Source organism: Strigops habroptila, chromosome 12 (genome assembly GCF_004027225.2).
Source record: "Strigops habroptila isolate Jane chromosome 12, bStrHab1.2.pri, whole genome shotgun sequence".
NCBI lineage: Eukaryota > Metazoa > Chordata > Aves > Psittaciformes > Psittacidae > Strigops > Strigops habroptila.
In genome coordinates, this window is record NC_044288.2 from 4,264,027 (window position 1) to 4,401,824 (window position 137,798).

The window sequence follows — 137,798 nt, forward strand, 5'->3', positions numbered from 1 at the left end:
AGCAGGTTCCCGTGTGCCCAGCCACCCTTTCTTCCCAGGCCGAAGGAGCACAAGCACTGAGGGGGTGTTATAATGCTGCAGAGAGGGCAGGAAACTACCTGCCCCAGCCTGGAATGACTCACACAGCAAAGTGGTCTCATCCTGCTGCCTTGCCCCGCTGCAGCCAAGGGGAAGTCTCCACTTCCAATGGCAGCAGTTGAATGAGGACTTGCTGCTGTGCTGGCTCCTGGTCCCAGGATCTGGAAGGAAATGAGAAGCTCAGAGGATGGATGTGCCAAAGGTGCTGACCCCCCTTACCAAGCTCAGACCACCTCTGCACCCCTGGCCTGGCGGGGGAGTGCCTCTGCCCTGGAGCTGCTGCAGGTAAGGCCTGTGATGCTCCGGGTGACACAGGAGCAGGACAAGCCCCTGGCCAGGACGGAGCCTCTGCTGCTCGAGGAAGGGCCTCAGGAGCTGGTGTCAAGCTCCAGGGCGCAGCCGGGGCAGGTCTGAGCCGTGTCACAAGTGCCAAGAGGGAAGTGAGTCACCTCGAGCGAGCAGCACCCTCCTTCCGCACGAGCCTCTTCCCGGGCAGAGGCACCGACGGGCTCCGGTGGCTCCGCTTGGGGAGGGGACCTGGTGCGCTGGGGGCTGCTGGGCCGGCTGCTGTGTCCCCAAGGTAAGAGGCTCCTTCCCCTTCTGCTTGCCCTCCCTCCCCGCACTCCACAGGCTCCTTCTGCGCCTCGGTGTCTCAGGACATGAGCTGGCTGCGTGTTCCCCCCGGATCTCTGTGTCACCTCAGCTCCAGGACCATCAGAGCCACCCTTGTTGTCCCCATTGGGGTGTGCTGGGAAGACGTGCTCGCTCCCTGCGCTCAGGAAGCGGGGATGAGTCAGGCTGGCACTGCCATTGCCTTTGGGGCTGTGTGGATGGGGACTGCCCTCATCTAGGTCCCATCCCACCTTCCAGGGTGACAAGAACAACTTCGGACGCTGCAGAGTGAGGTGAGGAGCCCTGCTTTAGACCTTCCTCCTGTGAGAAAGAGGAGGCAATGCTCAGAGCCTCTCCAGGAGCCCTCATCCTGCTCATGCATGGCCCCTGCCCTTGCCCTGCCCAGGCAGGTACCTTACCCCTCTGCCAGGAGGTAACTCGCTGCAGCCTGGCACAGCGGGAGCAGTGCTCTGGCCGTGGGGGCTTGGTGATGCCTTTCTCCTCCAGCAGAGCCACCGCAGCCGGGGCTGCAGCACGCAAGTGGCCCATGGGGCTCACCTTGTGCCCTGTGCGGCCCGGCTGCACTCGGGCTCCTCCTGCCAAAGCCAGCCTGGCTCCAGCGGTGCCGCTTCCTGCCGCGCTGGGCTATCCCCTGCGTCCTGTGCCCTGCCCTCGGCTGCTGCGGCACGGCGCTGCCCAGGAGGGTTCTTGGCCATTTCAACCTGCTCCGGGGCTCATTCCTGCAGTGCTGGTAATGAGGAGGGGACGTGCTGGGCTCTGAGGTGACTGCAGGGGAAAGCTGCAGGGTTTAGTTAGTGTTTCTTTCCCACAACAAGCAAAAGGAAATCGTGCAGATGGTGTGAGGTGAGCAGTGGAAACTCATAGACAGTAATGGTTAGCATCAGATCATCAGCTCCAGCTCGAAAGGATCTTCATGTCCTTTCAGAGACCCTTTCTGGCACCCAAGAACACATCCTGGTGCCTGGGACCAGCAGGGACCACGCTCACCCATGTGCTGGTCCTGCGCGCTGCATGCACCAGAGAGCTCTAAGCCTGGTGGCAGCAGCTGATGCTTTCACAAGCTCCGTGTTGGTATTTCAGCTCATCCTTGTTCACTGCTCTTGTCACTGAACAGGGGCATGCACGCCATGGAGAGCTCTCCTCCTCTAACACAGTGTGGGTTTGCTCTTGGCAGAGCAGGGGAACAGATCCCCAGGCCGGGGCGATGTGAGAGGGAGGAGAGCTGCCAGCGGGCAGTGCCTGGAGTAATGGCACCTTGGGACCTCGCAACGCAAACTGGACACGGTGCAGTTCAGGGGAGGATGACTATTCTCACCCTTTCCCTATTGCCATGGCTCTGGAAATGCAGAATCTGGGCCCTCTTCATCTCTCCATGTTTTAAATGCAACAGCTGAAAATGGAGATGAAGACGAAGGGAACTCCCTAAGCAGTAAGAGGTGGACAAGTGCAAAGTGTGGCAAGAGGCTGGTCTACACAACCCAGGGGCTGTTCTCGGCGTTTCTGTCAATCTCAGTAGCTTGAGGCCTCACTGAGCATTTGAGGCAAAGCTGGAAAATGAGTAAATTTGGGGAGCAGTGAGGAGGCACTGGGGAGCATGGACATGGTCCCAGTTAGAGGTGTCCTGACCGCAGCGGGAGTGCTTGAACTGGAAAGCAAAGCTTGTGAAAGCACTGTGAGAGCTTCCAGCCAGGAGGTGCCCTTCACCACTGACCTTGGCTTGTCTCTGCTGTTGGCTCTCTGTGTTTTACAAAGGATCCTCTTTGCTGACTGTGGGTGACGTGCGTGTGCCCTGTCCTGGCAGAGCTGAGCAGAGGAAGGATGAGGATTTCTGATGAGAGCTCCGACCCAGCCCCAAACCTCCAGGGCTTTCATTTCCTTTAAGCACTTGGCTGCAGCAAGACAGGAGCTTTGTTTGGCCGTTGCTGCAGCCTTTGCCAGCACCCCCCTTCCCTCCGTGACCTTTGTGGCTGCTCACCACAAAGGCACAAACTGGCTGCCAGCCACCCTCACCAGCATGCTTGCATGTGGGTTTGAACTGAAGTTCTCCAAAGCAGTTGGGGCACAACTGGGGCTCTGTCTGGCCCATGAAGCATCAGGGTCCTTGGTCCATCCTTACAGCAGTTGGCAGAGAAGGAGGAAGGAAGGAGGACAGCGGGTGGCAGAGGGAAGGAGACCGCTGACAGAGCAACCTCCCCATGAGCTGGGGAGATGGGGCACTGATGGTGGGGACAAGGTGGATGGCAGCAATGCTGCTCTGCCAAGACACTGACGTTGGCTTGCGTGGCCTTGCGCACCTCGAGGTGATGGGCTGTGCAGCATCAGGGCAGCCAGCACGGTGCTGGTACCCACCCTCTGTCCATGCTGGTGGCTGGATATCCCCAGCCAGGGGCAGGCAGAGCCCCAGCACTGCGCTGGGCTTCTCTGCCTGGGTCAGCTCTTCCCTGGCTCTTCTTTGAGGGTGCAGCCAGCCTTTCCCAGGAGCATTATAGAGCAATCTGCTGCGCAAACCGGGATGTCCTGCTGCTCCAGGCCCAAAACACCCAGAGGGCATGGCCACCACAGCCCTGAGCTGCTGCAGGATCACCCTTGTCCCCCACAGCAGCAGCATGGGGTGTCCAAGGGACTCGGAAGCCACCTGAGCTGAGCAGGACCCAACCTCCCCTGGCATGAGGGAGCTGCAGTGACAGCACCGTGTGATGGGAGACCCTGCGCTGCCTGCACCAGGGGCTGGCTGTGTGGAGCCAGGGACCGGGGACAGCAAGACTCTGGCTCTGTCAGGCAATGCTGGGGGGACCTGAAGGGTGAGATGAGGTTCCTGCAGTGATGCTACAGGTCTGTGTGGTGTCTCAGTGTCTGCTGAAGGTCCCTGAGACAAAAAAAGGACTTGGGATGGCTGGGTTCCTGGGTCTGTTTAGCTCCAGCACAAGTGAGAGTCTGCTAGGGAATGTCTCTGTCCATGGGATGCATGAGTTTCCTGGCACTTCCTTTCCTCGAAGTTATTAAGTGAAAGCTCCCAGCTTCTGTCATTCATCTGTTTGGAAGAAGGATGCTCAGATGTTGTGTAATCCCAGATCTAACCAGGGACACGGTCCGGATTCCTATTCTGCCTTTAGGGGAATAACCCAACTTTGCCCTCTTCCAGGAACACAAGAAGCAGAGATCCTTTGAGGAAGCAGCTTTAAGGGCTTTCCAGATCTTTGCTGCGGTTAATTGCCTTTCCTCTACGGCCTATTTTATTTCACATTTCCTTTGAGCTGATGTCACCCGTTTCCTCTTCTCTAGTGACTCTGCAGTCATGCTGCAGTTGCTCCCATTCCAGTGTCCTGTTCTTGAGAGCTGCCTGCGTGGAGACCTTCCAGCCCCAGGTCAGAGAAAATAATGCTTGGAAGAAGACTGCGCATCCTCAGTAAAACACCCATCACTGCTCTCCTGAAGCTGAAGATGGAGATATTGTGCTGAATCCTTTCGACTCTGGTAAGCAGAAAACATACTTTATTAGTATTACTCCTCTTGGAATATACTTTTGCTGATGGTATAGCTCATGTTAGTGTGGGTTTTGCACCCCGCAGCCATGAGCTGGTAAATCCCTATTGGGAGAGCGTGGCCCAGGGTGCAGACTGGGAGCAGAACCTGGAACCTGTAGTTCTGCATAGAGCAGAGTTGATGATATAAACCACTTGGGATTAAGAGCTGGTGTACTGGTATACTGGTGTGCTAGTGTACTGGTGTACTGGTAGTGGCTTGGGCTTGGGCTTGGCTTGGGTTTGGGCTTGAGTTTCCAAGGCTGTGGGTAATGCAGCACTGGCTGCTGCAGCAGAGCACAGGACCCCAACCCACCACTGCCCCTCTCCTCCCTTCTGCTGGCATGGAGAATATTGACCTGCTTTATGCAAAGGGGAACCGCTTCAACAGGAGAGGCTGAGTGCGATCCCCCCAGACCATATTCCAGCATCTAGGGCTTAGGACAGCTCACAAGTACATGGGACATGTGAGCTTGAGTTCCTCCGACTGAAGAGGGAAGTGGGAGTTGAGTACATTTAGTGGGGAATGGTGCCACGCTCTCTTCTAGCTGTGCTTTGTACAATATCTGGCTTGATGAGCGAGAAGGGAAAAACAACTCTCCTGTGATTCCCTGGAGGACCTTGGCATTGGCACTGCGCAGCCTGCTGATGCACATCTGATGAGCTCTACCAAGTGCTGTTGTGGCCAGGAGACACCACGGCCATCTCCCACAGCCCACCTTTGCCAGAGATTTCTAGCAGACTTACCAACATAGAGCACGTCCTTGCATTCATCTCGCCCCAGAGCTCAAACCCACCTTCAGTGCAGGGCTTTGCAGGTTCCCTCTCCATCCCACAGTGCATCAAACACAGAGCTCCCCATTAGTTTCTCCTACCCTGCACAGCCTCACCCCGTCCCTGAATGTCTGCAGCTGGTAGGTGCCCTCCTGAGCTGAGAGATGCAAAACCCTTCCAACTGATATATGTCCTTACCTGAGATGGTCCCTCAACGGGTGGGAGAGTTGGGCTTGGACACCAACGTTTATTTAAGGCCATGTTGTGACAATGACCACTTTTCATACACAGATGAGGGTGTGGAAACAGATCCATGAGATGACCAGCAGGACTTGCCTTGGGTCCTGCAGGAATCAAAGACAGAGCAGGGAATGGAGATGGTCCCCTGCCTCCTCTGGGACCTCTCCTCAGTGATGTGAGACACCTCAGACCCCGAGGTGTCATGGCCCAGAGCATCCTCACCTCCTGAGTACCACCCCCAATTGGCTACTGCCCTCTAGAGAGCTCAGCAAGGTGGCAGAGATCAAGGTGGAAGAGGACAGACACATCTGTCCCCTGGCCAACTACTTGTTAATTCACATGGAACATGGCTGACAGATTAAAGACACTCAAACCCCAGTGCTGCCTGTGAAGGCCCAAGGACAAGTTGTGGGTATCCTGACTTGTTCTTAGGGGACCTGTGAGGGTTGAGGAGGGATGGGCTTGGCAAGATGACTCTTGCCTTCCTCTCCTAACAACTAGAAAGAGACAGTGAGGGGTTTGCAGAGTTTGCTGAAGAAAGGAAGAGCTTTCCTGAGCTAGAGCTGACTTCCCCATCTGCAATAGGAAGTTGCAAATGAGGAACCAACCACACATGGGCACAGAGAAAGAGACTCAGCCCAGGGAGGGTGAGATGGGGGCTCAGGCCGCTATCTGCTGCTGGGGAAGATGCAGAGAGCTTTGAGGCAGGATGGTGCCTTCTCAGGAGGCAGCAAGTCTTTGGGGGGAAATGCCATGGAGCTGGCAGACCCGAGGCAAGCACATTACAATGTGCAGCATGCCATTCCCATCGGAATTCACACAAGAAGATTGGTCTTCGTGACTGCTGTGCAGCTGACTCACTCTCAAGGAAAACCATGCTCTGTAAACGAGGTTAAACCCCAGCATGTTCATTGTCAATGAGCAATCTGGTGTCCTCACTGGTGGCTCTCAAACTGCTTTACCTGCACTAGTCAGTGCCTTCCCATGAAGGAAGAGGGAGACAAAAATAAGCTGATCTGCAGGGTTGTGCCGTGGAGAGGTGAACCCATCAGACAGGGAGTTGGCACCAGGGCCGAGAGCAGGTGTGTACATCTCCTGGATGGCAAAAGCAGCAGCTTGAACTATACAAGAGATTAGACCAAATCCATGTAAATCTGAGCCAAGAATACGTACAGGATTGGTGATGCAGGAATTTGGTATGTCCAAATTCAGGCAAGATTGGAAAAAATGCTAACTGAGGTGAGGATGTCTCTTTAGGGACAGTGTTTGTCAGCAGCCTCACCAGTGACACAGAAACTGCTGCTGCTGACACTTGCATTTGATGCAGAAACGGGGAGAAGGGAGACAAATCGGTTTGATGGCAACTTGAAATCAAAATGATGGCATGATAGATAACTGCCAGGATTTTAAGAGAGAGAAACTGCAGGAAAAATCAGCAACGTAGCACAAAACATCACTCTTTAGGATTAGTAACTCATCTTGTATATCACTCACTGAGTGAAAAAATTGAGAGGTCTGGTAGCCTGTGAAGTGAATGTGAGATCATAGAGTCATAGAATCAGACTGGTTTGGGTTGAAGGGAGCTTAAAGCTCATCCAGTTCTTCCAACCCCCTGCCACGGGCAGGGACACCTTCCACTAGAGCAGGTTGCTCCAAGCCCCTGTGTCCAACCTGGCCTTGAACACTGCCAGGGATGGGGCAGCCACAGCTTCTCTGGGCACCCTGTGCCAGCGCCTCAGCACCCTCACAGGGAAGAGCTTCTGCCCAAGAGCTCATCTCAATCTCCCCTCTGGCAGGTTAAAGCCATTCCCCTTGTCCTGTCCCTACAGGCCCTCGTCCAAAGCCCCTCTCCAGGTTTCTTCGAGGCCCCCTTCAGGTGCTTGCAACTAACAAAGTACAAGCATAAGCAGGAAAATGTCAGAAAACAATAGGGAGCGACTCTGGAAATGGCACTAACGGGACATTTGTACCAGATACTGTTTCACTTCTGGAATTTCTAGGTTAAAATAAACGTAGGCAAGTTAGAAAGCATCAGGAACCACAGGGGGGAAACAGGACCTAGAAAACCTGTTTGCTTATAGTCAAAGATTAAGAAGCTTCAGGCGGAGCAGACTAACATGATTTAAATGATTTTATCTAAGAACCCTCAAGCAGAAAAGTCTTTTGAGGTTAGAGATGAGAGACCTGTGATCCTCACTGCAGCAAACAACGCTGGATGAAGACAAAAGTTCTCCTGTGTTCTGTTGTGTGTCCTGTCACACAAGCAGAACTCCTGTGGTCACAGAGAGCTCAAAATGAAAGGTGGGTTTTGGCCCAGCAATGGCACCTATGAACTCATTTTAAGCTTTATATTTTTAGGTTAGAAGAAAAGCTACCGCAGGAAATTTTACTTCAAACGTGCCCACTCAGCACCACGATGTCTGGAAAGGATAAAGGCAGTGCTGAAGGTAGTGCTGATTCCTACATTTCCTGTCACATCGACTCAGAGTTTCGCTACAACCTCTTCACTGTTTTCTACAGCATCGTTTTCATTCTGGGCTTTGCTGCCAACTGCTATGTGCTCTGGATTTTCAGCCGGATTTACCCCACCAAGAAACTCAATGAGATCAAGATCTTCATGGTGAACCTGACAGTAGCTGACCTGCTCTTCTTGGTTACGATGCCAATGTGGATTGTTTACTATCACCACCACGGAGACTGGATCATGCCCGAGTTCCTGTGTAACGTGGCTGGCACTTTATTTTTTGTGAACACCTACTCTTCTGTTGCCTTCCTGATGGTCATCACATACAACCGTTACCAAGCTGTGACTAATCCCATTAAAGCTGCTCAGTTTACCACCCAGAGAAGGGGGATCTACTTAGCAGCAGCCATCTGGATTATAATCGTGGGCAGCTCCTTGTATTACCTTTTTGACAATAATACTAACCAGGAGGAGATCAATTCTAGGAATTTCACGCGGTGCTTTGAGCGCTATGACTCTTCTGGCAGCGTTTCAGCTGTTCTCGCCATCCATGTCATCATCTGCATCCTCTTCTATATCATTTTCATCTTTATACTAGGCTGGAACATCATCATTATCAGGACTCTGTTCTCCAAACCAACGCAGCCACGGAAGAGTGCTCATGTCAAGCAAAGGGCACTCTGGATGGTTTGCACAGTGCTGGCTGTGTTCATCATAAGCTTTGTACCTCATCACCTGGTGCATCTGCCCTGGACCCTGACTGTGCTGGAGCAGTGGAAGAGGGAAAACTGCCAGTTGCGCCAACAACTCAATGATGCTCACCAGGTGACTTTGTGCCTCTTGAGTACAAACTGTGTGTTGGACCCTATCATCTACTGCTTCCTCACCAAGAAGTTCCAAAAGCATCTTTCAGAAAACCTGAAAAGCATGAAAGGGAGTCGCAAGTGCTCCAGGCAAACCACAGACACAGTGATTGAGGGCACCATTCACCAGGAGGATGCCATTAGGATCTAGTTCAGCCCTGTTCCGATTGCAGATTGAGGTGTGTCCATCTTTTCTCAAGGAGAGGCACTGAGGGACACAGCAGAGGACCAGGATATTACACTTTCCTTTTCCCATTAGACAGAAGAATGGACGCTCATTTCTTCTATCACATGCAACTGGCAGAACTGGAGCCTGTAGCAGTCTGGCAGAAAAGCACCTTCTGTCTGGGCTGATGTTCTCATGGGCACCGAGAACAGTTCAGAGGATCTGCTTTTACGTGAAAGAAATGTGCCACCAGGTCTGTGCACTGTGCAGCTAGCAGCTGAGTGCACCGAAATTCCCCACTGTGTCAGCCCCCACAGCACTGCCTGTTGTCTGCCCTGGCTTCTTGTATAACAGTGGAACTGGCAAACCAGTGGCCTCTTGCACTCAGCTTAGTAACTTTGGGCTGACTGCATGTGCCTGTGGAAATCCAGTCTCGCTTTGGAGGCTCCAGATAACAGAGGATTATTGTCAGCATGGGCATTATGATAAGAAGAAGAACAGCTTAAAATGCTTCAGTATCTTTGTTCTTGTTTATTTCGATTAGGGCTGTAGCAAGCAACTGTGCGTTATTCCTTGCCCCAGTCTTTCTATTTCTGCTATGACGAAATGAAGCTGAGTAGTTCTTAATGTGCTACTACAAGTGAAGTACCAGGTCAGGTCATGGCTACTTTCTGAGTAAATCAGAGCAGTGCAATGATACAGCACACTTGACACACACATAACTCACGCACTCTGACAAGACTGGAGACCCCTCGCCCAGGGCTGGCTGCAGTCAGTTGGGGCAAAGTGGTTTTCTGAGGGTGCTGAGTTCAGTCACCAATCATGAGACACTTCAGGTTCCTTATCTGACCCAAATTGCTCAACCCAGCACAGGAAATTGGGCAAGGAGGGGAACTTACTTGTTTTCACAACAGTTTTTGGTTCCCTAAACTACAGCAAAGAGTTTATTTGATGACAGGAAAAGTGTATCTATCTGACCTGCAATACTGATTAATCATGTGCAAGGTGAGCAGCCTTCCCACACACACCAGAGAATGTGAGATAAGCGCCGGTCTTTCCAAAGATAGGACTAACATTTGTATCAGACCTTGCTTACATTCAGTGGAGATGTGAGTCCTTCAGATGCATCTCCTGAAGATCCTCAGGCAGCTTATGCTTACCTGTGCAAACAGACAAAAGAACTGAGATGTTTCTTTCTCTAATGCCATCTGCCAGGGCCAGCCAGGCACTCCAGACCCAGTGCCAGGCTGAGAAAAGTATCCAACCACATTGAGAACACATTTCCCTCCTGGCCCTGGACTCTGCTCCAGTAAAGGCCACCCATAAAGATCCCCCGCTGGCACCTCTTAGCAGAGAGAGAATTGCCTGACCATGTCCCTGAGCCATGTGCAAAGCTTTGCTCTGCATCTGCAGTCATCCGAGCCACAGCACACAGCAAGGGGAATGACTCCTGTAATTCAAAAGCCTAATTCCTGCTTGCTGGGGGAATCTGCCTCCGTGTTTCTGCCCTCCCCGGATAGCACGTTCTGGCTGGGGAGGGGAGCTCCTGTAGTGGCAGAGGTGGAGCTTTGGAGCGTTCCTCTCCTCCCCTTGCCACCCGGTGAGGCAGCCGAGCGTGCCTGCTTCACAGCCCCCAAAGCACTGAACAGATGGAGTCTGGCAGCTCTTAGAGGAAATAGAAAGGGATTTTACGTGGAGATCTGGTAAATACGTGATCTTCTATTGATTCCTGGAAAGCTTGCAACAGAGCTTACCGTTTAGGCTACTTATTGTGGGTAAATAACATGCTTCCCTCCCCAGAAAACACCTGTGAGGCCAGCGTGAGCTCAGAGAACAAATATAAACTTGTATCTGAGGAAAAGAGTAAGTGGAGGAAAAAGCCCTGAGGCCACTTCAGGAGATGTGCAGTAATGCGTTTCTAAAAACCAGTCTCAGCTTCTGCTTCTGTTCCTGGAATTCCTTTCGGTTTTACCGCAGTGTTGCATTACTCTGCTTTACTTCGCAATAAAATGGATCCTCAGAAGTTCTTTTAAATAAAGTGTGTTCCTCAAGTGTTTTGTCCTTTAGCTTCTCATCTTTCTGCATGTATACTCAAGGGAAAAGCCTTGGTACCACGCTGCATCCCCAGAGCGTGAGCAGCACGTAAAGGGAGGGTGCTCTGGGGAGACCCCCCCTGCAGTCCTGATCCAGCTCTGGGGCAACAGCACAAGAGGCATGTGGAGCTGCTGGAGCGAGGCCAGAGGAGGCCCCGGAGCTGCTGCGAGGGCTGGAGCAGCTCTGCTCTGGAGCCAGGCTGAGAGAGCTGGGCTGGGGCAGCCTGGAGAAGAGAAGGCTCCTGAAGGGGAGACCTTAGAGCAGCTCCAGTGCCTAAAGGGGCTCCAGGAAACCTGGAGAGGGGCTTTGGACAAGGGCCTGTAGGGACAGGACAAGGGGAATGGCTTTAACCTGCCAGAGGGGAGATTGAGATGAGCTCTGAGGCAGAAGCTCTTCCCTGTGAGGGTGCTGAGGCGCTGGCACAGGGTGCCCAGAGAAGCTGTGGCTGCCCCATCCCTGGCAGTGTTCAAGGCCAGGTTGGACACAGGGGCTTGGAGCAACCTGCTCTAGTGGAAGGTGTCTCTGCCCATGGCAGGGGCTGGAACTGGATGAGCTTTAAGGTCCCTTCCAACCCAAACGAGTCTGTGATTCCATGAAAATTACCGTGTGGACTCTTGAAACTAACAGCTCGGTAAGTTTTAACCTGCTATAAGAGGAAAAGCGAGGAAACAACATTTCTTAGAGCTCCACAAACCCACCGGATAAACCCCGAAGCTCCCTGACCGCACACACGGGTCATTTCCAGAGCCCTCCCTGCCTGCTTTAAGCGCCCCCGACAGCAATGAGGCAGCAAAGCGGAGACATGACCCTACAGACATGACAAGCAACGACCCCAGCGCGGAGCCGAGCTCAGCAGCGCCCGCCTCAGCGGCTGCCCGGGTCGTCACTTCCGCGGCCGGGCGCTGCTTCCGGGCGGCGCTGTGGGGAGGGAGGAGCTGCCATGTCCGCTGAGGGACGCGCTGCCGGGCCCGGCGCCGGAGCCGCCTCTCGGTAAGAGCCCGCCCCGAGCGCGGTTCGGTCCCCGTGGTCGACGAGCTGGGGCCCGCGGGCCGCCAGCGGCCCGCTGGCCCCAGCTCGTCGGCCACGGGGGCTGCGGGGACCACGCGTGTGCGCTCCCGCCCGCGGGCCTGAGGAGGCGGCGAGGGCGCTGCGGGTCGGAGCCGCGCTTCCCCCACACCTCCCGGCGGTGCTGGTGCCTCAGCCGCAGCCCCCTTAGCAGAAAGAGCCCCCTTAGCGTAGCTGCGGTGATGAGGAGAGGCTTGTGCCGGGTAACCGGCGATAAAGACCTTGATGGGGTGTCGGGAGCCTCAGCACAGGCAGCCCCGCTCAAACCACGCAGGAAGGCACTTAAACATCTGCAGTGGTTAGTGTGGTGTAGGTCTGGTCGCTCATGTGGAGCTTGTGCAGACAAGCCCAAGAGGATGTGTTTGGGCTGGGTAGGGTCGCGACCAGTTGGGCTTCACAAGCTGTGTTGGACTCAGCTCAGCTCTGCTGGATGTTCCTGGTTCTGGGAATGCTGTGCAGAGCTGCTGAAGGTTTATGTGGAGCCAGCTCAAGCACAGTGTGGCTTATTAGTTTGGTTTCTGCTCTGCATGGTGTGGCTAAGTTGTTTCCAGACTGGAGCTAGTTCTTGGTGTAACATAGCTGTGGTGATTCATAGAATCACAGCATGGGTGGAAAAGACCTTAAGATCATTCAGTCCCAACCCCCTGCCATGGCCAGGGACACCTCCCACTAGATCATGTCACCCAAGGCTCTGTCCAGCCTGGCTTTGGATGGAGCATTCACCCCTGGCAGTGTTCAAGGAGATGAACATTCATTCAGATGGAGCATTGTACAAAAAAGTCTTAGTGGACTTTGCTTTCAGTATGGAGCTAAGCTCTACTTCTGCTGTGAGGCACTTAGTCTGTAGTGTAGTAACTTCCAGCTGGTAATTAAAAGTCAACTATACTGATTAAGATAAGGTTTTTGCAATTATCGTTATCTGCCTGTGTTGTGTGGTTTCCTTCAGCTTTGTCTGTTGCAGATTATCTTAAGTTCATGATACTGAATAAGATTTGTTGAGAATCACTGCAATTCAAATGCCTCAAGTCACTGTTTTTGTAATAAGCTACTTTTAAAAGTGCATATAAAGATAGTGGCTTCCTGCAAAACTGCTGACCTCTGAGGCTGTACCTGACATGATTGGGGGTTTTTCTTATCCCCTCATGGTGTGATACTTCTTACTTGTGCAGTTCTGCAATCCCGTTTTTGCCAGGCAAGCAGCAATACGCAGGCACTGTCTGTGCCCAGCAGTGAGCAGAGGTGAAGCTCTCACCGTTTACAAGCCATTTGGATTGCTCTACAGAGTCTTCCTGCAGTGTTTGCCTCCCCCTTGGCTCTTCCATGCAACCCCAGCAACAGTTACGGCACCTCAGTAACTGTATTGGGTTGTGCAACAAACTGGATTGAAAACCTGTCACTTGCCCATCACAGATGTGTGCAATAGCTGTAATAATTCCTGAGTAATTGGTGACTTGGGAAGGGCTTACATCTTCTCAGGACTTTGCGCTTTAAATGTCCAGATGTTGAATGAGTTTGGGATTGGATATCTTGGCGTACACTTTATTAAATGGGTTTCCATGTTTTGTGTTAATGGGTTGGAGTTCCTCTACATCCGATAAATGTATGATTTCCTAATCATGTACTAAAGGGTAGTTCTATATGATTAAACATAAACTGGATAAAATGTACTGAAATGTTTCAATTGAATGAAAAGCCTGGCAAGTGTGTTCCCCTGTGCAAGTCATGGTATGCCTGAAGATTCAAGGCTTAAAGCAGATGATGAGTTGAGACCCACCTGCAGGAACTGTCCTCACATCCCAGGAGCTTCCTTCTGGGTCTTGAAATTCGTGTTGTTTGTGTTTGGATACTGACAGTGCTGTTTCCCTGAGAGTCCCCAGCTGGAACACAACATAATGTATATGGCAGCTCTAAACCTTGGGGGATGGTTCATATTTCTGTAACTGTCATACCACCATATGTAAATCCGTTTTGAAGATCTTACAGATCAGTCTCATACTAATGTCTTTTCTGTGACAGTTTTTTTCCTATTTTATTTGAGAGAGTTTAAGAAAATCTTCATTAAACGTGATTGATTTTTAAGATGACCAGGATAGGAAAATGCATATTCAGGACCGGGATCATTTGAAAAAGTAGGTGATTATTCTTCAGAGCTGAAGTAAGAGTAGCAGCTGTCCTCAAAACCATGCGGAGGTATTCTCAGTCACCAGTGTCCTACCACAGTTTCCCCGTGCTGCTTTCTTGGTAAAGGCACCATTGTTCTCACCTACCTATTGGGGAAAATACTGTCACAGAAAACAACCCCGATGGTTCAAGGCTTTGAAGTTTAACATAGAAGTCTGGTCCCATTTACAATCTGATGTTTTCTTCAATGCCTTTAGAATAGCTCTTGAGATTTCAGAAGCTGTTGCCTTGATTTTATTATGTACTTAGGCCCTCATTTCCTGTCCATCCAGAACTTGTGGGGTGTAGGGAGGGGAGCTGGCCTTTCTACAAGAAGAAGGGACTCGGAGACAACTTTTTTCTTCATTATCTTGAAGTATCATCTTGGTATTCTGGAGAACTACAAAGACACGCGAGGTTTGATGCTTTCCTAGTGTAGCGTTTTGTCTTTTGTCAGCTCTCCTGCCAAGCCTGCTGCTATGTTGACCTTTCTGGATATGAGGAAAAATGAATTCTTCTGGCTTAAAGGAAAAGGAGTTACAAAATACTCACTTTTGCCTGACCTGAAGAAAGCAAAAAAAGTCCCCATGAATCAATGGTACCACTGCTCTTCTGCTCTCAGCTTTTCCAAATAAGATAGCAAAAGTAGTTCAGCAGTTCTGTGAAATGTTGACCTGTGCAGTGGCTTTCCAGGACCTAAAGAATTCAACTTTATATTGAAGAAAAACCAGCACCAAGTTGTTGAAGAAGTTTCTCTAATCTCTGAGTGAAATGACCTTTTTGTGTGGATGCTGTTCTAAAAAGCACACGTAACTGGTCTTTACTGAGAGTGTTCTTGCTGAACTGCCACCAGAATCCAGTGTGTGTCATGCAGCTCCTTTTTACAGTTGATGGTAAAGCCTGAAGCAAGGAGGACATTGGATACCTCCACCTTTCCAGTGTCCTTAGCCAGTTTATCACCTGCCATAGAATCCCAGACTGGTTTGTGTTGGAAGGAACCTTAAAACCAAGTTCTTGTGGCAGGACATGAGCTGACCTGGGTGGCTGTGGAAGGTTCAGAGAGGGACTGGACAGTGGGGAACAGGTCTGCGAGCGGGCTCTGGAGGATGAGCAGAGATGTGGCTCCTGGGGGGTGTGCTGGGGGGGGTGGTGACCAGGCTCCCATGCTCCTCACTAGTGGCTCCTGCTGGGGGGACTATTTATCTGCCCCAGTGCTCCCCGTTGCCTCTGCCAGCAGGACTGGTGCGGTGTGAAGCAAATGGTATAGTCAATCCCCTTGATGAAAAGCAGTGGCTGTTACCGAGCAGCTGAGCATCAAACACCATCATTTAAACTGGGTTTTAACCCCACTAAAATATCTCAAGTATCCAGTACTTTATTCTTTAATTTTTCGAGCAGGTTACTCTAGCAACTGTTGTTGCTAAGACACAAATAGCTACAGATGTGCTCAGACCTGATGGCACTGTGATAAATACCATGGCTCCTCTAATGCAAAATAACAAAAGAAAGAAGTAAATTTGCTGGAGTCTCAACCTTTTTAATAAAATCCTGGTAGAGGTTGAGAAACTGAAGCAGTTTCTCTAATAGCACTATGAATTAATTTCCTGGTGGTAGTTACATGACTTTTTGATATGTATTTAGGGTGCTGAGGCGCTGGCACAGGGTGCCCAGAGAAGCTGTGGCTGCCCCATCCCTGGCAGTGTTCAAGGCCAGGTTGGACACAGGGGCTTGGAGCAACCTGCTCTAGTGGAAGGTGTCCCTGCCCGTGGCAGGGGGTTGGGACTGAGCTTAAGCTCCTTTCCAACCCAAACCATTCTATGATTAGTGAAACCTTTTATTGAAAATAAAGTTTAGAGCTGCACTATGCAAATAACTCATTTTTTGGTGGTTAATGTGATGCGGATTTGCTGTCTGACCAATAGAGGATTAAAAATTTCAGCCTGTTCTTCAGGAACTTTCCGAATCTGTTTGAATGTGTCTGAAGTGGCTTCTAGAAATGAAAGGCAGTGTGTTCTGCTGCTGGACAGTTTGTTTTAAAAGGCTTTTAAGACAAACAGCATGTTTTTTTGCCCTCCAGAGCTGAAGCTCCAGAGATTTGCTGCTCATTTATCAGTTACCTGAAACACAAAGATGTGTGTGAGCCATGAGATACCCAGTGTCTTATCAGCTGGACAAAGATCCGTTAAGTCTCACTGCAAGTTGAATCCTCATGAGCAGGGGAGGTGATGTAATCTCAGGTTAGGTATAAGGCAGAAGTTCTTCCCTGTGAGGGTGCTGAGGTGCTGGCACAGGGTGCCCAGAGAAGCTGTGGCTGCCCCATCCCTGGCAGTGTTCAAGGCCAGGTTGGACACAGGGGCTTGGAGCAACCTGCTCTAGTGGAAGGTGTCCCTGCCCGTGGCAGGGGGTTGGAACTGGATGAGCTTTAAGGTCAAACCAGTCTGGGATTCTATGATGAAGTTTTCTACTGCCATTTGCATAAATTCCTGTGACCTGTTTTGTAGCTAAAAGGTTAATGGCAGTTTTGGGTTCTTGTGCCATGTTAGCTCTAGCTAGAAGAAATTGCTGACTTCTTTCTGGGCTCAGTGGGAGTTGTTTTTCTCAAGTATGAAGTTGTTATTTCCAGATCTTCCTTTTGTGCAAACAGTTCTTTTCCCCATTAAAAAGTTCCCTGCTGTGATTCAAAATCCAATTGAAAAAGGATTGTGTAAGGACTGGGCAGCCAGTGTGTGGTCTGTGTGTAGGGACTGCCCAGAGCCCTAATGGTGACAGCCCTTCAAGGATTCCTGTTAATGAAACAGGCGTTGCTTAGGGTAAGATGTATTTGTGCTACCACATGTAATGTCAATAATTTTCTCACTTTATAAATACCTTGTTTTTTTCATTTCCATTTTAAGATTGTGACATTCTAATCAAACCCTGTTTTTTCAACCCATCAGGACAGTGCTTGTCATGGCCTCTTGTACCTTCAAAAACAGGGCATCCCATCTGCCTCCCCCCAAACTTTTCATGGAATCATAGAAACACAGAATGGTTTGGGGTGGAAAGGACCTTAAGATCATCCAGTTCCAACCCGCTGCACTGGGTTTGTTCTGATGGGAGATGAGCAGGCTGGTGAGCAGCACAGCTTTCATTCATTAACTCCATCCCAGTTGCTTGGTTTTAAACGGCTGCTCTCTGCTGCTGAAAAAGGAATCGAGGAGAGAGCCGTGCTACAAATGGGGTGGATGTAACAGGCAAAGCTTGAAGATGGATTTGAGAGGGAATTTTTAACAGTTGTTCTGGAGAGCAAAACTGTTGTCTGAGGCGTTGATTGTTGTGGTAGAAAGTAGGGTTTGAAGTTAGAAACCTGAGTTCCTTTTCCCTCTTACCTCATTTGTCTGTTCAAACACTGGAGTAACACACCTCTTCTGTTCCGCTTGGCTGTCAGGTACTGAATGTGCAGCCATAACAAATATGACATTTATAAATGAACGTGTGAATGCAGTGGGAAGGAGATCATGCATTGTGTTACTTGCAGGAACTTGTGAGAGCAAGTGATTTGTATTAAATATTTCATTCCTTAGTGGAGGAGAAAAGCTGGATGAGCCCCTCCTCTCCTGCTCACCTCTGTCTGTCTCTTTGCATGTCTCTGGGTTGCATGAGCGTCTTAAATGCTGCGATTCCCTTCTCTTTAAAGTATCTTTAGAGTTTTTTGAGTTTGTAATCAGCCTCACCAGATAGAACATTTTACACACCCAGGTATCTATTTACTCACTCGTGTTGTTTGCATCATTGTGATGGTACAACTTGACGAAGAATTTCCATTAACTGGTTTTTGCCTGAAGGAAGGAAAAATGCAGCTTTAGTACATAGAACTGTTCAACCCCTGACAGCTCTTTAAGGGGCTGGTTTATTACACAGCCCAACTAGGAACCAGGCTGATGCTGTCATTTCGTGTCATCTTTAATCAAGCTGTTCCAAAACAAACTGGGAGATTCATCCAAACTACAGGGAATGCCTGGTTTTGCCAAACCCTCACGAGCGATCCCACAGGAGCGGGCAGCGGGCTGGCTCTTGGTGGAGTCACAGCACTGCTTTGCCTATGTCGGATACCAAGTTCAAAGTATTTCAGCAGCTTGGCTGATGGAATATTATCACAGTTGGATATAGGAATGCTGAGATATGGGGGAGGATAAAACTGTAGAGGAACTTTGCTGTGGAGCGAGGAGGTTCTATGCATTCGCCTGCTCACATCCTGGGGGGGGGGCAGAGGTCGCTGCCACCATGGGGACATGGACATGGACATTGCCTGAAAATTAGAACTTCAGTCATAAACCTGCAGAATAAAAAGCACTTGGTGCTGTGCAGTGCACAGCAATGTCAGAATGTGTCTCTCCTCTCTTCACTCTATTTATTTCTTTGGGTGTTTTTAATTAAATTGAAAACCAAAAAGGGACGGGGGGATGCACCACATCCCACCGTGCCAAGTTCTGCTCTTCTCTGAACGAAGCGGTTTGTCACGTGCTGAGTGGCACAGAGTGAAAGCACATTGCAAGGAAAAACCCAGCTCTGGTTGGGGGATGCCTTAGGTTGCTATGGCTGTGCTCTCCAAGCCCGTGTGCATGTGGTGTAGCAGCATGGGACAGATTAGCATGAAATGCTCCACTGCAAACATTACTCTTCTGCTGGTGCTTAATTCATATATTCATTGCTGGCCCTTTCATTGCTGGTAAGGTGCTGGCCCTTGAGTAAATAAGGAGTGGAAATAACTGCAGAGATGACATTATTATGCACACAAAGCATTACAGCTACTGCTGTAAAAGACAATTAAAAATGTTTCTGTAAATACATTAGCTACAAAAGGGTGGCTAAGGACAATTTCCAACCTTTATTGGACGTGGGGGGAAACATAGTGACAAAGCATGAGGAAAAGGCTGAGGTACTTAATGCCGCCTTTCCCTCTGTCTTTAATAGTAAGACCAGTTGTTCTCGGGGTACCTGTCCTCCTGAGCTGGAAGACAGGGAGGGGGAGCAGAATGAAGCCCCCAGAGCCCGAAGGGAAATGGTCAGTGACCTCCTACGCCACTGAGAGACACACAGTGTGGGGCCGGATGGGATCCACCCAGGGGTGCTGAGGGAGCTGGAGGTGCTCACTGAGCCACGTTCCATCACTGATCAGCAGTTCTGGCTCACCAGGGAGGTCCCAGTTGAATGGAGATTACCAAATGCGATGCCCATCTACAAGAAGTGCTGGAAGGAGGATCCAGGCAACTCCAGGCCTCTGCACTGGGCACTGGTGAGGCTGCACCTTGAATCCTGTGTCAGTTGTGGGCCCCTCACTACAAGAGAGACATTGAGGTGCTGGAGCGGGGCCAGAGAAGGGCACTGGAGCTGGTGCAGGGCCTGGAGCACAAGTGTGATGAGGAACGGCTGAGGGACCTGGGGGGTTTAGTCTGGAGAAGAGAAGGCTCAGGGGGGACGTTATCGCTCTCTGCAACTGCCTGACAGGAGGATGGAGCCAGGAGGGGGCTGGTCTCTGCTCCCAAGGAACAAGGGATGGGACAAGAGGAAACGGCCTCAAGCTGCACCAGGGGAGGTTTAGATGGAGATTGGGAACAATTCCTTCCCCAAAGGGTGCTCAGGCATTGGAACAGGCTGCCCAGGGCAGGGCTGGAGTCACCGGCCCTGCAAGTGTTCACACCCCGTGTAGCTGAGGCCTCAGTGCCATGGGTTAGTGGTGGCCTTGGCAGTGCTGGGCAACGGTTGGACCTGATGAGCTTAAAGGTCTTTTCCAACCTAAATGATTTTATTTTAACTTTCTGTATAACAGATACAATTTTGTTAACTAAAGCTTCGTTCTTAGGGAAATAGTGGCTATTTGAAAGTAATGTAACCCCCTATTCAAACAGGTTTTTTCCTACTCAGTATAATTACTGCTCTTTGCCCAAACTATTCTGTGATTCTTTGATTCATTCATTTGCTTCCAGGTGCTCCAGGATGCCCTACTCATTTGGGAAGAGAGTTTTGTCACAAGTGTAATTAACATGTTCTGGGAATCTTCTTGTCTTTCTAATTGTTTAAGTCCTTTTCAAAAACAAAATTAAAGAACTGCTCAGAGCTTTTAAACAAAGCATAGAATGGGCAGTTACTGCTGTATGGATCAAAGTGTGATGTGAGATCTTTTTCATAGGATCCGACTGGTTTGTGTTGGAAGGGACCTTAAAGCTCATCCAGTTCCAACCCCTGCCACGGGCAGGGACACCTTCCACTAGAGCAGGTTGCTCCAAGCCCCTGTGTCCAACCTGGCCTTGAACACTGCCAGGGATGGGGCAGCCACAGCTTCTCTGGGCACCCTGTGCCAGCGCCTCAGCACCCTCACAGGGAAGAGCTTCTGCCTAAGAGCTCATCTCAATCCCCTCTGGCAGGTTAAAGCCATTCCCCTTGGCCTGTCCCTACAGGCCCTTGTCCAAAGCCCCTTTCTTGTTGGCCCCTTTAGGCACTGGAAGACTGTTATAGGGTCTTTCTATACTGAACAGTTTAGTTTGGGATTTTTCTAAGAAATTACACAATGAAACAGCATCAAATAACAAATATGAAGGACAAGGGACAGGACAGGACCCGTCGGTACCTATTTCATACATTTTTGCTGTTGGCCATTGTACTCTAACACTGCTCTTCATGATCTTTGGTTGCCAGGATTTCTCTTCAGCCTTGATTTTTCTCTGTTATTCCTACAACAACTAAAAAGGAAACAAGCTTTTATCTTTAAAATATAACCAATTAAAACTGATGGGGGGGAAACCTGGAATACTACCGGTAGTACTTTGTATTGTAGACTGTTTTGTGTGTGGTGTGAGTAGGGTCATATCAAAAGAGCTATTGAAGAGAGTTCTTGTGACTTCAGTCGATTTACAGTTAAGGCAGTACAGGTAAGTCTTTGGTTAGGGGAGGCAGGTGTTAGGGGAGGAGAACACTCAACCCTCAGTGAAATTTTACCCTGGCATATGTGGCATGCCAGACCCTGACCTGTCATTGAATAAGGGAGAAGAAATCCGTTGTGTTTTTCTGGTTAATAGGGAGTTATCCCAGCTGCAAAGCATCCCCGCGCTCAGCACGTGGGGCTGGCTGCAGGCTGCCTGCGTGTGCAGGGAGCTTAAGTAGGTCTGGAAGGGCCAGGATGGGAAAGAGCAAGTGCTTTCGAGGCACCAGGGAGTTCTTCACTCACTTTGCATGGGGACAGTTTCATGATGTGAAGGTGAATGCTCCAGACAGGTTGGGAAAACAGAAAGAGAGGAAGGAGGTAAAGAGCCTCTGCATTCACAGTGAGGTTTACAGCCAAGCTTCCATGGCCGTGGAGGCAGGAATAGGTTGGACCTCAGCATAAAAAGTCACTGTATGTAATTTCTTACAAACCATAAAGTGTTTTTCAGGGTGTCCCCCTCACTGCTTCTCTGTTAAGACTTCAGAAGTCCAGTCAGTAACTGGTAAGAAGGTTGTGGGAAGCAGTCTACGATCAACCCCCTGGCCTCTGCATTATGGATAGATCCTCTGCTGATCTTCTCCCCATATAGAATGATTGATTTCCAAAAGGGGGGTTGGAACTGGGTGATCTTTAAGGTCCCTTCCAACCCAAACTGTTCTATGATTCTGTGATTTCTTCTGATTTCTGTAACCCGCTGAAGTTGTCCTCTGTGTGCCACATGTGTGCATGTGGAAGAGCCAGCCCTGCTGGGCTGGGAGAGGAGGCTCCTGCTGGCCTTTGGTGCAGTGGAGATGGAGCTTGGCTGAAGAGGTTAGGGTTGGTTTTAATCAACTGGCTCAAGAATGAGAGGGTGAAAGGGAAGCAGCGGGATCCCACTCTTGGTGAGCACTGGTTGGGTGAGGGGGAAGCAGCGGAGGACATGGACCTTTCCCTTTTCCTGGTTTTAAAACATGGGAGATAGCAGCTCTTTGGTGTTAGGATGTAAGATCTCTCTGCTCAACACTACTGGGTTCCTTAGCTTCCAACACAAAAACGGTTTTATAAATATTCATTATTATTGTTCAATATTACTCTTTCTGAAAGGTGCACTTGAAAGCACCACCTTGCTCGGTGACTTTGGCAAGGAGCACTCCTGCATCTGAATACATTTAGGTGTAGAGGCTTGTCCTGGTTTTTTTTTGTTCGTTATATAAATGTTCTAAATTAAAACAGGTTAGATTGAATCACACTGTTTACTGACCTACTAGACCAGACTTGATCATTTAAAGTGTCTTTCAAATCACGGGGCACATGTCTGATTGATACTTTAGCTTCTGGAGTCAGTGTGGTACAAGTAAATGATGTAGAAATGTGCCACGTGCGTAAAAAATCTGGCTCTTGGAAGCTTAAAGCTAAATCCCTTGTTTATGAAATCTTTCCATATATGAATTTTGTCTTTTATTTGGGAGATGGCAACATGAGTTTGGAAAGCTGGTGGGTGGAATATGTAACAATTAGTGTTCTCTGATAGCCTAAATGATAAGCCCCCCAAAAAAGTACATAAAGCTATGAACACCTTTTTTTGACAGGCTTTGAAGACTGCCAAGAACACACCATTCAACTCATTTAAGCATTAAAATAGTCATACCCATGGAAGAGCCTCAAGACTTACCCGAACAACCAGTAAGTACATTTGAAAAGGCTAAAAATGAACATTGGTGATCTCCCAAATTCAGTATGGAGTTGTTATTCTGATTTATCCTATAAGTCAGAATATATTAAGGCTTATTCTGAGTATATTTATCTAGAGGTGAAAAATCATTTTGCTCTTAGTAAAATGTGTTGTACACTTAATTTACTGCAATTGTACAGGCAATAGTAAGAAAAGGAATAGTTATGTATGATTAAACTCTGTAATGTTACTATGTCCAGTAATTACTTGTTATGCTCAGAAACCCAGACTGTTTCAAGCCTGTTGTAGAGAAATGAAAATTCACTATTTCAATGACAGAAGCAGCATGTTGCAGTGTGAATAGTCTGTAATTGACTCAAAGTCTTGGGCTTGAGATCTTGAAAAGATCCCACGATCCATCATCTCCACAGGGGGAAAGCATTTTATTCAGTTCTTTATTTAACAGTGTGTTTGAATAGGGAAGTGTGTCTTAGCCTAAAAACTGCTGTCCCGACATCTTACCTCTTTGTGATCCTGCCTGTGTATCAGTAGCTGATAACGTCATCTCACAGAAGCTTTGTAGAGCCGTTATTAATGCAGTATGATAGGAAGTTGGTGTGTATGTCTAAAACATGACAGCCTAGGAATTAAACAAAAAAGTTTGTATTAATATAATAGTCCTAAATTAAACTTGATGCAAACTCAACAAGAAGTTCTCACATAACCACAAGAGTGAAGCTGATTTTCGTTTTGGAGACCTGTTCAAACGCACACAAACCAGAGTAAAACACTGAGGGCAAGTGGGCAACATCCTCACTGAAAAGATTCTGATGCTTTTTTAATGTGAGAATTTGATATTCTTCAGTTAACCAGTTAGATAATACATTGTAATGGCACTGAATGAAATGGAAATTTCCAGTTATTCAAAGTATTGTGTGACACAACACACAGGTTATGGGCCTGAGTCAGTATGCACAAAATGTGAAGCAAATCAGCAAAAGCAGATCAGTTGAACTCCAGATACTTGTAGGATTTAAAAATGCATGAAATGTGTGTATTTAAAAAGGAAGTATCATGTAATTACATCCTTACATGATGAAAACTGTCTTTATACAGGGCATGAGAGACAGGGTGCAGCTAATGTTCAGTACATGAAAGTGTCCTCTGTAAGCAGATTCTGCTGTAATTTTCAGCTGAAGATCTTCTTGGTAATTCCTTTTAACTACCTTAATGCCAGTCAGTTGTTCTGGGGCAGAATGTGAGGCTCTATTGATCACAACCAGGAAGTGAGGTGGCACATTCGTGCAGGAAGAAATCAAAAGAAGAACCTTTGGGGGTTTTTTTATAGTGAGACCATTCCTAAACCAAGTGAATTTTCCTAGTGAAAGACCAAGAGCAAACTGAAGTCAGCTTTGCAAAACCCTGCCAGGCTTGTAGCCCACTCTTGATCTTTGTACCAGTTCAGTGCAAGGCTTTTTGTGTTTAACCACTGCTGGGATCTCCTGCTGTAAGCAGTGGGGATCTGCTGCACAGCTTCTCTCAAGGACAGCTCTCCTCACTTGTGGCTGAACCTTTGTGTCTTCACAGGTGAAAAAAGCCAAGATGCAGGAATCCAGAGAACAAAGCTTGAGGTATGTAATGTTGAGTTTGATTTAGTGTGGCACTGTTATTGCTGTTCTTATATCATTTTAGAAGCTTGCATGCTGTTTTCCTTTTCAGGGCAAATAGAAGTCAATTCTGTATTTGATGTAATTTTGAGATTAAGTTCCCAATTATAAAATAATAAACTGACCCTTTGGTATCCAGCTTGATAAAAGTGGCTACAAAGAGTCTTAATTGAATCGTCAAGCAGCCTGTTTTTCACAGAATCTGATGGGACTGCCATGTTCTGCACACAACATGCATTGATTCTGGTGAGAATCAGGGTATTTTAATAATATCTGTGCTATGATTCTCAGCAGAACTCTGTGGGTTACTGATTTGAGAAGTCAAACCCTCTCAAATCGATAGCCTCTTCTATTTGAAGCCATTCTGTAGCACTATTTTTAGTCTCTTTAGGTGCTTTCTGATGTAAATCATATTAAAGCCTGGAGAAGAGAAGGCTCAAAGGAGAACTTAGAAAGTCTTCCAATACCTAAAGGAGCCTACAAGAAACCTGGAGAGAGGCTTTTGACAGGGTCCTGTAGGGACAGGACAAGGGGAATGGCTTTAACCTGCCAGAGGGGAGATTGAGCTGAGCTCTTAGGCAGAAGTCTGTCTAGCTGGTAGGAGGTGAGATGAACCATGTCCTAGGAGGATTTTTTCTCTCTGTTGGCTGCACAGGAGCTGAGGGCAGCCAGACAGGTCTGAATGTGCTGGAGTGAATGGTGTTGGTTCTGCTTCAGTGTATTCCCAGCTTCAGTGCACCCCTACAGCCCCCCACTACCAAACCTTGCAATGCAAATCCAATACAGTTTAATGTCTAATTAAAGCTGCAGATCTCTTTCTTGGGATCTCTGTGTGAAATGGTGAAGAGCACAGAGCTAGTTTCTATTAAGAGCCAGTTTGCCTCGGTTAGGAAGGCCGAATCTTGGGTTATGATGCCCAAGGATGTTCATTTAAGAGTTCATAATGCTCATGATTAACCTTTGTTTGTCTTGGCAGTCATGTGAGCAACGCAGAAGTCAGCGATGAGAAACCTGAATCTTCAAGCCTTGGTTCAAACCTTCCCATGTCCAGTGAGAGTAAGTATCTTCCAGAGTGCTTCTGGTCCCACTGTCTTTTCTTCCACTGGCCTTGTTACTTTGCTTCAGGAAACACAAGCTTTGGGCAGGACTGAAATCAAAGTTTTCTCATGGCAGTTGCAAAAGATGATGGTAGCAACTAGTAAAGAGAAAAGCACTGTTCCAAAGGGAGAAATGGTATTGACTGAATCATCCACCTGCTGTGAACTGGCAATAAAAACATTTTGTGCTGGTTTAACAGTGTGTTTTTTGAGACTTTGAAACAGATATTCAGATATTCAAGATAGTCACTAGAAAACCTTTGTAAATCCTTTTGTCTTGATTAAAATGTACTGTGCATGCTGATATTCCATTGGCTTTGTTTGTTGGGCTTTGAAACCACTATCGTAATGACACAAACTATTTCTTTTTTCAGTTATGACATGCACTGATTATATCCCAAGGTCATCAAATGATTATACCTCACAAATGTATTCTGCAAAGTAAGTCACACGATCTGTACTGAATTCTGTAACTCTTCTCTCTTTCTGAAGCATTTCTGGGGTGCTATAAATCACACTTGCATATCTGCTGGCAACAGATGCTCGTGGCTGCGGACACTGAAGCTGACACAAGTCACTCTTCGGGTTCAGTGGCTGTTGTTTTATGATCACAAGGTTAAATGAGCCCCTTCAAGTAATTAACAACACAACTTGTTGAATAATGCCCATAATATTTGGGGAAGAAACAAATTGGACATAAATTAAGGGGAATGTAGGGTTTTCTCATCAGTCACCACCTTTGGAGATCTTCATAGTTTTTCCCGTTGCAGCACAGGAGGCCTTAATCCCCCATGCTGGCTTCTGTATGGTCTCTTTGTGTGCTCAGTAGTTTTGACACATGCCACTATATTGCATTAGCTTTAGGACTTTGTGTGGTGAAGCATGATAAGTGAAGCTCATTGCTCTTGCCTGTTGCAGTGAGGTGTTTGTTCTTCCCCTTAGCCCTGGAGGAAGCACTGGTGCTCTGGCATTGTGATGGGGAGAGTTTCCCCTGGTGTCACAGCAAGAACCAGGCAGTGTATATAAACCCAAGGGCCTGTCCTGGGAAACACAAGTGGGTTATTACACCAAAGCACATGTCAGTGTGTATTGTTTCTGCTTTCTGAAGCATTTTATTTATATATCTTCTGGCTTTTAGGCTGAGAGAAGCATTATATAAATAGTTCTTTTTAACTTTTGTGCTTTCTGTTTAATAAGGCCATATGCACATATCCTTTCTGTACCTGTATCGGAAACCATGAGCCCTTACCCTGGTCAGCCTCAGTACCAAGCACTACAGCAGTCTCAGCCCTACACCATCTACCCCCAGACCACCCAAACCTACGGACTACCTCCTTTCGGTAAGAAGTAACTTCTTAAAAACTTCTCAGGGCCTGCACTTCTTGTCTCCTCTCTCATGAAGCTCAAAAAAGCTTCAAAAGCTCATCTCAAAAACTGATGTTAAGCTTAACCAGGTGTGTTGGAGAGAAGAGTCTGTAGGAGAGCATGTGTCTAACTTGAATTGTAGATCAGGACTGATCTCTAGATGGGACTTCATAGCATAAGGTATTATTTATTGCAAAGCTCTTTTCCTGGCCATTAATTCAGATGCCTCCCCATGAACCTTGTCAGATGGTTCTTAGTTTGGGATCATCATTTTCTCTAGTTTCTATCATCTGTTTTCTATAGCTGTGTTTGTTCAGTTTCCTTGTCAGGGAAATCCCACAAGAGTCCATCCTACAGCATCTCTGCTGAAGGTATTTTTCCTTTCCTTTTTGCTGACCAGGATTAAGACTTTTTTGCTATTTCATCTGTCACCATATACAGATTTCATGCTAAAAAGTCTCCAAGTTTGCTGGGCAAATAAGTTTGCTTAAATTGCTCTAATACTTGAGCCCTTTAATGGCTTCTCCAGCTTTTGCAAATGCTTGAAGGGTAAGAGTCCTGCTGTAAGTGAGCAGCTAAAGCTGGGCGAGGGGATTTGAGCTGGTCACCCTGTGCTTCCTTTATAGTGCATGGGCAGACACACAAACCTCTGGGGTGCTGGTCTGTTTTAGAAGATAATGGCCATCTTTCTCCATGGTGTATAAAGGGAGTTGAGGATGAGTAGTGCAGACAGAAAAACAACTTCTGGATGGGTTAGTTAGTGACAGGAGCTGCCTGGGCTTTCCTTGTACACTCTATATTAAAGTGTCAGGCACTGGGGATAAAGCAAACACTCAATTGATTATGCCCCCTTATGTATGAAATTCTATAACTGATTATCAAAAATCAGTTAAGTTTTAACTTCTCTTTTTGTTTTTAATGTTGTCCTGCTTGGTTTCGTTTGTCGATATTGTCTCATGCTCTCAAAAATGTGTGGTGGCAGAGACTGTTCTGCCCCTTAGCACCGAGCACTGATGGGGACAGAGGGTAACATCCCCTTCTATGCAGGTAACCTGGGAGAGCACCCGGGTGCTGTTGTGAGCAGCATGGCTGTAGGGGACCCACAAGTATCTGTCTCAGGGCTTGTGGTCACGCTGTAGAACTGAATGAACAGAGCCTCTGGCAGATTTATCTGCAGTGCTAAAATCTTAGTGCCTGGAAGTGTAAAAGGATGCTGTCAGGAGATCCTCAGTCCCTGCTGGGGAGGTTCCACCAGCTGCCATGGGCTCGGGATGTCTAGGGGGTGAGGATATAGTTGACTTTGTGTTACATGTCCTGGGGAGCCAAGGTTCTCTCTCTGAGCTCCCTTCCTTCCTCCAAGAGACCTTTGTCCTCAAGCTGAACCAGTGTGGAGAAGCCTGATGCTATATCCATACTCCAGTCTTCAGTTACTAGTGCAGGTTGTCTGCTGGCTTTCTAAACAGTGTCTTCCTCATCTTTTTGTCTTATTGGGTGTTGTCATGATGGTCTGCTACCTACTTCCCTGGCAGTGTTCAAGGCCAGGTTGGACACAGGGGCTTGGAGCAACCTGCTCTAGTGGAAGGTGTCCCTGCCCATGGCAGGGGTTGGAACTGGAGGAGCTTTAAGGTCCCTTCCAACCCAAACGAGTCTGGGATTCTACAAACTGTGCCCACCCCCATGTTATGGTTGCTGGAACATCCTGCTGTTCCCTGGGTGCCTGCACTTTGGTTTCAGTGCCTTGTTGCACTGTTTCAGCTGTATCTGAACAGTGGCTGGTGGTTTTCTTTACTTCATTTATTTGGTGTTTATTGATAGTTTGCTGTGGGCAGTGCGCTGGGGCTGCTTTGGAAGTGCTCAGGTGTGTTACTGTGTCGTGTGGTTGGGTTTTTTTAAGGCAAATATGTGTAAATATGGGGAATCAGCATTTCTGTTGACTGCATAGGAACTTTTGTCTGTTAAACATCCTCTGAAATGTGATCAGTTACTGAAAGGTCTTGGTAGGGATGTTGAGGTCTCTTACTAAATATCTGAATTTTCAGTCTGAATTGAAGTGTTAGGAAAACGTTAGAAGTCATCTTACCAGTAATGGAAATCATACTGGAGTGGTACCTGCTTGATCATACCGAGAAGCTGGACCTGGTGTGGTGAGATGGACAAGTGGAGGGTAGAGGACTGAGCATGCACAGTGCAGAGGGGATGACACAATTTGTTCCTGCTCACAATCTCCAGGAGCAGGTGGGGACTTGGCCATCCTTTACCAGCATGGAAGGGCCTGTTCCAGAGGTTTGCATGACTTTCTACTGTGTATTTGTTTCTATGCCAAAAAAGAAGGAGGCATCATGGGTTATCTAGCTGGAACAAACCAGGTGTATTCAAAGTGTGAAATTCAAGCAAGCTGATGAGTCTTGAGAACACTCAAATCACAATGCTGCTTTCAGAGAAGAGATGACCTATGTTTTTGCCAATTTGTCACCTCTCCTTGTGGTGTGATACTTTTTGGATGGTATTTAGTGCGTTGTTCTGCATGGGACATACTCGTGGTCTGGAGAGATTTTATTAAAGAAGCAGTAAAATGAGAGTAGTGACATACAAGCTGCATATGTTGGTGGTAGAAACAATGTGGATGTGATGGTTTGTGTTTACTCAAGAAACTATAAGTTGGGCTGTCCTCTGGGGCCTTTCCACGTGCACAGATGTGTCCTGCTGCTGCCATTGCACACGGAGGGGTCTCGTTCCCCCCTCGCCTTCCTCTCTGTCACCCTCAAGACTGTGCTGGCTTATTACTGTCTTGCAGGACAAGAGGGAAAGATGTGTGCCACTAGGCCAAGAGTGTGCCTTGCTGTATGGAAGTAGAACCTCAGAGATGACAGTCATGGAAAACAGGGGCTGAAAGATGCTTTAGCACACGACCTGACTCAGCTCCTGCACTCACATCCAACCACCCCTGCAGGCACCTCTGATGTGTGTGTCTGACCTGGTGTTAACTCCTCATGTGATAACCATCCTACAGCATTAGGGTTGGTTTGTGTTTCATTGTCAGGCACTTCTGTGTGTTCTGTGACCCTCTCATTACGTTGCTGTCAGCTCCTCGCCCACCTATCTTGCACTGAAAGGAACTGTTAGTTGCTGTTCCCTCTAAAAACTCCTCACCTATTTGAAGATCGTGGCACTCCCTTTCCAGACTAAACAAATACAGCTATTCCCACTCTCCTTAGAGGATTTGCTTCCCATATGTTTTATTCTGGAGTTTCTGCAATATATCTACAACCTTTCTTAAATCAGCCCTTCCCTTTTGTTTGCTAATATGGTTCTAGAGGTTTGAAACAGCAATGAAGACACAATTTTGAAGAATCAAACCCCTGGTGTGCTGTACAGATAGGTGAATGACCTAATTTGACTCATAGGTGACAGTTTGTGATCAGGTATGTAAATAAATCAAAGAGCCATTGAAGAGTTTCATTCTGACAAAGCAGCAGCATGGAGTGAGCTGCACTTGCCCAGCTCTAAAGCATCTCCCATGTCTTCTGGGTGAGAGGCAGAGCTCATAGCCTGAGGCTTATCCTGCTACACTGTGTGAAGGGCTGCAGGTGGCTTTCACAGTCTTGGTGCTGGTTTTCGGGGGGTTTGAAGCAGGAGGGTGGTCTTTCTGCTGGCCCTGAACTTTGTGTCTAGCTCCACACGTCCTTTGTCCCTCTGCTTTGCACACTCCTGCTTGTTTTTACATAGATCCTCTCAACCGATTCTTTCTTTCTAACCAGGGCCAGGGAGAAATGCCTTTGACTTTGACTCCAGGTCTGGAAACACTTAAACAAAAGCCTGAGGAGCCCTGAAGAACCAGGCCTGAGCTGAGCTGCTTCAGTGGGACACTTGGTTTCACCCTGTCAGTGCAGTAGACTAGACCCTAACACGGCACCTGAGCGGAACCCACAGCACTGATGTGTGCCTTGAACAGAGGAATTCCAGTGGGTTGCTGGCTCTGTGCTCTGCCCAGTGGTGTTACAAAGGCTTTCCAGAACAGCAGGAAATCTAGATGAAACATTTAGATGGGTTTGTTTTTCCCTTGTTTTAAGCTCTATTTTTGCTGTTGTCAGGCTCTGAAAATTACTGACTTGTGGCTTGTTTTAACATACTCAACCCAAAGCCCAGTGAAGTAGTTGAAACGTTGACCTTGACCTTGATAGATACCAACTCCAGCCTCACTATGTAAAGCTGAGGTCCCTTGCAGGGCTGTGCCCCTCAGAGGGATCAGCAGGTCCCTTACACCGACGAGCAGTTCATCCTCCTGTGACACTACCAGATTTTTAGTTGCAAGCTGTGGAAATTGGTCTTGTTGGTGCTTCTAATTGTCTCTTTTTCAGGCAGTTTTGTCAGCAGCTCTAACCCATGCACAGCCTGACAGTCAGAAATTCATCATTTCTCATGTGTAATTTGTTACTTGCTTTTGTGATGAGCAAAACTCTGCATCTGAGGTCGCAGCATGCTCTTTGGTGCCAGCATATCTGTTTGTAACTGGTCCAATTTATCTGATTCAGGTGCACTGTGGCCAGGTATGAAACCTGAAAGTGGTTTAATTCAGACTGCATCTACAAGTCAGCACAGTGTTCTTACCTGCACTACAGGGTTAACCACAAGCCAGCCCAGCCCAGCACATTATTCTTATTCCATTGAAGGTAACTTGGCATGGTTTTTATCTGCATCTCTCTCCACCTAATTGAGTCCAGATACCACAAATAGAGAGACTTGCACGTTTGTCCTTGCTTTGTGCATGCTTCTTTATGCTTTGCCTCTTCTCTTTGTGCGTGTGTATGTGGTTGGGTTTGTGTTTGCTACGTACCTCTGTATGCACCAGGCTGGCTTGTTGGTGCCATGCTGATGGACTTAACAGGGTGAAGAGCAAATGGGAAGGGGAAAGGAGACTAAATGTTGTGTTCTTGCATGCCTTTATTGGGAATGCTCTTGCAGCTCAAACTCTTTGTGGTGGGCTTTAGGTTGACGTCAGGAGATAACGCTGTGTCACACACCCTGCCCAGCTTGGTAGATCTGCTAGAAAGTGAATTTCTCCCTTTAGTAAAAACCTTCAAATATTCCAAGTGCCACATCAGAGAAGCCAGGTGCTGAATTTCACCAGCTCCCAAAGCAATTGTCAGGAGCCACTTGGCTGAGTCATGGAACATTGTTGCTTATGGCAAATATGTGCATATTGATATGGGGGTTTTAGGCAGGATTTTTGCCATTTTAGGTGATGAATTCTGAAAGTTTGTCTCTTTCTCTGTATTTTTTTAAAAAGCATTTCAAGAATTCTTTATTTCTTGTGTGATGTTTTCATAGAATAATCGGGGACTTCAGGAGGTCTTTAGTTCAGCCCAAAGAAGAGCTGACACTGAATTCAGAACCAGGTTACTCAGGGCTTTGTCCAGTTGGGTCTCAAAAACCTCTGAGGATGGAGATTTCTCCAGTTCCAGTGCCTGGCTGTCAGCATGGTGAAACCTTTCCTCCTTTGTCAACCTGGAGCATCCCCTCTTTCCCATTGCAACCGTTTCTCTCCTCTTCCTGCTGTGCCCCTGCAACAGGAGCCTGGCTCTGTCTTCTCCATCACCTCCATGCAGGTAGGAGCAGGCTGCTGTCAGGTCCCCCAAAGCCATCTCTTCTCCAGGCTGGGCAGTCCTGCTCCCCCTGCTGCCCCTCACAGGGTGCATGTTCCAGCTCCCTGACTGTTTTGGTGGCTCTTTGCCAGACCCACTGAATTTTATCAACATGTTTCTTGTGCTTGAGGCCCCAGACTGAATGCAGTATCCAGATGTGGTCTAATGAGTGCCAAGTAAAGAGGAATAACTCTTAAAATTAGCAGTAAGTGGGTTTTGGCATATCTTTTCCTGATAGGAAGGGCTGTGCAGGATGTCATGGTACTTGCTCTGCTTGTGTCATTATGACAGTAAGTGGCCCAAAGTATGTGAATCATAGAATCAGCCGGGTTGGAAAGGACCTTTAGGATCATCAAGTCCAACTGTTGCCCAGCACTGCCAAGGCCACCACTAACCCATGGCGCTGAGGCCTTGTCTACACGGTGTGTGAACACTTGCAGGGACGGTGACTCCAGCAGTGCCCTGGGCAGCCTGTTCCAATGCCTGAGCACCCTCTGGGGAAGGAATTGTTCCTCAGCTCCATCTAAACCTCCCCTGGTGCAGCTTGAGGCCGTTTCCTCTTGTCCCATCCCTTGTTCCTTGGGAGCAGAGCCCAGCCCCCTCCTGGCTCCATCCTCCTGTCAGGCAGTTGCAGAGAGCGATAAGGTCCCCCCTGAGCCTTCTCTTCTCCAGACTAAACCCCTCAGGTCCCTCAGCCGTTCCTCATCACACTTGTGCTCCAGGCCCTGCACCAGCTCCGTTCCCTTCTCTGGACATTTACTTTTCATGTTCATAACATGAGCAATACAGCACTGGCAATGCTGCCTTCCTTCAAACATGACTCTCCTCCAGGTGCTCCCACCGGCAGAACGAATTACAGTAGTTTATAGCACCAGCTTTAATTGCCAGGGTCAGAAATGGTTCTGCATGACATGACCCCTGGTAGGTTTGCCAGTGATGTCTGAATCCTCTCCTCACTCTGTAAGAGGATTTTAAGCTATTTGATCCCTACTGCTGCGAGAATGTGGGATTTGAGGAGAGTTTCTCTGCAGGCTGCTCTTTGAAGGTGTGAAAAAGTCACCAGAATTGTGTAAATGCTATTGCTTTTTTGACAAACCTGTTGTAAACTGCAGGAAACTCTTCCTTTTTTGGATTTGCTACTTTTCCTTTACACCAAATGAGCAGGCAGCCCGCTGAGGCCTGCTGCAAGGGAGGTGGTGAGAGCAGGAGCTCAAAGGATGGACACAGTTGCCTTGTTAATAACCTCTTGAAAGTCTGTCTTTTCTCTCCAAGGGTGATATCCAGCTGTAGGATGCTGCTGTCACACCAGAGGTGCATGGATGGGATTTAGTCTGCAAATGCTGGACTGAAGTGATGCGAATCTGGAGCCCTGGTAGATGGTCAGATGTGCACTTAGTGACTGAGGATTTGGCTTCTTGTGCTTGCCCAAGCTATGGCCATCGTGGTCTGTTGCAGAGGTGCTTGGAAGCACTGGGAGCGACAGGGGAGGAATGGCTGCTTCTTGCCTCGCCTCTTCCTGCCCTGGGAGAGCAGAGCAGCCAAGTGAGGCATAAAATGCACTAATTGCAATTTCCCAGCACAGGAATTGGCTTGAAACATCTTTGAAAACAACTGAAGCAAAACCAAATAGGATGAGTAAGGCAGGGGAGGTAGAGATATAAGGTCTGAGGATGAGGTCTGGAAGTTGGAGAGAAATAGAGAAGAGAGAAAGAGTCACAGCATCTTCAAGGCAGTATTTGGGTTTGCAGAGGCCATGAAGTGGTTGGTCCTTTCTGGCACATCCATGGCAAACATTTTTGCATGTTTTTTGCCCATTCACAGGTAAAAGGAACTGACCCACAGTGCAGAAAGAACTGGTCAATCTCTGTGGTGGGAGCTGTTCGTAAGGATCTGATGTGTAGCACTGGATAGAGAAAGGGTAATAAAAAAAGAAAGGTTGGAAGGAGACCAGAGTTAAGCTAAACATGAAGTTCATACACAGGGAATCTGTTTTTACCAGAATCCCAGCACTTGGAATCTTTTTTTCCATGATTTCTTAACTTGTTTTCTCTATCTCAGGGCGGCAGCAGCCTCTTCAGAGCACTACAGATGAGAATGGCTTTCTGTGTGCTCTCTGCGATCATCTTGAGAGAGGTGGTGCAATAATGTCTTCTATATAACTCATCTCCAGAGAAGAGGCTCTTCTCTGGAGAGCTGCTCTTCACAGTGCCCTGGGAAGTGCCATTCTCTTTAGCTGAACAGCTTTGATCATTCCTGTGACATGGATAGGTGGAAGGAGTTTTATTTGGGAACTAAGCCCTGTTCTCTAACAGTTGCTTATGAGGAGTATCTGTGATGGGTGCCTTACTCTCACAACTGTGCTTCTAGTAGCTGCACAGCTACTGTAGGTACTTGAGTGTCTTCATTCCTGTTATTGCTGCTCAGTGCAGCCTGTTTTCCATTTTCTAAATGTTCTCCCCCAAATTCTCTCCCATCTGGATTTGAACACTGCTGCTCCCATCTATGAGGGGATTCCCAGGGGCTACTTACTTACCTCCTTTCTGCTCCTACAGAGATGCCACCCTTCACACTTCTCACCTCTTGTAAATACTCTGTATTTCTGCACCTCTTTTAAGATACATTCCTTTTGTTTTACATCTTTTTTTGAGGCATATTTGGATCCATTCCTCTTCCCAGGAGCTGTTCACCAGGTAGTATGTGTGCATGCCCTAATGCAACGTACATTAAGAGTTCATGGTGGTGTCTGTTTCCTTAGGTAGAAAGACCAAAGCCTTCAGAAGCTCGAGTTCTTCAGGCTTGGGGTGAATTCCTCATGGAATTTTCTGCAGAAAGTGAGGGATTTTGTCAGGGTGATGGTAAAGCAGAGGCAAGACTGTGGATTTCATAAAGTCTTTCCATAAGCATCTGAAAGCGATTTTTGGTTTTATTTGTGTGCAGAGAAAGAAGGTTTAGCAAAAGAGACTATTTCTTGGTGGCACCTGCTTTAGTACAGCCTGATTTTGCTCATGCTGATTTCATTATGTGTTTTCACTAATCCTCGAGGGTCCCAAAACCCCACATGTTTAGTAATGTTTAATGGAGTGTAAACCCACAAAATCTGCTAAATGACTGGTGTTCCCATAGCAGCCTCTTCTGTGTTTTGGAAGAACTGAATGCAGTTACAGAAAGGCCATGAACCACCTTAAAATTCATACTAACAACTACGTGTCTCTGATAATTTGACCTACAAGCTGTTGACAAATCATTTCAGAAAGTCTCATCCAAACCCCAGTTGTAGTGTCACAGGGATTTGGGGAAATACGCTGCTTTTCTCAGTAGGAAACACCCCATTGGAAATATTTGTACTGTTTCCTTCAATTTTCTGATCTAATGAGACAAAGTATGTTGAGTGAAATGCAGAGAGAGTTTTTTATCAGAGCTGATTTAAAGACATTCACATTCATTTTGCTGGTTGATTCATTTTCAACTGCTGCTATTGAACTTCAGAAGGTGATTGTTGTCTTCTCAAAACTTTTACTCAAGATGTGAAACCATTTTAATGATACTCCAGTTGCTTGGCAGGGGTAGAGGGAAGGGTTCTGAAACCACTGGGTTTGAAGGTACATTGGCTCTCCTTCCCTCTAAGCCCAATTGAAATGTAACTGGTTTCAATATACACCCCAGTTCTTTTATGGCTGTTAGAAGCAGAGTGCTGCTGGGAGCACAGATGCTTGCACATAGTAAGTACTTCTTTCACAGCTTGGATTGGTCTCATCTCTTATGCTTTCCTAGAAGCCTTTAATGCAGTAATTCTTCATTTTACAGCATCAACTACCAATGCCAGTCCAGTCTCTACATCCTCAACTGTTGTCAATATTTCCACGTCAGCAGTAGCCAGCATCTCACAGGTAAAACTTCTTCCTTGTTGTGTTCATGTGCAGCATCAGTAAAATTAAAATAGGCAGAAATTAAAATCCTCAAGCACAGCTTCAGGTGCTCAGTGGTCTCCTAAATGAGGAAATAGTCTTCATAAATGGGTACCTTTTGTCGCAGCATGCAAAATAGTTGCTTGCTGAAGTCAGGGCATGAGTAAAGGCAGTTTATCCTGTGGCTCTTGTGTCTGGGATTGCACCCTCAGCCAGTACCAAGACCACTTTCTGTTGCTGTCAGTACATCTGGTATCAGAAAATAAAACCCAAGACTAAGACACAAATACCAGAGCACAGAGAGAGTGGGCTGACGCCACGGCATCCACTTGGTACTGCCCTGTTACTGTCACATCATTCTTAATGAATTCATTTGTGAAGGATCTGGAGGCAGAGGGGTGCCTGTCACTGCTGGCCTCCTCTCTGCAGAACCTGCCTGTGCCCTTGGGAAGTTGGAGCTCTCAACCCTTTTTGGGGATGTCTTAGAAAGAAACAGTATAAAGTCCAACTGCTCTTGCTGGGATTTCTCTTTGACAGGCATCTTCTAGCATAAAAGTCATCTTAATAGAGAATATTTTCTGAAAGAAGTCGCCTGTCACAACTAATCCTTTCCTCGAACAGGACTATCCCACGTACACAATCCTTGGCCAGAGTCAGTACCAGACGTGTTACCCGAGTTCTGGCTTTGGAGTGGTGACACCAGCAGAGAGCAACACGGAGAGCACTGCGTTAGCCACAGCCACGTATCCAGCCGAGAAGCCAAGCGCCATGGTGCCTACGCGGGCCGTGCAGAGACATTCTTCTGGTAATGGCTGGATCTTTAGCAGGGTGCCTGCAGAGTACCTGACATAAACAGTACAGAGTGCACACATGGGGAAAGCTTTTTATCCAAAAGGTAATTGCAGCACCTTTGCATGCTGGCCTGGACAGACGGGACGTTTGCCTTCTGTTGTCAGACTGGTCTCATTGGTGTGCAGGGTCTAAGAGCTTAGGTATGGGAAGACATATAACTGTGACAATTCAGGAGATGCCAAATACATGCTCTGAATGCCCCAGGGAGAGGGAATTCCAGGGGTGACTTGAGGACTTGTCAACAGCAACTACCTGGGGACTGTTGATTGCCATGTGTCGGGCTGGGTGTTCACTTGGCCTACAGGGCAGAGGATTATACCCACTCTCAAAGCTCCTGTTAGCTCCTTGCCTCCTGCAGCCAGGTATTCAGATACCTGACAGCCATGCCATAGCTGCTAGTCCCATGATGGGAGTCCTCCAGGTCTGCTCACGCATTGTCAAGAGCTGTGGTTCAGCCACCACCTCTCAATGAGTTGTTGCTGATGTGCTCATCAGCACATCCTTTCCTTCCTTCTGCTTTATCATGTAAAGTGGGTTTGAAATGACAGCTCACCACACTGTGATATTGTATAGCCAGAAGCACTTCAGCACTTGCCCTCTCTCAGGAAGCAGTTGCCCTCTAGTTGGGGTGAGCAACATCAGATTTACCCATGAGAATGTTTCTTAGTTGATGTTGAAAACCTATGGAATTGACCTGTTATTTCAGGTCACTGGCCAGGGCATGACCCAGCAGTTCATGTTTTCATGCCATTTTCTTAGCTCTGAAATTCTCCAAGGTTAACATTTTGCATGAATTTCCATAGGAATTGCTGTGTCTTGTCTTGAAAGACCCAGATTGAATTCAGGCTCTCTCAAGTCCCCTTTGCCCTCTGCCTTCTCACTACAGTTCTGGTCCTGTTTGTGAACTAGTCAGGCAGAGGTCCAGGATGCTAACTCTTCTGTCTGAACTCTTAGTAAAGGATTCAGAAGGTATCTCCCATCATGGCAGTAACATTCTGCACATCAAAGCATTGATTTTTATATGTTTTTATAGTGGTGCTTTACCATTTCCCTGGGAAGGATGCTCTACCCGTAGCAGAATAGGCTCCATCATGTATCTCCATCAGCCATGGCCATGGTGTTTGGCCACGTCTGTGCTTCCAGGACCAAGTTCATCCCTGTTATCCTTTACTAATTCTTGGATAGGGCAGTGGAGCTGTGGTGTGTTTCACAGTTAGCATGCTGTGCATTTGTGTGTGATTAACACACTCCAGGTAACTCTGTGCTCTGGCTGTTGTTCGACTGGTAGTCAAAGGCTTTCAGTGGCACAGGAGTGAGTAGCGTGGAGGTGGAAACAGCATGTGTTGTATAGTGCTGCTTGACCCAAAAGCTGTTTGACCAGGAAGTTTGGGAGGGAGAAGCATCATGAAATACTTTGTACATTCATTCCAGACTGAGGGTTTCTGGGTTCTCTCAAAAAGTATTAAAAGAAACCATTAAGAAAATAGTTGCAGGGTGGTGAGACACCTGAGGGGTTTCAGGCCTTGGGGTGGAGGGTGCTCTGTCCTTGGCTTTGTGCTGCAGGCAGAATGCACTAAGTAGCTTGGTCCTAGTGGGCTGAATGGAGAAAACAGAGCTGCTTTGAAATGATAGGACAAAGAAATCATGTTTTAGGTTCTACTAAGGGTTCAACTACTACTGCATCAATAAAGCAAGATAACATCTTATCTTTTGCAAAGGAGGTTTGTGGCCAAATGTTATAAGCTTTATGCTGGTGTTTGTTTTGAGAGATGGGGAGTGAGACCTGTGTGATTTCTTTCTTCTAGGAGATGCATCCACAAGTCCTTCATTATCAAGAGCAACAGCAAGTAAAGAGTTAGACGAGCAGGCAAGAAAAAACATCCCTGGGAAGAACAGGGGAAAGAGGAAAGCAGATACCTCCTCCTCACAGGACAGCGAACTGGAGGTAAGTAGCAATCTTGTTTTCTATCGGTAGCATTGCAGAATAGTGTGGTGGTAAAAGTCCTCCTCTCTTTCTTTCATTCTATCTCCATGGCAATTTTCCATCTGCCATTCCTGAAAACAATTTGTCTCCATCATCTTCTCAGTTCCCTTTCAATTAGTTGTGGTCTGCTTTTAGATCACCCTTAGTCTCCTCTTTACTGAGATGAACCATCACAGCTCCCTCAGCCTCTTCTCTAGGCTGCTGACCATCTCGACAGCCTTTTTGCCGGCTGCTCTCTGGTTTCCTCACATAAGTCTGGAACAGGGGATGCCATCTGGGTGACCTTCCCAGTGCTAAGTAGGATGAGATGGGCACCTTCCTTCTATCAGCTAGGCACACTTGGCAGTTCATCTTATCACACAGAGAGTGCTGCTGGCTCATACTGCCCTTGCACGCTCCAGCTCCTCCCAGCCTGGACCTGTACGAGGGGTTATTCTACCTCACATGCAGATCTGCAGTTATTTAACTTCTAGTTCCTGTTGGCCCAGTTCTCCAGTTTATCAAAGTCCTTCTGTATGAAACTATTCCTCATGGCAGCCGATCCTGCTGATTTATCATGTCAGAGATGTCTCTGATAAACACCAAAGTCATTTACTTGGTGCTCTCCAGATCACAGACAGTAAACTTCTCCCCTAGCAGGGCTCTAAAGTTCATCAGCACTCCAAGGTTTTGCTTTTATTACTATAAAAGCAAGAAAAGCTTTTGAAAACCAAGAGAGCCTTACTCTGAGTGTGTAGGTGCACTCTAGCAGGACATAAACTCCACTGCAATAAGCTGAAAGAGTTTAATGTGTTCAGCCTGTGACATGAATACTGTTGTTCATATCTCTTAAAAGCATGCAGCACTTAACCACAGAATTAACCCTAAAACTTGCTGCTTCACTGTAGGTCAGTGCTTGGAGTATCTCAGCTCTAACTTGCTTTTATTCTCTACGCAGCGAGTGTTTCTCTGGGACCTGGATGAGACCATCATCATCTTCCATTCTCTTCTCACAGGGTCTTATGCTCAAAAATATGGCAAGGTAATATTGTCTTGTCTGTGGAAGAAAAAGTGTATCTGTCATGCAGAATTAAATGTTGATCTTTGCAAAAGGACTAGATCATGATAATTTGGTTGAAATGTATGAGGTGATTCTTTCAACTTGTTGGGGAAAGAACGCTACATTTGGCTTTACACAGAGCTAGGATACAGACATGACAAACACTTCCCTTCTAACAAGTCTTAAAAAGTCAAAGTGATTTTATCATCCTTGGGAATCGTTGAGGTCACAGCACATAGTGAAAGGGAGTGCATTTCCTCCTTTAAAATATATTGAAGATTTTGTGAATGTTTTGTTTGTGTTGCTTCTGACAGAGCAGCAGTTCCTGCTGTGCAGTGCTGCAGTGCTTTGCTGGGCAGTGCTGCAGTGCTTTGCTGTGCACTGCACTGCTTTGCTGTGCAAGGTAACTGGTGGAAGAGTGATCCCAATTTACTCCTGCCTGTAACCACAGTGAATTTACCTTTTCTCTTTTTGTTTTGCCAGGACCCAACTATAGTGATTGGCTCAGGTCTGTCAATGGAGGAGATGATTTTTGAAGTAGCTGATACCCACTTGTTTTTCAATGACTTGGAGGTACGTGGCAAATGTTTTTGAAAGACAAAGCTCCACATTACCTGGTTAGAGCTACACTGCACCCTTTGTGAGGGCTGTTGTGCTTCCAAGCCACTTAATACTGAAACATAACAGTCTGCAAACCTGAAGTGGTTCTAGGCACAACCAAATCAGAGGTGGACTCCTTTATCTGAGACAGGCATTCTGCAGATTTCTGGTGTCATGAGCTCTCGTAGCTCTCTGGTAGGTCTATATAAATAAGAGGAGTAATTTCTGCTTTGTCTTCTATTTGCGTGCTGGACTGGTAAGCACTTTGCTTTCACATTCTGTTTTGAAAGGAAGATCAGAGATGTGGGGAAAAATGTGACCTTGAGAATGTCATATCTCAGGAGCTTTGACTAAGCCAAGGACAGAGCACAGCTTGTGCATCTCAGCCAGTGTCTCAGGAGATTACACTGGCAGCGTAACAAGTGTGAAGGACACGCTTCCACAGGCATGCTGCACGTGAGGAGGTCCCACAGCACCCTCCATCTGCCCTTCCTGCAAGCTCTCTCTGCTGCCTCCTATTCCCATCCTGCCTCAAGGACTTCTGAGCAACTCCCATCCTCTTTCATGCACAGTATTCTTTGCCAAATTAAATCCATCTCACTGTTCCACACCACTTCCACTGAAAGCTGAATATGAACAGTGAACAGTTAAATTTAGGTGCATCACTGATGCACATCGTGGAAAAATGATGGTTTTGTTGATGCAAATAGAAACTTCAATGAAGTTTAAGTGACTGTGACTGCTTGCAGCTGTGAACTTTGCAAAGGTGTTACCTTTGCAGTTACCTCCCTGCCCCAGGAAAAAACAAAACACCTGATACAGTCTTGTTTTAGATCACACTTTCTTTAACCTGCAAATTTCAGTATGTGCCTGGGCTATGACAACATGACTTTATTTGTTTCTTAAACAGGAGTGTGACCAGGTACACATAGAAGATGTGGCATCTGATGACAATGGCCAGGATTTAAGGTGGTGTATGATGAATGCCTGAAATGTATAGCTGATGCAATCTGGTTTTTGTGGGGATTTCAAACCCAAATGGGGTAAAGGATAGAGGTCAGCATTGTGCAAGGGATGAAACCTGGCAAATGGTGTTTGTTTGCTGAGGAGTGTTTCTTTGAAAAGCTACAAAACATTAAGACTTTCAGAATTATAATGTGAATTACATTGTCCACTGCTGAATGTTACCTTTGTGCTCAGTGAGGTGTGATGGATGGAGAACCAACACTCCAAACCTCATGATCTTGACCTTTGACAGTTTTCCTGTGGTTTACATCCATCTGTGAGCTGATTGTGCAGGCTGTCAGAGGGGTGAGGGTATGTTTTCTGCTGTGTTAGAGCAGGATGGGCTCATGGAAAGGTCTGAGAAGTGTCTGTCTATCAGGGAGAGAGAAATACAGGGCAAGTGGTGAAGCAGAGCTCCTCTCCAAGGTGCTTTTCTAGCTGCTGTCATCAAGCCTGCACCCCCCAGGAAAGCTGCAGTGATTCTGCTGCTGAGGCAGAACACGTCTCAGATCTGCTTTTCTGAAATAGCAACTACAATTTCTCCACGGATGGCTTCAGTGGCTCAGGAAGTAACACAAACCACAGCTCCTCAGTTGGTGTCCAGGGTGGAGTGGACTGGATGAGAAAACTGGCCTTCCGCTACCGCAGGGTACGAGAGATCTACGACAAGTACAAGACCAACGTTGGAGGTGAGTGTTCACCTGCACCAGTACCTGAGCACTAAATCTGTGGTGGTTTCTCCCATTGCCTTGAAATGGTCTCAGCTTTCAGGTGCCCTCAGTGCTGTTATTTACTGCAGAACAGGCAGTTGAACTGTGGGCTGCCCCTCTCTGTGTTGGACTTGCCCACTCAGCTGGGAAAACTTGTGGTTCTTGCCTTCCAGGCCTGCTGAGCCCACAGAAGAGGGAAGCTCTGCAGCGACTAAGGACTGATATAGAAGTGCTAACAGATTCCTGGCTGGAAACTGCATTAAAGTCCCTGCTACTCATACAGTCCAGGTATGGAAACTGGGAACGTGTATGTTGCTTTCTCAGCCTTTTTTCTCCCTCTGATTCGCAGTCAGTGCTGTGTTGCAGCAGTGTCTATGTGTAACGCTGCTGCTGTTTGTCACAAGTACTGAGAAGCAAAAGGAGTGAGCGCAGGAATTCCACTCCTTGGGATTTTTCTGCTGCATCATCTGTGTCAGGATGATCCCCATAATAGGACTGTGCTCACAAAAGTCCATTTCTGCCAGAGAATTCCTGTTTTAAACAAAAAGCAAATAAACCAAGCCCACAAATCAAGCCTCTTGAAGGCAAGACAGTTAAGCACGTGGCACTTTGGGAAGCTGAGCAAGCTGCCCAGGGTGGCCCTCGACACCACTGGCCATAGATGGGCTTTTACAAGTGTTTTTCTTCTTTTAGGAAAAACTGTGAGAACATCCTGATCACAACCACCCAGCTGGTGCCAGCTCTTGCCAAAGTTCTCCTCTATGGATTGGGCGAGGTGTTTCCCATTGAGAATATTTATAGTGCTACAAAAATAGGTAAGGGGTTGTGCTGGTGCCTGGCACTGAGGTGTCTGCTGTGGATTAGCTGGGACTTTTACACAGGAAACACAGTTTCTGCAGCTGAGCAGCCCCTGTGGCTGCTGTGGTCCCTCTGGCCATGTAACAGTGATGGCTTCTGGCCTCATGAGCTGAACTGGGTGTTATCCCCTTCCCACTGAGAATGTGTTTCTGTACTGGGAAGAAGGGACCCGTTCAGGCTTCTTTTATTCTCTGCCTGAGGCTCATGACAGTGGGATTCCTTTGGCAGGTAAAGAGAGCTGTTTTGAGAGGATCGTGTCACGATTTGGAAAGAAAGTCACCTATGTGGTGATTGGAGATGGGCGAGATGAAGAGGTGGCAGCTAAGCAGGTGGGTTTCTGACTCTGCAGAGGTGGGACGTGGGTCCATGCAAAGGGGAGTTTGCAGTTATCTTCTGCAGGGGCTCTCGTTCCAGGGCTGAATTCTTCAGGCCAGGGCAGCCAAGGGGAAACTTTGCCTTTGATGCAAGAGATCTCTCATTATGTTAAGAGGGGGAATTTTGTGGCTATTGGGGGTTTAAAGTTTCAGTTTTACTGTTGTTTAGGATTGTGTATAACATTGTCCCTGTAAGACAGTATGTTGATGTAGCATGTCTTGATCATAGCATGCAGCTATTAGTTGGGATACTGCAGTTTCTCAGAAGCACAGAGGGAGTCAGGACTCAGCTGCCAGCAGCCAGATCAATACACAGCATCTACCATTGGTCTCAATGACAAACAAGGAACAAACAGGTTGTTCATTCCTGCTAACTAAAGGCAGTGAAGTGCACAGGTTGCTGTCAGGACATCATCTCTGCAGGATCCACATGCCTGCCACATGCCAGAGATGTCACTTCCCTGGAAAGGCTTTCCTGGGTGAAGCAGCTGAGGTTTCCATCAGGAGCATGCCAAGCAGCTGATAGTGCTGGTGCCTGTCATCAACAGATGTGCAGACAAGGTTAAGCTTCAGATACACACCATGCAGCCGAGGTCCTCCCTGAACATGGTGTGTCACAACCTCGTATTGCACAACCCTGCAGCTGAACCTTGCCTGCTTCCACCTCGCTGTGAAATCACCCCAATAACCTCGACTTTATCATCTCTTACAGCACAACATGCCTTTCTGGAGGATCACAAACCACGCAGACCTCGTGTCCCTTCACCAAGCCCTCGAGCTTGACTTCCTGTAGGAAGCTGGAGGGAAGGTGTGACTGCAGCTCCTGCAAGCCCTCTCCATCGCTGGGGAGGCAGAAACCTCGTACATTTGGGGACTCACTTTTCAGCTTGATGAAGAAAACATACCCAATGAGAACTGTGCAGCAGAACACGGCCCCGAGGCACGAGCTCAGGAGCACGGGCCCTGTACAAAGGTGTCCTGTGAGGAAGCTCTGGACTCAGCAGAGCTAGAGCTTGTCTGAAGAAGAGACTCAGAGAAGCCAGCTGACTTCCTCTCGCAGGTAGCCTCCAGAGGGAGAGGGTGATCCAGCAGAAGTGCTTGTAGGGGCCTTCTCCTTTCTGTTCAGCTTAGTTGTAGAATCCAAGTAAACACAAAACCTTATTTTTATAGAGAAATCCTGATGGCAGAGCTGAACCTCCCTTGTTCCGTGAAGCCAATGAGAGCTGTGGGCTTTTCATAGGAAATACTAATGAAAATGTCAAAAATACCTCTACTGCTGTGAAATGTGTCCTCTCTCCTTCCCTGGGTGTTCAAAGCAGTTAATTTATTACAATGTCCTTATGTTATTTCCTCAGTGTGGGATTACTGGAAAATAGATAAGGGAATGTTCCTGGGATACGTGGTTCCTTGTAGAGGAAAGTCTTGGTGTTGAGTTGATCCTGATGGCTTCTAGTCAATGTGTGCTCGAGGCTGTTAACCAGCAGGAGATCACTGGATTCCATCCATGATCCAGACCATAGATCCCACAGATTTTCCCTGAACAGGAAAACAACTGCCTGTGAATGTTAGATACAGCACAACACTATTGCAGACTGGTCTGGTGGGCACAGAGTCCTCATCTGGACTAGGAATAATTTGAGAGGACTAAATCCTCATGGATGTTACGAAGAAGGGAATGGTTATTAACCTTCACCTCCGCTTTCCTGACTCCATTTGTGAGAGTAAGTTCCTTTTAGTAGAAACTGATCCAATTTTCTTGTATTCTTCTTTGCATAACTACATAGTTAGAAGCAAAACCCTTGTTAAAAGGGACTTCATTTTGGAAGACACTGTGACTCAGCAGCCCGGAGCACGTTGGCTTTGGGAGTGATGGCTCATTGAAAGGAAGCTGGAGTCCATGCCCTGCAGTGCCAGGAATCAGGAATTGTGCCAGCTCAGGCTGGGTTCAGTGGTTTCTGCCTCCTCCCTGTATCCTGATGGTACCAAACTAGGCATTGCTGGGGGTTCCTGCACAGAGATGTCTGCTGTGTCCCACCACACACCTCTGCTGCACCCAAACCCCTCCAGCCCAGCGCCACTCGCCTGGGACACGCAGGGCCAGGTCTGGCCCCACAGCGCTGCAGGGAGGACGCTGACCCACGGGGGCTGTGCCACAGCCACAGGTGATGTGTTTGCTGCAGACCTCGGCATTAGTGACTGAGGAGTGAGTTCCATCAGTGCTGGGGACCATGGGGCACCATCATGGAGATGTGCCTGGAGCAAGGGGCTTGGATCCCCAGAGCTCAGGGGCTGCACACAGAGGTCTGTTGCTCTGGTTCACATGTCCCTAGCCCCAGTTTTGCTTCTTGGTTTTTAATCAGAGGAGATTCTCTTTCTCCAAGGTGGTCACAGGAGTCAGAAGTCTGCTTTCCATCCAGCTCCTTGCTAGGTGTTGGCCTTGTGCTCTGATCTCAGGCACTCTGGCTCTGAGTATTTCCCCAGGAACTCTGCTTTAGGACCATGCCCCTTGTGTAGACGCTGCTGCCTGTGCGCAACCTGCCCTCTGGTCCCATTAGAAGCATCTTGAGGAGCCAATTCCTGCTGTGGGTGTTACTGAGCAGCTCAGAGGAGGGGATGGAGCAGGCAGGGGCCGTGCTGGGCAGCAGGGGTTGAGGAGAAGCAGGAGCCCATGGGAGATGTTCTTCCATCTGCCACACACAGCACTGGGAGAGCTCAGGCATGTCACCATGTGCAGCCCATGGAGGTGTGTGCTGGGGTTCCACAGCAGCGTGGGCCCCTTGCAGAGCAAGGAGGGATGCTGCAGGGCTGCAGCTCCATTGCTGCCGGGTCCATGAAGAGACCTGTGGTCCCTGTGAAGTGTTGTTCCTGCATCAGCCAGAGTGGATCCTGTAGGAAAAGTGCTGTGCCAAGGAGCAGCCCCATTGCTCCCAGGGTCCGAAACGTTACCAGAGGGTCAGGACTCAACTCACAGTCAGAGTCTGTGCTGGATCCTGCACATCCCTGCGGGTCCCCAGCCCATCCAAAGCTCTCCTGGGAGCTGTCCCGGGGGTGCCACAGCTTGTTGGGAGCACACTGGCTCCAGGGGGCTGAACTTTAGGATTAAACCCTGTGCCTTAACCTCCCACCATCCAGTTCCCCAGGGCCCGCAGCAGGCTGCAGAGGGGGTGCAGACCCCAGGGACCCCCAGCTCGGCTTCAGCTGCCTTTACTTCAAATGGTTTTAAGGAAATTCTAAGATTTCAGCAGACTTTTTCCTCAAGTGTGGAACCGCTGCAGCCAGGGATGCTCCACACGGATATTTATACACGTTTCCTTGAATGTATGTAAAGTCCTTTTCTAACCAGAGGTTGTTGGTACGTTCCTGTGTTCATGTTTAATAAAGGTTGCCCTGGCTGGTTTGTTTTTCCCCCTCCTGGCTGGATTAAGGCTTTTCCCATCTCCTGTGGGGCCGGAGCAGCAGCTCTGTCCCTCTGTTGATTTTCTTGTCTCTGCTCTCCTGTTCCTGACCTGGTGCCAAACCCAGCACAGGGATGGCAGCGGGGCTGCTGCCTCCCCTCCAGCTTCACCACAGCCACTGGGGCTTAAACCCCCCCTGCTCCGCTCTGTTCGCTGCCTCCAGGGGCGAGCTGGGAGCAGCAGCACCCCCAGTGCAGCCCCTGCTGTGCTCCCGGCCCCTCTGCAGCGGGATCAGGATGAGCCCTGGGCACCGCTGGCTGCGGAGCCATTGCCTGTTCATGGTCTGCAATGGGAACTGTCCTATGAACTGGAAAAACAAATAAAGTCTTTATTTTCTATAGTCACTGCTTCAGCCTGGTCTCTGACACACCCCCCCAAAGCCCCTGTCCCCTGCACGCGCCTGGGCTGGGCTTGGGGGCACCAGCAGCGTTAGGGGGGTTCCTGTGGGAGCCAATGGTGGAAGCAACCAGAGGTACCAGCTCCTGGGCTCTGCTCTGGTGCCCGGGGGGGGGCACATGGTGCTTGGATAGTCCTGCACAAACCTTCCCTTCCCTTTTCACAGCAGCAGCAGCAGCAGCAGCCAGCCCTCCTCCCATCCGCCGGCCTTGGCCTCGGCCTTATCTTGCCATAGGAGCAGTGGTGAAGGGAGCTGCCTCCCCCCAGCCCTGCCCTGCTGTGGGGGGGTCCCCTCCCGGGACAGGGTCCCGCCGGGAGGGTGGGTGATGATGGGGGGAGCAGCTGGGATGTGCTGCCCGGGAACAGCACAAGGAGCCAGCGGCTGCCCTAGGCTCTGCTCAGGTTGTGGCACGGAGCTGGGGGCAGCTCCAGAGGGAAGCAGCTGGTGCCGGTGCCCCACAGCACCATGAAGGGGTGGAAGGGACCTCTGGAGATCACCCAGTCCACAGCCCCTGCCAAGGTCCTGCGGGACCTCAGTGACCACATCACACACCTACAGCTGAGAACTGGCCATGGCCAGCTCCAGCCTGGTCACAGCATCAGCAGGAACGCAGCAAAGGGACCCCGAGGTGTCTGTACTGACCTGCCCTGCAGCCGTCCTCCCAGCACAGCGCTGTCCCTCCCTGAATACATGGATAACAGGCAGTCTGTGACCTCAACAGCAAAGCATGAGGAAGGTCCTGCTTGAGAACAGACAGCTCAGACCAAGCAGGGACCCTGCTCCTGCAGCAGCACACAGAGAACACACCACTGCTTTGCTTTTTGGGTTTTTTTGGAAAAAGCTAATAAATAGAGGGAGAAGCCACAGGGCAACGCAGCCACATGTGTGCTGGACCCCCCAGCACCGTGGCTGTCCCCATGGGCACAGCCATGGGAGATGTGGGACACACCACCCCATTTTCTGCCAGGTCCCTCCAGCTGCCCAAAACAACAGCCCCGGGGGAACAGAACCAGGAGCAGGATGAACAAATCAGCTCCTGGGCAAGTCACTCTGGAGGAACCAGCCTCAGACAGCAGACTCGACAGCAGCAGCCCCATTCAGGGAGTGCTGCCCCACTGGCCAGGAGATGGAGAACTGGGTCTGGGCCAGCCACCGCATCCGCTTGTTCACGAGGTCTGGCTCCAAGGGCGAGGGAAGCTCCATCCCACTGCTCCGCCTGTTGGCATCCACCTCGTCAAAGCCGCCTTCCCGCCGTGCCCGCAGGTTGGGGTGCAGCCACTTGTAGTAGGTGACCCTCAGCGCCAGCCCCAGCAGGTAGCAGGGCAGGGCGGCAGAGACCACCGGGATGAGGTAGGAGTGCTCGTCAGAGGGGGACCGGCACCAGAGCCAGGACAGGGCCAGCAGCGTGCTGTCCACCAGGATGAAGCCGTGGTAGATGATGCTGCGATACAGCGTCCTCCCCTGGGACACGTTGAACCAGCTGAAGTAGAGGACCACGGCCACGATGGCCCGGTAGAGCTGCTCAGGGCCGGGCGACTCCATGAAGTCCGTGCCCTGCAGGCTGACCCAGAGGAACATGGCCAGCCACACGAGTGGGAAGTGCACAGCCACGGCGTAGGGCCAGAGCAGGGCAAAGAGGGTGACCGTCAGGATGCGGGGACAGATGAGCAAGAGGTTCCACAAGAAGTAGACGACGGAGGAGCTCACGCTCAGCTCGTACTTGTCCTGCAAGAAGGAGCGCAGGGACTGGTGATAGTCCAGTAGAGACCAGGTCACACACAGGAACGTGGTGCAGAGCCCCAGTCCTGCAAGCACAGAGGTGCAGATGCTGAGGGCAGACTGAGGGGGGTCCAGCCCAGCTCAAACCATGTCCCATGCCCAGCATTGCTAAAATGAGCTTCCCACCAGCTCCAAAGCAGCTCCTGCAGCGGGTCAGAGCCTCAGCGCCTGTGGCTCCCCATGGTGGAGGCTGGAGCCCGGCCTTGCCCAGGGGATGGGGAAGAAGCGATGGGGCCGAGTGGCTCTACAGAGCCCGATCCCAGCCAGGGCAGCCCCCAGCACACACGGGCAGGCAACAAGTGCCGGGTCCCCCTTTCACTGCAGTGACACTTGCTCCCCACCTCAGCACCCTCAAAGCACCTCCTCGGTGCCCTGCACTCCCCCCTCTGTCCACATCCACATCCACACAGCATCCCCCTGCTCCCCAGCAGGCTCCCCATTTCTCCCCTGACCCTCAGCCTCTCCCAGGGCACGTAGCGGAAGGACGAGAGACCTCCCTCAGTTTCAGCCCTCCCATCCGAAGCCCAGTCCATCCAAGTCTGCCCCATCTACCCGCTCTGACACTAGGCCTGCAGCCCCACAGCCCCCTGCCCAGCCCCTCACCCTGGGAGGGCTCTGCCTTGTTGGTCTGCAGGATAACGTAGAGGAGCAGGGTGAGTTGCGGGGTGTTCTCCAGGAAGGTCTCGAAGAGGCGCAGCATGCTGATGTCGTGGGACAGGAAGGCCATACGGCTCTGCTCCTCGTCTTCCTCCTCCGCCGCCCAACACACATTCCAGCCCACCTTCAGCGCATGGAGGCACCTGCGTAGGGACCGGGGCAGTGGTGAGGGGCTGCGGGGTGCAGCGCTGCAGGACTCACCAGGACAACTCCAAACACTCCCGTTCCTGCCCAAACCCCTCCCGCCCTTCCCCAGGCAGCGGCCACTCGCCGCAGCCGTCCGTTAACTGAGCATCGCCGTCGGCGGGTGGTTTCCTGCGCCGGGAAGCGAGGCTCGGCGCGGCCCCTCCGGCACAGCAGGAGAGCCCGGGACGGGACAAGGCTTCGGGGCGTTCCCCGCTCCCAGGCTCCGGCCCTGCCCGGTTTGGCCGGAGGCCTCCGGCAGCGGCACCGGGAGCTGGAGCAGAGCCGGTGTTTTGGGACGGGAAACTGCATCTGGATGCAGATGGAGCCAGCCGGGGCTGGGCCACACCGGAGACCTACACCCCCATCCCCGGGTGTTCCAGGGACCCCCCGACAGAGCGGGGCGGGCGGGGGGGGCGGCCCGGGGCGCAGAGGAGGGCCCGGGGGATGAGGCGGGAGGCGGGAGGACGCGGTACCTGAAGAGGAAGCCGAGCTGAAGGAGGTGGAGGGCGTTGAGCAGCGCCGGGGACGCGGCGGGGCGCAGGGCGGGCGGGTCGGAGCGCAGCCACAGCCAGCTGCAGGCCTGGGTGGCGACCGAGCCGGCGGCGCGCAGCGCCAGCACCAGCGCGGCCAGGCCGGGCCGCCCGCCCCGCGCGTACCCCGCCGCCACCCACCCGTCCGCGCACACGTCCAGCGCCGCCGACGCCGTCCCCGCGGCCGCCAGCGCCAGCTGCAGCGGCCCGAACCGCGGCGCCATCGGCGGCGCCGGCACCGGCAGCGCCCCGGGGCACGGCTCCGCCCAGCGCAGGCCCCGCCTCGCCCGGCGGAGCGGCACCTCCCGCACCACACCCCCCGCGGCCCGCCCGCCCCGGGCAGCAGCGCCCCGCTCAGGCGCTGGGTGGGACCGGGGCAAACACCGGCCACGGCCGCGGTACCCGGCACCGACGGCAGCGGCTGCTCCTGTGCCCTCAGAGCTCTTGGACAGATGCACCCAGTGCACTGCGCCCGCCCTGGCATACCCACCCTATTGACATGCTTGCCCTGCCCTGCTTCGTCCTCATCCCGCAGCCCTGCCCACCCGTGGCCCTGCCCGCACGGCTCTGGAAGAGCAGTACAGCGGCAGTGCAGGCGACCTGCCTCTCACAGACAACGCCGATGTTCCTTCTGTGTCCCATTCTCCCGCCCCAGCCCTGTACTGGAGCTCTTGAGGTTCTGGGAGAAGCTGGCACAGCCCAGGGCTGGTAAACCACCCCATGGTTCAGTGTGTGAGCAGGGAAAGGGGCAAGATCAGCCTGCAATGCCCAGTGGAAGGAAGAAACGAAGTGCACACGAGGTAGGAGAGCACAGAAGGGAAGAGCTCTTTATGCTCTGCAATTGGGGAAAAAATAAGATTTTTATTTAAAAATAATAACAAGCTTCTTAACCCTGAGCCTCACCTTGGGCACTGACACGTGAAAGTCACAGCCCAACCTTGCTGAAGTTCAGATTCTGTCACAGGAAGAGCTAATCCCACCCCAGCCAAAGGTGAGGCGGCTGCTGTACGTGGCCACCAAAACACAACCATCCCGGTTACCACTCGAGGTCTTCCCTGAAGAGAAGCAGGTGCCAATGTGAAGAACCCACCAGGAACACTCGGCAGGTTTCAGCTCTCACTCTGAGAAGGTGAAGTCCATGGGTGATGCTGGTCCTGTTCTGATTTGTGAGATCACCTCAGAAGTCCCAGCAGCGGGAGACCGGCTCCTGCTGCAAGTCAGTCTGGCACAAGACTTTGTGGTGGTCACTGCCCCTTACTCGTACCTGAAGCTTTTCTGGACAATTTCAAATCAACATCACAGAGCTTTTAGTAAAAGCCACCGATTCTGTCTTGGTTTCCAAGATTCTCAATGCCAAAACATTCACAATTACCGATTCATGTGCACCATCAACTTGTGCTCTCTCCATTTCCCCTTCCTCTCAGTCACTGCAGCGCTTGCTGGGGACTGACAAGCCCCAAGAGCAAGCAGGAAAAGAAGAGCCAAACATTGACGAGGGCAGAGGCAGAGCTGCTGGTTCTAACACACTCCTCGTATCGTGTAAAATCAACCTCCCTGATGGCACAGACGTGATCGACACGGCAGGACACCTCGCACGGGGCCAGGTCGTAGCTGACAGAGTTGAACTCATAGTACTGCTGCAGGGAGCGTGGATCCTGGGATATCCTCTCCAGCACTGTCTGCATGGAGCGTGCAGAGCCATCCGGGACCTGGAAGGCCTCTGTCAGCCGGTACTCTTCCTCCCATACTGGGAGCTCTTCCTCCATCATGTTGGCATGAGTTAGGTTCAAGTAGTAAGTCACCATGTCCTGCAGGGAGAGAAAAACAGGACGAGGACAAATCACGGCCCTGGAGTAAAACATGGGCTGGGCTCAGCCCCTCTCCCAGGGGCTGCGGGGCAGCACCACACACGTGTGCTCCCCACAGGCAGAGCAAACCCCTGCCCAGCGAGGGCTGAGCTCCCTCCCAGCGGGGGCTTCCCACTGTCACTGAGGACAGACACCTCAGTGAGGGCCTCGGAGCTCACCACAAAGGCATCCTGTTTGTACAGGGATGGCTCTTCTCTGCTCCGCTTTTCCCTGCAAACATCAGGAAATTGAGCCTGGCCTGTTATTCACTACCAGGCAGGGTTAGAGGAGTGTTACTGACTGAGGGAGGTCACCTTGTCAACTGTGAACAAACCGAAGAATAAAGTTTCACAGCTTCTGTTCTCAGTCTCTGCCCTTTCTCTCTGCCTCACTACCTCCCTAGCCTTCCACAGCTTATTTTAGCGTTCATGTCTTATGCTATAAACAGCATCTACAGAGCTGCTTTACCCATTGCAAAGAAAGGCATGAACACCCCATCCTCTACAAATAAGAGACAAAGGGAGCAGAAGCTGCCCCTACAATCCACCTCAATTCAGATCCATTTCAAATGAATCCATTCAGCAAGTAGGGAGGCCCAAATAATTTTCTAGATGGTTAAAAGTTTTTTTGAGGGGGTTTTGACAAGTGTGTGAGTCTTCCAAGAGCAGTTCTGCAATCCGTGTTACCTGGGTAGTAAAGCAAGTGCCAAAAGAAACTAGCTAAAGACGTGAAGAACACGACCAAACCTGCCCTGCACTGCCCTGGGGAACTAGTCCCAGGCTGGCTGTGGTCACCCTGCCTTTACCCACTGATGCTCCTACTAAATCCTTGTGTTACACAAGAGGCTGAAGCATCTTAGTTGAGCTCCTCTCCCACATAGCTGCTTGGCTCCTGTAGTCCTGCCTGTTAAAACCACATGGAGGAACTGAAGTACTGCCCTAGAACTGCAGCGTGCAGCATGTGGGGATCCCCTACCAACACCTGAAGGGTGTCTGGGTCGTAGTCGATCACCCGAATCCCAGGGTTGTTGGCTCCATTGTCCACTCCAGGCAACGTTGTTTTCCAGGGGGTCACTCCAGGGGCCAGGAACATGACATTGATTGGAGAACCTGAGCAGAAGGGCAAAACAACCCATGAATGGGAGACTTTGGATAGTGCCACACACCCTGTCCACACTGCAGTGAGCACCCTGCTGCAAACAGCAGCTCTGCCACCAGCCCGAGTCACAACAGTACACATACAAAGATCAGCACATGGAATAGCACCAGGGACCGAACGTGGGACTGCTGCAGCTGAGAGCTTTCTGCTGCCAAAGACTTGTGCAGCGAGGGCTGAGGTGGAAGAGAACCATGCTCAGCAAAGGAGACCAGAGCAGCACCTGTAACCTCAACACAGACTCATAACTCAGCTCTGATGTCTCAGCTGGTGTTCAAACCCCATCAATAGGGAGCAGGCAAGAAGTTGCAAGGCATTGAGAGGAAACGACAAAATCTGATGGCAAACGGGGAGGTGGAGATCAAACCCACTGTTGTCTCTTGTTGAGCAAAGCATTTCACAAGCCTTTACTGGCTTCTCAGCTGCATTCAGCCTAACAGCCACTGAAAACTCTCATTGATGGTGATTTTCCAACCAGAACCAGTACCTGTATCATTGTAAAACATCCGGAAGGTGTCCGTGTGGTGGTGCCCAAAGAACTGGGCAGCGATGACCCCGTGGTGCTTCTGCACCATTTGCAAGTATCGCTCATTAAAGCCGCTCCGGAACCAGGCCTTGCCTCGCTTCTTCTCGAAGAAGCCAGGAGGGACGTGCCCCACGATGTACACCTACAAAGGCAGGAGCTGCACTGAATGCAAAGCTCACACATCCCACTGGCTTGCTGTGACTGCACAGAGGAGAGAGCCGGAGCAGGATGAGCGTCCAGGCTGGGAGAAGCCTTCTACAAAGTTTATTCATTTCTTTCAATACCATTTCATCTGCTCTAGAGGCGTTGGTCAGTGTTTCTTCCAGCCACTGGAACTGCCCCGCAGGATCCTCCTCACCAGCTGTCTCATTGTTCTGGTCATAGTACAGATTGGTATTGAGGACAACCACTCGCCCCCTTGTCTTTGAGCCAGGCAGCTTCTCGCTGTAGAAAGCTCCTGAAAAATGCAACCAAGAGGGCAAGAGCTGGAGCTCTGGTCACGCTGCTTGCTGTGACCCCAGATCCCTTTGTTTCCACCCCTCTCAGCTCCCCTTGGCAATAGCCACAGCAGAGTCATCATCTGGACACACAGCTCTCAGGCAGGAGAACTCTGTGCCAGAAATCAGCATTAAATTGGACCCTTCCTCTGAAATACTCTATAAATACTATTGTTCTGAGCACAGAAGCAGGGAAAACCATTCATGGTGTTCCCCTAACCACCCCTACCCCTCAGAGTGCTGCCAACATGAGCTAGTGGTACCAAACCTGCTCTGAAGAGAGGAATGGAAGCATTGTTCAGCCAGGGATGCCACAGTTCAGCTGTTTGGTTGTAGATCCTGTGCTCCTTCCCTGGAAACTGATTCTTGGGATGGAAGTCATGATTGCCCATTGCCGCGTAGACTTTAGTATCTAGAGACAGAGAAAAGGAGGTGCAGAGGAATCCATGCTTGCTTCAGAGTTCCTCAGCACCCGAGGCACTCACAGGTTTGGAAAGAACAACCTGACTTGGGAGCTTTGCAAACAGCCACATGGTTGCATTGTCTGCAAAGAACATCCCTCCTTAGGACAAGCCACCCCAGAGCTACAGCTTTGCAGGTGAATCCATGAGCTCTCACCACCAATAACCCTCCTTCCCCCACTGCCGACATGGGTTAAGCTCAAAGAAATCTTGCAGCCTTTTCTGTCCCAATGACTAACTACAGAAATGTTTGTTTTCCTCCCTTCTGAGTTAACCTGAAACACTGAGTGCACATCAGACGCCTCAGTTCAGACACGCCTCATGTCATACAGCAACCAGGAAGAGCAAAAACAAGTCCCAACAACTACAGCCCTTCCATGCCCTTCCAATTCTGCCACTTCTCCACCCTGTAAGCTCTTCCCAGGAGACTGTACCCCTCTGCCCTTCTCATTCCCTCAAATCCCACCTGGAAATGCCTCTCTTATCAGAGAAGTCAGATTTTCTATCATGTGCAGAACCTTTTCTTCTCCGAGCTTCTCATTGGGGACGTGAGGAGTATCATCTCTAGAAAAACAAAAGCAGCACAGTCACTGTCTGTGACTAACAGGGCATAAGCTTAATGTGATGAGCCAGAGAGAGAAACTCGCTTACTTCTCTTTGTGCCTCCTAGAAAATAAAGGTTAATAGTTGAAGCTTTGGGGGCAGGAACCAGCACCGTGGGGACTGGCCAAGGCACTGGAGCCCGTTTTCAAGGAATTACTCAAAGTGAAAACATGCTCCATGTTATTCTACCTTGAAAATCCTATACACAAGCATAGGAAGCAGAAGCTTGCTCTGTCTTGGTGTGCTTAATAGACACTAAAGCTGGCTGGAAATACTGCAAGGAACAGCATTTTGTAATCTCAGGTCAGCATCTGATTGGCAATAGTGAAGCAAAGCTGCTTACACAGCTGTTTGAACAGCACAATAACAACTCTCATTCAACTGAAACAAGGGAATGCCTCCATTAGGAGACCTTGATCACTCCTAAGGCAGTGATTAAGGTCTGCCTCAGGAGTGTGGCAGGCACCTGCTTCTACCTTCTCACTGACAGGCTTATGGCATCTGGAGAAGACACTGGGCTGCCAATGAGCCCATCGAATGATGTCAAACAACTGGGCGAAATAGTTTGAAGGAAAAAGAAGAATCAACATAAAGTCATAAGGACCGATAACTATTTCTAAGGAGGAAAAAGCACCCGCAGAGACAGAAAACACAGGGTCAGGCAACAGCTCTGCAAACTGGGACTGGAGGTTACGGCAGATGACAGGTTGATGTTGCACTGTTAGAAGAAAAGCAAACATTACAAGAGGGCGTATAGACTCACAATAATCATGCAAAATACAGCTTTTACTGGCTGCAGGTGCTACTACTGTAGGCTAAGGCCTCCTGTGGAAGAGGGTACCCACTTCTGGAGACCATAGCAGGAGAAAACATGCTCCATCAGGGGAGGTTCTTCATACTTCTAAAGCAAAACAGCCCCTTGCTCAGACAAGTCTCCAGGTACCTCTCTGCTTTGAAAGAATCCCTCCCGGCCCCGGCCCATCCTCACCCGGTCCAGAGCACGAAGTCCGGGCGCTGCAGGAGGCTCCTCATGGCGCGGACCGCGGAGGCGAGCAGGCTCCAGGGCGCATCGCACAGGTAACTGCCCCAGCGCCCGGCGGCGGGCACGGCCCGGGAGCCGCCCGAGGGGCACACCTGCCCGGCGCCCGCCGCCGGGTCGTAGTCGGGGTCCCAGTGGAGATCGGTGATGTGCCAGAACCGCCCTGCCGCCGCCGGGACACGCCGAGGCTCAGCGGGGCAAGGGTGGGAGGGCTGCCGCCAGGCATCGCTCCGGGACCCCGGCCCGGACTTGCCTTACCTGAGAGAGCCGCGGCCAGCGGGCAGAGCAGGAGGAGCGCGGCGGGACGCATGGCAGGGTGCGGTGCGGTGCGGTGCGGAGCCGAGCCATCCTCGCCCTGCTCCGCCCCGCTCCGCCCAGCCTGCCCGCAGCGCGGCCGGGCAGCGCCCGCACTCAACATGGCACCGGCCGCTTCCCAGCGGCCTCCCCCTATTGGAGGGAGCCGGATAGACGGAGGGTGGCGACTGGCTGCGGGCAGCGGAACGGAGCCGCACGTTGGGCGGGAGCCGGCGGCGTGCGCGGGAGGGGTGTGCGGCCGCCGCCATGTGGAGCGGGCACGGTGCGGGCGGGGACGGCCCGAGGGGGGTCCCGGGCTGGGGCTGGGCTCGGCCGGGCAGCGCGGGGAGCCCGGGGCCGCCGGAGACGGGGGAGGTTCGAGGCCGCCGCGCCCCGTGATGGCGGCGGGGACGCGGTGTGTTACCGCCACCCCTTCACGCACTCCCTTTATCCCCCCCTCTCAGGTACCTTCGACACCGGGTACGGCAGCGTGGGCGCCGCGGGGCCCGCCGGCGGCTTCGGCTCCCCCGCCGGCACCCAGGCGGAGAAGAAGCAGGTAGGCCGGGGCAGGGCCGCGGGCGCGGGGCCGGGGGCGCGGGGCGGGCTCTCCCCGCGGCGCTGACGGCCCCGCCGGCCCGTTGCAGAGGATCCGCTCGCAGAACATCGTGCCCTGCACCGTGTCGCAGCTGCTGGCGGCAGAGCAGGTCGACGAGACCTTCCGGATCTGCGACGTGGAGATCTCGCAGGTGAGCCCCCCGCGGCGGGCGGGTGCGGGCGAGCTTGCGGGGCTCCCTGGGTGAACAAACGTCCCTGCTCCGCCGCAGGTCACCATCGTGGGGATCATCCGGCACGCGGAGAAGGCACCCACAAACATTCTGTACAAAGTGGACGACATGACGGCAGCCCCGATGGATGTCAGGCAGTGGGTGGACACTGATGTAAGTCTCAGATGCGCTTCTTTAAAAGCTTTTGGGAGCAGTGAAGGGAGGGAAGCTATAGGGTCAGGATGTCTCGACTGGGAAGGGACCTGTAAGGATCATCAATTCCGTGCTCCTCCCAGGACATTTGATCAAAAAGATGTGGTTTTTCTGAAGACGTTTTAGGGGTAATGTGTCTCTAAAATCCATGGGAGATGCTGCTGTAGCAGAGAGCACTGGTGCTGTACATGACTCTTGTCCTGTTTTGTAATTCACATGTGATCCTATGTTGAATCACATGATTTATATACATATATATGTGTATATATATACATGTGTATATATATATTCAAACATAAAAAGCTTGTATAACTTCTTAGAGTGTAGTCACTGAAGCTGAACTGTTACTTCATAGCTGAACTGAGAGATGTGTGCTCAGGGCTTCTGTGGAAATACAAAGAGAGCGAACAGAGATTTTCATAGAACCATGAAATGGTTTGGGTTGGAAGGGGCTTTAAAGCTCATCCAGTTCCAACCCTCTGCCATGGGCAGGGACACCTTCAAAGCCAACTGCCTTTTACTGCTGTAACGTGTATAGTGTGCTCCAATGAACAAATATTTTGTTCTCTTTTATTTATGGTTATGTTTATCTAACTGTTGTTACTGGACATGCCATTTGTGTTTGCTTGAGATAAGCCTCCTTTCCTAAGCCATCCATTCGGAAGTGGAACTATGAATCAGATAACCCTTCCTTTCCCCTTTCCCTCTCTATCAGGAGGCAGGTAGCGAGAACGTGGTGGTACCTCCAGGAACTTATGTGAAAGTCGCTGGTCATCTTCGGTCTTTCCAGGTAAGATCATGTCACCCATGTCTGGGTACCCAGGTCATGAGGCTGGAGACTGAGGACTGATGATCTGGCTCAGTGTTAGTGGGCTTCCTTTAGAATATCCACTTAATCGTGGTCTTTCCTCATCCTTTCCTGTGGACAAATCCTTGGATGTTTTTTTGCCAGGGCTGTGTTTAATAATACTTTAATTGTCCCTGAATGCAAAGGACAGAGGGATCACTTAAAATGCTGTTTTTCGTGAGCATGCTGTTTTCAGCAGAACAGAGCACTGGCTGACAGGTTCTTGGGTATTTGTGCTGTAGAGCTTAGGCTGGGTTTTGGTTAATGGGGATGCTTCTTGTAGCATATTATGTGAGGTGGTTGCCTCATAACTAGTAAGTGTATAGAATCGTAGGATAGTTTGATTTGGAAGGGAACTTAAAGCTCATCCAGTCCCAACCCCTGCCACAGGCAGGGACACCTTCCACTAGAGCAGGTTGCTCCAAGCCCTGTGTCCAACCTGGCCTTGAACACTGCCAGGGATGGGGCAGCCACAGCTTCTCTGGGCACCCTGTGCCAGCGCCTCAGCACCCTCACAGGGAAGAGCTTCTGCCTCAGAGCTCATCTCAGTCTCCCCTCTGGCAGGTTAAAGCCATTCCCCTTGTCCTGTCCCTACAGGCCCTTGTCCAAAGCCCCTCTCCAGGTTTCCTGGAGCCCCTTTAGGCCCTGGAGCTGCTCTAAGGTCTCCCCTTCAGGAGCCTTCTCTTCTCCAGGCTGCCCCAGCCCAGCTCTCTCAGCCTGGCTCCAGAGCAGAGCTGCTCCAGCCCTCGCAGCAGCTCCGGGGCCTCCTCTGGCCTCGCTCCAACAGCTCCACATGCCTCTTGTGCTGTTGTCCCAGAGCTGGACCAGGACTGCAGGGGGGGTCTCCCCAGAGCGCAGCAGAGGGGCAGGATCCCCTCCCTGACCTGCTGCTCACGCTCTGGGGGTGCAGCCCAGCATCAAACTAAGTCAGAATATTTTGGACTAGTTATATGCAGACAAGTTCTCTACCACCACCATCCCTGTTGTGGAGGGAATGGTTGGAACTGGCGCTTTCCTGCTTCTGTGATATTAATTTTTGTTCTTTGCTTTGTTCTTTTTCCTCCCTGAAAGAATAAGAAAAGTTTGGTGGCATTTAAGATCATGCCTCTGGAAAACATGAACGAGTTCACCACACACATCCTAGAGATTGTCAATGCACATATGATCCTCAGAAAAAACCTTATGGTACGTACTTGAAGATCCTGATTTGATCTTGGCTCTGACTGGGTCACTGCTTATCTCTCAGAGAGGGGGACCTCTTGGTTTGTTGGGGAAATTGTAGGCCACTTGTGGGACTGGAAAGCTTAAAGCTGGTGGAGCAGTGAAGGTGTAACGGGAATCCTGGCTTCCTTGGAGAGAGAGATTGTGTTGCAGTCTGTTTCCAGTGGTTTCTTTGGGGAATCTATTTGTAATTACTGAAACAACAGCGACTCTTTTCGCTGGTGTCACCACAGCAGTTTTACTCTTCTATTTCAGTCAGCATCAAGAGCACCTCAGTCGTTCGGCACTGGGATGGGTGAAGTGGGGGGCTATGGAGGAGGTGGCAGCCTGCCAGTGAACGGGCTCACAGCGCACCAGGCTCAGGTAGGTGCCAACAGCTCCGCAGTGGAGGCTGCTGCAGTGATGTAGGACAAAGCTCATTGACTCTTTGAAGATGGATAGTGCTTTCCCAGCCTTGCTGTCCATCCCTGATAGAGCAGCTCAGCTGTGTGCTCACAGTGGTTCTTGCTTTTCCAGGTGCTGAACTTGATTAAAAACTGCCCTATCCCAGAAGGTATGAGTCTTCAGGAGCTGAAAGTTCAGCTCCACAACATGAGCATGTCAACCATCAAGTAAGTCTATAGAAACGAAGGATGTTCTGGAAATCCAGGCAGTCCTTCCTGGAGTCTGGTAAAAGGAGGCAGGGAGGGAAAGCATGGGCAAGCCCTGATCCTTACTTGTGGAACAACGCTGGTAATTTCAGATGTTCCCAGTAGGACGCAGTAGTGAGCTTAGAATGAGCCAGTGGCACTTGAAGGAGTGATAAAATGCTTTGCTCCCTGTTTTCAATGACAGCTCAGTAGCAAACTAACAGCACCGGGAGTGCTTCAGTGTCTCAGCAGTAGCTTCTCTTGTTCAAGGCCTACCTTACTGTCTGCACGCTGATCAAAGCTTGGGAATAGGCTGTTTCTGTTCTGTTCTCCTTTGCTGTCTCTTACAACTTCTCCTCCCTAAGGCTTAGAAAACCAGTAGTTAATGGCCATTATCTTTCTGTGTTCTGGGCTCTTTGAAGCAGAGTGGTAGGTACTGCTTTTACTTGGGATGTAGGAGAGTGGTGGCCTTCCCCTGTGTGACAGGCAGAGTCCAAGAGCTGTTTGGGGAGCATGTTGCCATAGCTTTGGAGAAGTGCTCTGGACCTGCTGAGTGGCAGAGCAGCGCTTGGACTGCTCACAACACAGGGACACTGAGAACAACTTGGCAGATGACAGAAGGGAACAGTGGGGATGGGAAATCCTTGAGAGAAGGAGGTTGATAAGAGCTAGTCACCAATCGTTGGGTTGTTTTTCTCCTTCAAGGCAAGCCGTTGAATTCCTTAGCAGCGAGGGACACATCTACTCCACTGTGGATGATGATCACTACAAGTCAACGGATGCTGAGTGAAGCTACTTCCAGCTGGATTTAGTTCTAAGCAAATGCTTGGCCATATTTCAAGTTATCCTGCTGACCTTTGCGACATGGAAGGTGGTCTTTGCCCTTTCTACCCTCTGAAAGTCCCAGTTACTCTGAGCGCCTCCTCCTTCAAATTCAAGGACAAGCAGAACATGTAGGATTCTATTAAGTGGAGTCAATTAAATGCTGTGACCATGTGACTGAAAGCATGGACAGATGTGGGAAGACTGAACTCCTCAAAGCTCCAGCGCCTTCAGTTTGTATTTGACTCCTTAGAGGATGCCTGTGTTAGAAAGAACCTCTTTCAAATCTTGCCCTGTCTTTTGTTGCTAGAGCTGTTTCTCCTGACTCAGCTTTCATTCCATTGCCTTCACAAAGTGGGTAGCCAAGAGTAAGGCTCCACTGATGTACAGTAATCATGATTAGATTTTTCACTGGTTTAGTTTATTGCATTTAAAATCTATATTTGTACTATGAGGTGATCTTGTTACTAGAGCTTTTGGATGTTTCCAATAAACTTTTAACTTGGGTAGCCTTGCCTGCGTGTGGCTCCAGAGGCTTTTCTTCTTCCCTAAAGAACACTGTCTGCCTTGACATAACCTCCCCACGTGGGTAAAACCCAGCTCCTGCTTTTCTTTACCTGTAGTTCTTTTTCCCTTAGCTTTTGAAGTAAATGGCTTTAAAGGGTCACACTGAAGTAAATGTCTGGACAAATAATTACTTAGTACTAGTGAAGAAAGCGACACGTGTCAGTGTTGCAAATAGAGCCAGGATCGTTTCTGCCCAAAAGTACTTTAGCTGAAGATCAAATTCATTACATCACATGGAACAGGTTTTTCTTCTTTATCTTTGAAGCATAACATTACATTAGGAACTAGCAGGGTTGTTGCTGATGATGTATTAGGGTGGAGATAACAGGGTGCCCAGAGAAGCTGTGGCTGCCCCATCCTGGCAGTGTTCAAGGCCAGGTTAGAATGACTGAGATCCTCTCTGCAGCATTGGGACTCTGCCCTAGGTGCTGAGTCAGGAATAACATGAACTGAAAAACCGAACCCAAAGCTCTCCACTGGGAGAGGGGAAAAACCCAACAATTTGATCTTAAATGAGACTTACAATTTATTTTCCAGCTCTGATTAGAAAGGAGCACAGGAAGTGGTGCAGGAGTGACATCCTTGCCTGCTTTCAGTGGAAAGCTCTCCCATCATCAGCTGCTCTTCTCCTTTAATGCATATCAGGACCATCAGGTCTTTGTCTCTGCCACTTCCCTGGAGCTTTGCCAAATTTCCAGGGAAAGAAGAATTGAACTTTGGTCCTTATTTGGTTTTCAGGTGATTTTTTTGCACCCAGTGCCATGAGTGCAGCTCATTGGCACCATTGTAGGTGCCAAGAGTCTGAAAGAGTGCCACAAGCATGCCTGCAAGCAGAAGGGGACTGGGGGGGGAGCTCTATAGGACAGACGTTGCTTCCAGCTGCAAGTGCAGTTAAACATGGATGAGAAAACCAGCAAAACCTAAAACCACAACATTTTTACAGTGTTTATACAACCTTGGTGTAGAAATCAGGCCAGAGGGAGAAGCAACTGTGGCTGTACTTGAGGAAAATGCAGCTTCTGCCTTAAGAGAAGTGGGTTCCTGACAGGCAACCGTGAAAACATGTCACTGGGTGCATTGAGCCCCAGCTGGGGCACAGCTTGTACCGCATGAAGGAACTTGTCATGGTTCTATGTCTCCCCACACGCCAAACAGACATGCTGGCCCTAGAGCATCTCCATCTGGAAGCACCCTCTAATCCCAGCCCAGGCACCCTGTCAGCACAGTGGAGCAGAGCAAGGTCCATGTCCCAGCGCCTGTGCTGGCATCTCAGTGGCATCTTGGTGGCCACCCAGCAATATGCTGGTCTGGTGCTGTTGGAGAGTCCCCCGTGTGATAGCTGAGGACACAGCTCACAGCACGACAGCGGGATTCAGTCTGTGCCCAGGGCTGCCCCGTGCAGCCTGCTTGCCTTTGAAGAACGTGGGCACCGTTCTGCAGGACCAAGACAAGTGGAGGTTCTGCTGTGCATCCCCAGGGCTGTATTTAGCCTCTGCAAGGAACCAATGTCACGTAAGGTCTCAGAGTGCTTGGAGGCTGGGTGGCTTTCACAAGCTGGAGGACTAGAAGGGGAAAATCGCCTTCATTTTGTGCACAGTCTTTTGGATGGTGTCATCAATAGTTTCATAATCATGTTCAGCGCTGTCGCTCCCTGTGCCTGGAAGGGAAGAGAGAGCAGAACCTGTGGACAAGCACCGCTACAGCAAAAACCCCATGGGGGACACCTCAACCTGTTCTGCCAACCTCCCCGAGCTGAGCTGCACATGGATATGATGAGGACCAAGAATCATATGCGGAGGGAAAAGGGCCTCTCATGATTCTCTGCCACCACAGCCTCTGGGGCCACAGGTCCCCGTGATGTGGGGGTGGGAAGGGACCCCACTCAAGAGCAGATGGAGGTCCAGGGCTTGCAGCAGTGTTTACTGTCCCATCGCCCTTCAGGTCGAGCCTTGCTTCCCTTCACCATGGTCTCCGTGTGGGACAATGGGTCTGGGTGGCCTCCCCATGTGTCCCTGTGTTTGTGGGACAAGAGGATGGGGCAGACCCTGAGGGTAACCCACACCTGTGGGTTGTGCAACTACTTGTGGGTTCTCTCCTGCATCTAGGACAAGGGGATGGGGAGGTGCAGCCCCCACGGGGGCCCAGCTGGCTGTGGGGGTGCAGACATCTCCATCTGAGCATCCCTGCCCAGGTCCCCATGAGGACAGCCCCAGGGAGATGGTGGCCAGCAGCACCCCAAGTTAAGCACGACCCACTGATGCTGGGGAGCCCTGTCCGCCCGCCTGGGCAGTGCATCTCTGTGCTGAGCCCTACGGGGGGCCCAGGAGGTGCTGGGGGTCTCACCTGCATCCCTGGGGAGTCCCCGCTGTCCACACAGGCTGGAGGTGCTCCTCTGGGGCAGCACTGGAGGAGCCAGGCAGGCACCCATTGGAGCAGGGCCAGAGGGTCTGGGGGCCAAGGGGGGCTTCCCCCTAGAGCCCATCCCTGCCTGCGCTGGCTTGGGGGGCCGGGGGGGTGGTGAGGCCGCACTGCCGGGCAGCTGGGCCAGCAGCCGGTAGTAGAAGGTCTCGGTGAGCTCCTCCACAGGGGCGCAGGGGGCCGCGGGGCGCACGGGCCCCTCACGCAGGAGGACGGAGAAGTCCATCCACCGCGGTGGGACCTCGAAGCCCTCCTCCGGCTCCTCGCAGAAGCTGCCCACCAGGAAGGGCTGGTCCAGGCGTGCCTCGAGCCGCAGGGCGGGCAGGGTGCCCAGCGCATCCTGCGCCAGCGCTGGGTCCGGGGACACCACCCGCACCTCGCAGGGCAGCGCCTGCTGCTCCAGCAGCTCCGCCAGCCCATACTTCTTGCTGCTGCACGTCTCCTCCACGAAGCTGCCCCCCATGTCCAGCGGCAGCAGCAGCTCTTCGCCCTCCTCTTCCTCGGCGCTGTGGCGGCGGCAGCGCAGGCGGGTGCCATGCCCCTGCAGCCCCAGAGCCTCCAGCCGGTCGCCGACACTGAGCGGAGGCACGTGGAGCCCTCGTCCCTCGCAGTCCTGCGTCACCACCACGCGCAGGGCTCGGCCAGGGTGCAGGGCAGCCGCCAGCTCCTGCACCCCCGTGAACTGCTGCGGCCGCATCCGGAGCCGGCCCTGGTAGGTGCTGGAGAGCAGGAAATGGCGGCTCCTGCCCGGGGCCGAGGCCAGCACCCGCCATGCGCCGGAGCAGCCGTGGAGCAGCAGCCGCTGCCCCTGGCGCAGCCGCAGCACCCAGGAGCTCTGGAACACGGCAGGGCCAGACGGGCCCTCCAGGATCTCAGCCTGGGCTGGCAGCACGTCCTCCATGCCCAGCACCTCGCTCAGCAGCAGTGGCCGGGCGAAGTCGATGTGCTGCGCCTCCTCTGTGACGTCCTCCACGTCCACCTCCAGCGTGGAGGGGATCTTCACCACGTCCCGACGCACTGTGGGAGCAGAGCTCGCACCGGCCCCATGCGGGAGAGGAGCCCACCGCAGCCACCCGCTCTATGTGCATCTGGGTCCCAGCACCAAACTGGTGTAGGCTCCTGACCCTGCAGCACCTCTATCCCAACCCCACAGCACCCCATCCCAACCCCACAGCATCCCATCCCAACCCCACAGCATCCCAACCCATCCCCACAGTGCTCCCTACCCTGACAGAGGAGCACCCCACACCTCAATCCCCCCATGCCCATTCCACCCACATCCCGGCTCACTCACGGTGCATGGCAGCGTGCACCTCGTAGACAGGGCGCAGGAGCAGCGCACGGGGGCCCAGGGCTCGGCACAGCAGCGGCTGAGGCCGCCCGTCACACCGGCCCAGCGCCTGCTGCAGCGTCAGCCCCCGTCGCCTGTTGCCCTCCAGGAGGGGTCCCCGCGGTGCTGGAGCGGGCTGGAACGTACCTGGAGGATGATGAGGCTGAGCCCATGGGCGCTGCAGAGGGGAGGGGGTACCCCTAGGGTGCGGGATGGGGCAGGGCAGCCCCGCTCACCCTTAAACGTCGGTGGCAGCTCCATTGTCTGCCCCGTCTCCGTGTCCTCACAGATGACCTTCTGCAGCGCCACGGCTGTGACTTTCAGCAGGTCGCCCGTTGACAAGCAGCATTCGTTGCCTGAGATCTCGTACACGGACCCTGCAGCAGGAGAAAGGAATTTCCTCAAAGAAAATACCTCTTCCAGCGTTTCACAGAATGCCAGACTGGTTTGGGTTGGAAGGGACCTTAAAGCTCATCCAGTTCCGACACAGAGTTGGTGAGTGGAGGATGGAAGAGGAGCCCAAGAAGGGGCCAAGAGCAGCAGTGGTTTTGTTTAACATCTTGGGAACCCAGCCAAAGTTTTGCTACCAAAAAGCCACAAGTAGTGAGACCTCCAGTAATAGCAGGAAACCCAGAAATATCATCAGTGGTCAAGAAATATCGTCAGTGTAGGACAGAACATCTGCAGGGTGTCACAAGGGTTGATTCCCGGGGCACCCTGATCTGTTTGCAAGGTCCAGCACCAATTACCAGCAGCCAAAGGAACACACAACCAGGCTGGCTGAGGGGTCTCTGTTCGGCTGATCTATATTTCTAGGGAATCAGGAATACCTGGAAGCTTGTACCACCCATGTCCTGGGAAGCTTCCAGTGTTGGGAACTGTGCAGGGATTGTAACAGGGAAAAGAGCAGTGCAGGAGAGCACAGTGGAAGTTGCTGGAGGCTGAACCGATGTAACTCAGATGGGAAATGCAGCAGGACAGCTTCAGTGCTTGATCACACTGCAAAGGGATGGGGCAGATTCCTGCCTCTCCTAGAGCAGGAACTCCTTAGGCTACACTACCACATCACGACACCCTCCAACACAAGCAAGGCCCCTTCTGCCTTTAAATCTCTGCATTCATTGAGCTGCTACCAAACCTTCTGTGCAGCCCCAAACCTCTCCCTGGGATGAACTCGTGACAAAGCCCTCCCTATGCAAAGCAGAAAGCACTGCCAACCTCACCAGGACTGCAGCAAGTGCTGAACAGAGGGACTGCTGCTGTTGCAACAGTGGCATTTTTACTCATTTAGCAACATTAAGATGTCATTGAGGCCAGCAGAAGACTGTGGGGAAAACTAAACATCCACCTCAACCGAGCAAAGCGAGACCACCCCAACCACTTCTGCTCTTCAAGAGTCAGTGTGAGATAAACAGATGCTACAAATCCTACAAGTCTTGATGGTATTTGCTACACCGGTGTTGCCAGGATCCTGCTGTGCAGTCCCAGTGTTTCCAGGAGCCCCAGAAATCCACCAAAAGCATTTTGCTGATATCTGGTTCCATTTCATTGCCACCAGCTGAGGAAGCCATGGCAGCCAAGGCTTCTCCTCCACCTAAGAAGAGTCCAGGGACATGGCACAGGAGGAAGCAGGATGCTCAGACTAGGCTCTGTGCTTTTGCTGGCCTCCTCCTCACAGTTACAGGGACATGCCACCTTCCTCCAACCACTGAGCACATGGCTCCAACCCTGCCAGACCCACTGCCAGCAGGTAATTCACTGCCTGGGATGAGGGCTGTGCAGGAAAGGGAGAACCAGCTGGGATGGGTTTTGGTGCCCCAAAAGCATGACTGAAAGCAGCTGTGCCTTAGGCACAATGTCTGGTGGTGGCACGAGAACCTGCGCCTCTCTGGTGGCAGGAGGACAGCCCACGCTGCAGTGGCAGGACACAGGGAGGTGGCACAGCCTTGAGGCACCCTTTGCAGGCAGTGGGCACCCAGCACTCACCTTGGAAGTAGACACCGGAGCAAATCCTGAGGATGCGGGGCAGGGTGGCGGGGTCCAGGGAGCAGATGTATTCCTGGAAGGAGAGGGGCTCCATGGCCGTGCTGCTTGGTGCTCCAGGGCACTCTGCAGGGATGGGAACTGTGTGGGAAGCTGCTCTGGGCTTTGCTTTCACTTCTGACTGCTTTTCACTTCTGTTTCTAGCAGTGGAGACTTCCCTTTCTGGCCACAGGGCCGTGCTGCCGGCAGCTCTGCAGCCCGCACAGCCTGCCCCATGCGCTGCTGGTCAATCCTCTTCCTGACCCCACAGCTTGGGATATCCCAGTCCTGGCCCTGGTGGTGATGTGGGTGAAGGCACAGGCCCCAGCTCTGCCGGGTGCTGTCCAAGGCTGTCCCCATCACACATCTCCCATGTACCATCCTGCCCTGCTGGGGCCAGGCAGAGCAATGGTGCTGTGGAACAGAGTGCAGGTCTGGGTGGACCACTGTGGAGGAAGCGAAGGGCTGTGTTCAAATATCCCTCACCGCTTACACACACACAGGCACCTCCATCCTGCTCACCTCTGGGCTTTCAGACTCTGCTTGCCCCTAGCACAAACATCACGTCCTGGCTGTGCTCTGTTTGTGGAGAAGAGGGGAGTCAGTGGGTCTGGACTGTGGGTCACCACAGCAGCAGCAGCCATGGGAAAGGCAAAGCCAAATTCCCACATCTCCAGAGCAGGAGAAGAGACAGCCCCATCCTTCAACAAAGCATCTGACCAGTCCCTGCAGCCACGCCATGGGTTCTGAGAGCTGCTGCTCCTCATCAGCTTCATCTCTGTAAGGGTTTTCCTTCAACTTACCCTATGAGTCACACTGCCCTGAACCTGCAGGCTAGGAGTGGGAGCAGGATGGGACAATGTGGAAATTAAACTCGGAGATGCAGGAAAAGAGGTCTCTCTGCTTTGCCTCCAGCTGCAGAAGTAGCTGCACTGACTGGAATTGGTGTTTCCCATAATTTGGTGCAGGCTGAAGCAACCTGACTGACAGGGAGTGCAGGCACATCGAGACTCCCCCTGCACAAGGCACCTCCAGCACGCCACGCGGGGTGTCACAGCAGCAGGGACTTCTAGAGAACTTCAGGACAAACTGACACTTGGAGCTGGACTATCCTTGGCACTGGGGCAAGTCAGATATATCAAGGTCTTGACAACCTACAAGGATGGAGTAGAGGGTGAAAGGTCAGCTCAAAAGCCCACTGGCTTCTGCCTGAAAGAGGCTTCTCAGGAGCAGGTCTCCAGGCTGCTGAGCTCCAGCAGCTAAGAGCCAGGGATGGGCCATGGTGAGCAAGAGCCAAGGTGGAAGCAGCATCTCTGGGGAGATGGGGAAGAGTTGCAAGAAAAGAGGAGTGAGGAGAGGCAGAGACACACTGAAGACAGCTCACTGCAGGCCATAGGGCTGAGCTTTGGGGGCAACGATGCTTGTGGTCCTCTGCTGGGACCTTGCCTTGAGCCTGAGTTCATCAGGGAATGAGTCAGGGAGGCTGTTGCTTTGCAGGGCTTTGTGTAGCAGCCCTGTGAGGTTTGGGATGCCTGTGGAATAGCAGAGCAGCTGTAGGAGGAAAAGGCAGCAAACGTGTCCAAGCCTTGAGCCGAGTAAGGGCCGGGAGTTTTTCACTTCCTCCTGCTCGCCGCCAGGCAGGTGCCCTCGAGGGCAGGGCCAGCAGAGCCCTCAGAACTGTGGCTTCAGTTCAAGTGCTCAGTGAAACCAGCCCAGCCCCTTCCACGAAGAGCCCTCGGTTCCCCTCAGCAGCTGCTCCCCACACGCTGTGGGAACACCTTTCCTTTCCCACAGCAGGCATTTCCCATCAGCCTCCCAGGGCCTGACCTCAGGGCGGCTCAGGCTGACACACGAGCCCTGGACCAAGGGTCCTCTTTGTGAGCACCATCTCCAACCTCTCCGAGTTCAGATTCAGAGCAACCCTTCAGAGGGGTCCCCCTGACAGTAGGGCAGCATGTAGAGATGCTCCAGCTCAGCAGCATGTGCTATAGAATCAGAGCACCAAGTGATTAAACTGCTCATCCCAGGAAGCAGGACCCATTGCCAAGGCCAGAGGGGCTGTGCAGCAGGAAGGCCAGGAAAGAGGGAACATCAAATGCAGAGGGCTCTCATGGCACTGCAGTCACATACAGCCCTGTGATGATACAGTCCATGCTTGCCTGACAAAGCTCATGGTCCTTCCATCATTCAGCACCGAGCCCTGTGCTAAGGCTATTCCAGCACCATCTCTCACGACATGAGACACATCCTTATGCCAGTGTCTGATACAGAACCCAACCAAGATGGTATCTCCCTGCAAAGGGACCCTTTCCTACTTGAACAGACACGGACCACCATGGAGCACAGTGCAGGGCAGTGGGTGAACCAGGCCCCACGAGTGGTTTTGTTTCTTACCCTGGTGAGGCTCTAACAAGGGTGATGAGGATGGACAACAGCAGGAGCAGGGGACTTGCGCCAGGGGAAGTTGCCACTTTCTGCTCATGCAGTGAGCCAGGAAACGATGCAATTGCCTTTTCTCCTCCTGTTGTGCGTTTGCCCGAGTGGGGCAGAACACAACTAATGTTAACACTATGGACAAGAGGAGATGAAAAGTCTGTTGGAAAGGGTTTGCAGAAATTCAAATGCTGAACTAGGTACGAGTGACGGTCTTGACCAGGATTCTGTGCAGCAGCAGCCAACTGTGAAGCCTGCATCTTGGTATAACTAGTTGTGTTCTGCCCACTGAGTAACTGAGATAAAGCTGTTAAGAGATAACACGAAAAGTATAAAACCTCTCTAACAGATGGGCCCAGTGATAGCAAATGAGGAAACTGCTGGCTGGAAACTCACTAGTCAGAGGGCTACCATCAGCTCCACTTTTTGCCTTTTGCAAAAGACAGGCTGGGCAGAAATAGCCCTTTTACTAGAGACTCATGGAGTTGGGTTATTCTGCTCCCCTCTTCCGTCCCCCCAGAAAGCAAATCCCAAACCCCATCACCCAAGAGGAAGCAATGAGCACACAGCAAACAATTCATGTAAGTCTCACAAAGCTGCTCCTGGGCTGATGATTTGGCATAAACAAGGGAAGAGCAAATAAGTTCTGTGGGTGAGGGAAGCTCTTGCTGCAGTTCAACAGCTTGGCTGGAGCATTCCTGCACTGCTGCCCCCCGAGTGATTCAAAGCACTTGGTATGATCACAGGCACGCACACTTTGGCTGCACACTCACCTGCTCTGTGCTGGAAGCTTTTCCTGCCCTCCTAAAAGGTCCCAGGGAAAAGTTACCTCCTCTCCAAGAAGTCCTTGTTTCAGGCATGTCATCACAGGGTCTAACCCATGGGTACCTTATTGCACAGCACACTGGGAACAGAACAAGTTGCATCAGCGGGTTACTAGCTCTTGGGATACCTGCTGGGTGCTGCAGCCTTGTAAAACCAAGAGTGAAGGGGGGTTACGATGACAATCCAGGTAATACTGCAAGGACAAATGGGCCTGGAAAACACTACCACCGCATTAGCTCAGTCTTTTATTTAGCTGCAAACTTCACCTCTTCGTTCCCATCTCTGCATTCCAAATTGCAGAGAGTGCTTTAGATTACCATGCAAATTGACTCCTTTCCTTTATAACACAGGAAATTAATTGCTAACCACACCAACACTTAAAATATCAGACCACAAAGCTAACTACTTGACCTGTACCAACTATTTTTACCTATGGCACATCAGCAGCTTGCACATGTCTTGTGAAGATTCAGCCTCCTGCTGACACAGTAATGAAAATGAAACTGCCCAGCAGATATCGCTGGGTTGAGAAGTAGCCTGAATATCTCAACCCTACACTGCAGGCACCAGTTACCTTCAACCACATCCCAGTTTACTGTTTTTCACTGCAGCTCTCCCTAGTGAGCCTGGGACAAGCTGCAGACCCAATGTGACAAAGGACAGTGCATTTAGATCCAAACAAAGGCAACCGCTGTTTAAAATCCACTGTTAAGTGTCCCTCTTAAGTGTCCCTGCACCAGGCAGCAAAGCAGGTCACGAGCAGAGGAGCTGGAGCACCTTTAAGGGCTGCAGCCTGACCCAGTCACAAGAACAAGACCTGCAGTGACAGCAGCACTTGGCCAGGGCACAAATCCATCCATAAGCCACAGAACAAAGGTGCAGTCTCAGCTGCAGAAGTGCGGGCTGGGAACGAACACACTACACTCTCCAAACTGGCAAAATCTGCATTTAATTTACAACATAGTAAAGGTTACAGGTAAAAAGCTCAACAGAAAGTGTGAAAAGGCCTATTACATATTACACAAGTGTACAAACGTCTGTACAAAGCCCCTAGATGTTACACTGTCCCCTCCTGTACCAGCTGCGGCCCCTAAGCTCTAAAATAATGAGAGCTTGTTCAAACCCAGAGAGGAGAGGAGCTTCAAAAGCAATGAGCAGTAAAGCTTCCCTTTTCAAGAAAAACCTTGCAAAGAGCCACTTGCAAAAAACAAAACAAAAACCACCCCCCCCAAAAAAACCCCAAAACAAAACAAGAAGAAGAAAACCTGCTCAACTTTTACTTGCCCTAACTAGTTTTACCCTAAAGAGTCGCCTTCATAAAGCAGACTGGCTGGAAAAAGACAATTCTATGTACCAGGAAGAAGCAAAACTAAAGGGAGAAAGATTCTCAGAGTCCCCATGGAGTGTCTGGAAGCAGAATGTCTGAGGACTGAATCATAGTCAATAGAAACTCAACACAGAGCAGCACAACTATCCTGGAGGAGGTCCTGTGTTCATCCATCTAACAGCCTGAGCTAGATGGTGCAGGGAGGGGGACAAACCAGTCTCCAAGGCCATCACTCTTGGGAATGGGGTAGCTCCCAGCTCATTTTTAGCTCAGGAACATGATAGCAATCACTCTGCAGATGCAGAAGTCACACTGATTTTGGAGCTTGTGTCCAAACCAGGTCCCATGCACACAACATACCAGAGGCACTGTCACACTGCTCCAGCAACCACCAGCTGCGCACAACTCAACCTGGCCAGATAGCCACAGTACTGTATGGAATGAGGAGCTGGGCACACTGCTGTCATTGTGGTGCATGTCTCCTGGAGAAATCCCCAAACAATAGAAGAATGTGCCCACAAAGCTGAACTGCATTATACAATGTAAAAAAAATCCAGAGAAAACCTAAGGAAAACAGAGCTCTGGCCTTACCTTGTATAAAGAAAAGGTATCGTCTCTGAATACAGGTGAATGAGAATGTGAAATCCAAACCTGAGGATTTGAAAGGCCAAAGCAACAATCCAAATCAAGCTTATTTTATTCAATGGGACAAAGTGATGAAGTAGTCAAAAAAAATGTAATAGGATGAAACCAACTTGTGCACTGCTTTATTCAAGGTGAGGCAGATTCTCTACTGAGAATTGATACTCTAGCTCTAAGTAGCACTGGGTTCTCATCCCCTGTCACTAGTGGCCAAAATAGCAGATTGTGGTTTTAGTTGTTCAACATGCTGATGGCTGCTCATTTTTGTACATGTCTTGCTGCATCCCTCACGTGCTCTAAGCTCACAAGTTCCATTTGCAAATAGAAATGGAACTATTTAAGTTTAAAAGGCCACTGAGTTTAAAAGAAACTGGTCTCCTCTGTGTTAACTCCACCTTAAGTTATCACAGAGGTGAGATCAACCTGACTTGGTTGTTTATAGGCAGTGTCTACCCACCAGTCAAACGCTCTGAGGCTTCCCATGCCCGGTAGCACCAACATAAGCTCCCATCCATCCACGTGTGCACCCCTTTAGCCCTCCAAACACCACAATACTGGGCCACAGCTCAGCAAACCCATCTATTTTTGTCCATTAACTCCATGTCCTCATGAACTAATGGGATGCTGTAGTGCTTGAGGTGGAAAAAAATCCAAAGCTGTAGCCAAACTAAGAATAAAGTAACACAAAAAAAACCCCCAACAATGTCCCACACATTGGTGGGTTTGGAAAATGTACAAAACAAAAGCTGACCTATATTTTGCAAGTTTTAGAACTCCTATTAATGGGATTTCTGAAAGGCTTGGCCCCACAACCATTCACTTCTGATAGAGCTGACCTGCAACATGCAAGTCCAGCAGCAACAACGTGACTTGTAGTGAGCACAGCGCCTCCAAACATGGATTTGCAGGGTCATGCCATAAATGAGAATTAAGTTGTGTGATGCTGCTCCTTCAACCTCTGGATCAAAATTGAGAGTAAAGACCTCTGGGGATAGTAATGGCTGAGAAAAGGCTGCCAGATATTTTAGTTCAAAAGGAGATGGGAGCTGTATTTCTTTTTTTCCTTTAACAGACATATAAAAATGTTTGAAGACAGATCTTTAAAGGATGTTTCACTTCTCCATTCTTGGTATTACATCTGGTTAGGACATTGAAACCTTAAAAAGACGATACTGCACATCAACAGTCTCTGGAGTTTGTGACTCCCACCCTCCCTCCACAAACTCCAGCTCAGATCAGCAGGGAAGGGGTTGGCTTCTTGCCTGGCCATGCCTCCTTTGCATATTTCTTCTTCTTGGGTTCATTCACAGCTTCAGGATTAAAGACAGCAGGGTTTGGAGCTGGGTTCATGTTGACTGTTGAGGGCACAACAGGAGTCAAGTCCACATCTGGGGCGAGATTGGGGTAGGGCATTGGCAGGCCACCTATGAGTGCTGTCCCATGGCCACCATGCGACTGGGACCCTGCCTCATTGTGGGTTGGAGGTAGACCCCCGTACAATCCTCCACTGTAGGGGAAGTTTTGCATCCGTCGTGATGCAGAATCATCCGTGGTCAGGGAGCCTGGATTCTCCAACCGCTTTTTCTGGAGATGGAAGTATTTAAAGCATTAGTCAGAACACACGAAATAAGCAAGCTGTAGAAACTGGCCCCCCAAAAGGCACCTTGACCAGCCACACAAAGTGGTTACAGACCATGTCCCCGTAGATTTCTTCTGGGTTTCTTTGAAAACCACTTAATAATAAACTCTTAAAGGTGCACAATGCAGGAAGGAGTGACAGAAGCTGAACTTGGAACAGGTCTGAGCACCTCTTTACCTCCTGTACGCATCTGTCAGTCTTGTGCTTGTCCTAAACACAAGTCTGAGGAGGTCTTTAGTAACACAAACCCTCCTCCCCCAGTAAGAAACTGCAACTTCTAGGTCACTTGGGTGATTTTGTCTAGCTCCTGATCATCCGAATCTTCTCCTGCAGCCTGGGGTTTATGTAGAATTATCCTTTTCCACACACAGTATTTAGTGCATACCAGCAACAAGTGAAGTTGCTATCACACTGTTGCTTAGCTACCCTGAAGCTTTACAAATATTCAAGTTAAATATAGGACAGGCAACACTTTCATCTTGCAGCAAAGTCTAAACCCTGCTAGCTCTAGCAGACAACCTTAGAAAATCTTTAGCACTTACAGGATTTTAAACAAACAACCTCTCATTTTTACTTTCTATTTTCCACACTTCCCATAATTTTAATCAATGCCCAGAACCACTGTCCTGGAATTCTGGGAAGTGCTTCTTTTTGTGAGGGAAAAAATATTGCCATTGATCCCATGTGTTATTAAAGAGCAAAAGCTGGATTTGAAGGGAATGATCAAATCTACTAAAAAAAAGACAATTGTGAAACATGAACATGACTTCTTTTAACAATAAAACACCTTTCACCATAGAACATTATGTTCTTAAGGTGTAAGTCATAAAATGAGTTTATGTAATCCATCATGAGTTCATCAATGTAATGCATTCGTTAGAAAGTTGAGTTACTCTGTACCTTAACAGGGACTACTGCTGTCTGTACCATGTTCCTGAAACGCCCAACAGAAGGGTCCACATCCTCTGCAAAGGCAAGAACAGTGATGCCTTCAGTAAGAATAGAGGAAGAAGTAGAGAATCTGTCAGGTAAAGGAGCCTATATGAGTAACTGGTACATGGACCTTCTCCAAGCCAGTGCTCTAGTGGTGCTCAGGAAGCACAAGCATGCCTAGATGAAGAGAAGAGCCAGGAGGACACCTAGTGGCTTTGGCTCCAGGTGGGCTCATCAGATACGCTGGTAAGAAAAGCATCTAAGTCCAATGGAGAACAGGGAGGGGAACATATGGCCGGGTGGCTTTCACTGCAGTTCTGGGCTGAAAACTGCAGCTGACAAGCCTCTGCATGTGCTCAGAGGCGCAGCAGCCATCCCCAGAAGTCCTTGGGGGAACCTTGAAGGAGGAGTTGGAAGAATTCAAGGTAGAGTCTCCAAAACTCTGAAAACATTATCCTTTTTCTAATGCAGAAGACTGCTGTTTACATCAGGATGTTCTGAGCACTGAACTGCATAACCTAAATCAAAATGGTTATTTTGGGTGGTGTTAAATTAAACCAGGTCCAGACCATATTTTAAAATGCATACTCATTAAATACCTACTCTCATTAATAGGAATATTATCCATATAAAATATCATTAATAGGAATGCCATTGATATAAAACAGCTAAGGGAGGAAAATGCCTCATTAGGAATTGGATACATCTTCAGAAGCATCATTCTGAAAGAGGGTAACTTGTTGCAGATAAGCAAACAAACAACAAAAACCCTCTGAGCTTGAGACAGAAATCCATGAGGCAACAGGTAAGGAAAGCATTAAGGGACAGACGAAAAGCAAACAAGTTCAGTTCTCACTTAGTTTCTAAAGAAGGCATAAAAATTAAAGCACTTCCCTCCTTTTGGGCCCATGAGATTTTCCAACATCTGATCGAATTCTGAACAAGGAAGGTGAGTGTGATATCCCTGTCCTGCACAGATCATGCAGTTATTTATCAGGTAGAAGAGAAGAAATAGAGAGAGGTCAAAGACTTAAGTGAGACACATGGCAGCTTCTCCAAAATAGCAGATCCCAAATATCCACTGCCAAATTTCCCTTCTTATCCATATGCAGCCAGGAGGAATCCCTATGGGAACACTGGGAAGGGGACTTTAAGGGCACCGACTAAAGACTAAAGCAAACTTCTTACCCGGATTGATGATTTCATCGTCATCACTGAATGTCACTCTGGAGTTCTTCCGTTTTCTCTTTGGTCTCTGAATATCCAAGTTCCCTTCCTCAATGGTTAGCGTGGAAATTCTTTTGTTGTGGGCTGTATTAAACTCTGTCAGGTTCTAACGACAAATATGGAGAGGAAATAGTTTAAGCAATTAGTATATGAAGTCTGATTAAACCACGTAATTGTGCGTATCAGAAAACCACAGCACACTGTTTAGCTTCAATTTTAGAGCCATAGGAAGAAAGAGTGCTCCAGTGCTGCAACAGGCTGCTCAGAAAGGTTGTGGTCTCTGCCTGCAGGTACTCAGAACCTGATTGAGCATGATCCTGGGCACCCTGCTGTAGGTGACCCTGTTTGAGCTGGAGGACTGGACTAGATGATCCCGAGAGTTTCTTTCCAACCTCAACAATCCTGTGAACGCCAAATACGCTGCTTTCTCCCTCTTCACTAGTTAACTGTAGGAAACAGGGCAGCATTCACTGTTACCTGGCAATGGGGAACTGTGGGAGATCAGCCCTGACCGGAGGTAGTGTAAGTTGGAGAGTGTGTAACTCCCTGGCGAGCCACTGTGAGCAGACCATTGCAACAGCAGGATTATTAGGTCAGTGATTCTGGAAAGCTGCATGATCACGGCAGAATGAGACGCTCTGTGTGTATCTGCCAGCAGAAGACACCTTAGACTACCTTCAAGGCCAAGAAATTCAGAACCTGAACCTAAGCAAACAAGAAGGGAACGCTATCTGTTTAGCTAGAAACACCATCTAGGTACAGTGTGATATTGCACTCACGTCAAGTTCTGTCTCCTCCTCTGGCAGGCCCAGCAAGCCCTTGAGCTCTTCATCTTCGCTGCCCATTTTCTCGTCTCCCTTAACTGCTGATGGAAGCGTCTGAGGCTTCTCCCGCAGCGTATATGCCCGTGTAGAAGCACCAAATGAAACCGTGGAGTCAATGGGTATCTGTTGGGGTTTGTGAGGTTCCAAACGGATGTGACCCAAGAATGTGCCGTGCGCTGAGAACATCAAAACGCAAAATAGTCTGTTAGTCATCAGCTGGGGCTCCTAGTATTCGAGTTCAAGTCTTGAAAAGTTCAGAAACTACATGGTTGCTCCGAGAGACAAGTCCCTGAGGTACTGCTGAAAACATGAGCTATGTACATATTACTCACCATCTCATGAACTAAGATAACGCACATGAGACGTCCTCAAAAAGTCATGGAAATAAAGTACAAACACCATTTACTTTTTGGATTCTTGTAGGTCCCACTGTACCATGCCTGGAATCAGTCCCTCAGTGGAAAAAAAACAGGTTTTAGATCTTGGGAAACCACCCTCAGTAAGGAAAGCTTCATGAGATTTTGAAGGGAAGGCCAAGTCACTTTCCTCCTCTCCCTTAGCCTCCTAAGAGTCTAGAAATGTTCTGTTAAACACCAAGTGAAACAGATGTAAGCTCACTGGAGCAACCACTCCTTTGCTCCAAACCCATCCAATCTTTCACTAGGATGCTATTTCAGAGTACAATCATCTATCCACACAGTGAAAAAACAACAACAACAACAAAGGAAAAAGTGTCTCAGATTCAGAAATGTTTAAGCACTGAAATACTGTGCTTCTATCTGGTTAAATGTCACACTACTTACTGCTGTTTAGATCTATGAGGAAAACTCTCTTGAGATGTTTGTGATAGACCAAGGCAGCATGGACCCGAGAGCAAGACTGGTGGTCAATGGTAAAATCGCACAGATCAGGGTTTCTCCCAAAGAGATAGTATTTCTTCTCATCAATGATGAGTTTCTGAGGCAGAATATCAAACAGAGAAGGGTATTAGACTCCTATCACCTTATGGATCTTCCTGAAAAAATTCAAGAACATGAATAAACAGAGCAAATTCAAAACAAAGCATCAACAGCTCATCAATATTTCAGTTTTGTCTGACACTTAAATATAGAAACTCCAATCTCCTCTTTGTAAAATCAGAGCAGCTGAATATGGAAAAGTCCCAGATACTCCCTTAACAGCCAACACAAGAAAGCCTGGGAAGGACAACAACTCTTCAAAGATGAGACTGCCTCATACAAGAGACTCTCCCAGTGATTTTTTCACATTCCTCAATGCAGATGACCTTGGAATCTATGCTAAATGATACAAAACAAAGTTCTATTCCTGTACAGAAGTGGACATACAGGAGATTTCACACCATTATGATAAAGATGTACGAGTATACTGAATATGCAGTGTGATATAAAACCACATGAGTCTAAGCAAGTAAACCATAATTTCAGGTATTTCTTCTTAACTCATCCTAGTTCTAAGCTCTTCTTCAAACAAGACCTTACACACTGCAATATCCATTACATAAACCATCTCTAGAAAGCAAAGGAACATGACATAGTCCTGCACCATACACAGCAGATTTCTATTTTCAGACAACGTTGTTGGTAGGAACTCCTTGCACCAAGTGCTGAAGCACCCAAGCAGAGCACCTTACTTCCCACTGTATTCCAAGATCTTCATCTTGGAACCTGTGTTTCCTCACTTCCAGCTGCACGAGCCATTACAGATTTGTTAACAGATGGCTTCTCCTGCTTTTTGAAACATTTACCAAAGCCCACACAATGTTTCACTAGCACGAACAAGAGAATGCTGAGGATACGTCATTTTCCACCAGGAAAAAAGCAGATCTTAGTTCAGGGAAGCATTGCTCTCATGAGATGCTCTGAGCTGAACTAATGTTTCGCCTGCTAGAGGATCTCTCCCCTCTCCCCTTCGGTTCCCAGCCATACAACCCTCTCCTCAATCCCACTACCTCGCATCTGAGCAAAGTTTTCAGCTTTCAAAGCACTCTTTTGCTGTGTTAGTCTTCTCCTGCTGTACTGGACGGACTCAATTTGCCTTCAGGCAGATGCACATCCCAGCAAAGAGATGATATAGGCACTAGGACTGTGGGATGAGGAAGGATCTCCCACTCTGGCAGTAGCATTCATGTCACTCAGTTGTTTGCTCCTAGTCTTGCCAGCTGTATAAACCTCAGCTAGAAAGAGCCACTGTGTGAGACTAGTTACAGGTAGTTGGTTTGGGGTTTTTAAAGCTATCAGAAAGACTGACACTATGAGCACCTAAACAGTCCCTTATTCTGTGGCACTACAAAGTCATGCAGAAAATGAGACAGCTGGAAATAAGGCACAGTATTTCTATTCCTCTGCCTTATTTCCAAGCAAAAAAACTTACATGAACCTCATTTTCTACTACATTTTCTTAAAGCTCATCCAGTCCCAACCCCCTGCCATGGGCAGGGACACCTTCCACTAGAGCAGGTTGCTCCAAGCCCCTGTGTCCAACCTGGCCTTGAACACTGCCAGGGATGGGGCAGCCACAGCTTCTCTGGGCACCCTGTGCCAGCGCCTCAGCACCCTCACAGGGAAGAGCTTCTGCCTCAGAGCTCATCTCAATCTCCCCTCTGGCAGGTTAAAGCCATTCCCCCTTGGCCTTGACAGCATTCAAGAGATTTTGCAAATACAGAAGTGAATTGATAAATCGGAAATATTGCAACAAAGCAATGAGGGAAAATAATTTTATTGCCTTTACTCCAAGAGAAGTTTCCAAAATTTTCTGTGCCTCTGAGTTATAACCCAGCGTTTTTCTTTATACACTGAGCTTAAACACTTCATGGCTTGTTTTAATGTAGCACTTTTCAGACCCAGCAATCACACGGTGTACCACAGACCTCTGCACAAGGCCTGGGATACAGATGGCTCGGTTAGTATCAAGTGCTCAGTAATCCAAGAAGATTTAAGAATGTTCTTACCATCAAAAGACAAAACTGAAAAACTATTTGCCACATGTCCCAAACAGGGAAAGAGATGGACCACATTAAATGCTGTTAATGTGTGGCACAGCTCCCATACATGAGCATAGCTCATTGTTTAATGTAACCATAGTCTAGAGGACTCAAGTTGTCACCAATACACAGTGTGTAAGGCCAGCAGGCAGCCACACAAGCAGCCATGGATGCTGCATGGAACAGTGCACTAGGACATCCCTGCCAAGCCAGCCTGGGCCTCAGAAAAGCTTTGGCCAGCAGAGCCTCAGAGCCTGACACCACCAGGACAATACTCCTCCTGACTGTTCATTTATCAACACCAACTTTGCTCATCCATCACCAAAAGCAATGGTGCACCCTCAGCTTCCACATGGTGTTTTGCTGCTTTGGTTTCCAGTCCTGACCAGGACTCCTGTGACAGACATTTGCTGAGCACCAGAGGATTAATTCAGCAGAGAAGTCCATGGAAATTCTTTCATCTTAAAGCTCTCTCTCCACGCTCAAGAATCCAAAGGAAACATGACAAGAGAAAACTCATCTTACAGAATCAGTCTCCCAGGTTTAAGGCTGCATAATGTTTGGCCGCTTGCCACATTCCAAAACCCCCAAAGTCACAAAGTCATTTGGCTTTGCTCACTGAATTTCATTACATGGCCTGAAAGAAAGACTGGAAAACCCAGTGCCAAGTATAACCCGTACCCCAGCTGCTGCTGCTGGGATGGCAGTGAGAAGGCTGAGCTGAGCAGCAGCCCTACTGCAGCTCTCTCATCTCTGAAACTGATTCTGAACACGCAACACTACCCTGAGAAGCACAATCCATGGCCCACGGATTGAAGACAAACACTATGCAAAGGGTTTGAATGCTATAGTGCCTAGAAAGAACCAGTGAAGGACAGCCCTCATGTAGTCCCACTAGTGGGCATGAATCAACTAAGCCATGTCTTGTATGAACTACTGAGCTACTCTGAGGATGCAGTAAATGGGTGTTAGTATCTAACTCCTTTCAAATTCAGGCTGAGCGAAAATCTCTTTTAGGTCAAGACTGGCTTTGCCAATGTTCTGTGTCTTTAAATCCAGACTAAGGCAACCAGAACAGTCTAAATCCAGCAGCAACGGACTATGAAGAGAAGCCTCATTTTACTGGTTCCTGGCCTGGGAGAGCACAAGTCTATTTGTAAGATGCCTATTTGTGACCTCTCTATCTGCTTTCCTATGCAAAACATACTCTGGTAATTTAACCAAATCTCTCCTGCTAGACACCAGAAGGAACACTTAATATCATCTGATTCTCCTGTGGCAACAGACATTAAAAATCAGCCAAGATTTTGTTTCCTTAATCTCTCTTGATCTAACACCAAGTTCATGATTTTCCAAGTTCCTGTTCAGAAAAGTTGGCTCGACTTTGTAAACTTTTGCTGCCCAGAAACATTTCTCTGTTCCAGTCAATTGCAAGTTAGGAGTCTCTCCACAGCTAAATACATTCACTGGCTTGGGTCCTCCCTGTCAGCCATGCTAAGGAGCCTTTCTTATTTACTACTTTTGGTGATATAAGACAAAATATGAACTAGAGAATGAGGTGGTACATACCAGACAAATTCTGTAACAAAAATAACTCATTGTATCTGGGCTAATCCCAACATTGGTCAAAGATCCAGAACACGGGGTGAAATATCAGACTGTATTTCATACTATTGCAGAGGGCAACAACCCTGGGAAATCCAGCATGCTCAGTTAACCTTACTGTAAAACAGACTGAGGAGTTTCACTTGGTACTGCTGTTTGAAAGGAGTTTTTCCTCTTACTCTTTTGTATTTGAGATTTCTTTCCCCACGTTATTCCAGTTCTTGCTCCTGACGTTCCTAACATAAAGTGCCTTTTGGCTGCGGTCTAATACCTGCTATGGAAGTATCTTGTAGGGAACAAAATGTCAACTTTGATCCAAAATTAAGTTTGGAAGCATTTTACTTTTACTCTCCCTCTTACTAAGACAGGTTTAATGTTCAGGAAGCCAAGTGTTTGCTACTTGAGCAGGGCAGTTTTGTACCCCTGTACAGTGCATCTAACCAGAAGACAACTGATGGAAGCACTACACAATATGAGACAACCTTAGAATACAGACAAGGGGGCAAGGGAAAATTCTCTTCATTCTGAAGTTTCAGAGTAAAATAAACTGATTTGAACATCATGAATATGAGAGAGAGACTAAATACTTATGAGGAAGTGTGGAAAATGCTGGGAAATGTTCTACTGCTGACACCTATGTACATGATCTACCCAATACACACAAACCCTATTTTCATACCTCAATGAGTTTGTCTCCTTTGACCACATCCAGATGTAAGCCAGGTGGTGGCTTCCCTGCCCTGGAAAATAAAGAAAGGAAAATATAGCATCAAAACATTTCATAGAGCATTTATTAGGGTTAGAGCGAATACTCTATTAGAGCTACAGCCCAAACCTACACAAATGTAAGCAGGATTATTTGGGGGAAAATATGAAAATCTCATCATTTTCTTTTCCTCCCTGCAGATTCCCTCTGCCAACACATAACCCATCATTTCTTACAAGAGTTATGCTAACAGGACATGAGGCATTCCAAGCTTTACTTCTCCAGGTGAAAAATAGTTAATGTACAAAATATATGGAGCAGCTCCTAAGAGCCCATGACGTGAGGCCAGGAGGAGGCCTTGAGAAGGGGATGGGCTGGGGCTGTTTGCTCAAGGGCTTCATTTTCTGTCATTACCTTCAAACCAGCAGATCTCTCCCCTTAGCTGCTGAGAGGAATAGAAACTTCTACCATCCTTCCCCTCTAGGACTGGGAATGGCAAAAAACCTCAAAGGGGCTCCCCACACACCTGTGGTAGTATAAAAATGTTGGCCAATAGCCTCTGTTCCTCCACACGCACCTGATACTCCAACCTTCCTACCAACACAGGTAGCATGGAAGAAACTACAGTATAGCTGGCAGAGGGTCCCCTGCCCTACAATAGGCAACCCTCCTCCACCAAATCCTGGAACAAACAGCAGCCCCCCAGCCCCAGCTCCATCCCTGCTCACCTCCTGCAAAGCACATTGAGTCAGGCAGCGTTATTCCCACTTGGGCAAGGGGAACGCAGGGGCATGTGGGACTCAGCAGTGCACAGCAAAACAACATGTGGGAGAACCCACAAGGATGAGCAGCATCAAGAATGTATTTGGTATTGAGAGTGCTGAAAACCAGGACACCACTGTGGTACCAACATGCTGCCCTTCACTACCCAGGATCTTCGGCTGCTGACAGCAAATCATCTTTGCTCAGACCTCTCAAAATCTGCACCTCTAGTACTTCTTCACTGACAATAGCACTGCTGCTTGTCTCTGTGGCTGGACCAGCTTTCTAGGCAACAGCAGTGACCCAGTTCTCAGCTATGCTGCTGCCCTTCTGAAGAACAACCATGGACGAGATCACCTCCCCACTGCCTGCTTCGCTCACGGCACAGGGCAAGCCAAGAGAACAGCAACAATGGGGAGCAACGTTTTCAGCATGGCTGGAGAAGAAAGAAAGGTCATTTGTAATTGAAGTTGTTTGAGGGGGCTAAATATAGATGTTCATGCTTCTGGGACGTGTCTTACAACTTGCAGAAATATTTCTTCATTTTGCTACACATGAGCCACAGGGTAGCAGCGGAGTCCAGATCCACCGGGCAACTTAAATGCATCTATACCAGTGTCCACACCATAGGCAACAACCAGGAAGAGCTGGAAGCCATTGTGCAGCAGGGAAATCATCACATAAACAGCATCACAGAAATGTGGTAGAATGATTGGCATGACTGGAGTGCTGCAATAGATGGCTACAGGCTCTTCAGAAGGGATAGGCAAGGAAAAAGAGGTGGTGGGGTTGCGTTGTATGTCAGGGAGTGCATTGACTGCCTTGAACTCAAAGTTGTGAGCGAGAAGGCTGAATGTTTGTGGGTGAAGATAAGGAGAAAGCCAACCAAGCTGATATCCTGATAGGAGTCTGTTCTAGACCACCCAGCAAGGATGAAGCATTCTTCAAACAGCTGGGAGAAGTTTCATGATCGCTTGCCCTTATTCTCGTGGGGGACTTCAACCTACCAGATGTCTGCTGGAAGTTCAACACGGCAGAGAGGAAATAGTCCAAGAGGTTCTTGGAGGGTGAAGACAACTTCCTAACCCAGCTGACCAATAATTCTGATCCAACCTCCTTGTGTCTGGACAACGATGGGTTTTTGGTGTTTGAACTTAACAACCCATGCAGGTTGATGGGAGGCATTTATGATTCCCTCTGCTCTCAGAAGCATTAAAGTAATTCCCAGCAAACTTTCAGTTGTAAGAAATACACTTCAAAAAGCTCATGGTTCAAACTTGGCAATTACAGACTTATCCTGAACACAAAACAATTGCGCTGTGGTTTAGGAGTATTTTATGGAAGCTTTCTGATGAGAGACGTGGCTGCTTCAACTGAACAAAGCATTCCATTTGTATGAAAGCATTTGCCTAACTTCACCTTGGCACTACGTATGTTTTCTTGTTACAATGCAGTTCCACACAGAACTCGATTCTACTGGTTCCCTTGGTTACTTACTCAGGAACGAAATCTCCATGGAATACAGTGAAATTTGGAAATTGTGTACAAAATTTAATTCCTGAGAGCAGGGCCATAAATATTCTATTAGAGAGAACTACAGGCTTTATGGCATCAAAACATGAATTCAAACTGCACTGAATTAAATAGGAAAATGAATATTAAGTGGCAAATAACAATGCAGTGATTGTTTGGTAAGATTATTCTGACTTTTTCAGAGAACAGGTATGTTGGAAGTGTAGAAATCAGAGGAAGGAAAGACACGACTGTAACCTTTATGCCTAACAGAAGGCTGCTCCAAAGCCTTGTTGAGTTTGATTGCCATCCTACATTTCTGATCAAACCCTTTCATTTCCATCCTAAATTTTTTGCTCTTTCCCTTCAGCTGTAAGGGAGAATTCCCTAATACCATCCCTCTTTAAAAATCCTCTATCCAGTGAAAACTAGTGTTGATTTTATTTTATTAGGCAGCTAAAGCTCTGTTCTGGCCCAAACTAAGGTCACTGTTTCCCTACGGCATCTGTTTCAGTTTGACTTGAGCTTTATTAAGCACAGGTAACAGACTCTGTATCTTCAGCAGTGCTTTCTCCAACAGCACTGACACTTTCCTACCTTACAAATACATATTATTACACATCATGTAATATGTCCTTTTATTTCTGAATATTAACTTGTGACCTTTTACTTCTGACTAGTGACTTTCTCTCTTTATGAAGTTCTTGTTCTTAGTCCCTATTTTCCATCTTTCACTTTGGCATTTTATCTTGTTTTTACTTTTCTGGTCTTTAAGTTATACTGAAAGGACTGGAAAATACTCTGGCCTCTGTTGACCACATCTGTGTCACTAACCAGGATTGTGGTCACTTCTGTCAAGGTAATTAATAAAAAACCCCCACAAACTATTCAACTGCTATTGCCTCCTCTAAGTCAACTCCTTATACACCCTCAGTTCTGGTATGAACCCCTCTATTGCTTCCTAAAATGATCCTTTCCTGCATGTTCTGAAAGAAACTGTCTTGAAGAAAGCAAGTTCATCTGACAAAGTCAGCCTTTGGCACAGTAAATCTACTCCTTGCTTTGAATAATTAGTTCCTTCACAGGGTAGTCTAGCAGTGGGCCATGGTAAAGCTCAGGTTTTCCCATAGCAGCTACACGTATGGATTTGTTGGCCTTGTGGAAGACATCAACTGTTTAGAATGATCACTAACAAAATCCATAAGAGGGATGCCACTGAACAAAATCAAGTGCCAGCTTGGCTTTAAATAGATGAAAACACCTATAAGCGAAAACTCTCTCCTGTATTAAAGACAGAAAAAAATGTGTTTCTTCAGTCTTTTCACCTTGTGCTCTACAGGCCAGTCCACTGCTCTGTGCATAACATCAGGATGGTTTTGGGAGGAATCTGTGTAGGTTATTTCTGCCATTGTAGTTCTGTAGGAGAGGGTTTATCATCAGAGTAGTGGAAAAAAGCAGGGACAGAAGGTCAAGAGGAAGCAGAAAAGCCCTGGCTGAGCTTAACCCTGGAAGGAGCACAGTGGGTAACAAAAAACACTGCAGAAAAAGAGGACAAAGCCATCAGCACTCCAGGATGTGATGCTACCTACAAGCACTGAGCAACAGAACTGAGGTTGTGCAAATTACCTGACAGTACCTCAGCAAGGTTCAGAGTGAGTGTTGACATGGAGTGTCAGCAGCTATACCCAGCTGAAACTCAGCAGCCTCACTGGACACGGTCATACCCAGTTGAAAGAGAAATTCTGAGCTGTAGCTATTAAAGACATAGGCAGGACAGCTTGAATTCTGTTGTGTTAGTTTAAAATTAGGTCAGTTATTTAGGTTTCTAAATGTGGATTCAAAAGCCTAAATTTAGCCACTTCTTAAAAATCTTGGCCTGTGTGACTACTCTATGCATCTCCATACCCAACTTCAAGGACAGGGTGGAACTTCCAGAACTCTAAGGCTCATCCCCCCCAGAAATGTGTGTAAAATCCCAGCCAGGAATAGCCTGTTGTTGGCTCAAAGAAACTGAAATCATTGTTACCTTTAAAACATCCTACTTCAAATGTGTGAATGGTCCAGAACAACCTCCCAACTCATGGTGTGTCAAGAGAAAGAGTAAAGGAAGATTTACCATCCCAAATGCAGGTTAGACCAGAAAAAAAGGAGTCATTAAACATTTGATGGTCCCCCCAAAACTACACCCCAGATCATTGGTACCCCACTTTTACTCACTAAAACCACCTCAGAAGTTATGCAAAAGTCTTCGTAAATCCAGGGTATGTCATTGTTATCTAAAGACGTTTTCTAATGTCATGGTTTGGCTCAATTTTGATCCATAGTATTGGCAACACCTTTATTTCCCCTTCGAATGCATAGCCCATGTCTTTGCCAACACTTCGGGAGGAATTACAGTGGATGCATACACAAGTGCTGGCACAAGCAAGCACTATGAAGACAGCATTCATCATTTGTCATTGTCTCGAGCTAGTTTAACTGTTGGAAACACAAGAAAAGAAAGAATAAGTGTTTTATGGACTCTGAAGAAGTACCTTCTAACAGCACAAAAATTAAATCAAAGCCAGAACTTGAACCCTTGAAATTGAATTGATGAAAACCTTGAATTTCAGAGTGGAAGTCTTTTCGGGAAACTGGATACTAAACCACTAACCACGTTAGGAAAGAACAAGTACAACGAGGAAGGCAAACCTCAAAAGTATGGACAATTTAAATACAAGGGGAAAAATACTATTTCTGTTGATTACATTTAAGATCTATTTCTCATACAATTGGTATTTGTAGTCTCCAAGCCAGATCTGCTTAGAGGCAGAAAAACAGATAAGACTCTGATTTTGATTTTAATACAGGCTGATGAGATTGAAGTTAATTCACTACAGAAAAAGCTGCGACTGACCACAAAGCCTCTCTGCAAGTCCATGGTTTTGGTCACCCAAAGGTCTCTGTACAAAGATCTACTGCTATTTAAACAGAAGACTTCTGGGTGCTTGTGTAAGACATCAAGGATCCTGCAGGATACATTTATACTGAGACTTTCTGGAAGGCAGAGCTTCAACTAACAATACTACTGATCCAAGCCTGCTGCTGCAAACCATTTCACTGAGGAGAATCCTGCCTGGGAAAGGCCCATCACTCAGTATCAATACTGATTACATTCTGTACCAGTTTTTCAATTCAATATCATAACTGTGTCCTCTCTGGGTTGCTCTGAAAGAAGCACTTTAAAACTGTGAGCCAGACTCTGCAATTCAGCAGATGCACCACAAGTCACAGAAAGCTTTAACAGGAAATCTATTCTGCTTTTTTTGCAGACTAGAAAAATAAACCCACCTGGTGTAGGAGAGCTCTTCCTTCCTACCGGATAAGGCAGTGGAATACCACCAGCCACAACTCCCCAGTACTTCCCATTTTCTGCTGCCTGTTCAGCACAATACAGACACTGTACCTGGAAACTCTCCACATGGGCTTCTGCCTACAGGTTTGGGCTTTTCTGCACAATAAAGGTGCAAGGGGATATAAAGAGCTTCCTTAGAATGCATAAGGAGAGAGCTCATATATAAGCTTTGTTTTACCTGAGATGGATTTTAGAACATAAAAGGACATTCAGGCTGCAAAAAGCAAGCTACCAAAAATCTGAGAAATGTCAGAATCAAACAGGCCCTGGCACCTGAACATGACCCCTCACTCCTGGGTGTGAAACCCTGGCCTGGATCATCTCCCCAACACCCCTTTGCCCTCACATCTCCATCACTCAGCACAACAGGTTGTGCTTCAGAACCAAATCAGGTCAGCACCAGCACAGCAAAGCTGCCTGTCTGTCTGTCTGCAAGACCTGCCCTGTTTGCAGTAGAAGCCAGAAAATACGTAACTAAAGAGGCCCCCACAGACACAGTTGTTACAATCCTCCCTTCAGGTGGCATTTATTTAGGAATCCTTCTGCAATAACACGCAAGTAACTGCAACTAAGCACTGCAAAAGTTCTACTTCTCCAGCTGTTCAATCTATAGCTTGCAAAGGCAGAAGTAATTCAGATTTACCACTGAATATAATGCAAGGTGTGAACACTGTTGTATAAAATTAAAAAAATATATATATAAAGAGATATTTCAAGTTGAACATCCAGAATAATTTTTGGCTTTATCCCTTCCATCATTTTAAGGAGCACCATCTTGTCTCACAGAGATGTTTCTTACTGTGTATGCTCAGCACAAATAAGCTACTAAAATACATGAGCAATTCTTTCTCGTGAGAGGGCGAGATGGTTTTATCAGCTGAAGCAGGCACTCCTAAACCAGGTCAAATTATAAGGCAGATTCACTGAGCATCCATTCACTGAGCACCATCATCACAGCACTGAAAGGTAGGGGACCCACGGTAAGCCTCAGATGACTGTGCGATTAAAGACTGCAATTGTGCATGCACATACGGAGCCAGCTCACACCAATGCTTGACTTTTCAGTCGTAACGCTGCCTCATTTTCTATGCGATTTAAAACACACCTGGATAATCAATGTTCCAACCCCCAAAAGACAGCACAGCAGAGATCTATTTAGTAATGCATCAAACAAATCAAAGCAAACGAAGCCAGGCCCAGGTAACCTAATCCAAGGCGCTGCTTTCAGCAGGAGGCTGGAGCAGATTTCCTGAGATCCCGTCCAACTACGGCTCGAAACCTGCCATAATCACGGTCCTGACACTGCTGCTCCCACACGCCGCTTTGCCCCGGGTTCTTAATGTAATACCCCCCCCCCAAGGCTAGCCTCAAGCCGATGGATTTCTCATCCTGTGCACACAGCTCCAGCAGAACGTTTAATTCCTACTCCACCACACGCTCTGTTTAAGCTCTTGGAACAGTCGCAGCATCGCCGGGAGCAGCCTAAAGCCGCGGCAGCCGCTGGACGCGCCCCGCTCCCGGCCCCGCCGCCCGAGCAGGCGGCCTCAGCCCGGGCCCTTCCCGCCCCACGCCCGGCCCCGCCGCCACTCCCCCGGCGCGGCGCAGCGGTGCGGGCAGCCCGCGGCACACGCAGAGGCGATGGAGCCCGGCGGGAGCGCCGCAGCCCCGGCCCCGTCCCGCCGCTCACCAACTGGGGCACTCGAAGAGCGAGAGGCCGCCGCCACCGGCGGGGTTCGCGTTCGCCGCCATCTTGTGTCTGCCCCATTCAGGCGCGCCCGGGGCACGACGGGAGGCGGGAGAAGCGGCGCGATCCCAGCGCGCACCGCGAGGCGCTGAGGGGTAGGGCTGTGGCGCGGGAGGAGCCGGTTCTTGAGCGCCGGGAGCGGATCCGGGGCTCGGTGTACGCTGAACGGCCGAGAAACAGCGTTATAAGTGACCCGAGGCCCGTGCTGCGGGGCAGCGGAGTGCTCAAGGCCGGGTTGTACGGGGCTTGGAGCAACCTGCTCTAGTGGAAGGCGTCGCTGCCCGTGGCAGGGGGTTGGGACTTCAGGAGCTTTAAGGTCCCTTCCAAACCACTCTGTGATTCCATATCAGTCACGTTTCTCCAGTATCCCCATGGAGAACGCTTTCCCAGAGCCGTGCGAGCACCCACATCCCTTGGCTGGCTCCCACAGCGAGCACCAGACTTCCCAGAGTGGCTTCCCAGCAGCTCTCAGTGGTAGAAAACACACGCCGAGTGCCAGGATGCTGCAGCAGCAGCCATTGGAGTTCTGGTGGTGGTTCTTCGTGCTCAGGAACATTAGCCAAGATTGCTGTTAAAAATAGTTCCTGCAGCAGCTCCACTGCTAAGTTCAGCGATGGAAAGAAAGAGGAGAACGCAATCAAGCAATTACAGCCATGCTGAGTCCAGCAGGCTGGGCTGGTGTCCTCAATGCCGGTTTCTACAGGACCGAAAGAGGCCATAGTAAGGATGGATCCTACAAATGCTGTACCCAGGCTCCCTTTTAAGCGTGGCAGGAGATAAGCGTGTTAATTTGTATATGGAGGTGTGACATCCAGAGGACTGTCCCACTGCAGCAGGCAGTGCATAAAGCTGCAGGCTCTACTGTTTAGGAGAAGTATTTTAAATAAGGAGCAGAACCACACACTGTTCCCTTGCTTTCAAGTCTGATTTTACCTTACAGGCTCAGCAAAGACTTCAAGTTGTAGCAACAGGCAAACAGTCAAAGTTGACCCAACACTAATCTGGGCATCAGATTCATTCTTCTGCCATCAACTGTTGTACAGGGCTCTGCACAGGAGGTTTGCGTATGCCCATGTGAAAGTAATTCACTAGTTTCAGTTAGTTTCATTCTTTAGAGTCAGAGACCGCAGAACTAAAGCTGGAGGAGAGACTGCTGTAACAGATGTAAAGTCCTCTACCCTGCTTACAAGAAGGAACTGCGAACCCACCAGTGCCAATGTCTAAACTGCAACAGAAAGAAGCTCCGAGATGGACTTTTAAAAGTGTTTATTGATGGTTATTCGATGGAATGATGGCGCAATAGTGCAAACCACTGTGGAAATGGGAGAACACACTCCCTTCCCAGCTTTCAACATTTACTTTATTATACAGGAGACATGGAATAAAGATTAAATACAAAATGGGTCAGTATGCTGCATCTACCACACTCCACTGGGCTTTGGGCAGATTAGTGTTCCCTCAGTGCATGTCAGCTCAGAGCTACATTGAAGGGGAGAGTGGCTGCTACATCCTGCCCAGCTCGAGTAGCAAGACAGCTGGAACCAGCAATCTTTTCATTTGCACACACATCCTCAGCCTGAAAAACACAGCACTTCACTCAGCCAGTTTCTGCACTTTCTGTTTCATAAACAGTGGAAAATACCAGATGTTCACAAGCCACACATAATATTTACTAGTGCACTACAAGTGAGCTTCAAGAGCACTTCTTCAGAAGCAAGATTTCAGCTAATACTCATCTATCCCGTAAACTTAGGTGCCCACTTCCTCATCTTTGTGTGATTTTCTCCCTGGAAGCTTCTAAAACCACTTAGGAGTGAGCAGCTAAACTTTGTATTTCTAGTGCTTGAGAGTCAGCATTGGAAGATATTTATTTGTCCAACAATAAACCACCAGCTATTTTCTCTAAGGAAGCTGAATTGTTAGATTACAAGTCAAAGAACATCCTGTCCCCAAATGATGCATTTTGGAAAAGAACAACCCCAACCACGCTCAAAAAATTAACCACCACAGTTACGAGTCTCGAGGCTGAACTGACCAGCACCCAGTGGTTCCAGCTATCACCCATGCATACTTCTCCTTGCCTTTCCAATCTCTAACAACATCTCTTCAAGAGAATCTAGAATCACAGCCACTTGGAGACTAATAAAACCATGGGGCAGACCCTGGAGACTTTAGAAACTGCTGGATTAAGGTAATGTGAACCGGTGTTGTGCCATCTTTGAATGTCATTCTTATTCCAGTCCAGCAAAGTTACCTATACATATATTAACATTGTGCCACTTGTCAAAAACATCTCCAATTATTGATCACACTTCAGCATACAGTTGGGACAGGGAATAATACATTACAGAAAGCAAACCCACAAGATTTTAGTTACATAAAACAATATAATTTGTATATAAACTGATAAATACTGTCTCCATGGTTCACTAATTCCAAATGCTAGTTATCTGCACATTAGTTGCTAATATCTATTACTAGAAGTAGTTCCAGCTTGTGCTCTCTCAGGGTGGTCAATTCATTTCTGAGACTTGTCAGCCTGTTCGCTCTGAGGGGAAAAAAAAAAATCTCAGCAATGAGATTAGGTTCCATGGGAAGATTTCATGCTGTCGTCCACCAGATAATGAATCCTATGATTATAGAAGTCACAGCAAGACCAAGAATCAGGATGCAGATCTTCTTACGGGATTTCTTCTAAAAAAAGGAAAAAAAGAAAAGCCGCTGGCACCAGAAGCAGATGACCAAGAGGAAAAAGCAGGTCTAGCAGTTAATGTTACTAACTTTAGTGAACTAGAGCACTAGATGCCCATGATTACTCAAGAGAAGTAACCAGTATAGTCTGAACACTTTTACATGTTCCTTAAACTGCATGATCCAACAGATAAATGCATTAGTTTTAGGAGCATGTGGTCTAAGAGATGCAGTTAAGTTAGAGCGTGACAGGTTTTGCTTCTCTTAAGGAAAATGCAAACTTTACTGCAAGTTGGCTACAAAAAGAGAACTTGACATCACCTACCACAGGTTTTTCATCCTAATGGACAAGAGGAATTTTCATCCTAATGGCTTCAAAGGAAAGCCAAACATCTTTAGCAGTTCTCTCATACATTCTCCCCTTGGCCACTTGGGGTTGGTGTAGAAATAGTATTGCATTTCTACAGCTTAAATCACAGAATCACAGACTGGTTTGGGTTGTCTGGTGTGCTGCAGACCTCTGTATGTGTCTTGCTATGCCTCTATTATTGCTCAACTGGACACTGACAATAATGCAAGCCTACAGAATTTACCTGATAATAGGCAGCTCTCTGTAACTGCTCACTGGCTCTTTCCACATGGACTTCTGCACTTTCCACATTTGCCTCTATGCTATCTATGGAAAAATAAGAGAAGTCAATGTAAAGTATTTCAGAGCTTCAGTGTTTAAAAAAAAAATAATAATCAGAAGTACAATCCTTTTTATTATAAAATACTAGAAAATTTAATCTATGTAGGCAAAAACATGTAATTGAACTAAGAAGAGACTTCCCATTACCCAAACACACTTACCAATCATATCTCCTTGGTCATGAATCATCATGGCTAAATCCTTAAATATCTGATTGACATCCAAAATGTCTGCCTGAAGATAACAGTTTAACAAGTTACAACAAACGCTGGTTCCAACGTTTCTAATCCTCATTCTTAGTACCTCTTCTGACCGTTGCTCAAAGTGTCGGAACAGATTCCATCATTCTCTGACTGAGGTGATTTGAAGCTACTATCTGTGGAAGCTGGGATTAACACAGGAGCCTACAATATTCCTGCCATTGCATATTTGTTTCATCCCACTAGCAATTAGCACAGTATGGAATTGAGATGAACATTGCAACATGAGTTGCTCCTACCATTTGAAGGACCACCAGTCAACACTGAAGGAAAATATACCTAGTCTCCTTCAACAGGAGCAGGGAGATTGATCTTGGCATCAATCCTCTCTACAAGGAACTCTGTTCCTCCACCTTCAGATCTCCTCAGCCCATCCCATTAGTTAGCACTGCACGACTTCTTTGGTTTATCTCCCAATACCGTTAAACTGTGCAGGAACTACTGGTCACCTCTAATTGCCTGATTGCTGTTTCTCTTTCTTTAATGAGTTCAAGGTCCTGTTCAGTTATTCCCACATCTTCTTCCCGAGACTGCATTTGATTCCAATCTTCACCACTGGAAAGAGATGGAAAGAAATTACAACCCTTTGTGTAGGGACTTCCATGTTCCATTTGTAGCAAAGCAGCAGCGAGTTAAACTTGAAACGTTTCCTACAGAACAACCCCCAGGTTCCTGGTCCTGCAACTGTAGAGAGACAGCACTCATTTGTGACAACATTTACAGAGGGATGGGACGTGTAAGATCGGTCTCTTGTTAAAGGATTTATACAGACAGGGCCAGATTTCATTCCAGTTTCTCAAACATACATACAGCAGGAACTGGCACAGTGACCACAGAAGCTTCTGGAGCGTCCCAAGTTCTCTTTACCACACTGTAGAGTTGATACAACCTTTTACAAGCTTATCTATCTACTATGACAGACACTGTTACTGTCTGAAAGGTGACCATTTTCCTCAGGGCAGTGATCACACAATCGACATTTAAGGAGGATAAACTCCTGGTGTGTGCAGTTAATTTTGTACATTGTATATTACAAGTGCTGTAATAATTGCATTTCAAATCTTTCTGCTTTGCATTCAGTTCGCAGAGCCTGGCCCAAGTTACACTAACATATCTTACATCAAAACTTCAGTTATTTGTAGTTAAAAGTATAACATCAAGAGGACAAGAAGTTGTTACCTATCAAATGAAACAAGCTGTTCTTCTCTGAACCGCTCATCTGCCTGCAAGACAGAAAGGAGTTGTGAGTCTCTCAGACTACCAAGACCCCTTGTAAAATCAACAGGAGTATCTTGAAAACAAAGGCATAAGCTATCCAGAGAGTTGTCCTAGAATGCCACTGTCCCTTCAGCTTTCAGATTTAGGTTAGTTAAGATTAGATTTAGATTCGTCTTTACATGTAGTTTTTAGATTCAGATTATCTCTGCAAATCAGACGCAACTGCGCGATCAGAAGCAGCGAGTCCCTTTACTCAGATGTTGTTGTTTGTCACTTCCTTTCTCAACATGCAGCAAAAGATTTAGAGCATAATCCAAAGGGTAAATGTGTTCCCTTGTAGAAATTCAGAATGCACACCTAACAAAGGCCCAAGGCAAGGGGAGAGAAATGCTTTCACTGGCCTTTTTATTACGAGTTCTTAGTAGCCACAGGGGGTTGTCAAAACGTAACAGGGAGAAGATTTGAGTGTACACTGGAGAGAGTAGCAGGACAGAAGCTATAAGAAAATAAAGAAACATAGTGAGAGATTTATGATGTAATTTAAAGTGTGGAAAGCTTCCAACTGACCTCTTAAATTTTATAGCCTAGGGCTGACGTCAGGCAAAGAGCAAGCCTGCAATATTTTGCTATTAACTGTACTGTGACTGTGCATCTCATCCTCCACAACATTTGCAACTACCAGGATTCCTTCCCTCTTCTACTAATGTTGACAAGGGGTACACTGAAATGAGTGCCTACTTACAACATCTGAAATGACAAAACTGATGCACTGAGGCCTCAACTGCACTTGGCAATGTGTCCGTAGACAGCTATGAAGTTGGTACAAGATGGTGAAGTACAAAATCTCTCAGAAGACTTGTAGTTCACTCTATCAATACAGAATTCCTACAAATACTTACAGAGATGCGGGAGCCAGCTCTTGCCCTTGCTACAGTCTCTTTTTCCTTCTCTGACACTCGCCTCTGGACTGCTTGGAAGTTATTTAATGCCGCGGAGAAGTCATTCATTAAACGTTCTTTCTGAAGTCTCTGCTGGCGCTAAAGGATTGACACAAAAAGAAGTGTTCAGATATTCCCATTCATGACAATGGAACTGTCAGACTCTGACAAAAACACCATCATCAGAACAACAACAAATGCTGGCACTCAAAGTGATCTTTTGGTTCCAGGATTCTGGGGCACTGGAGAGAACAAAAAGCCCATCATATTTTAACTGGTTGTACCAAATGCTCTATGCCTTACCTATTGCAGAATAGCTCTGTGTAATAAGGTTCTCTACTTTCAACCTAGTTTGAAGTCTGAAGTAGATGTCTTCTACACCATTACTTTTATTCAGACCACAACCCAGTAATCTACCACATTTAATTACATACCTTTTGGATACCTACAATGCCTTTACCTGCCATTCCTCTACTTAGCCAACTTGGTAGTACTTAACTTTCTCTTGTCCTGGTAAGACATCCCCCTTAACTTTCTTACAAGTATAGGAAGCCCTACACTTCCAGGACTAATGACAGCACCATGACCCCAGTTTCATAAGCCATCTCTTCCAGCCATGCCACACTACAAGCCTGCTGTTATTTGATCAGAGAACATCCTTAGTCCCAATAACCATTTCAGTTTAGCTGTTCTCCAAATACATTACTTGCAATGCCCTGTTTCATCCTCATTTTACAGTATCAACTTATTCAGCCTCTGTGGGACGTCTCCTTCGAGTGTTGTGTCACAGGAAACCAGAAGTTGTGAAAAAGCTTGTCCCAAAGGACACTCAATAGTCTGGTCAGTTCTTATGTTTTCCATTAGAGAGATTCCCAACAGCTGCCTCAAATTGCAGCTTTCCAGTATTGTAATCCTTCAACGAGTTTGTATCAATTCAAGAGCAACTTCAAGGAAATAAACGTTTTCAATTACTTATTTTTCCTATTCTAAGCCACTACAGCAGCCCCAGAACACACTGCAGCTTCCAGCTGAGCTGTCTGGAAGCAACAGCCCTTCTGCCAGAGGAGATCCTCAGCATCTTGATGCCAGCTCCTGCAGATTTTGACTGGACTGCTCCAACAAGCTTCATTAGGCTTCAAAAGTCACTGCTGCATTCAGTGCTATGCATGTGATGGGAATTTATTCACCAGGGGGAGATCAACTGAAAAATAGCTGCTGAACAAACAGACAAACCATGGCCATGCTTACAACTGGCATATAAACCTTTAAATACAGACTAAGACAACATCTGCTGACCCATATCCACAGATCATCCCACGACACTATCACAAAGCATGGCAGTGATTTAAAACACAGCAGGAAAATGCCAACAGCAGAGGACTGTCCCCTTTTCCCTTTCCCATGGGCAAGGGGAACTCAAAGGACTATTTGGCAAGAGATAAAGTCATAATCAATGCCTCGCTGTATTTTGCTGTATTCAAATATGAGCTAGGTGAGTCAGCTTCTCCCCCCAAATGAATCACATGCAGGGGAAAGCTTTTTGGCATGACCACATTTCACGCTAACATGCAGTTTGCAAGGAGTTCTTATCCTAAAACAATGCCTCACATCACCAGGCACCTTGTAAACAGGTTTATTTTTCAGATATGTACTCAGAAAGACATGCTCAGCTCTTCCCAAACATTTAAGGCTTCTTATCCACATGTGAGTAAGTTTTACATCTATTTGCCACCGGGAAATATTGTTCTCCCAGTGCCATATAAGCAGCTGGGATGTAGCCAGTTTAATTGTTTCCCTACTTCAACACCGTTCTTCATTGCAAAAGGCTGCTGCCTCTTCAGCTGTGCCAGTTGAAGCTCTGTGAGGCTGTGGTCTAAGCTAGTTTCATGAAATGAGGGATTTAAACGTACATCCAGACAAATTCTGTGTGCCTACCTGTTCAGAAGCAGAGAGAGGAAGTGGTAGAGACCCCAACTCCTTTAGGTATTCATTGGTCCCTTTGGCAAGGTGGTTTGCAGAATGCTGTAGCTGTTGTCTGAAACAGAAGTTCAAAAGCAGTTACACAAGCTTCTACCTAAAAAGCAGTCTCTGAGCATTCCATTTTCCAGAATAATGACTGAGTAGGGAGGCTGAGATCAAACATCTTTATGATGGGGGTTTTTTTGGTCATCCTAATGGATGAGAGATGTACTTTTAGGTTTTACCATCAACTTGACTCTGGACTATGCTTATAAAAAGATTCAAAGTGCTGTTCTCCCTGCTAGCTAGTATAAATCAGTAGTTTTAAAAAGATCTTTTTCTCCAATGGCATAAGAGAGAGAAATTCAAGAGAGACAACTTTATTCAGCGCACATAAGCAGTCTTTCAGAGTGAATTCCTTGTGGTACAGTCAGTAACTAACTGTTCACGACAACCACCATTGGTTCACGTACATTTGATACAAGTACAGACTGGCAGATACTAAATTCTTACATTTATGTGAAAATTGGTGGTCAGAGAGAGGAATGATCAAGCTTCTGCTTTGAGAAATGCAAGGCTTTCCCTTGAGCCTTTATGTTTTCCAACAATTCCAATAGCTGCAATTCACAGCTATTGCTGCAGAGGATCTGGTGCAGCAGCACCTTCCTTCGTACCACATTACAGAGAGACACTAGTGCCACTGATGGACAAGATGATGTCTTGACATTACCTTCAAAGAGGCACTTTATTAGAAACAGTGCTTCACAGAGAACAGAACCACACATTTTATTTTGCAGCCATATGCAGAAAAGCTAATACTGCAAACCAGAAGACACAAAATACTAAACCAAGGACCAATCTTTCAGCATTCAGTGGACACAAGATGCTTAAGTGAAAGTCACCCATTACAGCCCAGTAAACACACAAATCAAAGTATGCAGGCTGCATTATTGTATAATTTGACCTGCAGTATGTGAGCCAAATAAACCACCCCTGCATTTTTGTATGAAACTTGTATGGCAGCTGACGCTCTGTGGAGTGTAACCACTCTCACCCTAAAGAGGAAGGCCTTTTTGACAACAAAATTACATGTATGGTCACTGGTGATTAGTTCTTCAATGTACTGATTCAATACAGACTGGGTCAACTGAGCAGCTCAAGCAAACAAATTCTTTTCTCTCCCAACTGGGCTGATCTCATCCTTCAAATGTAGTGTATGAACTTATCCAAAAGATGGGGAAATTGCATATTCCGAGACTGGAGGTACAGTCACATGAAGAGATAATGAAAGAACTTTCAAGTTACCCTCTTATGACTCCAGAAATTATTCTTCTCATGACTTGCTATTTATGCTTTACAAGTTTGAGAAGATGCACAGACGTACAGCCTCCCTGTTCAGTCTCTATAGGAGTCAGTCTGGACTATGCCTGTTTAAATGTCTCCTCTATTGTTCCCCACTGACATATTCTTCTTCTGAAAGCACATGCGGCACTTTGGCTGCCATATAAGATTGCTAAACTTTGTAGTGCCTAAATCCATCTGTACTACAGCTACTTTTTCATTATGGGTCTTCCTTGCTGTTTTTCTTTGTTGCTCTTATGTGAGGACCAAGTACCTAGTATGGCATTAATTTCAGCTAAACCACAAGCAAAGCTACTATGACTAGTCCTCAAGAGTACAGCTAATGCACGGCTGACGTACTACTACCCTTTTTAAATACACACCACGATTTCTAACTATTCCTATCCACCAGTTTTGAATGGCTTCTCCAGAGTCCTGCAGTAACACCTTAATTCATCTAGTAAACTACTTAATGCAACTAGTCATGTTTGCTTTGTAGGACTTTATTAAACTTATCAAATAAAGCATCTCCCCAAAGCAAGTAACCCCGTTCCTTTAAGAATACAGACAGAAATGAAAGAGAACCTATACAAATGTTAGCTTATTTAATACTTACAAGTTCTCATGAAGCTTGCTGGAATCCTGCTTTGTTCCCAACTGGCTCATCAAATTCCTTATTTGAGCAGCTGAAGATAAAGAGATCACATGATGAGTTAGTAAGACAAGTTCTAGTGCATTTTATTCCTTCTTTAATGTATTCTTCTAGCTTTCCCTATAGGACTTCTCTCAATGTTTGACTTAACTCACACTGGTAAGACAACACTTAAGTTCTTTGCTTTACATGCAAAACCACCTCCATTTAGACATGATCCAGCCTAACAGATTAACTTTCAGCTAAGATAGTGAGCCATACATCCCCTGAAGACAAGTCTGTGGAGCTAAAGCCTTGTGTACTTCTCTTCCTATCACTTAAACTATATCTGAATTTGTCTACTCATGACAGCCCAAACCTTCCACAACACTGGCACAACCCATCTTTCAAGAACAGCAGACAGCAATGGTGCACTTCATGGTCAGCTTACACCAATGTGACATCATATGGTAGCAAGAAGACATATTCCAGCCCTCTTTCTCCCTTACCTCCTATGTTTTTCCACTGTTTTCCCTGCATAGGCACTGATGATCATGCAAACACACAAATGAACCACATCAAACCATTACGTACCTGAAAAGCAAGTATCAAGTTCTCTCCCCACTCCCTTTTCCATAGATTACTTTTTTTGACATCTTAACAAACTGATCTGGTTTATTCTGTGGCTGCACGATGTTTAGCATTACTAAGGATGCTGGGCACAGCACTTGTGACAGCAGTACAAGGTTCCATGGCTCAAATTGATCATGTAACCATACGCTACCCCATCGGCACTGAGAGAGGCAAGGCTGAGGAGGAGCAGCTTATTATAGAAGAGGCAGCAGAACTGAGTTGAAATACCCCATGAGTTTAATAATTCAGTGATATCCTACTGGTGTAATTCCTGCTTTCAGCCTGGAGCAAGCCACTGCAGTTGGTTAAAGGTGTTGCCGAGGAAACATCACATTCCTACAATGGCCACTTTTAAACTGATGTTCGATGGCTTGTAACAGTGGCAGCTCAGGAAGGTTGCAATGTGGTTTAATCAGTAAATAGGCAAGAATTCCAGCTTTGCACCCAGCAAGGGGTTCTCACTGAGAATTCTAGACTTCTGTTAGCTCATACAGTGAGGAGTTGTTTAGCAACTCCTCATACACTGAGCTGAGGATGCCTTCTCGCAGCAAACCCACAGTTCTGTCACCCACAGCAGGGCCAGAATAGTTCATCTGTCCATTTAACTTGACCACGCTCTGTGTGCGGGTATCACTTTGCACATGGCATTTGCACTACAATGTCGAGGTACTCGGGGATGCATTTTTTCCTCCACTGGGGGATATGCTTGTGTGAGTCCCATTTCCATGCCAGGCACTGGGCTTTTTGCCCTGGTCTGAGCCAGGTTCAGCAGTTCACTGTGTTTAGTCTATCTCAGCCAACAGCAATGCATGAAGTCTGTGCAAAATGAGAGCAAAGTGTCTGGGAGGCCAAAGGAAAGGGCTGGAGCTCTTCACCTTTATTCTCTGGACAGTTGGTATACGTATCAACAGAGACAGCCCCCTCAGTGAACAGCTTTCAGTCTCCAAAGCCTTTCAATTTTAGGCTCTAAAGCCTTCCACATACTGACTATTCTACACTTAAGATTACTTAAAGCATTTCAAGCTCTGCTCTAGGTACTCAGGTAATGCAACTGTCTTGCAAGCAACAGTTTTACCTGCTCAGGTCACCAGTTTCCTGTATTTTGTGTGTGAAATGCTAACAGAGTTTCCCAAAAGCAGTGCCCACTGTTTGCTTCCTGTTTTCCTGACAGGGAATGAAAGAAGAAGTGAGGACAGGCTTAAGGCTTCAGTATCTCCTCCTAGGCTTGAATGGAAAGCTTTTATAAAACACTTTATAAAGTAAATTACTGTAACATTAAGTCAGATGTTCTGTGTGTTCCCACCCACCCTGGTAAAAGCTGAAAGGCCATTTGTTTTGTTTGAGGCAGGCAGAGCACTAAGATAGGACAGCTGCTGGTCACGAGACAGTGGAAACCTGTCCTATGAGAAAGAGAAGCTGAAGCACTTAGAAGGGGGTTGTAGAAGTCCCATGGAAGGGAAAAGCCCCAGACTGCCAGTGGTATTTGATGGGCTTAGAAGCAACTCAATGATCAGCCATGCCCATACCAAGAGGAAATGACCATGACTGAGCAAAAGCAAAGCAGTTTCAGCAACATTAATAGCGCTGGATAATTCAATCAGAGGAGTCAACTTTCACAAGAACCAACATCTTCAACTGACCTCACCCCTAAAACACACGGGTACTTGGACAGTTAATGCCTTTTTTAGCAAAGGCAGTATCCTTAGCAAGGGGTTATGTCGAACATTCTTTTGGAGGTGACTAATTTAGCAAGCAGTATTTCAGCGATCAGTAGTAGGATTTCACCCATTAGCTTACAATAGCCATAACTTTGTCGAATAACAACCATATGACCAAGAAACTGCAGCACCATTTACTGCACTAGTCTGTTCAGCAGAATGCTTCCTTGCAGAATTTTAACCTGACAGAGGGGAGACTGAGATGAGCTCTGAGGCAGAAGTTGTTCCCTGTGAGGGTGCTGAGGCGCTGGCACAGGGTGCCCAGAGAAGCTGTGGCTGCCCCATCCCTGGCAGTGTTCAAGGTGTTCAAGGCCAGGTTGGACACAGGGGCTTGGAGCAACCTGCTCTAGTGGAAGGTGTCCCTGCCCGTGGCAGGGGGTTGGAACTGGATGAGCTTTAAGGTCCCTTCCAACACAAACCAGTCTGTGTTCATAGAATATGAATTCTGCCAGCACAGTTCAGAGGAACTGGACACCAGTTCCATCAGCCTTCAGAGCTCTCTGCACCAGCAGCATCCCCCAGACACCCTGCATAAGGCGGGTGACAACCTCTGGCTCCCTGCTTCTACTCCAGCACCTCACTCCTCGTTGAGGGCTCCTACAGGCGAGGCAGCAGCCGCGCTCTCCCCAGGATGACGCCGGGTTCCAGTTCCACGGGGGAAGGGCGCAGCTCGGCACAACTGACACAGACATCGGGAGCGCAGGAACGCGCATCCCCCCGGACCGGCGGACACCGATTACAGCGCACGGAGGAGGCAGCTCCGCTCCTCGCTGGTTCCCCCACCCCCGGGAGGCCCCGGCGCCTCAGGTTCCCCGCGGCTCCCCCGGGCGGGCTCCCGGTCACTCACTGTACTGCGCGATGCGCTGCACGTTGCCGCTGCATGTCTGGATGATGCCGCCGAAGTCCCGCGGCGGGGCGGTCGCGCTGGGCTGGGCGGTCGCGCCGGGCCGGGCGGTGTCCAGCGGGCCGAGCGACATGGCCAGGAGCGAGCGGCGCCGGACCTGGCTCTCAGGGCCCCGCGCAGGCGCCACCGCCGCATATCCGTGAGGCGCGGCCGCCGGCGCCTGCGCGCTGCAGCGGGGCGAGCCCGCGGGCTGCCGTGGTAACGGCGCTGCGGGAGGGCACCGGGGAACCGGGACAGCGCCACGGCAGCGGGAGCCGGCCGCACTCACCCGCCAGGGAAAGCCGTGGCCGGCTCGGTCATAGCGCCCGGTTGTGTGGGTGCAGTGCGGAGCAGGGCAGCGGATGTGCTGGGCTTCGTGGGGTGAATCCTGCTGAAGCGCCGCTGGGATGCAGGAAATGCTCCCGGCTTTCAAAAAGACCCCGAATTTGTAATTAGTGCATTAAATTTCGTAATTAGTTTGCAGACAGTGCTGGTGTTGGGGCTGGAGCTGTGCAGCATCTGTGTCAGTGACATGCACAGTGGGATTGATGCAGAGGGAAGATTAGACGTTAGGAAGAAGTTCTTCCCTGTGAGCATCGTGGAGCAGACAGGAAACTGGAATGGAGGGGAGGTTAAAAGATTGACCTGTGTCACCTAAGTTCTGATTTAAACTAAGTAACAGTTATTCTCTGACAATAGATGCACGAGCGTGGTGCTGTGCCACTGTAGTGGCCGGGCCATGTCCTCTCCCTGGCATGTCCACCTTCTTGGATCCAGGACACAGAAAGCACCTGCAGGCACTTGAAGGACCTGGTGAGCAGTTTGATGTGGGAGATCCCCAGCACGCGACGTCCTGGTGCAGGAGCACGACCTGGAGCAGAGCTGGTGGAGCAGGACACGCTCTGCGCCAGTGGAAGCAGGGAGAGGGGATGAGGGGACTCATGAGGCAGAAAACGAGTTTGCAGAACGAATTAAAGCAACAGAAATAGCTTTGGGAGAGATCCCGGTGACCCCGGTGTGCTCACACTGTTCTGCTTCAGCGACGAGGAGCGTTTCCCGGGCCCTGGCTCCCCGCTCCGATCTCTGCGGGTGCAGGGTGTGAAGATGTGGCCGCCGTTACACACAGCCCGGGCACCCCCCGCCTCCGAGCACCGAGCGGGGCTGCGCACGGAGCACCAGCACCGGGCAATGTCCCCGGGGCTGTGAACGCCGCGACCCCCCCGGCGCTGGCCTGGGCTGTAGATCCCGCCCGGTGCCACCGGGGGGCAGCAGCGCCTCGTGGGAGCTCCCGGTGCCCCTGGGTGTCCGTCCCCGGGTGTCCCTGGGTGCTGGGAGGCTGGGGACCCTGCCTGCCTGCCTGCCTGGCTCCGTTGGGGTACCACGGCTGGTTAGCGGTGCCTGTGCCACCATCGATGGCCCCTGAGTGACCAGCCCCCAGTGTCCCTCCTCCCTTGGGGACAGCCATGCTGGGATGGGGAGGAAAGGCTTCTTACTCCATACCCCTACAGTGGATATTACAGCCAAGTTGAAAGCCTGCTGTGGAAGCACCGCTATCTGCAGCGCTTTCCCCCTCCCTCCACCCTACAGATGCTCCCCTGCCTGCGCCCTGCCAGCCCCAGCAGCCTCATGCCTGAGCTTGCTGCCCACACAGAGGCAGATGTAGGGTTTTGCATACTGAGAAGATAAGGAGGGCTTTTTTCGGCTCTGAAAGCTGTTTATTCTTTACAGCGCACTGACACCAGAACGGAAAGTGCCTTTTCCTGAAACTGGCTATTTATATCAGGCTGCTGTGCTGAGCCTTCCCTTGCAAGGGGGCAGGGAGGGACTCCTGCAGCTTTTCTTCCGCTGCCTTGAATTCACCCAGCGCTCCTTCAGACAGGAGCGGATAGAGCAGATCGTGCTGACCATCTGCTGGGGGCACGCTACCGCACCGGCAGCTTTTCATAACTCTTTGGAGTTACCAAACTCCACTGAGGATCCAATTCAGCTCCAAACGCTTTGGCTGTGCAGTCGGTGCTGTTCACAGCCCTGTACCCTTGCAAAGGCTTTGCAGGAGAAATCAGTCCTTTGTGGCAGTCATGGTTTTAATGCATGAAGCAGCTGTGCTTGTCCAGAGGGGACAATGCTTGTGGTGTGCAGAAATCAGCAGGTTTAGTCCTACCTTTCCAAGCTGCTCAACAGTGCGGTGTTCCCTGCATGCACACACTTGAGGTGGGATTTGGAACTAAGTCATCTTAAGGTCCCTTCCAACCCAAACCATTCTATGATATGATTCTATGATTTGTCCGCTCCAAGATGTCTAAAATGCAGTCTCCAAGCCTTAGCAAGCTTTCCTTCCCTGGCAAAGGAGCGAAATAGGCACCTTCAAATCTCATCTCCATGAGATGCCTTTCTTAGGATTTTCCCCAGTTTAATTGTGTAGGGATGCTGGCAACTCTGCCTTGTCTTGCCCCAAGCAGGCCTGTGGCTCTGTGGGCAGTGCTGAGCTCCTCTTCCTCCAGGGACAATGGGATCCTCTTTTGAATCCCACCAGAACTCCAGGGAACCTAGGACTAGGTTTAATTATTAGAAGTACAGCTCCTTCCCTTACCTAGCTGTGTCCCTTTGCAAACAAGGCTTGCTCTTGGCACTCCTCACAGTGCACCACCTCAGCCTTACCCAGGTTTTCCCAGTGATGTGGTGGCTTTTGGTTGTGGCTCTTAGTAGCCCAGCACAGAAGTCCATGTGCCTCGCAAAGCAATACACAGGAGTTTGACCCAGAATGAAAGAATGAAATAACCCCCCCCATTCCCTTCTGATGTCTTGATGCTGTTGGAGAAAGGTAGAGGTGTGCAGAGGGTTTCTTTATATCCAACCTGAACTTCCCCTGTTTAAGTTTGAACCCATCACCCCTTGTCCTATTGCTACAATCCCTGATGAAGAGTCCCTCTCCAGCATCCTTAAAGTGTCAGTAAATTGGGGATTATGCTTCTATCCAGCAGCACTGCAAGCTGGGAGAGGATGGGGCAGACTATGCAGCTCTCCATCCATGAACAGAAAGCCAGACATCAGTGTGGCTCCACACACCAAACGCAGTTGAACTAATGAGGATGGACACGTGGGTCAGAGCCAAGAATGGGAGAAGATCAGAAAACTGAGGTCTCTTCACCCCTGTGGTATTCCAGTGGTCACAAGCAGGTCATGCACTCTTGTAGCAGGCTGAACGTGCAGAATTCCCTGAAAATGTGAACTCAATGGTATTTCTGGCAGATCTGGAAAGGAAATAATTGTCCATCTGGAGGCTGCAGGATGCACCACAGCCCTCTGCACACTGAGAGCGCTTCTGAGCTTCACATACAACTGACAAGAAGACTTGGCTGGCTTGTCAAAACTTTTCTCAACTCACTACAGTGCCCTGCAATCAACTGTCATTTGTATTTACAGTTGAAACAGGAAAAACAGGACTTGGTCCATACCTTGGTGTAGCAATTATGAAGCAACCTAACGGCAGAGTGTAACCAGCATCTGAAAATCAGGAGTGTTGTAATGTGCCATAAACGGTGCCCCACAAGAGACCCTCAGCATTTAAGTGTCCAGAGAAATTCCAATCTCTGAAGATTTCCAAGTTTGAGTGGCCCAGGCCCTGAGCAGTTGCCCTCCCTTTGAGTGCTTGGAGCAGGAGATGGGACTGAGTGACTTCCAAAGGTCCCTTCCAGCCTAAATCTTTCTGTGGTTCTGTGATGAATGTTAGAAATACAGAACAACCAGATCTAATTATAGCATTGGAGAAATCCATGACACATCTATGGCTTAAACCAGTGCTGTTCCCTCCCCCATCCCATAAAACTAGAGACAGGGCAGGAACAAGTGCTCAAAACAATCTACAACACAAAGTGATCCTTGAATGGGGAGACTCAGGAGGGAACATCAAAGGAGCTATAAAATGGAGAAGGTGACCAAGAAATGATTGGGAATTGGGACACCCAACAAAGTGAGTGGGTGGCAGGTTTAAAACGAAGAGGAGCTTACAGAGCTTAAGCTTCTTATGAAGAGCTTGGTTACATCTTCACAACTGCCTTGTGGATTTCATTGGCAGAAGGTATTGCTGAAGTAAAATGTACCTATGAATTAAAAAGTGATTGCAGGTATAGAGTGGGTAGGTCCACAGCAGGGTATTTGACTGGTAAAGACATAACCTGTGGCTCAGAACTCCTTGGACCACTCCTTTCTGAAAGCTGTGAAGCAGCATCATGAGAAGGACCATGTACAATCACTCGATCCTCCCTGACTACCCAGTCCCAGAGGGCAGGTAGGACTAGATGGGCTTTTGCCTCGTCTTTCCCTGGCAGTTCTCACTTGATGTTCTCAATCCCTTTGGCTGCAAACAGGCACATGCTCATGGATCATCCCCAGGCTGGTCACGCCACAGGTTTCTGGGGTGCAGAGCACTGCTTCTACCTGTGTCTGACAGCAGTGCCTAGGGCAGAGGATGCTGGCACATTTGCCATGGTCCTTCCCAGGTTCAATCACTCTCCATCACTGATCTGTGACTCAAAGACTTCCTGGATCAAAGACTTCCTGACTCAGAAACAGAATCTTTTTACTTAGGGTGGATTTTTTCCCCAAATCTTTTGCCTATCTGCTCTGTGAGGCCACATGTCTCAGCACCTACCACATCCTGTGGCATAAGAGGTGTCCTGGGTCAGACCAAAAGACCTGACAGACAGTATCGTATCCTGCCCCCAATGTTGTCCTCAGTAGATGCCTTTAGCAAAACACAAGCACAAGGCAAACATGCATGACACTGCATGCTTGGCCAGCCTTCCAGCCCTTAACTCTGTTGTTCTTAAAGCCTCCTAAGACAGACACAATCTTTATGTGTTCACAGACTCTTCATGGGCTTCCAGGCACTTGTTTGGCCATCCCTCCAACCCTCAGCAACCTCCCATATCTACAGCATCTCGGGACTCATCTCGAGTCCCACAGCTCAACCATTCATTGGAGAAAAAAACCACCTCCTTTCATTTGCTTTGAACCTGCAACTTGCCAGTCTCCTTTGATGTCTTGGGAATCCTTTGATGCTTGCATGGGAAGAAGACTGAACAACTGCATCCCTTCTCGGATGCTTTGTGGTTAGTGGGGCCTCAGACACAGGCTGCCCAACAACTTTGGTCACCCTGGTTGCCCTTCTCTGAGGTTTTTCAATTCCCACCCCATCCTCTCTGAGCCAGGCAGATGTTGGGACAAGGTCAGCACACAGTGTGCAAGTTGCAAATGAACCACGCAGACATAAGTGGCACACAGCGATGCTCTCTGCTGTGTTCTCTGGTCTCTTAGCAGTTCGTAACAGTTAGCTGGCTTTTTTTGGTCATACAGAAGAGTTCATTTAGCCTCCCAAGTGTTTATGCATCTCCTGTGCTGTCAGAAAGAGCTTCCCTCTTTGGCCTACACATTGCATGCAGAGATACCTCTGTTCACTCAGGTTTGAACCTGGCTCTGGCCAACTGAATTCACAGAGATCAACAGACATCTCCCATTGCACTGGGGACAGTAATCCCCTCCTTCCCTTCACCTTTCACTAGGTTTATAAACCTGTTACCCAGCTTTTGTCCTGACTGAGGAGTCCCAGCCGATGTTGTGGCTTCTCTTGAGAAACATGACTCTGCCTCAGCCGTTTCCTCTTTCTCTACAGTTTCTCTAGTTTTACATTATCCTTTTTCTGATCAAGAGAGCAGAGTTTTGGAGAATCCTCTAGCGTGGGCAGTGCACAGGATGCAGCTGAATTGTGTATTCATGCTCTTGGGCATTCACTGTTTGATTCTGCTTTCTATTCCTCTCAATGATTTCTAACCTTCCTTTGGTTTGTTCCTTTGCTCCTCCTGAACAGCAAGCTGAGGTTTTTCATAGAAACATTCATTGTAATGCTAAGATCCTTTTTGAGTGGCTGTAGCTAGTTTAGAGCCCAACACTGTGTCTAAAGTCAAGAAAGGTCAACCCTATACATATCACTTTGCATTTACCAGTCATTGCTCATCATATTGCCCAGTCACTCACTATTAGCAGATCCTTCACCAGCTCTCTGCACTGGACTTTCATCTTTGCTACTCTGAATCACTGAGCACTATCAGCAAACTTCACTTTGAGAGCACACGTGGTCAAAAACAGGGACGGACAGCAACGCCTTGTCTTTCTGTTTCGTACTTTCACATTCCCATCCTCCCAGAGGCTGCCCCAAGATCTGGTTTTCACAAAAATAGCTACAAAATCCATTTGGAGTATAGCAGAGATCCAGCCTAGGCGAGGGGACAGGGTGGTTGTGCCCAGCTATCCCCAGGCAGTGGGGTTGGAGAACCTTCCTTCTATCCCAAGAAGGATATCTCAGAGGAGAGGTGCTTCCCAGCAGCTCCTGTAAAGACAAACTCTCCAGTGAGGAGGCATAAGTGGACATAAATGAGGAGTTCACTTGTGTCCTCAAAGCTCCCAAACTGATCAGCACTGCTGCTCTGCAGTGCCTGTCAAGATAGCAGTGCTTTGGAGCATCTCCCTGCTGCCCTCCTGTCTGTTGCTGGATGAAGAGGTCAGGGTGAGCTAGATGGGAAAAGCGGAGCTCAACAAGCCTGAAGCAGAAATCAGAAGTGTTTTTGGCCTAGGAAATCATAGAGGCTGACCACAATTAACAGTGTGTTTTGAGGAAATGAAGAGGTAACACACCCAAGGAGCTCATTCCTGCTCTGAAGTTTGCATTTGTACGAAAGCTGACCTTGAAATAATCTCAACTGAGCCTGCTAGGACAGACTCCCAAGACTGGGACCCCCCAGTCACTCCACATCTCTGGATCTGTACCAGCTCCCTTTCTGCAACTTCAATCAACATCCCCTTTCCCAGTGCACTGCACAGCCCTCCAAGAGGATGTACAGACACGTTCCTCTGTCCAGTTTGCATCAAATGACAAATGCTTCTTACAGAGAAACACGTTCCTGTTCCTGGGAAACCTCTGCAGAAACTGCTGAAGTTGGCAAACCTGCATCTATGGGCTGGGCATAGCTCCTGCTTGTAGCTGGAACACTGTAGGTGCGTCACACAACCTGCACCCCCACAACCGACAGCCCAAACCATGCTGCTTTGTTCCGGGGTTCAGCTACTTTAAGGAATAAATCCAGTTGCCAACTCCTTGCTCCTTACCCACAACCTCCTGACCATGCCCTCTGCTATTGTGCCGATGCACAGAGAAAGCAAAACTCTTTCAGGTCTCAACCATCGTGCCACCATAGGGCTCACAGCCCAAGCAGAGCTCTCCCACCAGCAACACAAGCCTTGCCATCGACTTTCTGACCAGCTCTCCAGATTGCACAGGCATAACCACCAAAAGGACAGGACTTTAATATTGCACTTGAGTTGGGCAAGGAACAAGGCCAGGGACATGGACAGGCAACCCAAAGTGTGGTCAAAGTGATCCAGCCACTCCAATACCAGCACCCACAACCCCATTACTGCAAGGCAGGAAAGGGACATGTGAACTCTGCAGGAGGACTGGCTGGGAACCTTTAAAAAGAAAAAGCTAAGCTCTAGAAGAGTAGATCATAGGCTGTCTTGATTTGCAGAGCATTTGTGGTATAGAAAACTGCAGCAGAGAGCTCCTGGCAGAGCTGTGCTTGGTCTGGAAGGAGCATAAGGACCACCCCTCACCTGAGCACCTCGGGGCAGGCAGCAGCAGGGCTGCAAGCAGCAGCCATGCACCAGGGCAGCATCTTCCCACCAAGAACTTGCCCTGAGTACAGAGAAGCAGCACCTCATCCTCCCAGCCACACTGTGAGGACTGGAAGCACAACCCTGACAGCTCGGGTGCCGGGTGCGGGACAGCACTACACAAACGCACAGCGGGGATGGGTCAGCTTTTATTTGCAAACCGGTCTGTACATTCTCGCTGGGTTGAGTGGCGGCTGCCAGAGGAGCTGACAGCGGCAGGGGGCAGCAGCAACTAGGAGTTAACAGGAGCTTTCCACAGAGCCTGGAAACAAGAGACCGCGGAGGAAACAAAACCCCACCGGCTTCTTTACATTTAACCTCTTGCGAGTGAGGGAATGAGAAATCGAGTCGTCTTTATCACGTTCAGAAAGGTGTTGGATTTACAGTCCTGTGCGTCCAGCACAAAGCTCTCGGGGTGAAGTGACTTACTGCAGAGCAGCTTGAAAACTATCCCGGGCTTGCTTTTTTTCTTTTGGAAGCCAGCATCTTAAAGCTGCAGTACTCTCCATGCATCCTTCCCAGCAGTCCCAAAGCCAAATAACAAAAGGAGCCCTTTGCAAATAAATAATCATAGGAAAAATAAATAAGATTAGAACTGGAATATACAGTTACATGGTCTTTATTTGGTTTCAGAGGTGGAAAAAAGTGGAGCTAGACTGCAGCTTTAAGCCTTTATGCCTGAATCAACCTCAAACACTTTGTATATTTTACAGTTGATTGGCTGTACAGGTCAGAGAGCTGAAGTTCCAGAGATGAACATTTAGGCACATACGCACACCCTTCCCCAAGGCATCCTTTATTTTGCTCAGCCAGTTAGAGAAAAGCCTGCTGCAGGGGAAGTGCCCCCTTTCCGAGCTGAACACACAGGACTGAAGACCTATTTACTGTCACAGTAAAAAGTCCCACAAATATCTAACCCCGCCCTTGTTTGCAAGGGGAAACTGGTTCAAACCATGCACCAGGGAGACAATCCTCTCTCATGGGATCCTTTAACTTCACTGGCACCACAGAATCCTTGAGCAAATCCAGCTACCAGCAGGGCTGCCCATTGCTTCCTGCGCCCAAAGCCGAAGTGTGGAAAGTCGTAAGTCCATTATTTCTACTTAAGCCAGAAATCCTGTTAATGCCGTTTGGAGGCAGCTCTACAGCAAGAGCTCTTGATCTGCTCTGTTTGGGGTACATGCTCCCTCCCCAAGAACTCCCACACAGGAAAACCACACAGAAGGAAAAAAGCAATCCATTGCAAGCCAGTGTCCGATGATTGTCTCTTTGGGGAGGTCAGGAATCCAGGGCAGGGCAAGGCAGAGGAAGGGAGGAGGATGGCAGGTGGAGAAGGAAGTTAGAAACAAACTCAAAACCACCAAGACACAAGGAGGAGCTCAAAGCCCCTCAACAGCTGATGGCACTGGGTTGCTGTTTGCTAACAAAGTCTGAAATGAAGTCAAACTCGTTCTGTCCCAAGAATAGCTCTGGCAGCTCCTGAATCCGGTCCAACCCCAGTTCCAGGACAAGGGATGTCAAGACCTCCTCATCTATGAGATCAGTGTCCATAACGTTCAAGGTCAGCGCTGGTGAGGGCATATGCTGCATGCCTGGGTGCTGGCTTGGCCCCACTCTGTACTGCTGGGCACCAGCTCCCATGGGCCCATTGCTCATACCCAGGGGGTGACCCTGGTACTGGGTGTTGAGTTTTTGTAGGTGCATGCTAGCCATCAGCTGCTGGGTGCCCACCGGCCCCATGTATTGCTGCTGCTGCTGCTGACTGGGGCCATTGTACATCATCGCGCTCTGCATCTGGTGATGGCCCATCTGTCCGCTGAGGTTGGGTCTCGGCCTCATCGCACCATCCATGGTGGCCCCTCCATAGGGCATCATCTGCCCGGCGGCAGGCAGCGTCCTCAGCACGTGCTGCCCGTGCTGCGGGGGTCCCTGCAGCCCGCTCACCCCCATGCGGTAACTCTGCAGCCCGGTGCCACCGTGGCTCATGGACATCATCATATGCTCAGCCATGGCTCCAGGCCCCTGCAAGGCGACACACGGCTCAGGGCAAAGCTCCGGGGGACACCACCGCTTCCCGCTCCCGTCCGAGCCGGCTCCGAACGAGGATCCCAGAGAACGCCCCACCGCCGCCCCGGGAGGAAGGCGCCGCTCCGCACCGTCCCCGGGAGCCGGTGCTGGCTGTCTGCCCGCGGACAAAGCCCAGCGCACCACGGCCCCGCACCGCCCCGAGGAGCCGGGCTGTGCCCGCCCGGGTACGCACCGATCCGGGGCTCCGGCGGGCAACGGCTCCAACAACAGCAGCGCGACTCAGGCTGGAACTCGGCTCCGCTCGCCGTGAACGCGGCGTCGCGGCGCCGGCACTTATAGAGCCGCGGCAGGGGCGGGCCCGGCCCCCCGCCAACCATTGGAGAGCGGCGCGGTGCTGCCCGGCCCCGACGGGGCGGCTCGATGGCTCCGCAGCGGCTCCGGACCCGTACGGCTCGGCTCGGTTCGGCTGCTGTTGGGCTCTCAGAGCCGTGCTCTCAACGCGCTCTGTTGTCCCGACACAGCCCAGCTTGAGGGGGACTGGCTCCCTCCAGCACGAAGGGCACTAGAACACAAGTCTGGGGGTGTTTAGTCTGGAGAAGGCTCAGGGGTGACCTTATCCCTCTCTGCAACTACCTGAAAGGATGGAGCCAGGAGGGGGCTGGTCTCTGCTCCCAAGGAACAAGGGATGGGACAAGAGGAAACGGCCTCAGGCTGCACCAGGGGAGGTTTAGATGGAGATGAGGAACAATTCCTTCCCCAGAGGGTGCTCAGGCATTGGAACAGGCTGCCCAGGGCAGTGCTGGAGTCACCATCCCTGCAAGTGTTCACACACCGTGTAGCCGAGGCCCTCAGTGCCATGGGTTAGTGGTGGCCTTGGCAGCGCTGGGCAACGTTGGACTTGATGATCTTAAAGGTCTTTTCCAACACAGGTGATTCTGTGATGTTGATAAATCCTCACTATCAGGGCGCGGGGTTCAGGTGCTCTCCCCTGGGACCTGAGGTGCAGACACCTCGGGCAGGCTGGGGGGGAAAGCTCAGACAGGATCCAGTGCCCCTGATTTCCCACTCATACCCTGCGGGGATGAGAGTCCCCCAATGCAAACTCTGTTCCTGAACAGAATGCCAAGGTGCAGCTGTGCTGCCTGGTGTTACCATGCCCACAGATGGTGCATGCACTGTCCTGTTTTTCCATATCAGCATCAACAAGGGCAAGGGACAGTGTCCCCAGCTTGGATCCCCCAGTGTGGTGTGGGCACCTCGATTCCTCCAGGGATACTTGGCTGCAGAAAATTTGGCTCATCCCTGTTCACTACCCCACTTATGTGCCTTGGGGTAAGGATTGGGCCTGGGGTGCCTGGGATGAGTTTCAGGTGTTGTGGAGCCTCAGCTGATGAATCAGTTGGTTAATTGTTCAATGGAATTGAATTACATCATGATTGTTTTTTAACTCTAGAGATTTTGACAAATGTGTTTTCTGGTGCTAATAAACACCCGCTCACACAGACCTGCCTGAGAGTTCACATGCAGATGCACACCCAGGTGAGAAACAAGCACAAGGGGAGTGTCTGCCTTCGTCTTTGCAGATGCATCCAGCCATAAAAACCTCTCCCACTTGGAGGAAAGGTGTGGTGTGTAGAGCAGGTCCTGGGCACGTGCAGGAATTCTTGGACAGGAGTAGCAGGTAGGAAGGGTCTCTCCAAACCATTTGCATTACAGAAGACCCCAAGGAGGGTAAATGGCCCTTCATTTTGGAAACAAATTGGCAGATGGGAGAGCACACTTGCTGAACACAAGTGTGAAAGTCTCCTCCATCTCTACAATGACCTGTGTTGCTTCTCCTTTGGGAAGGGTGAGCCAGATCAGCAACTCATCCAGTCTGGAAATAATTTGACCAGAAATGAAGGTATGTTGGCTAAGATCAGCTCTTTGATCCAGGTTATTGCATTGTCTCCTAGATGTTTCGCCAACATAAGCTGGGGTGTTTTGAGATCACAGAACCATAGAATCCCAGACTTGTTTGTGTTGGAAGTACCTTAAAGCTCATCCAGTTCCAAGCCCCTGGGACACCTTCCACTAGAGCAGGTTGCTCTAAGCCCCATCCAGTCTGGCCACTGCATCTGTACTGAAGATGCACGGTGTGTGACTCGAGCTCAGCCCAGGTCTGCATTCCCTCCTCCATGTCCCCATGCACTGCCATCTGTCAGTGGCCCCTGGACAGACTGGCCTTTCTGGGAAAGCAGATAAACTGTGTGTGCATCAGCTCTAGCCCTGGGGCTGCCAGTTGGTCAGCCCTGACTTAAGTCACCACACAAGCCACCTCCAGGAGTGTGTCATTCACGGCTTCCTGACATGGGACAACCCAATCTGGCTGTACAGGTGTCATCAGCCGTGAGTTATCCAGGGTGGATTACCCAGGCTGGGAATTAATCAGATTGCTGCTCCAGTGGCACCGGTTTGGCTCTGCATGACTGGGGATCTGGAAGCACCTCCTGTGTGTCTGTGTGCAGGTCAAGGCATCCATGTGGGTAGGCAACAGCTTAGGAATCTGACCACCAGCATGTTGCAGACCTTCCCTTTTCCCTCTTAGGAGGGTGTTTGCAGCCTGATGCACAGCAACTCTGTGTCACCTATCATTTTATTTATGTAAGATGTTCCCTCCTCATATTTGACCCCTGATCATCATGTACAGCTCCAGTGGCATTACTGTGATAAAATCAGGTCCCCAAAGCTCCCAAAGAGGTGGCATGGGTAGAGGATTTCTGGGGGGATTTCCTATGCCCAAGCGATTCTCACTATGCCTTTCAGATTACAACCCACCCACTGCTGGGGGGTGGGAATTACCTTTGCATGGAGATTGCAGAACAATTTGAGTAATAAGGTGAGCTTTGTATTTGGGTGTAGATGGAAGGACCTGAGGAACTCTATGATTCAAAGACTACTGGTTGTCCAGCTATGTCAATGCTTGGCCCTGCAGAGCTCCTGCAAGTTTCAAAGCAAGAGAGGTGTGCTGATAGAAGCTAAAGCAATTTGAAATATCATCTGTTAAGGGAGAAGCATACCTTTGAGGGACAAATACCCAGAAGAAGCCCCTTTGCAGTCCCCCACTCACTAAAGGACAAATATAGAGAGTAGAAATGTGCAGTGGGTGAAACCTACAGCGGTGTGACCTAAACTGAGATTCAGCAGGTACGAGTTTCTGACATTGCTGTTCTGGGTCTGGCCATGGACAGATGCAGGGCAGCAGCGTGTATAAATGACCTTCACACCAGCTGAAGCTCCGTGGAGCTCTTGGCTGTATCACAGAGGATTCCTGAAGTATTGTTTTTCCAGCATCAGGTGAGCTGCTCCTCCTGCATGCTGTTGGCTTTGCAGCAATGGACAAAGATCTTTGGGAAGATCTTGGGCTGAAAGAATCCAGATCTGAATCACTTAAGCATTTTGTTCCATGAGGGATGGAGAATGTAAAGGGCACACAGTGAACAGGAGGATCAGCTACAAAACACCAAGGCAGTCATAACGTGGCAGCAACCAGCTCCCATTTGCCTTTTTCTCCATAACCCTTCTGTCACCACTTCATCTGCCCCTCATCATGTGAAGGTGGCACCTACATAGTGGTAAATATAGTAGTGGTGAATGCTCCATCCCTGGCAGTGTTCAAGGCCAGGCTGGACAGAGCCTTGGATGACATGGTCTAGTGTGAGGTGACCCTGCCCATGGCAGGGGGTTGGAACTGAATGAGCTTAACGTCGTTTTCAACCCAAACCATTCTGGGATTCTATGATTCTACATTTTGGGTATGTGAAGAAGGAAGGTGGCAGTGGGGATGGGTTGCAGCTCACCAGCCCAGCTCCCCACTGGTGGTACAGGCTCCTGGAGAGGAAGATCAACCACAAACCAGGCACAGGGGGGCTAAACAAATGTGCTGCACTCAGAGTGGCCCAGCGTCAGGTTTTGGCAGCTGCTTTTCCCTTTCTAGTGTAAGGGCTGACACGGTCTGATTCCTTTGAGACCTGTCTGGGGGGTCATGTCCACTGCCAAGGAGTTGAAAGCTTTTCTAACCTAATGTTTGACTGTGCTGGGACAGCCAATTTAATCAAATATTCACTATCAGCTGCTGGAGCTCTCTATGTCATATCTAAGAAGGAACCTCTGCTGTACATGTAATGCTTTCCTAGAAGATTTATTTGTTAGCAACCAGGAGATGAGAAAGGAATGCAATGCACTGTCATTTTTTGTGTAAGGACAATCACAGCAGTTTGCAAACCTTGAATTTGAAGCGGAGAAGTTCAGCAGAGGCCACAGTGCTATAAACACTGAACCAGGAGCAAATGCCAATGGAGTTTCTCCAGTTTGGCTTTAAATAAGTACATCAACAAGCCAAGGTGTGGAAGTTTAAATATTAAGCTTCTTGTCACCAAGTATAACTCTGTCTTACTGGCGTCTGTGGGGTGTTTGAGATGAGAGAACCATAAAATCCCAGAGTGGTTTGGGTTGAAGGGACCTTAAAGCTTATCCAGTTCCAACCCCCTGCCACGGGCAGGGACACCTTCCACTAGAGCAGGTTGCTCCAAGCCCCTGTGTCCAACCTGGCCTTGAACACTGCCAGGGATGGGGCAGCCACAGCTTCTCTGGGCACCCTGTGCCAGCGCCTCAGCACCCTCACAGGGAAGAGCTTCTGCCTCAGAGCTCATCTCAATCTCCCCTCTGGCAGGTTAAAGCCATTCCCCCTTGACCTTGACTACATGCCCTTCTAAAAAGTCTTTCCAGGACTGTCCTGGAGGTCCTTCAGGAGATCTGAATCCAGGTGCCACATTATCCATGTGGCCAGCTCTGGAGAAACTGGGTTTGCCATTAACTCTGTGTGACACGGGAGCAGAGGAAGGGCAGGCTGTGCCTCCGCTCAGCTCTCCGGGAGCTGCCAAAGTGCGTGTCTCGCGTGCGAGCTCACTGCACACGTGCCAGGGCCGCACGGCTCCCTGCATGCACCGATAGCGACTCACCTGCCTGGGCCACTACACGGTGCAAAGGTGATGGAGACCAGAGCAGGGCATGGAGGGGTTTGGTGCTTCCTCCCAAGTGGCAGACGCAGCCAGGCCAGCAGCTGACCTCAGCGCTGGTGTGCTCCAGCCACTGAGCTGGCTTGCCCAGCTTGTAAACAACTTCTTCTAATGGCTTTTTTTCTCCTCTGGGCTAATCTTGCTCTGTGGGGGCAGATAATATCACTGGAATTTTTCCAGTGTCCTTTGCAAGCGCCTCCTGCTTTGGACTTTGGCTGAGACACGAGCTTCCTCAATTGCTTTCTCTTGTTTGCTTTCCTCTGCCTCGCACCCCTTGTGCTGGCTGCTCCCTGCTCCGCACCGCGCCGTGTTCTCCATCTCGGGGATGGAGACGAGCCTGGCACAGCCGTGTACCCCCCGGGATGTCCTTGTGGGGCTGGCAGGGAGCAGGAGGGGCCCTGGGGTCTGGCCTCTCCTCACTGATGCGGGCAGAGCTGGTGTAGGACTTGGCAAGGTCCTGCTCAGAATCCTGGCTCTTTGCCCTGCAGCTTTGCCTTGCTCTGCTGTGCTTGTGCCAGTGCAGCTGCTCTGGGCTCAGACCTGTGCCATGGCAGGCGTTGGCTGCACTTTGGCCTCAAAGGGCTAAAAGGCTTCTAGTCCTGAGGCAGAGCCAACCCCAGTTCAACTGGGTTGGTACCTGACCCCCAGCCATGCACAGCCTGTCCCAACTGCTCACAGATCCCGCTTACCACCCCCCGAGCCCGCAGGGACCTCCCGTGTGGGGTCTGGCCACAGAAAGTCAGCCCTGCTTTGGAGCGAGCAGTACCCAGCCATGGATGCATGGCCTGAATGTGGCCCCCAGGGTGCTGCTCCGGGGCAGCAGGGGCAGGCAGCTGCCAGACCGGTTTGCCTGCACGGCCTCTGACGTGGTGCGGGGCCACGCACGTCACCAGCTCCTGCCTCAGCCGCACGTGTCCCCTGTGCTGTTACCCTCCACAGCACAGCCAAGGAAACCGGGGCACTGACCCTGTCCTTTTGCTGGCCACAGGCTGGGCAACCAGCATGCACAGGCCTTGCTAGTGCTCCGTTGGTGCTTCCTTCCTTTCCACCTTGGAGTTTTCCGGGTTTCCATATGGTGTCTGTGGTCCACGGACTGCGAACGAGCACACCGAGCTGGCTGTACTGTCAAAGGGATGGTCCACATGCAGTATCACAGAATCAGAGCATCACAGAATGGTTTGGGTTGGAAAGGATCTTAAAGCTCATCCAGTTCCAACCCCCTGCCACGGGCAGGGACACCTTCCACTAGAGCAGGTTGCTCCAAGCCCCTGCGTCCAACCTGGCCTTGAACACTGCCAGGGATGGGGCAGCCACAGCTTCTCTGGGCACCTTCTGCCAGTGCCTCAGCACCCTCACAGCACAGGGCTCTATTCTTGCAGTCCCTTCAATCCCATGACTATCCTGCACAAGTTCCCCCGTGTGTCCTTTTCCCTGTTAAAGATAAGCAAAGGAGTAATCCCCCCTGATGTGAGCAACCCACAGGTCTGCTTCAGGTTAAGAAGGTACTTTGCCTGAGGCCTCTCTCCCATTGCTGCCTGGGCACATCTTCCTGCCCATGTGGCCTCTCTGGATGTCCTGGTCATTGTGGTCTCCCTCAGGCTGTATTTGGAGCACAAAGGGACAGAAGTGTGCTGTGGTTTCTCTGGCAAGGAGCCTATTGAGTCAGGCACTGTGCGTTCAGGCTGCCTCTTCCTGCATCCCCATTCAATGCCCTGTCTGTCTGCCAGTTCCTCCCATGGAGGAATCCCATGCATGGCAGTGGGATTGGTGGAGATGGACAGCAGTGGGGCTTTCCCATGTGAATGACTGCTCCTGGAAGGCACAGCATGGAGTCAGAGAGCTTTTAGGTCATTTCTTCTTATCTCTTGGTGCCTGCGTTGCTGCTGTCTTGAGGCAGATTAACTGGTGGCGGTTTCTCTGGTCTGCTCAAGTTGCCTCATGCAACTGTCATGCATTTGGAAGAGTGGAGTAGTTAGGGCTGTGGTGGGGATTCTTCAGGGGAGGGGGAGCTGTAGTGCGGTGATCCTTTCATTATCATCAGAAATAGCTATTGCTGTTTATCTGTCTTCTCTTTCCTTCATGTTATGCAACCTCCTTTGCACATGGCAGTGGTTGTTTTCCCTGGGTCGATGTAGCAGCGATGCTCTGCCTGGTATTTCCAGACCCTCATGGCTATGACGGTGCTTCTCCAAGCTCATTCCTGCTCCTCTCACTCCCTTGACTGCATCAGCGTGCCCAAGTGCTTTTCCATTTCCTAACCAGTTGGAGTGTTGAGCAGGGGCCGTGGTGAAGCCCTGGTGAGCTTGCATTGGGCTATGTGCCCAGTGGTTCCGGTTCGCGTGGCCAGAGGAGGAATGGGGCAGATGACTCAGGGCAACTGAAAGTTCAGTCCTGGGAGAGCTCCTGGGATCCAGGTCGCTGGGACCTGTTCCTCAGGTTCCTATTTTTGTTATTCATCGGCTCAGTATTCCTGAAAACAAATCCAGTTGTTGTCACCTGGTTGGCATCACACAGCATTGGAGGGTGGAGGGTGTCCATGCACAGTGCCTGTTTGTGTGGCTGGATTTCAGCTCTGCTGTGGCCATGGGCAGTTGTGCCAGTCCCATGGCTGCCTCCAGCATGACCTGCTCCCCTCGGGCTGTGCCGCTGGGAACAGCCCCAGTTCCGCCTGGGGACCAGCCTTCTCCAAAGCCAGGGCAGAGCATCACAGCCTTTGCTGTCAGAGACCTCCAGGCTCTGTAGCATGTGGCTGCAGCTTTGTGCATGGAGGGTTGTGCATGGCAGCAGTCAAGGGGCTTTGCTGGGCTTTGTCCTCCTCCTGGGCCCCTCCTGCATCGGGGGTGAGCTGTGCTGGACCCTTGCTCGGGCTGTGGGCTGATGGCCATCTCTTGAATTGTCACTGGGTTGGGGTAGGATGGGACAGAGCTGTGCAGGGGAGTCGCTGCTGTGTGAGGGGTAAGAAAATGCTGGTTATATAGAGAAGGGAAAGAGCTGACAACAGTCTGCTAGTGAAACCAGGGATTTCACCGATACAAATTGTTCATTTAATGGTAGAACTTCTAAATGAAATGATTGCTTTATTTTGAAGAAATAAAGAAACAACTTTTCTTGAATCATCCATTCTCCTTCTTACCATGGCGCAGAACCTCCTTCTGAGCTCAGAAATAAAGAAGAAAACATCTGTGATGACAGAAACACCTCTGTGCATATCTCACTGAGCAGCCATCCTGCTCCTACCTGCCTGGATTTTAGTCATCTGGTCATGTCACCAGGGTGGCAGTGCCAGTAGACTCAAGCAGCACTGCTGGCCTGGTGCAGTGGACATGTGCCAGCTGCCTGGAGGCCAGCCAAAGCAGCAGGACCTGTGGCCAAAGGAAGCCCAGATCTCACATGGACACATTTTCTTTGTACATAAGGAAAATGGTTTGGATGCTTCAGTGAGTTATCAATTTATTGGGAGTAACCTGAAAACATGTGCTACCCGAAAATGTGCCTTCCTGGCTGGTATCCACTGAAATCCATGGGAGCTTTTGGCATATGTGATGTTAAGAAAACAGCTCGTGTTGCTGCTGCCATTGTCAGGATTAAAGCGCAATTGCCCTTTTTGGGAACACTGATTGCTGAAGGCATCTGTTGTGTAAGGGACAAGCTGGTGAAAGCAGCGGAGTGCCAGGCAGGGAGAGAAACCGTCCTCCTGTTTGCCACAGGCCATGCTGTGTGCTTTTGAAAGGCGTTTTTAGTTCTTTGCTCTGCATTGTGCTCCTCCTGCCTGGGCTGCAGGGAAGGTGGTTTGGGGATAGTTGGTGCTGGTGGGTACAGGGTGAGACGCAAGAGAGCTGGATGGCAAGGAGGTCCCTGGCTTGGTGCAGGATGCAGAACTTGGAAACCTGTGCCAGTGCCTCAGCACCCTCACAGGGAAGAACTTCTGCCTAAGATCCCATCTCAATCTCCCCTCCGGCAGGTTAAAGCCATTCCCACTTGTCCTGTCCCTACAGGCCCTTGTCCAAAGCCCCTCTCCATGTTTCTTGTGGCCTCCTTTAGGTTTTGGAAGACTCTTATAAGGTCCCCCCTGATCTTGAGATCCACTTGAGCTTCCACGCACTTTCTACTTTTGTGGGGGATGCCTCAGTGTGTTCTGCTGCTGGTATATTTGCAACCTGCATTACACAGCTGGACCATTACATGTGCCCATGCCCTTACGCTCTGACCACCGTGACACCCAGCACTGGGTCAGAGAGGTGCCCATGGGCTGTCCATCTGCCCGCCCCTCACTGCATCCATCTGCTCTGGCTGGGTCTGTGCTGCCCAAGAGGTGTGGGACACGTCAGTGTTTGGTGTGGACCTGAGCTGTGCCAGGGAGAGGGAACGTGAGGTGTTCCTGGTGCGATGTGGTACCCCCAAGGCCAGGACAAAGCATGGCAGGAGGTTGGGAGGTCTGCTAGAGATGACCTGAACTGCTGCAACCATGGTGTTTGGGCAGTGCAAAGGGTGAGCAATGAATTAACCATGCAAATGGGGGAAGGGAGGAGAGGGGGCCCTCCCCCACTGGCTACTTTTGTGGGGTTAAAAGAATGAGCAACTTTTGAAGCTGGTGACAGCAAAGAGCAGGAAGAGGAGACGTGAGGGGTTATAAATATCTGACTCTCAAGGGGCAAAGCAATGAGATACTAGTTTCCATGAACAGGCTCCTGGAGTGTGACACCCTCTTCCCTCTCTAGCGTGGTTGTGCTCCAGATAACAGAAACCACTGCTGATTTCCTGAACTCACTATCTTTGTCATAAAAAAAACCCCAAACAGCAGCAGTTTATAAATAAGGCTTAGAAAAAAACCAGAGCTGCTATTCTAAGAAGCACCAAAAGCAGCAGCTTTCCCAGCGCAACACTTCGGTTCTGGTTCACAACAAAGTTAAGCCACTCCAGAAAGAACCCTGAAACCTTTCACTAAGAGGAAAGGAAAGTGGGGCTGAGCTGCAGAGGAGGCACTGGAAGAGTTCTTAGAGGGACAGGCCAACGGGAGCAGCTTCCCTGCTTCTGCTGGCGCCGTGCTGTGCTCACCTCTTCCTCCCAAGAAGAGGTGAGCTCATCTCTTCCTTCACCAGAGACCTACCTGCATCCTGGCAGGAGCCCGTGGACACAGCTACCTGCTAGACCAGGAAACACGTCGCTTCTTGCTCTGCTTTTGCAGCCTGTGACCTTTCAGGGCTCTGGGTTATATACTGATATCAATGAATAATACCCATGTTGGGGCCAGATGCTGAAGAAACTATTAGCAAGACAGCAGGAGCTGAAATGAATGCAGGAATGTCTGCTGAATGCTTCCTCAGAGCTCACCATGCCCCTGGCCACGGGGTTAACCCTGTACTGGGACGTCTGGGTACTCCTGCACCTTCCCTGGGATGGGGTATATTACACAGAGGACTGCTGTGAAGGTGAAGGACAGATCTTTATGCCATGCTTATGGCATAAAACTGACCAAGAGGCTTCAGCTGCAGGAAGGAGGATTCACATTAGACCCAAGGAAGATCTTCCTGCCTGGAGACAGCTGTTCATGTTGTAAGAACTTTAAAACAGGACAATACAAGGATAGCTGAGCTATCTGGGGTTGGAGAGCAAACCTGTCTTCACCCGAGGTCCCTTCTAGTCCCAAGTTCAGTCTGTGAGCTTCTGTGGTCCAAGAAGACTGTAGGGTCTCTTGGGTCAGTGTCTGCTGAGTTTCCAGAGTGGAGAATCTGCCTTTTGCTACTCGTATGGAAGTTTTACAGTTCAGGCCAAGAGAGAACCCATCACCAAGCTGCCTGCTGCCATATGGAGCTCTGGGTGTTCTGAAGAAGCTTCTCCCAGGGAAGGAAAAAATGACTGTGCAGACAGCTGTGTTGTCCAAGACTTGTCCTTTTTTGCACTTTGAGTAGGTTCTTGGTAGTTCTTGATGTCAGGGTTTCACACTGCTGCACCTTGATAGCACTTGCCTGGCTTATGGACCTTCCCACAGCCAGAGCTTTGGGTTTCCACAGGGCAATACCCGGGGTTTTGCTGTTGCTGAAAGCACGATCAGACCCATGCAGGACAGGACAGTTTTATGCTGGAGACTTCAGAGTGTAGCAGGGAGCAGAGCTTCAGGGTCACCCGCATCCCACCCTCCCACCCCCCGATCTGGGTTCAAACTGAAACAGGAGAAGTTCAGGTTAGATATAAGGCAGAAGTTCTTCCCTGTGAGGGTGCTGAGGCGCTGGCACAAGGTGCCCAGAGAAGTGGTGAATGCTCCATCCTTGACAGTGTTCCAGGACAGGTTGGACAGAGCCACTGGGTGACATGGTCTAGTGTGAGGCATCCCTGCCCATGGCAGGGGGTTGGAACTGGATGATCCTTAGGTCCTTTCCAACCCAAACTATTCTGTGATTCTATGATCTCCAGAGAGGAGTGAAGCCTGGCAGAGTCCCACCTCGCATTAGAACAGCCCCTGCTCTCGGTGCAAGAACTGATCATTTCCGACATGTGGCCAGCTCTGGCTGTGCAATCTCCGGGCTTTTGCAAGCTACAGTATTGACAGAACAAGGAGTTAAACAAATACTATCTTCTGCTGTAACGTTTGTTATTGTAGGCCACAAACCACAGGCAGCTTGGCCTGGCTCCAGGAGAGCGACCTGCGTAAATATTCCCATGTTAGCGGTTATCTCCAAGATGCAGCCTCAGCCTGAGTCTTTCCCGGAGAGAATGGAGAGATAATGGTTCACAGGCAAAGGCAGAGCATCTCAGAACACTGCCAGCAGAAGCTGGGGCCATGGAAACCTGTTCCCTGTGCTCCAGGGCTTCATCTTCTGCAGCTCCCAAAGCCAAGCAGGACTTTCCAGACAATACATATGCATGAAGAGAGGGGCAGCAGGCTAAAGGAGGGTGTATGAGGTATCTGCTGGCAGCCCCTGCGGGCTCAGCTATAAGGAATGACACTAGCAAAATGGCAAAACCCATGCCAGGTTTGAATTCTGCCACATCAAAAACCTTTCCTATGTTCCCTGCTGGAATATTGGATATTGGAATCGTTAGCTCACTGCAGCCAAGACTATTGATGGGTTCTGCTAATCCAGAAAAAGGTCCTAAATACAGAGCTGTAGCACAGATTTCATATATGTTTCATATATTGTGTCTATAAAGTAAAATGCTGTTTGGTGTAGTCCGTCTTGGTTACCTTCCTGATGCCCCTAACACTACAGATGGATGGGATGGGATGGGATGAGTGGAGAAAGTGCAGATGGACGTAGTTATCTGCCACCTCCTTTCTCAGAAGCAGGACAAGATGCTGAACCCTCAGGGCTTTCTGCAGTCATGTTTTCAGAGGCATGTATGCAAGCCTGGGTGCTCCCCTGGAGATGAATGGCCACTCTTTGTGAATGACCATTCATAATGACTGAGGAGGAAGTCCTCAGCTAGGGCAGATAACTGAGGGTGGCTCAGATTCAAGCACTCTTGGTCCCCACAAGAGGTTGTCCAGTTCTCATATATCTCCAGCTGCTGAAGGTGTGTAATGACTGAGCACACGACCCCGTATCACAGTTGAGTTGCCCTGTGGACTAAGGCCCCAATGCCAGGAATTGCACAGCTGCGTATTTTAAGATGAGATGCCCCAGTGCTGAGCATTTACCTCCCAAAGATCCAGCAGGTTGCAATATGGGAATAGAAACCCTGGCTTGCCTTGCAGGGATGCAGCAATGATAGAAGTATTGGTGGTTGCTGGAGTGGAGGAGGATGCAAGTCTCCATGCATGGTGCTGCCTGCATCTGAGCCCTGGTATTGTGCCACATTTCTCCAAGGGAAGCAGGTTATGAAAGAGTTGAGCCGTTAGAGTCGCTTTCACTTAGCTGGCACTCCGGCTGCATCGGCTTTTGGTCCCTGGTTCCCTTTCTGCTGAAAAAAACAACAGTGTTTTGTTGGGTTTTCTTTTCTCTCTCATTTTTGTGATCCCAGGAATGTGTTTCCTTTCCAGTCATGTGGCCTGCACCAGCTCCGGGCTCCAATGCAATTGAAAACTGCATGTAAAGAAGGTTGAAAACTGTAGCCCTCCAGAAATGAAAATCCTTGGACCTGTCCTGATGGGCTTTGAGCACGATCTGATTTCACGTGGGCATGGGAGGCTCTTGGGGTTCACTCCTGGACTGGTATCACTGCAATAGATCTGATGTGCTCAGAAGCAGTGATGATCTGACACCCAAAATCAGCTCTGTGGCCCCTCTGAAATATCTGTGGGAGGGCAGTGAGTGCTGGATCTAATCCTGCTGTGGCCATGCCTCTCATATCCTTGTCTGCCCGCAGTGCCAGGAGGCAGCTTCACTGCCCAATTGCCAGAGCCCGGAAATACTGATGGAGAAACAGTGATGCTGTTGCTGTCTCTCCTCCTTGGAATGATGCTGGAGGAGATCCCTCTGCATGCTCTCCCTAAGCTGCAGAGCCAGGACACAGGAGGAATGAGCAAAGAGCATTCTCCTGGTGGACTACGTTTTCAGACACAGTGAGTTTGCTAAACATGAGAGCCTACCTGCCTCCCACAAATGGGTCTGATTTAGGTGGAACAGCCCATGAGACAGGAAGGCCAACAGCTACAGTGGAGACAGCCATTTCCAGTTTGGCTGGTGTCTTGTAGGCTGCTCAGAGAGTTCACTGCAGGACATAGTGAAGAGTGAGGATACCTCCAGGTCAGATGGAAATCAACTGGAAATGAACACTGCTGAGCTTGGAAGTGGTGTGATGTTAGGGCCAGACTGGTTGGGAAAAATTTCCTGGAACTGGTATTGCCTCAGCCTATACAAACCTACCAAGAAATCATGGAACTGGGCCAAATGGAGCAGAATTCATTCAGGAAAGAAAAGTTCAGAGCTGTAATTGGACCTGTTTCAGAGCTCTTTGGGAGTGAAACATTTCCATGTTTCCTTTTGAAGTGGATGTTTTGAAATCTCAATATTTTCCTGCTTTATGTGATTGCAGAAAATCACTTAAAGGAAGGTTCAGAATAGAAACGGAAACTCAGAATTACCTAAAATAATGAGTGCAGAATTGTGTTTATATGTTTTTTTATTCCAGTTGAGATCAAAGTCAAACTCTGTCATCTTGAAATCCCTGGTGGAAGGGATCCCTGTGGCCCAGAGAAGTGAATGCATGTCACTTGTCCAGAGCAGCTGTGGCTGCCCCATCCCTGGCAGTGTTCAAGGCCAGGTTGGACACAGGGGCTTGGAGCAACCTGCTCTGGTGGAAGGTGTCCCTGCCCGTGGCAGGGGGCTGGAACTGGATGAGCTTTAAGGTCCCTTCCAACACAAGCCAGTCTACATTTGTATGGTGGGGATGGTCCTACAACCCCTCCTCAGGACCTGCAGGTCCAGGAGGGTGCTGAGAAGCGGTGCCAGCTCCCAGTGCAGCCCTGGTGCACAGGGGGTGGGTTTGAGTGCAGGTTTTTCCCAAGGTTGTGCAAGACAAGAGCTATAAATACCGCGGCGCTTCCTGTGCGGCGCAGGGAGGAAGCTGCTTCCCCGGCGAGCAGTGGCCTCGGGGTGCAGGCAGCTGCCTGTGGCGGGGGGAAGAGGGTGCCACGTTGTGCAGACCTCGCCTCTTCCCCAGGCAGGGACTGGCTGCTCTCATCCAGAGCCAACCCCTGATGCTCCACGTCAGACCAGCCACGTTGCGGTGTCTCTAGAAAGCAGCACATGGGGAAGCCATGGTGGGCTTTCCATGGGCCAAGGCAGGAGGAGGAGGGTGAGGTGCATCCAGAGATGCTAGGAACCAACAGCAGGGTTCTGCTGGGGACAGACCCAGCCGTTTTCTGACCGAGGTCTGTTGGGTGAGAAGATGCTGCATTGAATGGTGGGACTCCTGGAGAAGGGGGTTTGGAGTGGCTCCAAGGGGTTTGCACCCACCGAGATCTCCACAGAGATGAGGAGGAAGGGCCACCTCTCACTGCACCATCTCTCCCCTGGCTCTGCTGCCCATCTCCTGCCAACAGCTCTTGAAGCAGCAGAGCTCCAAGAGAGAAAGGGAAGATGTGTGGGGGGCGATTGTATCCAACCCATAAGCAGGTGATGGAAAACACCTATGGGAGACACCCACAGACCGCCCAGTGCTCTCCTCACCAGCCTACAAGGTTGATGGAGATTCTCTGGGGTGACACTAATTGTATTCCTAGGGAATAAGCCACCCTCCTCCCCTCTCCCAGCTGGATGACCTGGAAGGTGAGGCTCTTCAGCTGGATGGGCATGGTCTAGTTCCCTCTGGCCCCTGGATAGGGCCTTGACCAACCTGGTCTAATGGAAGGTGCCCCTGCCCATGGCAAGAGGTTTCACCTCCCTCCTGAACTGGGGTCCAGTGCTGATCCCAGTATTCCAGGCGTAGCCTCAAGTAGGGCAGATAATAACTTCTCTCAGCCCCTGGCACGGTTCATCTACTGCACTCCATACCTGCAAGAGCTCACTGTTGGTTTCTGCTGTATGAGGCAGAGCTAGAATGGGAAGGAAGCCCCAAGCCCATATTGCATGCCATTTTGTGAGGAACTTGCCTGAGGTTTTGCATTTGGGAAGCCCCAGGGCTTAAATTGAGAACATAATTGGTGCTCGTGCAAGTTCTGATCCCCAAGAAAGCTCCATCCGCAGTAGGTGCCAAACCGAATCTCAGCTGTCACTTAAGAATAAGGGTCTTGGGTTGGATTCACTTGGACAGAAATGTAACCTCTTCAGGCTCAAGCACAGATGGCAAAGCACATCAACCCTGTTTCCCCGTGACTTTTAATAATCATGTTTGAAATGATCTTTAAGCAAATCTGATGCTATCAGATGGACTCGAGGTTTTTGTTTGACTGGAAGTGGCAGCACTGTGTTTGCAGTTCAGAACCAGACTGACGTGGGACTGCGGACCAGGAGGAGTGGGGGGAAGGAAACTGGCAGGTTTTTGAAATGGAAAACCTGCCAAAATTGACAGAATGTTTCTAAATTGTAAGTGCTGCATTTCCTGAGACAAGTGAACTTGGGGAACTATCACAGAGAGAGAAAATGCTGTTCCTCATGGGAAGAAGGTCCCTGTGCTGGGGTTTCAGGCATGGCTATGCCCCAACCTGATCACATTTGCCCATGAAGTGTCCACCTGGGATCAACATGTAGAATGGGGACAGGAGCAGGGAAGGTGTAAGGAAACCCTCCTGAAGTCTTCCACTGACCAGGTTCCACTTCAGGGAAAGCTGTTGGGCCAGGAGGGCAGTTTGAGATTCTTCTTGGTTTTTGTCAAGATTAGAAGATGAGCCCAAGGACTTGCTTTGACAACCCTTTGAGAACTTGCTTTGACAACTTGCTTTGAGCAGAAGATACCTCTGGGTTCCTCCTGCCACACTCTCCAGCCCAAGTGGTCCAGGAAACCCTCGCCTGGGCAGGTCCATGTTCATCTCCTCGGGCTCTGGGTGCATCTATGCCATCCCTGTCATTTGGAAATGCTTCCAGAAGCTCTTCTTCTTTATTCTCTGAGTCTGATATGCAAAGGATGCACTGTGGATTGTGCTGCTCTGCAGGCTGCCTGCTGCTCTGCCTCCTGGGGATGGACCCTCTGGGAGATGAGGACTCTGGTACAGATTCTGCCTCCTGCCTGTGTCACCGCGCACTTTGCAAGAGGAAAAACTTATTTGTTCTGCCATGGAAAGGTACAGCTTGTGTTCTACCAAGGACACAAGGAAGAGAAGGAACATGGAGTGCAGGCAGGGAGGGGGTGAACTGTCCCTCACGGAGATCTCTTTCACGCATCCACTTCACGTGACAGGAGCTGATCTAAGTGGAGGCTTCTGTGACCCTGCCAGGGCTCCTGCCCTTGGTGGCATGATCCTGCTTACCTCTGTGCCAGTGCTGAGCTAGTACAGGGGAAAATAACCTTGGAAAAAGAGCTTTGTGTTCATCCAAATCAGCCCCATGCAATGGCTGTTTGCATGGCCAGAGGCAGTGCCCCGCTGCATGGGAAGAGACCATGTCCCAGGGGCTGGGGAAGGCTGGGTCCTGCCTTGTCCAAATTAGAGCAGTTTATATTACCAGAGGACAAAGTGTGTGGTGCTGAGGGGAAAGCAGAAGCAATCAGTCCACAAATCCCCCAGGATCTATTAGCAGCGATCCAACTGGCTCCTGACCCCAGCCCAGCTTCCCCTCCTGTGAGTTGATGTTGTTTCACCTGCCAAGTGACATGTACCTGCCTTGAAGGCAGATCTCTTTGCTATCTCTTGCTTGGTTATTGATGAAGATCAGAGTCCTGGTAAGCCTGGTGCTGGTGCCTGCCTGGGTGCAGAGGCACAGTTCCACCCGGATGTCTCAGGAACTGCTTGTCCTGATAATACAAGTGGGCAGATCTGGGATCAGGCTCTGCTGATTCTGCTCCGAGGAACAGAAGGGAAGGAAGCAATTTCTGTAAATTTAGTAAGAAAGTCCTTCAGCCTAATTGCTGGAAGTGGTTGGGGAAGCTGACGGGCTATAATCAGCATCGTGACTTTCTTCCTGCTCATCAACAATGCCAGAGCTCCTCCTTGGTGCAGCTCTGGTGCAGCCTGGTGCAAAGTGACAGCAACCCTCACCAGCTCAATCTCACCGGCCAGGAGCAGCACAGGCCAAACACAAAGGTGGAGTGTGGGAAGACCTCTGGAGAGCAGCCAGTCTGCTTAGATGGGGTGTCCAGGTTAGAAAAGTGACAATAAAATATTGTCTGCTTAGATGGGGTGTCCAGGTTAGAAAAGTGACAATAAAATATTGTGAGAGGCTAATTATGCACAAACCACCACAGCAAATGGGAAACTGGGGCTAAAGTTGGATTTAAATTGCAGAGGCCCTTCCGAAAGATGAGCTGTGCTAATGACAGTGCTGTGGCTTCATGTTAATTGGGAATAAGAAGCTCTGAATGACAGGAGGAGTGATAGCTGTTGCAGAACATTGCTCAGAGAGAGCAATAGGCAGAACGATCCATTATTCCTGAGAAAATATTCATAAAATGTGGTGTCTCCATGAGATTTCGCATCATTTCACCTCTGTCAGAGGCTGGGAGCATGTGCTGTTTCACTGATGTGATCAATGGGGGGAAATGCTACCTGATACTGGCTGGCCACCTTAATAATTCCCTGTATTGTTAACCCAAATACTGAGAAACTATTTTTGTGTTAATTATAACAGTCTTATAACAGTCTTCCAGTACATAAAGGGTGCAACAAGAAATCACAGCACTGATCAGGGCAGGGTCAGGCTCCTCCTCAACCAGCCATCACTGTGAATCCCTCTTTCATGAGCAGCCTGACCCACCCTGGATGGGAGGTGTCTGACATCCTCTGACCCTCTGCTTCTGCTCTTGGCAGATGATTGCATCCTGGCTTCCAGGGAAAACCCTGAACAGGCAGGAGTCCCTGAACCCCTTTGAGGGCTTCTTTAAAGCTGTGGGATGGCGTATTTGGCCATTGCTGCACAAAAATTAGAGGTCTCCACTGTTCTGGACACATGATGCTCTGGGCTCTCAGTGACCCTGTGAGTTCAATCAAAAATTATGCTGTCCTATGGCTGTCAGTGATGAAATTCATGTGCTACTTCATTCTCATTCAGAACAACTGGGATTATACCAGTAATGCCCAGAGTTTTCCATTTTGTTGGCCTGGAAAGTCACTTGGAGTCATTTGAATCATGTAATGCAATGGTTTGGAGGTCAGTTCAAGCCAAAGCAATGCAGAGGTCTGAGATGTGTAGGGCCAAAGGTCCAACCCCTTTTCTCCTCTGTCTGGTATCTTGCTTGCCTGATGGGGAGCGAGACACAGAGCAAAAGTCTAGCTCCTTCCTGAGCTGCAGGCTGGGCAGGAGGGGGGATCAGCGGGGATCAGCCTCACCTCTGCTCTGGTGGAATCTCTAATAAAGGCTCTAACTTCATTCAATTCAACTAATGGCAGCTATGTGCAGCTCCAGGTAAACACTGGGAAGATCTCCAAGTCTTCATGCATGGCTCAGACAGAGACTGCTGTGAAGAAAAGGGTTTAGTCCCTTAGGGGCAGGATCCCATTAAGATGGAATTCAAAGAGTTTCATTCTGATGCTTGTAACAAACACAGGCAAATGTGGTAATTCCCCTAAATGGGAATTAAAACCTTTGGGCCTGGCTGAGCTAAAGAATGAGACTGCATATAGACCGAGAGCCAGGTGAGGACCCATCCAGAACCTCCCAAGGCCAGAGGGGTCCTTGTCTTGGCTCTAATGAGAGCTGGATGGCACCTTGCTCAGCATCCAGCAATTCTGAATACAAAGCAACACCCCGTGTTGGTTTGTTAATGAACTGTGTCAAATCTGTGGCCATGGTGAATGTGAAGAGGCTGAGCCACAAGGAAGTAGTTAAAAGCTTGTGCATGAGGGATCATGGCTGGGAGGAGGTGCTGTGATGGGGGAGCCTCGGCTCTTCCCAGTGAGCACAGGCTGCAGGGCACAGCGTCAGGGTTACAAGAGCATGGCAGGTCAGAAGAGAGAGGAAGCGCTTGGGAGCTGGATGGGAGTCTGGGCAGAAACCTCCATCCCATGGATGGTTACGCTGCAAAACGTCCCCTGGCTGGCATCCTGCAGTGCTCCAAGATGTCTTAGCAGCAGTTGGGATCAGTGGCTATGACGGGGCAGTCAGGCAGGAGCCACCTCTGGTTCCTCCCCATCACATCTGCTGTCTCAAGGCAGTGACACTGATGCTCCTTCACCTACATAACCCAACCACACAATAACAAGGAGGACAAGCAGGCGAGGACTGTGTTTGCAGGATGGAACTGATACTTTCTCCCTTATTTTTTCTCCACCCAGTTGCCAGGGCGGAGATGCCTTTTCACAGTTGTCATACAGGACACGTCTCTCCAAGCTGCAGAGGAACCAATGGATGCCACGTGCTAGGGACAGATCCATATATCCCTGGGCCAATTGGTTGGTTGATGTCTAAGGACTGTCTTTGTGCTGTGCTCCAGGCATGTCTCTGTATTGCAGTGCATGGCTGTGTCTTGTCCTAAGGACCAGAGACCAGCTGTGTGCCTGGACAGATGTGGCCCAGGGCTGAATGACTCCCTGGATGACTCCGCTGTGACATTAAGACAAGATGTGAAGATCTGCCCTCAGGAAACAGCGAATGGGTTAAGCAATGCCCTGTCGCGACCATCTGACTTGAGGCCTGCCATGGACTGGCTTGGGCAAGAAAGCGCCAGAAGAGAGGTGGATTCCCAAGTAATGTGGCTGTGCATCAGTTTGTTTCTTCAGTGACACAGTGAGGATGCTTCTTTTGAAGAGCTCATAAAACCAGTGGTGGCATCAGGCAGCACCCCCCTCCTTGGTGCCTCCAGATGATCAACACAGGCAGGAAAGGCCAGGGTTTCCATGCCATGCTCCAAACATCAGCCACCCTCCCCTTCAAGTGTCCTCAGAGGCAGACCCCAGGAGATGTTTCAAGAAGACCTACAGGACTCATGCACAAACCTCACACCCAGGTTAGCACTTTTCCAAAACAAGGAACTGTAATTGTTCCCATTTTTAAGAGAATTAGAAACTGAGGCATTCAGAGAGCCTGGGCTTTGTCCTGTTACGTGGTCCCAGTGCTGCTGAGTCCAGAGCTCACCCTGTACCATTGCTGCTTTGCAGAGCTTCTGGGCTCACATCCACCACCTTTGCTGCACAGCGTGGTGGGATGGAGGCAGTTGCATTCCCACCTACCCACACATGCTGCTTAGCCCAGTGGTGAGGATTCAGAGAGGCTGAATCCATCCCTTGTGTGGTTTGGAAGGTGGTTTTAGATACAAGAGCCCTGGCTGCAGAGGGATCTCTTAGCTCTTCTGGGGCCAGCTGCAATGATGATGAGCAGGCGATGCAGATGCCTCTGCATGTTGGTATCCGTGTGCTAGCCTGAGCAAAAGCAGAGCAGGAGGAGAATGAGCCAGGAGTCAGCAGGATTTATCTCGTCTGTGTCCAAGTAGGGCAGAGTGCAGTAGGGAGCGGTCACATTCCTCCTGTGCTGGGTGTATTCTCCTTTTTCCCTTACAGAAATGAAGACCTATTTGTCACTACAGCCCTGGTACTGTGATGTGTGGGCTTCAGAGGTGCTGCGAGGCCCAGAGCCACAGGGCTCTAAGCTCCATCAGATGAACATCACTGCTCTTTTCTCTCTTTCAATGCTGTCTGAAGGGATGCAGCAGCTCCGGTGCTACCTGCAGAGTGAGGAACTGCAGGATCCTCACGGGGCAGCTGGTGGAGGGGCTGCTGTGACATGGTCTTGCTGCTGGGAGCATGGTCCCAAGTGGAGAGCATGGGCAGCCTCATGCGTGTTGTTTTGTGTTTGCAAGTTGGGCTATTTTTCTGCTGTTCCCTTTGAGCCAGTCGGTGCTTGTGTTTTAATCATGATAAGACAGATGGAGATTTCCAAGCCCTCTACAGTCAGGGCCAGTGTAATCCATGGGAAAAGACTGAAGGAAGCATCTCCAGGTGATTTTAGTGATGCCCAGCACCGTGGTGAGAAGGGCACACAGAGGCTAGAGCCTGGCAAGGCTGTCCTGGGAAGACGGGTAAGGCAGCTGCTGCTTCCCTGCCTTCCAAGGGAGGGTTCATCTCACTGCTCCTCACCACTGTAGAGTGGAGCTGCTGCACACTCATCCCATGGGCACGTCCCTGCCATGGCAGCTTGGCTCCCAGGGAAGGCAGGGAGCATTTTGCTGCCTGTATCTGGGGAGGGCAGAGATGACATTTGGTTCCGGGAACCACGAGGTGCCTCCTGTCCAGTCGAACCTGTCCCTTTGGCAAGCGCTGGGGGAGGCTCTTCAGGGGAAAATGGTCGAGCTTACAGAATGTGTTCTTGTTCCTGGGTCACATAACCCCTAATTCAGCTGGAGGAAGCAGCTGCCTCCCGCACAGCAGAGATAATAGACATCCAGTGCCCAGAGGGGTGTTTGAAGACCTAATTGAAGGCCAGTTCTGCAGGTCCGGCTTCCTGGAAGAGGGCTGGGACTAGCGCAGAAACAAAGATGCTCCCTTCTCGCTGCACCCTGCCACTGGAGCCACGTCAAGGGGAGCACAAACCTACTGTGGTAACTTAGACCCTCTGCCCAAGCATGGGCAGCAGCACAACACAGGGAATGGGAAGGGAGCAGGGAACTGCAGCAAAGGGACGTGATGGAATATTTCATGCTATGAGTCCCCATGCTGTCCCTGCTGCACTGTGCCCACATACATCCCTGTGAAGCTGTGGTCATTTGGTGAAGCACAGAGGGTGACTCTGGGAGCAGTTAGCTCCCATCTCCATATTTTTGCTGAAAATCAGATCCTTTTTGCAGTCCGTTTAGAAGGAGCTTCACTGGAGCAGTATCTTGTGTCCCTGAAGGTCCCAGCTTCCCTGTAGATTACTGGCCCTAAAGGCTCAACTCTGCAACTCTCTGATCTCAAGGGGATTCTTGCTCTAAACTGCTCGAGGCCATTTTTGGGACATGCTGTTGTGAGCAGGGGTGAGGTTGGTGAGAACACCCAGCTCTTCCTCTCGGCTCTGTCTAGGTGCCTGTAGATGGGTGATGGATCATTAGGGTCACGAGCTGGTCTGGAACACACAGAGTGGTTCTGCCATTGCTAGAGCGTGAGTTCACGTCTGAGTTATGGAAGCACAGAGGAATTAGCTGTAAATATACAGTGGAAACCAAGGGAGCCTATAATTAAATGTTAAGAGTTGTAATTAATGCTGCCTATATGAGTATCTCAGCTTCTTGTGGAATCCAGACATTCCCTGCCGCTCCCTGTTTCCACAGGGCAGCAGAGAGGGCAGCGGGCAGTGAACGGACAGCACCAGCGCTCACACCCACTGTGGTCCAGCAGGGAGCTACTCAGACACGTGCAACAACAACCTGTTTGTATATTGGTTCTCATGACATTTCCGGGTTTCATCTGCTCCTACTGAGCAATGGGGAGATGGGGAATGTGTGTGCATGTGCTGGGCTCTGCCTGGACGCTGGTGTCAAGAGCAGGTCAGACACCTATCTCTGAAGAGCAGATCTGGAATATGAGCCAGGAAGCAGAGCTGTGATGGGTAAAAGGCATTTAGAGGAGTCAAGTGATCTCCTCCTCTCTGGTACTGTGTGAGGGGTCTGTCCCAGGGGAGCACACTCTGAAGATCAGCTGCAGGAAGGAGCTGTGCTTTGATGCTGCCTGTATCAGCTTCTTCATGCATCTGTGTTGCTTTGCTAATGGGTACTAAAGACTGAGTGACTTTAGTGCAGTCACTTGGAAACCAATGTTAACCCAGGCTGTAAAACTGTACTTATGAATGTGGGTAAATAGAACCTGCTCCATCTGGGATAGCGAGGTCTGCAAGAGGAAGGTGACTAGCTCCTTCTCACCCAACAAGTCAAGGACAGCACCTTCTCCACCCTCCACAGGACTCGGGCATCCTGGTGGCCAATTCTGCATCGCAGTCATGGGATGCACTTAGCTCTTATGCAGGTTGATTTTAGGAGGCATATTAACTTCTGCGTGAAACTTCATGTTCCTTGTCCTCATAGTTGGTGCCCACCAGCAGTGTGCTCTGTGTAAACCCGGCGTGCTTGTACCTTTTTCCTCTCCTGTTAAGGTGGAAAGGGGCCATCAAGTGCAGATTTCAATCTCAAGGTAGTGAATGGGACTTTTCTCACTTCACACACAGGACTGTGACTCCTGGAACAATATAGGGTCTGTCTCAAGCACACATGGATTGCCCTCTGCTAAGTGACTCATCCTGTCAGATTTCTGTTCTTTCCTGAGCAATCTCCCATCTGAAGTCACTTGGATGCCTTTCAGATGCTTTTCATTTGAACTCATAGATCTCCTTCTACCCAAAACAAGAGCACAAACTTGCTTCTTTAACAGTAGCCAAAACCTTCTTGCCACACTGCCAAGAACTTCTTCAGCATCCAGGCTTAAAACAGTCTCTTTTCCTTGCCTGTTGTCTGTCTTGGCTATGTTTCCCAGAAGCTGCTGTTTCAGGGCTGCTGTCTGTACAAAATTAGCTCCTGAGAACATGTGTTCAGGTGCACTTTAAGCAGTGTCAGTATAGCTGCTCCTGCCTGTGTGCGAGTCTGCTGCAGCAGGATTTTGGTTAATATGTCCCTTGTTATAAAACTGGGATTTTTGTCAAGTTCCTGCTGTTCTGTTTAAATGAAATTTCTCCTGGGATCGTTCATCTGTTTGACCTTCAGTGCTTGTTTTGTGGGACAAGCCCACATTGGATCCAGTGATACTGATGGCTTTGCATGCCTTCACAAGATGTCCTTTCCTCTCCCAGGCATTCTTCTTTGTGGCTTGCATGGGAGCACCCAAAGGCACCAAGAAGTCACTTGTGTAATGCATGCTGCAACAATAAGCCATTATCACTCTGGAAAAGGGCTGCAAGTAAAGACTGTGCAAATGATGAATTGCAATGTTGGAAACA

At 49.4% G+C, this 137,798-nt stretch overlaps 9 protein-coding genes, 1 long non-coding RNA gene and 1 other non-coding gene across 17 annotated transcripts; 4 read left to right on the forward strand and 7 right to left on the reverse strand.

Moving 5' to 3' along the window:
- Positions 1-380: 380 nt before the first annotated feature.
- PTAFR (platelet activating factor receptor) lies at positions 381-10,790 on the forward strand. Of its 2 annotated transcripts, none has more exons than XM_030503734.1 (3): positions 381-658; positions 3,994-4,185; positions 7,605-10,790. In XM_030503734.1, exon 3 carries the CDS (start codon positions 7,663-7,665, stop codon positions 8,722-8,724), a length of 1,062 nt encoding a protein of 353 aa, XP_030359594.1. In that variant the 5' UTR covers positions 381-658; positions 3,994-4,185; positions 7,605-7,662; the 3' UTR covers positions 8,725-10,790. The 2 variants fall into 2 exon arrangements, with proteins under 2 accessions (XP_030359594.1, XP_030359595.1); XM_030503735.1 differs by lacking the exon at positions 381-658 and adding an exon at positions 2,003-2,327.
- Positions 10,791-11,737: 947 nt separating this feature from the next.
- On the forward strand, positions 11,738-47,563 carry EYA3 (EYA transcriptional coactivator and phosphatase 3). 6 transcript variants are annotated; one of them, XR_003994126.1, is made up of 19 exons: positions 11,738-11,823; positions 22,588-22,681; positions 24,258-24,301; positions 25,314-25,393; positions 25,809-25,875; positions 26,632-26,774; positions 31,332-31,469; positions 36,246-36,328; positions 36,968-37,151; positions 39,004-39,143; positions 40,120-40,203; positions 40,705-40,794; positions 41,732-41,790; positions 42,355-42,515; positions 42,710-42,824; positions 43,230-43,351; positions 43,623-43,723; positions 43,998-44,377; positions 44,481-47,563. XR_003994126.1 is itself a non-coding variant. In XM_030504178.1 (18 exons), exons 2-18 carry the CDS (start codon positions 22,649-22,651, stop codon positions 44,289-44,291), a joined length of 1,938 nt encoding a protein of 645 aa, XP_030360038.1. In that variant the 5' UTR covers positions 11,738-11,823; positions 22,588-22,648; the 3' UTR covers positions 44,292-47,563. The 6 variants fall into 6 exon arrangements, 4 of the variants coding, with proteins under 4 accessions (XP_030360038.1, XP_030360040.1, XP_030360039.1 ...); XR_003994127.1 differs by having other exon boundaries at positions 43,623-44,377; XM_030504178.1 differs by having other exon boundaries at positions 43,998-47,563.
- XKR8 (XK related 8) lies at positions 46,868-51,033 on the reverse strand. Its single transcript, XM_030504182.1, has 3 exons — positions 50,716-51,033; positions 50,003-50,199; positions 46,868-49,425 (listed from the first exon to the last, which is right to left on the reverse strand). Exons 1-3 carry the CDS (start codon positions 50,994-50,996, stop codon positions 48,686-48,688), a joined length of 1,218 nt encoding a protein of 405 aa, XP_030360042.1. The 5' UTR covers positions 50,997-51,033; the 3' UTR covers positions 46,868-48,685.
- A 566-nt stretch (positions 51,034-51,599) lies between these two features.
- Positions 51,600-57,246, reverse strand: SMPDL3B (sphingomyelin phosphodiesterase acid like 3B). Its single transcript, XM_030504840.1, has 8 exons — positions 57,159-57,246; positions 56,850-57,063; positions 55,725-55,822; positions 55,066-55,209; positions 54,585-54,757; positions 54,262-54,442; positions 53,595-53,728; positions 51,600-52,580 (listed from the first exon to the last, which is right to left on the reverse strand). The coding sequence occupies exons 1-8, from the start codon at positions 57,208-57,210 to the stop codon at positions 52,197-52,199; spliced, it is 1,380 nt and encodes a 459-aa protein (XP_030360700.1). The 5' UTR covers positions 57,211-57,246; the 3' UTR covers positions 51,600-52,196.
- A 128-nt stretch (positions 57,247-57,374) lies between these two features.
- On the forward strand, positions 57,375-62,204 carry RPA2 (replication protein A2). The gene is made up of 9 exons (XM_030504657.1): positions 57,375-57,477; positions 57,659-57,750; positions 57,839-57,940; positions 58,019-58,132; positions 58,887-58,961; positions 60,090-60,203; positions 60,495-60,602; positions 60,756-60,850; positions 61,574-62,204. Exons 1-9 carry the CDS (start codon positions 57,462-57,464, stop codon positions 61,656-61,658), a joined length of 801 nt encoding a protein of 266 aa, XP_030360517.1. The 5' UTR covers positions 57,375-57,461; the 3' UTR covers positions 61,659-62,204.
- Positions 62,205-62,765: 561 nt separating this feature from the next.
- On the reverse strand, positions 62,766-68,853 carry THEMIS2 (thymocyte selection associated family member 2). The gene is made up of 6 exons (XM_030504403.1): positions 68,831-68,853; positions 67,992-68,129; positions 66,242-66,382; positions 65,970-66,152; positions 64,601-65,692; positions 62,766-63,914 (listed from the first exon to the last, which is right to left on the reverse strand). The coding sequence occupies exons 2-6, from the start codon at positions 68,083-68,085 to the stop codon at positions 63,820-63,822; spliced, it is 1,605 nt and encodes a 534-aa protein (XP_030360263.1). The 5' UTR covers positions 68,086-68,129; positions 68,831-68,853; the 3' UTR covers positions 62,766-63,819.
- Positions 68,854-72,213: 3,360 nt separating this feature from the next.
- On the reverse strand, positions 72,214-90,668 carry PPP1R8 (protein phosphatase 1 regulatory subunit 8). Its single transcript, XM_030504189.1, has 7 exons — positions 90,545-90,668; positions 83,163-83,223; positions 78,681-78,834; positions 77,833-78,053; positions 77,015-77,159; positions 75,794-75,858; positions 72,214-74,838 (listed from the first exon to the last, which is right to left on the reverse strand). Exons 1-7 carry the CDS (start codon positions 90,604-90,606, stop codon positions 74,485-74,487), a joined length of 1,062 nt encoding a protein of 353 aa, XP_030360049.1. The 5' UTR covers positions 90,607-90,668; the 3' UTR covers positions 72,214-74,484.
- Positions 80,648-80,813, reverse strand: LOC115616216. Its single transcript, XR_003994240.1, has one exon.
- A 1,182-nt stretch (positions 90,669-91,850) lies between the features above and the next one.
- STX12 (syntaxin 12) lies at positions 91,851-103,723 on the reverse strand. The gene is made up of 9 exons (XM_030504190.1): positions 103,529-103,723; positions 100,316-100,385; positions 98,335-98,434; positions 96,361-96,498; positions 95,423-95,466; positions 94,693-94,798; positions 94,145-94,217; positions 93,886-93,968; positions 91,851-93,295 (listed from the first exon to the last, which is right to left on the reverse strand). The coding sequence occupies exons 1-9, from the start codon at positions 103,656-103,658 to the stop codon at positions 93,203-93,205; spliced, it is 837 nt and encodes a 278-aa protein (XP_030360050.1). The 5' UTR covers positions 103,659-103,723; the 3' UTR covers positions 91,851-93,202.
- Positions 103,724-111,422: 7,699 nt separating this feature from the next.
- On the reverse strand, positions 111,423-113,619 carry LOC115615956 (cbp/p300-interacting transactivator 3). The gene is made up of 2 exons (XM_030504702.1): positions 113,550-113,619; positions 111,423-113,311 (listed from the first exon to the last, which is right to left on the reverse strand). Exon 2 carries the CDS (start codon positions 113,297-113,299, stop codon positions 112,679-112,681), a length of 621 nt encoding a protein of 206 aa, XP_030360562.1. The 5' UTR covers positions 113,300-113,311; positions 113,550-113,619; the 3' UTR covers positions 111,423-112,678.
- Positions 113,620-118,004: 4,385 nt separating this feature from the next.
- LOC115615711 lies at positions 118,005-135,746 on the forward strand. Its single transcript, XR_003994129.1, has 4 exons — positions 118,005-118,074; positions 129,419-129,424; positions 132,303-132,308; positions 135,736-135,746. It is a non-coding gene; the product is annotated as an uncharacterized LOC115615711 (long non-coding RNA).
- Positions 135,747-137,798: the final 2,052 nt, after the last annotated feature.

Excerpts from the sequence above, each read along its gene's own strand:
- PTAFR (XM_030503734.1), top strand. The coding sequence starts at position 7,663 with ATGTCTGGAAAGGATAAAGGCAGTGCTGAAGGTAGTGCTGATTCCTAC.
- EYA3 (XM_030504178.1), top strand. The coding sequence starts at position 22,649 with ATGGAAGAGCCTCAAGACTTACCCGAACAACCA. Across the intron at positions 22,682-24,257 it reads AAGACTTACCCGAACAACCA|GTGAAAAAAGCCAAGATGCA; the intron begins GTAAGTACATTT and ends GTGTCTTCACAG. Across the intron at positions 25,394-25,808 it reads CCTTCCCATGTCCAGTGAGA|TTATGACATGCACTGATTAT; the intron begins GTAAGTATCTTC and ends TTCTTTTTTCAG.
- XKR8 (XM_030504182.1), bottom strand. The coding sequence starts at position 50,996 with ATGGCGCCGCGGTTCGGGCCGCTGCAGCTGGCGCTGGCGGCCGCGGGG. Across the intron at positions 50,200-50,715 it reads CAGCTCGGCTTCCTCTTCAG|GTGCCTCCATGCGCTGAAGG; the intron begins GTACCGCGTCCT and ends GTCCCTACGCAG. Across the intron at positions 49,426-50,002 it reads CAAGGCAGAGCCCTCCCAGG|GACTGGGGCTCTGCACCACG; the intron begins GTGAGGGGCTGG and ends CTGTGCTTGCAG.
- SMPDL3B (XM_030504840.1), bottom strand. The coding sequence starts at position 57,210 with ATGCGTCCCGCCGCGCTCCTCCTGCTCTGCCCGCTGGCCGCGGCTCTC. Across the intron at positions 55,823-56,849 it reads GACTTCGTGCTCTGGACCGG|AGATGATACTCCTCACGTCC; the intron begins GTGAGGATGGGC and ends TTGTTTTTCTAG. Across the intron at positions 54,443-54,584 it reads CCTCTAGAGCAGATGAAATG|GTGTACATCGTGGGGCACGT; the intron begins GTATTGAAAGAA and ends CTGCCTTTGTAG.
- RPA2 (XM_030504657.1), top strand. Across the intron at positions 58,962-60,089 it reads GTCATCTTCGGTCTTTCCAG|AATAAGAAAAGTTTGGTGGC; the intron begins GTAAGATCATGT and ends CCTCCCTGAAAG. Across the intron at positions 60,851-61,573 it reads ATGAGCATGTCAACCATCAA|GCAAGCCGTTGAATTCCTTA; the intron begins GTAAGTCTATAG and ends TTCTCCTTCAAG.
- THEMIS2 (XM_030504403.1), bottom strand. The coding sequence starts at position 68,085 with ATGGAGCCCCTCTCCTTCCAGGAATACATCTGCTCCCTGGACCCCGCC. Across the intron at positions 66,383-67,991 it reads CTCCGGTGTCTACTTCCAAG|GGTCCGTGTACGAGATCTCA; the intron begins GTGAGTGCTGGG and ends CTCCTGCTGCAG. Across the intron at positions 63,915-64,600 it reads GGGACTCCCCAGGGATGCAG|GCACAGGGAGCGACAGCGCT; the intron begins GTGAGACCCCCA and ends CTTCCCTTCCAG.
- PPP1R8 (XM_030504189.1), bottom strand. The coding sequence starts at position 90,606 with ATGGCGGCGAACGCGAACCCCGCCGGTGGCGGCGGCCTCTCGCTCTTC. Across the intron at positions 78,054-78,680 it reads CCTCATAGATCTAAACAGCA|CGCACGGCACATTCTTGGGT; the intron begins GTAAGTAGTGTG and ends TGATGTTCTCAG. Across the intron at positions 77,160-77,832 it reads AGGAGGAGACAGAACTTGAC|AACCTGACAGAGTTTAATAC; the intron begins GTGAGTGCAATA and ends ATTTGTCGTTAG.
- STX12 (XM_030504190.1), bottom strand. The coding sequence starts at position 103,658 with ATGTCGCTCGGCCCGCTGGACACCGCCCGGCCCGGCGCGACCGCCCAG. Across the intron at positions 98,435-100,315 it reads AGCAAGCTTCATGAGAACTT|ACAACAGCTACAGCATTCTG; the intron begins GTAAGTATTAAA and ends CTTCTGTTTCAG. Across the intron at positions 96,499-98,334 it reads CTCTCTCTGCTTCTGAACAG|CGCCAGCAGAGACTTCAGAA; the intron begins GTAGGCACACAG and ends TCAATCCTTTAG.
- LOC115615956 (XM_030504702.1), bottom strand. The coding sequence starts at position 113,299 with ATGGCTGAGCATATGATGATGTCCATGAGCCACGGTGGCACCGGGCTG.